At 48.9% G+C, this 121,896-nt stretch overlaps 2 protein-coding genes across 11 annotated transcripts; one reads left to right on the top strand and one right to left on the bottom strand.

Annotated features, from left to right (window-relative positions):
- Positions 1 to 10,332: 10,332 nt before the first annotated feature.
- SCTR (secretin receptor) lies at positions 10,333 to 76,284 on the top strand. 2 transcript variants are annotated; one of them, XM_057551324.1, is made up of 13 exons: positions 10,333 to 10,398; positions 22,742 to 22,847; positions 40,536 to 40,643; positions 44,937 to 45,040; positions 50,914 to 51,011; positions 52,234 to 52,366; positions 54,356 to 54,509; positions 62,286 to 62,346; positions 63,824 to 63,893; positions 67,167 to 67,258; positions 69,030 to 69,156; positions 74,647 to 74,688; positions 75,758 to 76,284. In XM_057551324.1, the coding sequence occupies exons 1-13, from the start codon at positions 10,348 to 10,350 to the stop codon at positions 75,902 to 75,904; spliced, it is 1,293 nt and encodes a 430-aa protein (XP_057407307.1). In that variant the 5' UTR covers positions 10,333 to 10,347; the 3' UTR covers positions 75,905 to 76,284. The 2 variants fall into 2 exon arrangements, with proteins under 2 accessions (XP_057407307.1, XP_057407306.1); XM_057551323.1 differs by lacking the exons at positions 10,333 to 10,398; positions 22,742 to 22,847 and having other exon boundaries at positions 40,545 to 40,643; positions 75,764 to 76,284.
- Positions 76,285 to 78,013: 1,729 nt separating this feature from the next.
- On the bottom strand, positions 78,014 to 83,475 carry TMEM37 (transmembrane protein 37). Of its 9 annotated transcripts, none has more exons than XM_057550701.1 (5): positions 83,353 to 83,429; positions 82,302 to 82,699; positions 81,411 to 81,628; positions 78,471 to 78,823; positions 78,014 to 78,389 (listed from the first exon to the last, which is right to left on the bottom strand). In XM_057550701.1, exons 3-5 carry the CDS (start codon positions 81,495 to 81,497, stop codon positions 78,233 to 78,235), a joined length of 597 nt encoding a protein of 198 aa, XP_057406684.1. In that variant the 5' UTR covers positions 81,498 to 81,628; positions 82,302 to 82,699; positions 83,353 to 83,429; the 3' UTR covers positions 78,014 to 78,232. The 9 variants fall into 9 exon arrangements, with proteins under 9 accessions (XP_057406684.1, XP_057406685.1, XP_057406678.1 ...); XM_057550702.1 differs by adding an exon at positions 80,875 to 80,974 and having other exon boundaries at positions 78,014 to 78,823; positions 81,439 to 81,628; XM_057550695.1 differs by having other exon boundaries at positions 78,014 to 78,823.
- Between the last annotated feature and the right edge of the window lie 38,421 nt (positions 83,476 to 121,896).

Raw genomic sequence — 121,896 nt, 5'->3', positions numbered from 1 at the left:
GTCTGTGCCTCTGTCCTATTGATAACTATTGTTGGGTCACCCATCATGGGCTTTGCATTAATTTTTGCTCCTACTTGCAAAGTATGAGGTCATTTGTTTTCTTACAGCCTCACTAACAGAATATATTACAAAACATTCATACTTTTGCCAATCTGATAGGTGAAAAATGGTATTTCAGTTTGGTTTGGTTTTGTATTTCTCTAATGATCAGTGAATGTGAGCATGTTTTCACATGTTTAGGAGACATTTGCGTTTCCTTTTCTGTAATCCATGTCCCTTACTCATTTTTCCGTTGGGTTCTTGATCTTTTTCTTGTTGACTTGTTGAAGCTCTTTATATATCAGGCAATTTGTCTTTCATTCCTTGATAAGTGTTGCAAAAATTTTTCCAGCACTTGTCATTTGACTTTGCTGTTAATGGTTTTTGCCTGGCAGAATTTTAAAAAAATTTTATGTTGTTTTCATCATGTATTGCTCCATAACAAATTACCCCAAAACTTAGTGACTTAAAACAACTACAGGGAATTCCATCATGGTCTAGTAGTTAAGACTCTGCACTTCCACTGCAGGGGGCATGGGTTCGATCCCTGGTCCAGGAATTAAGATCCTACATGACACGTGGTGTGGCCAATAAGTAAGTAAATAGTCAAAAAATATTTTTTAAAAAAAACTGCAAGCACTTACTATCTGTCACGATTTCTGTGGGACAGTTCAGACAGGGCACAGCAGAGATGGCTTGTTTCTGCTCCATAATGTCTGGGGCTTCAGCTGGAAGACCTGAAATCGGGGAGGTGAAGTTGTCGGAAGGCAGTTGACACTAAAGCTGCCAGCTACAAGCGTAAACCAGGATCTTGCCCAAAATACCAACAAGTGGCCTGGACTTCTTCACAACGTGGTTGCTGGGTTCACAGGGCAAGTATCCCAGGAGAGAGCCAGGTTTAAGCTGTATTTCCTTTTTAAAATTTTTTTAAATTGAAGTATAGTTAATTTGCAATGTGTTAGTTTCAAGTGTATAGCAAAGTAATTCGTATATATGTATATATCCTTTTTCAGATTCTTTTCCCTTATAGGTTATTTCAAGATATTGAGTAGAGTTCCCTGTGCTATATAGTAGGTCCTTGTTGGTTATCTATTTTATATAGAGTAGTGTGTATATGTTAATCCCAAACACTTAATTTATCTCCCAACCCCCCATTAGCTCCTTTGGTAACCATAATTTTGTTTTCTATGTCTGTGGGTCTATTTCTGTTTTGTAAATAAGTTCATTTGTATCATATTTTTAGATTCCACATATAAGTGAAATCATATGATATTTGTCTTTGTCTGACTTATGTCACTTAGTATGATCATATCTAGGTCCATCTGAGTTGCTGCAAATGGCATTATTTCATTCTTTTTTATGGCTGAGTAGTATTCCATTGTGTGTGTGTGTGTCTGTGTGTGTATCACATCTTTTTATTTTTTTTTAATTTTTAAAATTTATTTATTTATTTATTTTTGGCTGAGTTGGGTCTTTGTTGCTGAGTGCAGGCATTCTCTAGTTGCGGTGAGCGGGGGCTACTCTTCGTTGCGGTGTGCGGGCTTCTCATTGCGGTGGCTTCTCTTGTTGCAGAGCACGGGCTCTAGGCAAGCAGGCTTCAGTAGTTGTGGCACATGGGCTCAGTAGTTGTAGCGCACGGGCTTAGTTGCTCCACGGCATGTGGGATCTTCCCTGACCAGGGCTCAAACCCGTGTCCCCTGCATTAGCAGGCGGATTCTTAACCACTGTGCCACCAGGGAAGTCCCACCACATGCATCTTAATTAGTATCTCTAGATAATTTAATTGCACTGGATTATTTTCAACCTCATACAATGCTGAAAGATTGGTATTATTTTCCCTACTTTACAGATGAGGAAATCGAGGCTTAAAGGGCTGAAGTAACTTGCCCAGGGTCACAGTAATTGATGACGAAGTTAGGAACTGAATCCAAGTTTGTCTGCTGCCAACCTTCTTTTCTGTGTGCCAAGTCAAACCGCCTTAGTAGGCAGAAACGCAGTGAGCCTCCGGGAGGCCAGCGTGCACCTGACCTTCCTTTGCTCCGCCCAGTGAAGATAAGGCCTGGACAGCACTAGCAACACTGTCTTTCAGACGTGGTTTTATTTGCTCTCTTTTATCTGATCCGTTTTAATGCTAATATTTCATACAAATGTTTAAAAGGATGCTGACAAATGGAGGAGGGAAGTTAGAGAGGTCAAGTAAAAACTGCTTTCCTGAAAAAGCCAGTGCCCATGCCACAGTAACCAGTGAGCCCGAGCCCTAAAAGCTCACGCAAACGTCAGCGTGCACCTTTGCACTTCAGCACGGAATAGGAAAGCGTGCCGGCCCATCATTTACGGCTCATCTACAGTGCGTGAGCCTGAGTCCCAGAGGAGCCCACACGCAGGGCAGAACAGGCCTTTTTGCTTGGTTCATTGAGTAGCTGCAGGGGCAGAGCAAGTTCAGTGAGGTTTCACTGGTGCAGTCGCTCAGGGGGCTTAGAGCTGGACCCCCAGGCCAGCTCCTCACCCCCCCTCCCACCCCTCCCCCAGCACTCTCTTCGTCCCCCCGCCCCCAAACCAGCCCCTGCAGCTCAAGCATCACTGCCCTGGGAAGCTTCCATAGTGTATGCAGGGCTCTTTTTGTTACAAGTGACAGAAATGAATTCAAAAGTTAAAAAAATAAAAGTTTAAAAACTATCAGTCTGAGGGAACTCTCTTCAATGCCCTGTGATAATCCACAATGGAAAAGAATATGAAAAAGAATACATATGTATGTATAACTGATTCACTTTGCTGTACAGCAGAAATTAACACAACACTGTAAATCAACGATACTTCATTTAAAAATAAAATAAAGTAATAAAAATTATCTATCTATTTATCTACGTATCTATCTACCTACCTACCTATCTATCGAGGTGTCCGCCAGAGCTGCGTGCGGGTGCCAGAGGATGGCTTCTTTGTCCCTTGGGTCTCTCCATAACGTTGAAAGGCTGCCATCTTGCTACCAGCTTCTGCGTAATATGCCATCACGTAGGTTCTGTTGGTGCCACTCCTATTGGCCCTGCTTCAGCCGTGTGTCCATCGCTGAAGCAGTCACTGTGGTCAGTTGGTGGGGGCGACTCTCCTTGCCCAGGTCTGGGTCACATGCTTACGCCTGGGTTGCCGGTGGTGCAAGCCCCACCCAAGCCACGTGGTCTGCGAGTGGGGATGGCCAAGGGAGCTCCTTGTAGCAGAAGAAGAGGGAATGGCGGTTGGCCAGACACACCAACACACGCCTAGGAGGTTGAACCTTGTAAAATCATCACTATCCAAATGTAATTTATCTACAAAAATGATGAGTGACATGACAGCCTAATACATTAACCCTCAAGGCTTAGTCTGGTCCTTTAGTATGTATACGCTCCCATAGAATTTATCCCAGTTTATGATACCCACCATACATTCTGCAGTTGCTTACTTCAGCCAACCAATAGGTTTGTTAAATGTGTGGTTGTGCAAACTTCTGAAGTCTTGACCACCAGCCTCAGTCATCCTTCCCGGCCTCCTGGGAGGGGGGTGCAATCACAGCACCATGGGCTTCGTGCAGGCAATTTCCCCAGGCCTCTGTTGGTGTGGCACTGCACCTGGAACAGAGTAGCTGCTCAGTAAATAAGCACTGAGTGGATGTGCTTAGTTAAGTTCTCTAACAAGTGTTTATCGCTATTGACAACAGGCCAAAAAAAAAAATATATATATATATATATATAAATATATCTCCTAATTTCTTGTTGAAGTAGTTAAAAATAAATCTCCAGCCAACCACGTGACCCCTCTCCACAAAATGAAGAAAAGAATGAATCAGTTTTATTATTGAGTGACCATTAATAACCAGACTCTGATGCACATCACTGGCAATCCCATGGCAAAGACAAATAGAAATCTTACCCTTTTATAAAGCCAGACAGACACAATCCATAGCACACATGCTAATGGTCTTTACCAAAGGAAAAATAAAACTTCTCCTATCTTTTTGACAAGCAGGAAATTACCACTTGGAGCCAAGTGCTTGGGCTAAACTCCCACAGTTTTAGGAAGACAGGCACCATCCTCCTTGACATTCACATTGCAAAGAGATGGTTCCAAGACCTTCATGAAAGACATTCCTGGGTTGCAAAACTGGCAAGAGGCTATTGAGCTTTTATAAACATTTACATACATCTCGAAGAGACAAATGGGATTTATAAGTTTTCTAGAGGAAATGTTGAAAGAAAAGGGAGAGAAGAAAAGCTCTCTTTCCCTTTTGATGCCAGGGAAATGTTTATATTTCATTTTGGTAGGGGGTGGGGATTTGCATTGTAGGGGAGGAGAAATCTTATTCCCTCTCCCCTCCCAGGTTCAATGGCTGAAGCCTGTGAGAATCAATCTGATAAAAGACAGATTAACAAGAGAAAAAAACAGTTTTAATTACCCACTTATGCACGGACTTTCACAAGGAAACCAGAGTCCAGGAGGCAGCCAGATGATTGAGGTTTATTTATTATTTTTAAAAATATTTATTTATTTATTTGGCTGCGCCGGGTCTTAGTTGCGGCATGTGGGATCTAGTTCCTTGACCAGGGATCGAACTCGGGTCCCCTGCTTTGGGAGCGCGGAGTCTTCACCACTGGGCACCAGGGAAGTCCCCAGATGATTGAGGTTTATATACCGTCTTAGGCTAAACAAAGGAAAAGTGGTTTCGGTGCTTCTGGGTGGGGAGGTGAGCTAGGAAGGAGGGGTGGCTGGATGGTGAATGAGGTTTGTCTCGCTGTGCAGGTAAGACTCTCTCAGGTGATAAGACTCGTCTTCAGGAGTAGCTCTCTTCCTGTTAGAGACTTCTTATAAATGGAAATTTCCTTTACAAAAGGGCACCTTTGTACTTTACTTTTGGGCAGTTCTGGGGAGGTGAAGAGCGTTTCCTGTGTCTGCTGGTTCTCAATTCCCTTTAGCTCAAAAGAATCCTTATGCCAAAGTGACACATTTGGGGTGATGTTCTGGTGCCCTTCAGTATTTAGCCTTACATTCTGCCTTACAGGGGTGATAAGAATATCTGTATGAAACAGTTAGGGAACAAGTTACCCTGGAACCAAATACGGGATCTCCCATCCTCAGGGTAACTTTAAAAATTTTTTTTCATTGAAGTATAGTTGATTTACAATGTTGTGTTAGTTGCAGGTGTACAGCAAACTGATTCAGATATATAATATATAGATAGATAGATATTCTTTTTAGATTCTTTTCCATTAGAGGTTATTACAAAATATTGAGTATAGTTCCCATGCTATACAGTAGGTCCTTGTTGTTTATCTATTTTATATATAGTAGTTTGTATCTGCTAATCCCAAACTCCTAATTTATCCTTCCTCCACCCCCTTTCCCCTTTGGTAAACTTATGTTGTTTTCTATATCTGTAGGTCTGTTTCTATTTTGTAAATAAGTTCACTTGTATCATATTTTAGATTCCACATATAAATGATATCATACGGTATTTGTCTTTCTCTTTCTGACTTACTTCACTTAGTATGATAATGTCTAGGTCCATCCATGTTGCTGCAAATGGCATTATTTCATTCTTTTTTTATGGCTGAGTAGTATTCCATTGTTTATATATACCACATCTTCTTTATCCATTCCTCTGTCGATGGACATTTAGGTTGCTTCCATGTCTTGGCTGCTGTAAATAGTGCTGCTATGAACATTGGGGTGAATATATCTTTTCAAATTAGAGTTTCAGGGTAACTTTTAAGTTATTGTTGTGAGAACATGACTTCTAGGGTTTGAGGTGGTCATGACTTAGGTTTATATGCCCCACTCCACCTCTGCAGTGTAACCTGGAGAAAGGGATAGAACTGAAGACCTAGAAAATCATCAAAATCAAAGAGACGCCCCTCTCTGTCGCTCATAGGGGTTATAATGAATTTAGAGGGTGGACATACAGTTTCTTTCCACATTCCACCTAGCAGTACTTAGGGTCTCACGTGCCCCTCCAGGATCTGCCTACTCTCCCATCACGAGGCGGCATCTATCCTGCCTCGCGCTGAACCGGGGCGGCTTCTGTGATTGTCTAGACGACAGAAAGCAGCGGAAGCAGCATTGCATGACCTCCGCGGCTGCGTCATAAATGACGGTACACTGTCCACCTGCTCTTTCTTGGGACAAGCACCTTGGGGATCAAGAGCCACGATGTGAGAAGCCCAGGCAGGGGACTTCCCCGGTGGTCCAGTGGTTAGGACTCTGGGCTTCCAATGCAAGGGCCGCAGGATCGATCCTTTGTCGGGGAACTAAGATCCCACATGCCACACAGTGTGGTCAAAAATAAATAAATAAATAATAAATAAAAGATAAGTTAAAAAAAAAAAGAAGAAGCCCAGGCACCCTGAAGCTGCCTGACGCTGGGACCGTGTGGAGGGAGCACGCAGAGATCCACGCAGAGGTAGAGGGGGACACCGAGGAACCCCAGCCACTCCAGCCCCAGCCATCCAAGCAAGCATGTCTTACGGTGACTCTGACTGCGACCACGTGAGACACCCCGAACCAGAACTGCCTGCCGAGCCCAGTTAGTCCCCAGGACTTCGAAAGGGTAGTAAATCATTGCTCTGATTTTCCATCACTAGATTCAGGTGTAAGGGGTATAAGCGTGATGGAGACAACTCAGGGCTGGGAATCAAAAGACCAGCGTTTCAGTACAGACAGTCCTGTGTGATCTGGACCTCTGGCCCCATCCACTTTGGCTTCTTCATCTGTTAAATGGGTACAATGATATATCCAAGAGGGGTTATTCTCCTTTTGCCTCATCCCTACCTTCTCCACGCAGGAGGTTAAACTCTGTGGACGGTTTCTTCCCCCTCTGTCTGCCTTGTTTCTGGCTTTGGGTTCCAGCCGATGGAAGACATCGCCAGGAGTTTCCACGGGCAGAAGAGAGGTCAGGGTATTTATCCCAACCTGACCCCTTGCCAGGCCACAGTTGTGACAGGGGCTGCATTCCCAAGGGCAGCTCTTGCCAACTTCGGGGGACACTGCTTTCCCTCTTTGCTCCTTGTTAAAGGAAGATTATTCTGCCTCTTGTCAAAACAGTAAGGAAGCCTTTATTCAAGAGTGTTATAATAGCCAGGGACAGGGAAGCAACCTAAATGTCCATAGACAGAGGAATGGATAAAGAAGATGTGGTATATATACACAATGGCATATTACTCAGCCATAAAAAGGAATGAAATAATGCCATTTGCAGCAACATGGATGGACCTAGAGATTGTCATACTAAGTGAAGTTAAGTCCGACAGAGAAAGACAAATACCATACGATATTGCTTATATGTGGAATCTAAAAAAAGGGTACAAATGAACTTATTTGCAAAACGGAAGTAGAGTCACGGCTGTAGAAAACAAACATCCAGATTACCAGGGGATAAGGGGAGGGAGGGATATATTGGGAAGTTGGGATTGACTTATACACACTACTATATATAAAATAGATAACTAATAAGAACCTACTGTATAGCAAAAGGAACTCTACTCAATATTCTGTAATGACCTATATGGGTAACAAGTCTAAAAAAGAGTGGATATATGTATACGTATAACATTCACTTTGCTGTATGTACAGCAGAAACTAACACAACATTGTAAGTCAACTATACTCCAATAAAAATTAATTTAAAAAAAGACTGTTACAACAGAGGTATTGCAATAGGGTAGAGAGCTGGGGCTCAACTTCAAATACAACAGGAACAAATGGGGATTCGTAGCCAGGGAGCAGGGTGAGGGCGGCAGTGTATGGAAGACTACTAAGAGGAGACGTCAAGGCAGGGAGACTTCCTGCTAAACTGAGTGAACAGCCTTCTTGCTGAAGGCAGGGCAGGATGAGACATCAAAGGTGGGGGACGGGGAGCTTGACCAGACATCAAGCGGGGAGGATTCCCAGTAACCGACGGCCAGAGTCTTGTTGAGGCTGGGCGTGCACGCCAAAGACAGACGGGGCCAAGGTCAGAGCCTAGTCGAGAAGAGGCTCAGAGGAGCCCGACCACAGTGTGGTCAAGGAGAGAGTCTCTGTCGCCCGTCAGGCCCACTGCTGCTGACCCCTGGCACCTCACGTCCCCTCTTGGTTCCCTTGGTCCTGCCCACACCTCTGCACGGTGTCCTTTCATTAAACTCTTCAATGAAACCATGTGAGCCATGGGGTCTCCCTCTCCTGCAGCCCCTGATCGTTGGTCCTACCGACCCCCGGAGTTGTTTTGAGGATCAAATGAGAAGCTGCAGGCAAAAGAACTTTGGAAACCCTGAGGGTAAGGAAGTCATCTTCACGACTGAGAGAAATCCTAGCGCCCCGCGAAGGATGCAGGGCCGGGGCTTTGGGCTCAGTCCTGGGCTGTGTTACTGGGGCAAGTGTTTATCTTCCCCAAGCCTCCAGTTTCCATCCTATTCATCAAAGAAAGTGAATGCCTCTCATTGAGTCTTGGAGGACTGGCTACGGTAACACACCCCAAATTATTAAAAGACTCCCTAGCACATGGCGGGTATTAAATACGTGGTTAGTTCCCTACCTTCTCCCTTCCACTCCTATCCTGAAACTGTTTTCTCAGGCAGGTTTTACAAAGCCACTGACTGCATCCACGGCTTCCCACAGAGCATTTCAGATCTTTTTCTCAATACCCTGAGAGACAGAGCATCCTATTTAAGGAAGAATGGCTTGCCACAGGCCAGAAATTGATTGAATTGCCCAGAACAAATGTCCTTTTGCTTTTTCACTGGCGATCACGAGGTTCCGGTATAGAGCACAGACTGCATTTTGTATTGTTTCCTTTTTTTGTCTTTCCATCGAAAAAGCAATACGCACGGTGGTTACAGAAACTATTCAAGTAACACGAAAGTCCACACAGTAAGAATGGCGCGTCTTTGACTCACGCACTTTCTAATGCACGTTTATGACGTCAGGGTTTAGGGAAACCCAGATGATAACTTTTTTTCCAGCCTGAATCTTGAACCAGTTGAGAAATACGATTAAGACAGATGGGGCCCAATATCACTTTTATTAGTGATAACGTTGGTCTTGGAGAATATGGCTTATACTTGCAGGCAAGTGGGTTTGTCACTGATACTGGTGGAGAATGTGGCTTATCCTTGTGGGCTGGAATGAGATGAAAACCACCACCGGCCACTGACCACACTGGATCAAGGCAGTCAGAACCTTGACCTCCAATGACAGCCTGGCCCAGGGCAATCCAGTTATGGGCTCTCTGCTAGTGGGAGCGCTGTGCGTGCGCGTGCGTGTGCGCACGGGTGCAGAACCTCAGGCCAATCCTTATCCCAAATGCGTCAATCACGCAGAGCTCGCCTCACCTCCACGTGTTCGGGAGCGGGTGGGGGGAGGGGGGAATTCAATGAGCTGACGGACTTTAAGTGCCTGAGAGAAAGATCTAGATAGGAGAGACACGAGGAAAGGGAATGGGCACCAGGGCAGAAGAAGAAAAACTTGGGTCCACAAAAGCCATTTGAAGATGCCTTGTACCGAGAGGCTAAAAGCCAGCCTCCAGGACACCTGAGGCCTCAGACTCAGGATGAGCGGCTGCCGGACACACCTGCCTGATGCTGAATTAGCCTCCCGGGGACACCAGGAAGCACAAAGCCCCCAGCACAGCCCCAAACGCCTGGGTACACCGGATGGCCTTCCTCCGTCTCACCTGATCATCAAAGGCTTCTCAGTGTGATGGGTGTGCAACTTTCTGGAATGAGCGTGTGTAACTAATCAGAAAGAAAAATAAAGTGAAAATCGGAAATAGAGTAGCTGCCCCCCAGAATAGATGCCATAGCGATTTCCCAAGCGCCCGCTGTGTCACAGGGCACTCGCCCCACCTTCTTTCACCGGAAGGTAGGTGGGTTTTATTAGACGTATTGTTCCGGAGAACAGAGGCTCTAAAAGGCGGCGCACGCTGCGCGGCGGCGGCGGCGGGGCTGACCCGGGCTTTGGGGAGGGCCCTTTCCGCCCGTGGGGGTGTGGCGGCGGGGCAGGCCGAGCCCGTGGGAGCCGCTGCGGCCGCGCCCTCCTGCTGCCTCTTCCGCCGCCGACCTCCGCGCGGGCCCCCAGCCAGCCGCGGTGGGCGGAGGAGCGCACGCCGCGCCGCGTCCTTATCAACCGGCCGGGCGGCGTGGCTCGCGGCCACCTGGTCCGAGGAGGCGAAGTCCCGGGTGGGGCCATGACTCCCCGGGGCGCGGCGGCCGGCCAGGGTCCGAGAGGAGGCGGGGAGCGCTGAGCCCGGAACGGGCGGTGCGCGCGGGCCGGCGGCCGTCGGGGCGCCCAGGGAGCGCACGCGGCAGCATGCGCGCCCTCCTGCCGCCGCTGCTGCTGCTCGCCTGCGCCGCGCACGCCGTGAGTACGCGCGCCTCCGCGGGTCCCGCGCGGGGTGGGGGGATGGGGGCCCCCAGATCTTCCGCTGGGGAGTGGGAGCCCTTCCTCCGCATGCGTCCCCCACAGCTACGATCTCTCTCCGCTCCTCTCCGGAGGGCCCGCTCCTCCAAAACACCATCGGCGTGAGCGCGGGCGCAGGCAGCGCCGAGATAACCCCCTTGCCCTCCAGCCCACCCCTTCCTCCCGGCTGCGCCTCCGGGGCCCTCCTAGGCGGGGCTCTGGAGCCGCCCCTGGCCGTGCGTTTTGTGTGCCGGGCGCTTTGCCTGCGTTATTGCCGTGAAACCTCATCATCGCCTTTAGAGGTTGATGTTTTCACCCTCACTTTGCGGACAAGGAAAGCGAGACTTGGAAAGACCAAAAATCTTGCCCCGAGAAAAGACAACTGGAACCCAATCCGTCTGCTCCAAAGCCTTGACATTTGCACACACACCGGGCTGCGGATGGGAAGACCTCCGAAAGCTTTGGCCGCAGCCGCTGCTGGTTCCGTGATGGGACCGGGTCTGCAGCTCTTCCCCTCGCCTCTCCTGTGGGTTTGGCTCCCCAGTGTCTGTGTGTCTGGGGACTCCTGGGAGCAGCTGGTCTCCCCAAACCAGGCCCAGGGAGGAGCTGGCCGAGAAAAGAGAAGGCAGCAGAGTGGGTGGCGTGTTTTTCTTTCTTTCTCAGAAACTCCAGGGAATCCGGGCCTCTCCCTGCGGGATTTGTGAATGGGAGAGTGGCTGCACCCAGACTGGCTGGCTGGAAGCGAGGGCGGGGGGTTGGGAAGTGGGCGCACAGATTCCAGAACCACTCTTTCCCACCAGCCCTCCAAACTGGCCCCCGGGGCCTCTGTCGCAAGAAACTTCCCAGGGAAAGCACTTGGGAACCTAATTCTGAGTCTGCAGTCTCTGTCCTGGGCAAGTCCTTCCTGGCGTCCAGTGACCTCGCCTTCCTGTAGTCCTGTCCTGTTTGACTGCAAGAAAGACCTGCTTCCCGAGCTGACGGGAGCATTGGCACGCAGGAGGGGCGGCTCTGTGGCATCCAGGGTGGGCTTTGGGGCTTGTTCCCAGCTCGCTTGTAACTTGGAGCCTCTTGTCCTAGGGCTGGAGTTGGAAGGTGCTAGGGCAACAGCACCCGCTCGTTAGTCTAAGCTCCCACTTTGGGGAAACGCCACCTGAGACGGTGCGGACAGTTCGAAGCCCGGTGCAGCCTCCAGGTGTGTTGTTATTCGGTGCCCAGGGCTGGGAGGCAGCCGCTCCCTCTTGGTGATCCTCCCAGCCTCCTTTTTAAGTATCTGCAGTAACTCTGCGGTTATCAGAAGAAATCGACAGGTAGCTGGGCTTCAGGACTGAGGTTCAACCTACATTTTAATCTCAAGGGGACCCCGGTGTTATCTCAGGAATAAACAGAGGGGAAAAGAGAGCCTCCCCTTGGTTCAAGTCTTCTGTGTGCCTTGGAAGGATGCTTATTATGCCCTGGTCCAGTTACCTCCTTTTACAGGGGAGCAAACTGAGACCCCCAGAGAGCAGGGACCTGCTCCACATCAGCTGGTTTGTGGCAGCGCTGAGACTGGAGCCCAGAGCTCTGTCCGGGACGCCCCTTGTCTTCACGTGCATTTTCGTCCACTCCTGTACCGCTTTGTGTTCTTTGAGGTGGATTCCTGTGTGTAAGTCTTGGTTCTCTGGTGATTTTATGGGCTTATCCAGACCTGAGGTTCACACTTCTTGGCAGAGAACTCCTTCAACAAATAGGAGTGGAACTGACCTACCTCGGTTGGAGTATTTCCCAGCCTATGAAACCCTGCTTTTTTTTTCCTGTTTGTTTGAGGCGTCAGACATTCGATTTTGAAATTGAAGGGCATTCAAACAATTCTTTATTCATTTCGTGCTCCCTCTTGAGGGAAATCATAGGCATCTTTCTAACTGGGGGGAGGGGCAGTCACTAAGGCCAAATGCTTATTACTGTCCCCTCCCCCGCCTTTCCACACAGGGTGATGTCGGGAGGGTCCCTTGCCAGTGGACTAACAAGTGCTGATGGCTGATGGGGCAGGTTTCTGAGACCTGGGTAGGAAACCCTGGCCACAGCTCGCCTGTCCCCACCCGTGCCTCTCATGAGGACTTCTACCTGGAACACTATTGTCATTATTTACCAGCACATCTGTCCTCCCCAATATGTTCATTTCGAGCTTGAGCCTTGAGACTTAGTCTCGCTCATCCTGTGTCCCTAGAGCCTGTCCCAGCGTAAGGGGGAGTCAATGAGTGTGTGTGGGCTGAATGAATGCATGAGTGAGTGAATGAAATGATGGTGCTATCCATAGTGGCTGTCCTCAGCTGGGACAGTTTCATATAGCAACAGGTAGTGAAGCATGACATCTTGAAAGCAATCCTTGCTTACAAAACTGTACATAAATGTGTCAGGAAAGGAGGAGTCGTCACTCAGGGGAGGGCTTTTTAATCCAGGGCATCTGGCAAGCTGCCCATCCGAGAACCTGAGTTAAGGGGGGTGCAGGGCTGCTTTTTCCTTCAAGCAGGGTTTCTTAACTTTGACGTGGTAATTCTGGATATTAAACCTGGGCTTTTCACAAGGGGTGCTGGGAAGAGAGCTAGGCCCTCCCCTGGCACGGGAGGGAACGAGGGGGTGGAGACAGGGGGTGGGGCGGAGGCGGTGCTGTCTTGTGCCCTGTGCGCTGTCCAGCAGCGTCCCCGGACTCTAGCCACCAGAAGCCAGTACCACCTCTCCAAGTCGTTCCAACACAAAGTGTCTCCAGACACTGCCAAATATCCTCGGGGAGCAGGCAGGGCAAAACTGCCCTGGTTGAGAACCACTGTCTTAAATGTTATGTTTCAGGGGAAACGCGTGAACAGGATTCACAATCGGTGTCACTGGATGTTGGATTCAGGGTAGTGGGGTTGGTGACAGGGAATCTGAGCCGGAGGACAGAAGCAGGTGTACCCGATGGAGACCCATTTCCAGACAAGAAGACTTCTCCAGGGCATGGGTTCCTTGGGCTTCTCCACCCTCCCTTCCCACTCCCCCTCCCCACCTTCATTCCTTCTCAGTTGACGGCACAGAAACTCCAAGGATGGGGTCTGGCACACATGGTGGTCCCCACCCCTCTCTGGGCTGCATCTGGACCCAGAGGCTGACGAGCTCTGTGGCAGCTGGGTGAGCAGAGTTTTAGGAAGGCCTGCAAAGGTCACAGGAGGATCTGGCTACTGCAGCCTCTTAGAGGAAAGTCACTGGGAGTTTTGGACAATATTCTGAGAAGTATTTGTGGGTTTCTTTTTGAGTGTTTACTGTCCCTAAATTAACGTGACTGATGACGATGATGGTGAAGATGGTGAAGGCTTCCCTTACTGAGCACTTACTTCACACCAGGTACTCTGCTCAGTCCTTCCTGGCATTGTCTGATTTACTTCTCACACCAACAATCAGTATCCTCGCTGTGCACATGAAACAAAGGCTCAGAGAGAGGTGAAGCCATTGGTCAAGGTCACCCAGCTGGACACGGTGGCGTGAGGACCCAAACCCAGCTGTTCTTAGCCAGCATGTGCGTCTGCTCCCAAAGAGAGGCCGCTCTGGTTTCTGGTGCCCAAGGCGCTGTCGTGAAATTCTCCCCCAAACCGCAAAATGACACTAATTTCAGTTTAATCTAATCACTTCGTAAAACATAAACAAAATACTGGATTACACACAGCGTTTTATTGAGGGGGCCAGAGATGAGCTTGGGGTCACGAAGTCCAGCAGGAGGTGCGCTTCCCACACTGTTTAGGGGAGTCCTCTAGGCTTTGGCACCCCCTTTAGGAGATGCGATAGAGTTCCCCTCCCTCTGTCCCGTCCCCAGTATTCCCCGCATGCCAGGGATGGGCAGAGCTTTCTTCCTGGCACCCCTTGTTGAAAGTGCAGACTTAATAACCAGGATTGGAGCTCTGCCCACAGAGCGGCCCCTGCAGTGGCCCCTGGTTTGGTGCCTGCACCCCTGCCCTTAGCAAGCTGAGGTTTCTCACCACTGACCTTGGCTCGGGCTCTGGAACAACCTGCAGCCCAAGGCAAGCCCCACAACACTCAGATCCTATCTGCTTGCTTACATGACAAACAGAGGGCTGCCCAGCATTCGAGAGGACACGAGAAAACAGGGATCTCCTGGGACCCACCCAGTTTCAACAGGCCGTGTCTAACAGAGTCCAAGGGGCCTCTGGCGAAGGGACCTCCCCGGTGCATCATGTCCTGCCCGTCGTGCTGCCAGGATTCCTGAGTTTTCCAGACTTCTCCAGAATCCCTGCGTGCCCCGCATCAGTTCTCTTTACCTTGGCTCCCAGAGGCTCCCCCTGGTGTCTTCTCAGATTTCTGACCTCACCACCTCCTCTTTCATTTTCAGCAGACCGGGTCTATCTCCCATTTCCTGAGAGTCAGGGAAAGAACTTCCTCTGAGCAACATCTTGCACTCACAGATATGTCTGAATGGTACCCTCCTGTGCCCTTCCTCCTGCCCTTCCTTCACAAGGGCTGCCATAACAGAGCACCACAGACTGCGGGCCTTAAACAGTGGACGTTTATCTTCTCATAGTTCTGGAGGCTGGAAGTCCCAGATCTAGGGCCAGCATGGTCGTGTTCTGGGGAGCCCTCCCTCCCCAGACGGCTTGCAGACGACTGCCTTATCCTCACATGGCTTTTCCTCTGAGCGGGCACAGAGAGAGTGAGCCCTCTGGTGTCTCTTCTCATAAGGACACTAACCTATCAGATCTGGGCGCCACCCCCTTAGACCTCATTTGACCTTAATTACCTCCTTATGGGCCCGTCTCCAAACAGAGCCACACCCGGGGTTAGGGCACCAGTGTATTCGTTGGGGGACACAGATATCCTGTCCACAACACATCCAGGCGGAACAGAGGCTCTGCTCCGGCCCACGGCCATCCCTGCACCCGTGCTCCCACCCCCGCCCCCACCACGCTCAGTGACTTGTGTCTTGAGCCGACACAGAGGCAGCCCAGTTCTCACTGTCCTCCTCTTGACTGGCTTTTTCCATCAGCTGCTCAACCTTCCCAAGCCTGGTGGCACAGGGTCCTCCCCCTGCACTCTGGGCCTTCTGGCCACAGTTCCATCTCTGACTTATTACGCCCAGCGTCGTCTTAGAAGAAGCGTCCACGACCCCTGCCTCCACCTCCGCCCATTTCTCAGCCAGCCGCACCCTGGCTCCCACCCGCCACCCACGAGCTTCAGTCACCAGTGCCTGTGTTGCCACATTCATTAGACAGGGTGCGGTCTTTGGTCTACCCGAGAACCATGTGACTGATGAGAGGGGCTGGACGTTAACGAATGACGAGATCAAGGCAGCAGGCACACACCCAGACTGTCCTGGTCAAACTGGGCAGGACACCCATGGGACCCCAGCCTTTGGAAGCATTCCGTGCCAGGACACCCTGTCCCTTTCCCCGCCTTGGCTCCTACCTTTCGCTGTTCCCACCACGCCTCTCCAGAGGTTCCTCCTCTCGCATGGTCCCTCCAGTGGCTAGGCCCCTCCTCTCGCGTGGCTGGCCCCTCTCGCGTGGCTGGCTCCTCTCGCGTGGCTGGCTCCTCCTCGCGTGGCTGGCTCCTCTCGCGTGGCTAGCTCCTCTCGCGTGGCTGGTTCCTTCTCGCGTGGCTGGCTCCTCTCGCGCAAGGTCCCTCCTCTGGCGTGGTCCTTTCTTACGCTATTATTCCCAGCCTGTGCGGGTTGTTCCCCGAGGCTGTCTCTGGCCCTTGGTCTTCTGGGTCTGCTCCCTCTTACCGTGTGAGCTTCTTTGGCCGTCTTACCGCGTCACAAACCCAGTCTTGCTCAACCAAACTTCTCTCACCTCAGCTCCCAGGCCTACATCTTGTTTCCTTGTTTTCCCTGTTCTTGGAGCTGTCGAGGCACCCAGAGCAGACGCATCATGGAAGCCACGCCGGCCCTGCCCTCAGCCGGCCCTCAGGCCCCCGCCGGCTCTGTCACGTCCGTCCGCATCCTCTCCGCTCTGTGGGGATGACTTCTCGGGTGCAGCCGCCTCCCGGGGGCCCCTGCCGCTGCTGGTGGTCCATCGTGACCTGGCGGCTGCCTTCCCCTCGCGCTCCCGCCTCGGGCCACTCTGACTCCTTGGAGCCGGTGAGCTCCGGGAGCAGGACCCGCGTCCGTTCGCCTTTGATTGCGGTTCGTCCTGGGGACCCAGTAAGTGTTTGATGACGTTTTGTGCTTCGAACTGGTTGTAAGATCGAGTTCCCTCTTTTACTTTCTCATCCTATAAACTAGTATTTCTCTTGTTTCCCCCTTGAAGCTATTCCTTTCCGGTCTCAATGTTGGCAGGTGAGTAATTATATTGTAAAGTGTGATGAGCAAAGTGATGCGTTTCTTCACCTCCTTCAGAATTCAACAGGTTTTCATTGTATCTCCTCCCAGATATTACCTTTTCGGATTTAAGAGTCCAAAATAGCTCACAGAACCCTCTCCTGACATCTTTCCTCTCTTATGTTGGGGTCTGTCTTGTTATTTTCTCTCTCTGCAGGTTGGACTTTTCTATCCCCAAATTATTAATTAATTTGATAATTAAGTGAATAAGAGCTTTTTCACTCCTTCAGAGGTTCAAAAATTTACTTCTTCCGTGTGCTTTCTTAGGAAGTTACTAGAGAACATGCTTCTGTAAAACAAGGAAGAAGAGTAAAGAAAAAGGGAGTCCAGGAAATGGAACTCTGGCCGGGGGAGCGGGGAGAGGCCCCCAAAACCACAGGCCGGTGTTGGGAAGAGGAAGGAGGTCTGTGGGAGGGAGGGCTCGGGGGGGGGGGGAACGAATAGGACTGGTATTTTTTTAACATCTTTATTGAAGTATAATTGCATTACAATGGTGTGTTAGTTTCTGCTGTATAACAAAGTGAATCAGCTGTACATATACATATATCCCCATGTCTCCTCCCTCTTGTATCTCCCTCCCACCCTCCCGATCCCACCCCTCTAGGTGGTCACAAAGCACCGAGCTGATCTCCCTGTGCTATGAGGCTGCTTCCCACTAGCTATCTATTTCACATTTGGTAGTGTATATATGTCCATGCCACTCGCTCACTTTGTCACATCTTACCCTTCCCCCTCCCCGTGTCCTCAAGTCCATTCTCTACATCTGCGTCTTTATTCCTGTCCTGCCACTAGGTTCTTCATGACCTTTTTTTTTTTTTTAGATTCCGTATATATGTGTTAGCATACGATATTTGTTTTTCTCTTTCTGACTTCACTCTGTATGACAGACTCTGGGTCCATCCACCTCACTACAAATATCTCAATTTCGTTCCTTTTTATGGCTGAGTAATATTCCATTGTATATATGTGCTACATCTTCTTTATCCATTCATCTGTCGATGGACACTTAGGTTGCTTCCATGCCCTGGCTATTGTAAATAGAGCTGCAATGAACATTTTGGTACATGACTCTTTTTGAATTATGGTTTTCTCAGGGTATATGCCCAGTAGTGGGATTGCTGGGTCGTATGGCAGCTCTATTTTTAGTTTTTTAGGGAACCTCCATAGTGTTCTCCATAGTGGCTGTATCAGTTTACATTCGCACCAACAGTGCAGGAGGGTTCCCTTTTCTCCACACCCTCTCCAGCATTTATTGTTTGTAGATTTTTTGATGATGGCCATTCTGACTGGTGTGAGATGATACCTCATTGTAGTTGTGATTTGCATTTCTCTAATGATTAGTGATGTTGAGCATCCTTTCATGTGTTTGCTGGCAATCTGTATATCTTCTTTGGAGAAATGTCTGTTTAGGTCTTCTGCCCATTTTTGGATTGGGTTGTTTGTTTTTGTTTTGAAGAATTAGTTGAGAATGACTGGGGTTAGTTTATTTATTTATTTATTTATGGCTGTGTTGGGTCTTCGTTTCTGTGCGAGGGCTTTCTCCAGTTGTGGCGAGCGGGGGCCACTCTTCATCGCGGTGCGCAGGCCTCTCACTATCGCGGCCTCTCTTGTTGCGGAGCACAGGTTCCAGACGCGCAGGCTCAGTTGTTGTGGCTCACGGGCCCAGTTGCTCCACAGCATGTGGGATCTTCCCAGACCAGGGCTCGAACCCGTGTTCCCTGCATTGGCAGGCAGATTCTCAACCACTGCGCCACCAGGGAAGCCCCTGTTTTTTTGATATTGAGCTGCATGAGCTGCTTGTAAATTTTGGAGATTAATCCTTTGTCAGTTGCTTCATTTGCAAATATTTTCTCCCATTCTGAGGGTTGTCTTTTCGTCTTGTTTATGGTTTCCTTTGCTGTGCAAAAGCTTTTGAGTTTCATTAGGTCCCATTTGTTTATTTTTGTTTTTATTTCCATTTCTCTAGGAGTAGGTCAAAAAGGATCTTGCTGTGATTTATGTCATAGAGTGTTCTGCCTATGTTTTCCCCTGAGAGACAAACTTGATTTTTAAAAACTGTTTAAAGGGAACTTTACAGTACTAATAGCTCTTGTTTTGAGGAAAATGTTATATAAATTTTAGCAATACTTTCACCTTCACTTGTTTCTTCTTCTGTGAATTTTAAGTAAAATTATATTTAATACTTTTTTTTAAAGGGGGTGAACTATAGAGGATGGTTGTTTCTCTTCTTCATCTTTTTTGTCTTAAAAAATTTTTTTTGGCCCCCTGTATTGGCAGCGTGGAGTCTTAACCACTAGACCGCCAGGGAAGCCCCAGTTTATTCAATTTTAATGGAAGGATAAGGGTAAAAGAAATGTGGGATGATCCATTTTGTACCCACTAAGATGGATATTTTTAACACAGAATAACAAAGGTTGATGAGGACGTAGAGAAATTAGAACTCTATGCATTGATGGCGGGAAGGTAAAATGGGGCAGCTGCTGTGGAAAACAGTGTGGTGGTTTCTTAAAAAAGTAAACACAGAATTACCATATGATCCACACATTTTGCTTCTGGGTATGTACCCAGAAGAATCAAAGCAGGGACTCGAAAAGATATTTGTACACCTCTGTTCCTGGCTGCATTATTCACAGTAGCCAAGAGATGGAAACAACCCAGCGATGAATGGATGAACAAAGTGCGGCCTGTCCATACAATGGAATAGTAGTCATCCTTAAAAAGGAATGAAATTCTGATAGATGCTACAATGTGGACGTGAAATGAGCCAGACACAAAAGAGCAGATATCGCATGACTCCATTTATATGAAGTACCTAGAACAGACACATGCATAGAATCAGAAAGTAGAATAGAGGTTACCAGGGGCTGCAGGAAGGGTAACGGATAGTTACTGTTTAATTGGTACAGAGCTTCTGTTGGGCCAGTTGAAAAGTCCTGGAGATGGATAGGGGTGATCATTGTACAACTCTGTACACTAAACCACGGTTAAAATGGTAAATATTATGTATATTTTACTACAACTTAAGAAAAATGTAGAATGAAAAAGTTAAACTGTCTTCGGATGTTTATTTTTCCATAGTCCCAGGGAAAAACACAAAGGAAGTTAAGTTTTTCTTGGAGGGGTTCTCATTGTAGGTGTTCCCTCATTCCTCATCTTGTTCCATCGCTCTCAAGACCCTCTTTGCTTCAGCGCCCCTTTCTTCATTTCCGGCAATGCACATGGCCACCCACTTTCGGGAAACGTCACTCCTAGCCAGTCAGCTGTGCTGTGTAACAGCCACGAAAACTCAGTGGCACATAGCAATGCGTGTTTACTTCTTTCTTAGTGTTTGCAAGTGAGCTGGGGTTTGACTGGCCCGCTATGATGCTGATGTTGATCCAGTCAAGATGCAAAACAAGTCTGCAACCCTGAGGACCCTTCATGGTGCCCTGTTAGAGTCATACCTCCCTCCCTCCCACCCTCACCCTCCCTTCACTCCTGACAACCACTAATAGGGTCTCCATTTCTATAGATATAATTTTGCTGTTTCAAGAATGTTATATAAATGATGTGAAATCTAAAAAAAAATGATACAAATGAACGTATTTACAAAACAGACTCACAGACATAGAGTACAAACTTATGGTTACCAAAGGGGGAAGGGGGTGGAGGGATAAATTAAGTGTTTGGGATTAACATATACACACTTCTCTATATAAAATAGATAACCAACAAGGACCTACTGTACAGCACAGGGAACTCTACTCAGTACTCTCTAATAACCTGTATGGGGAAAGAATATGAAAAAGAATGGATGCACGTATAACTGAATCACTTTCCTCTACACCTGAAACAAACACAAAGGTTGTAAATCAACTATACCCCAATATAAAATAATTAAATTTTAAAAAGAATGTTATATAAATGGAATCATACAGTATGTAACCGTTTGGGATTGGCTTTTTTCATTCAGCATATTTCTCTGGATATTCATTTAAGTTGGTCCATGTATTACTACTTTGTTCCTTTTAATTGCTGAGTAGAATTTCAGAGTATGGAGGTACCATAGTTTGTTTAACCATTTACCCATTGAAAGGCATCTAGACTGTTATAGTTTTGGGCTCTTAGGAATAAAGCTGCTACAAATAGTAGTGTACAGGTTTTTTTGTGAATATAAGTTTTCACTTCTCCAGGGTAAATGCCCAAGAGTGCAATGGCTGGTCATATGATAGTTGCATGTTTAGCTTTTCTTAAGACACTGTCAACCTGTTTTCCAGAGTGGTTGCCTCATTTTACAGTGCCACCAGCAATGTGTCCGTGACCTAGTTTCACCACAACCTTGCTAGCATTGTCGTCATTTTTTATGTTAGATATTCTGATAAGCATGTAGTGATACCCCATTATGATTTCAATTTGCATTTACCTAATAGCTAATAATGTTGAACATCTTTTCATGTGCTTATTTGCCATCTGTGTGTCTTTTCTGAAATGTCTTTTCATGCATTTTGCCTATGTTCTAAATAGATTTTTTTTTTTTTTGACCGTGTTGGGTCTTCGTTGCTGCGTGCGGACTTTCTCTAGTTGTGGCGAGCAGGGGCTACTCTTCTTTACGGTGCGTGGGTTTCTCATTGTGGTGGCTTCTCTTGTTGTGGAGCACAGGCTCTAGGTGTGCGGGCTTCAGTAGCTGCAGCACACGGGCTCAGTAGTTGTGGCTCACAGGCTCCAGAGCACAGGCTCAGTAGTTGCAGCTTGTGGGCTCTAGGGCACACAGGCTTCAGTAGTTGTGGTGCATGGGCTTAGTTGCTCCACAGTATGTGGGATCTTCCTGGACCAGGGATCGAACCTGCTTCCCCTGCACTGGCAGGCAGATTCTTAACCACTGCGCCACCAGGGAAGTCCCTAAATAGATTTTTTAATTTGTTTACTATTGAGTTTTGAATGTTCTCTGTCTGTTCTAGATATTAGTTCTAATTTGCAGATTGCAAATATCGTCTCCTCATCTGTAGCTTGCCTTTTCATCCTCTTAACATGGTTTTTCTTGGAGCAAAAGTTTTAAATTTTAGTGAAGTCCGATTTATCAGTTTTTCTTTTTATGGATCGTGCTTTTGGTATCAAGTATAAGAAATCTTTGCCTGGCCCTACATCTTGAAGAATTTCTATGTTTTTTCTAAAAGTTTTAGTTTAATGTTTTGCGCTCAAGTCCATGATCATTTTGAGGTAATTTGTGTACAAGGTATGAGTCTTAGTTCAAGGTTCATTTTGTTATCTGTAGCTGTCCAGTCGCTTTAACACCGTTGCCTATTCTTCTACTAATACCATGCTGTTTTGATTACTGTAGCTATACAGCGAGTCTTTAAACTAGCTGAACTGATTCCTCCCACTTATTTTTTTTAAATTAATATAATTTATTTTGTTGAGAGGATTTATTTAGGTTTACAGAAAAATTCTGCAGAAAGTACAAAGAATGACCATATACCCCCTCAACCCTTCCTCTCCAGTGTCTCCTATTACTAATGTCTTGCATAAAAGTGGTGCATTTGTTACAATTGTTGAGCTAATACTGATACATTAACCAAAGTCTCTAGTTTACATTGCTTTTTTTACAGGTCTTTTTTATTGAAGTATAGTTGCTGTACGATACTGTATAGGCTATAGGTGTACAATTAGGGATTCACAATTTTTAAAGGTTATGCTCCATTTATAGTTATTGTAAAATATGGGCTCTGTACCCCGTGTTGTACAACGTATCCTTGTAGCTTATTTTATACCTAGCAGTTTGTACCTCTTACTGCCCTGCCCCTAGCTTGCCCCCCTTCCCTCTCCCTGCTGGTAACCACTAGTTTGTTGTCTGTATCTGTGAGCATGCTCTTTTTTTGTTATATTCACTGGTTTGTCTTCCTCGTTTTGAGTCTCCATTGTCTGGCCCTGCCCTGCGTACTAGACTCAGCTTCATGGCAGTGACGAGCATTCTTGGCTTTGGGCTTGCAGGTGGGAGCCCTCCCTCGGCTGTGCGCTGTGCTGCAGGTGCTGCGGGAAGAGCGGGACCAGTGTCTGCAGGGACTCGCCGAGGAGAGGGCCAGGCACCCGGCCCCAGGTACGTGCACACCTGGGCCCACTCTGGGATGTGCGTTGCGTCCAGGTCCACTGGGTTGGGGGCAGGTAGGGGCTGGAGCAGCTGCGTCCTTTCAGAGAGTAAGCTGAGGGGAAGGGCCTGGAGTGACCCTGGTGGCCAGTCTATACACACCCAGAGAAACCACGCCTCTCTTTGGTTCTCTGAGTTTGTGGTTACAGCCAGGGTTGTTGAACCATTAGCTTCTGCATGATGACTTCACCAAGGTAAGCGTTTGGTGAGAGTTACTTATCAAGGCGGTGTACTTCTCACCCATTCTTTCACCTCTACTGCTAGTTTGATGGGAGAGGCAGCGTGGGGTCTGGAAAACTTGGAGTCCATTGCTGGCTGACCCTCACTGGCTGTGTGAACACAGACAAATTATTTAACCTTCTGAGTCTCGCTTTACTGATCTATAAAACGCAGGTGATAAAGTCTACATCAGAATTATAAAGTCTACATCAGAATTATAAAGATATATGAGATATATCTATTATAATGTATAATGTAATTCTACATCAGAATTATAAAGATATATGAGATATATCTATTATAATGTATAATGTAATTCTACATCAGAATTATAAAGGTATATGAGATATATGAGATAAAGTATGTTAATACAGGTGTTTCTTAAATAGTATTAAATATTTGTTATTATTAGTCAGGACTGTAAATATTGTTAATTTGATATTTACATGTTAACTTTACTTCTATTCCCTTCCTTCACTTATCTGCTTTGCCTGCACTCATCTAAGGGCAGGGAGGGATGTAGCGTTAAGAGAAGAACCCTTTACAGACAGTCAGACAAAGACTTGTACAGGCAAGGTCTGAGCAGCACGGGTTACAGTAGCCAACAGGTGGAAACAACCCAAGTGTCTGTCAGCTGACGAATGGGTAAAGAAGATGTGATCTGTACGTACGACAGAACAGCATTCAGTCTTAAAAAGGAATGAAGTACTGATACATACTACCACGTGGATAAATTTTAAAAAACGTGAAGTGAAAGAAGTCTGTTGTAAGAGGCCATGTGTTATATGATTCTACTTGTATGAGATGTCCAGATTAGACAAATTCATAGAGACAGAAGTTAGATTCGTGGTTGTCAGGGGCTCAGGGGACAGGGCTGGGGAGTAACTGTGTAGGAACTGCCTTTTGGTGGTGGTGAAATGTCTACAACTGGATAGAGGTGCCGGTCACACAACACTGTGAATGTACTAAATGCCACTGATTGTACACTTTAAAATGGCTAATGGTTAATTTTATGTGATGTGAATTTCTTTTTAATAGACTTTATTTTTTAGAGCAGTTCCCTGCAGAGTGGAGCGGAAAGTCCAGAGCGTTCCCACATACTCTCTGCTACTCCCTCCCACCCAAACACAGAGCCTCCCTCACCGTTAGCATCCTGCACCAGGTGCTACCTTTGTTACAGCTGATGAACCTACACACCATCGTCACCCAGAGTCCACAGTTTACATTAGGGGTCACCCTTAGTGTTCCTATTCGGTGGGCTTTGAAAAATGTATGACTGCACGTATCCACGATTATACCACCATACAGACTAGTCTCTCTGGCCTGAGAGCCCTCTGTGCTCCACCGATGCAGCCCTCTCTCTCCTCTAACCCCTGGCAACCACTGATCCTTTTACTCTCGCCATAGTTTTGCCTTTTCCAGAAAGTCATATAGTTGGAATCATGCAGTGTGTAATCTTTTCAGGTTGGTTTCTTTCACTTGGTAATATACATTTAAGGTTTTTCTCATGTCTTTTCATGGCTTGGTAGCTCATTTCTTCTTTGAGCTGAAGAATATTCCACCGTCTGGCTGGGCCACAGTTTATCCATTCTCCTACTGAAAGACATCTTGGTTGCTTCCAGGTTTTGGCGATTCTAAATCAAGTTGTTCTGTGCAGACATAAGTTTTCAATTCATTTGGATAAATACCAAAGAGAATGGTTGCTAGATCGTATGGTGAGAGCATGTTCAGTTTTGTAAGAAGCTGCCAAACTGTCTTCCAAGTGGCTGCACCATTTTAATTTCCCACCAGCAGTGAATGAGGGTTCCTGTAGCTCCACATCCTTGACAACATTTGATGTTGTCAGTGTTTTGCTTTGTTTTTTTAATTGTAGTAAAATACACGTAACATAAATTTCACTGTCTTAACCGTTTTTATTTCTTTTTCTTCCAGTTTTATTGAGATATAGTTGACATACAGCAGTGTATAAGTTTAAGGTGCACAGCATAATGATTTGACTTACATACATCATGAAGTGACTGTCACAAGAAGTTTAGTGAACACCATCATCTCTTATAGATGCAGAGTTAAAGAAATAGAAAAAAATGGTGTGACGAGAACTCTTGAGATTGCTCTCTTAACAACTTTCACATATAACACACAGCAGTGGTAACTGTATTTATCAAGCTGCACATCACATCCCTAGTTCTTTTTTTTTTTTTTTTTTTTTTTTAATTTTATAGCTACTTTATTTATTTATTTATTTATTTATTTTTGGCTGTGTTGGGTCCTCGGTTCGTGCGAGGGCCTTCTCCAGTTGCGGCAAGCGGGGGCCACTCTTCATCGCGGTGTGGGGACCGCTGTTCATCGCGGTGCGCGGGCCTTTCACCATTGCGGCCCCTCCCGTTGCGGGGCACAGGCTCCAGACGCGCAGGCTCAGCAGTTGTGGCTCACGGGCCCAGCCGCTCCGTGGCATGTGGGATCTTCCCAGACCAGGGCCCGAACCCGTGTCCCCTGCATTAGCAGGCAGACTCTCAACCACTGCGCCACCAGGGAAGCCCCCCTAGTTCTTATTTATCTTATAACTGGGAGTTTGTACCTTTTGACTACCTTCCTGCAATTCCCCCCAGCCCAGCCTCTGGTACCCACAAATCTGATCTCTTTGTCTATGAATTTGTTTGTTCGTTTTCGAAGTGTAATGGACCTACAACGCTATGTTAGTTTCTGATACAGAACATAGTAATTTAATATTTCTATACATTTCAAAATGATCACCAAGACAAGTCTAGTTATGATGTGTCACCGTACAAAGATATTACGTAGTTATTAACTGTGTTCCCCACTCTGTACATTTCATACCGGTGACTCATTTATTTTGCAGCTGGAACTTTGTATCTCTTAATATCCCTCACCTATTTCTTTCCTCCCCCACCCTGCCTCCCTCTGGCAACCACCTGTTTGTTCTCTGTAACGTGTTTCTTTTTAGTTATGTTTGTTCATTTGTTTTATAGATTCCACATCTATAAAATCATAGAAATCATAGTGAAATCGTATAGTATTTGTCTTTGTCTGACTTATTTCACTTATCATAATACCCTCTAGGTCCATGCATATTGTCACAACTGGCAAGGTTTCATTCTTTTTTATGACTGAGTAGTATTCAGTTGTGTATATATGTACCACATCTTCTTTATCTGTTCATTCATCTGTTGATGGGCACTTGGGTTGCTTCTGTATCTTGACTATTGTAAATAATGCAATGAACATAGGGGTGCATGTATCTTTTCTAATTAGTGTTTTTGTTTTCTTTGGATAAATAGCCAGGAGTGGAATTGTTGGATCATATGGTAGTTCTATTTTTTAAGTTTTTGAGGACTTTCCATAGTTTCTCCCCAGTGGCTGAAGCAATTTATATTCCCACCAACAGTGCACGAGGGTTCCCTTTTCTCCACACCCTCGTCAACACTTGTTATTTCTTGTCTTTTTGATAATAGTCATTCTGACAGGTGTGAGGTGATATCTTGTGGTGGTTTTGATTTGTGCTTCCCTGATGATCAGTGATGTAGAGCATCTTTTCATGTGCCTGTTGGCCATCTGTATGTCTTCTTTGAAGAAATGTAGTTTAAAAAAACATGTAAATTTCATCAACTTAACCATTTCTCAGTGTACAGTACAGTTATGTTAAGTTCACATTGCTGTGCACCCAATCTCCAAAACCTTTTATCTTGCAAAACTGGAGCTCTATACCCATTAAACAACAACTCTTTTCCTCTCTTCCATTATCCCCTGGGAACCATCATTCTACTTTCTGTTTCTATGGATTGAATGGTTCTAGGTACCACAAATAAATGGAATCATACAGTATTTGTCTTTTTGTGATTGGCTTATGGTATCTCATTGAGGTTTTGATCTGCATTTACATGATGATTAGTGATGTTGAGCATATTTTCCTGTGTTTCTTGGCCATTTGTATGTCTTCTTTAAAGAAACGTCCTTTCAAGTCCTTTGACCATTTTTAAATAGGGTTGTTTGGTTTTTTGTTATTGAGTTGTAGTTCTTTATATATTCTGGATATTAACCCTTTATCAGATATATGATTTGCAAATAATTTCTGTCGTTCTCTAGGTTGCCTTTTCATTCTGTTGATTGTGTCCTTTGATGTACAAGTTTTTAAGTTTGATGTATAACCTAATATATCTAATTTTACTTTTGTTGTCAGTTCTTTTGGTGTCATATCCAAGAAAGCATTGCCAAATCCAATCTCATGAAACTTCCTCTAAGAATTTTATAGTTTTAGCTCTTACATTTAGGTCCTTGGTCCATTTTTGCGTTAATTCTTATGTGTGGTATAAGGTAAAGGTCCATCTTCATTCTTTTGCACATGGACATTCAGTTTTCCCAGCACCGTTTGTTGAAAGACTGTCCTTTTCCCATTGAATGGTCTTGGCACCTTGGTAGAAAATCACTTGACCATGTATGTGAAAGTTTATTTGGGGGCTCTCTTTCCTATTCCATTGGTCTATATGTCTGTCTTTATGCCAGTACCACACTGTTTTGAGTACTGTAGCTTTCAAATGGGTTTTGAAATCAGGAAGTATGAGATCTCCAAATTTGTTGTTTTTCAAGATGTTTTTAACTATTCCCAGGTCCTTTGAGATTCCATTAAGAATTTTAGGATGAATTTTTCTATTTCTGAAAATAATATTAATTAAATAAATATTAAATAAAGTATTTCTGTCATTGGAATTATTAATTTTTTTTGGCTGTGCCGTGCATCTTGCGGGATCTCAGTTCCCTGACCAGGGATTGAACCTAGGCCATGGCAGTGAAAGCCCGTAATCCTAACCACTAGGCCACCAGGGAACTCCCTGTCATTGGGATTTTGATACAGATTGCATTGAATCTGTAGATCACTTTGGGTACTATTGACATCTTAAAAATATTAAGTCATCCAAGCCATGAATACAGGATGTCTTTCCATTTATTTGTGTCTTTAATTTCTTTCAGCAGTGTTTGGTAGTTTTCAGTGTGCACGTCTTTCACCTTGTTAGTTAGGTTTATTCATAAGTATTTTATTCTTTTTAATGCTATTGTGAATGGATTTGTTTCATAATTTCCTTTGTAGGTTGTTCCTCACTAGTGTATAGGAATGCAACTAATTTTTGTGTGTTGATTTTATATCTACCCTGTCACTTTGGTGAGCCCATTTGAGGCAACATTAGGGTTTTCTACATATAAGATCACATCGTTTGCAAACAGAGATAATTTTACTTCTTTCCTCCAATTTGGACACCTTTTATTTATTTTTCTTGCCTACTTGCTATACGCTAGGGCTTCCAGTACTATGCTGAATACAAGTGGCAAAAGTGGGTGTCCTTGTCTTGTTCCTGATCTTATAGAAAAAGCTTTCAGGCTTCATCATTGAGTATGATGTTCACTGTGGCCTTTATATATATGGCCTTTATTATATTGAGATAGTTTCCTTTTATTTCTCGTTTAAGTATTTTCTATCATGAAAGGGTGTTGAATCTTGTCAAATACTTTTTCTGCATCAGCTGAGATGATCCTGTGGTTTTTGTTCTTCATTTTGTTAATGTGGTGTATCACATTGAGCAATTTTCACATTTCGAACGATCCCTGCATCGCAGCAATAGATCCCACTTGGTCATAGTGTATAATTCTTTTAATGTGCTGTTCAATTCAATGTGCTAGTATTTTGTTGAGAATTTTTACATCAATGTTCATCAGGGATATTGCTCTGTAGTTTTCTTTTCTTGTAGAGTCTTTGTGTGGCTTTGGTATCAGGGTAATGCTGGCCTCATAGAATGATTTTGCAAGTGTTTCCTCCTTTACAGTTTTTTGGAAGCCTTTGAGGAGGCTTAGTGTTCATTCCTCTTTAAATGTTTGGTAGACTCTATCAGTGAGGCCATCTGGGCTTTTGTTGTTGGGAGATTTTTTATGACAGATTCCATCTCCCGACTAGTTAGAGGTCTGCTCCGAGTTTTTACTTGCTCACGCTTCCGTCTTGGTAGGTCGTGTGTTTCTGGGAATTGATCCTTTTCATCTAGGTTATCCGGCTTGTTGGTGTACAGACCAGAGAGATCCTTTTGCAGTACTCTTATCTCCAAGTCATGGCCTTTGTTCTTGAAATCCTTGGGCTGTTGGTCGTCCACTTTCTCGTGCCCCATGCCCAGGCCGGTGACTGCTTCCCAGCCCCCCTCCCACCGTGCTCAACCCTCCCAGGAACCTGGCCGCCACCCAAACCGCTGCTCCCGCTGTGCCGCTGTCCTCTCAGCTGTGTCCGCCAGACCCTCCGCTCCCCTCCCTTCCTGTCGCGCTTCTCGCTCCCTGAAGACAACGGTCTGCCCTCTGGTGGCGATGGCAGCGGCGTGTGTGTGGCTGCAAGGGGGAGGCAGCCCCATCTCTGTATTTTCCAAAAGAAAGAGAGAGGAAGAGGGGTGCAGGGGAGGAGAGGGGGAAGGGGGAGCCCAGGCTTTTAAATTAGGCTGTGTGATCTTGAACAAGTCCTAATGTCTCTGGGCCTCAGTTTTGACATCTATTTTATGGGGTTGGTGTGAAATTGAAAGCATTCATTCAAAAAATAGTTAGCACTTCTTGTTGTGAGGTGAGAATGGTGAGGAAGGAGGAGCTTGGACTCCTCTCTTATGGCTTGGGAATGTGTTTTTGCACATGTGGCAGAGACTTGATAAGCGAGCGTCATCAAATAGGGGTTGGTTTCTTAGACATCACAAAAGCTGCAGAGCTGGCGCAGAGTTCCCAGGCGCCCTCAGAATCCGGATTCCTCCTGTCTTTCTGCTCAATGTGTGGCGTTCGCCTCCTGGTCGTAAGGTGGCTGCAGCACCTCCAGGGAGGAGGGGGGAGTATTCTGGGGGAAAAGAGATGAAGGTCGTGAGTTCAGTTCTAGACACACGGAGTGGAGGCTTCAGAGGAGGGCCGGGCTGGGGAACGCTTCTGTTTGGCTGGCAACTGAGGCTGAGGTTGCAGGAGGAGAGGGTGAGGGAAGGGGAGGAGGAGAGGGCCCAGGAGCGGCCTCGGACCCCCGAGGGGGCTCCGAGCCTGACCTGGGGGCCCGTCACCCTGTGGCTGCCGACCTCACACTGCAGTTCCTGGGAGGCTGCGGATGTGCCCAGGTTGACCGACCTGGAGCAGGTGTAGCCATCTTCTGTCCGTCAGGAGCAGCCAGGGGCAGGAGGAAGGAGGTGCCGCGGGCGGCGGAGGCCCAGCAGTGTGGGCGCTGCGATGGGCTTCAGTCGAGTCACCCGTCCCCTGCCTGAGGGACGGGGCAGGGTGACAACTGCCTTCCGTAGCCTGAGCCTCTCCCTCCCCTCTGCTGGCTGCAGCAGGTGCTTCGGGGGAGCCGGACAGTAGGCTCGCGGCTCACGGGGCCACCACTGAGCCACAGCCTCCTGACTTCCTGGGCCCTCCTGCCACCCCAGAAGCTACAGCTGTCTGCATGTCCCCAAGGTGAATGCCAACAATTCCCGTGACAGGGCGTGGGACTTGCATTCAGGCCTGAGGGATAAAGCCTAGAATGGCAAGCCACTGGGAGAGATGATGGTGAACTTTAGTTCACACTGAGAGGTTACAGACGGTTATTTTAAAAATGAGCATCTGAAGTGTTTAAATGTCCTGTTGCTCCCCAGTGGCTCCAGGATGAGGTTCAGCTCCTCACTCCCTTGTCCACGCATCCATCCCAAACATTTCCACTTGGCTTAACCAGATCGCTTACAACTTCCTGACTGTGTCCGCTTCTCTCATGCCTCTGGGCCTTTGCACATGCTGATCCCGCGGCTTCAGCACCATTCCCTCTTTCCCACTCTGCCAACCACTCTCCTTTTCAGACTCCTCCAGGAACGATTTCTCCCCGTGCAGCTGGCCACCCGGACTTCTGCAGGACCCTCTGTTTCTCTCCCTCCTGGCACCTCTGCACTGCATCGTAGGGTTGTGTTTCCTGGACTGGGAGGGACTGTGTCACTCTCCTCTTCTTCCCCAGCTCGGGGCACAGGGCCTGCAAGACCTAGTAGTTGGTGTGTGTTTGTTGATGACTTACTGGGTGAATGAGTGAGTGCAGACGTTTGACTGAGAGCAGGAGGAGAGGAGATTTGAAGGAGAGAGAGGGAGGTGAAGCAGAGCCTTTGCGGCGGAGGACGTGGACGCCCCCGGCCTGCCCAGCTCGTCACAGACCAGCCGGGGTGAGCAGTGTAGCCACGTCACCCATGGGGAGTGCTCCCCAGAGCCTGACCTGGGGGCCCGTCACCCTGTGGCTGCCGACCTCACACTGCAGTTCCTGGGAGGCTGCGGATGTGCCCAGGTTGACCGACCTGGAGCAGGTCTAGCCATCTTCTGTCCCCAGGGGCTCCCATGTGGTCCTACTTGTGCACCCAGGGCTGAGAAGGCGCAGTGGGACTCCTGCTGGGTTCTGCCGTGAGCTCCCGGGGGAGACCTCGCTCTCCTCGTGTGCGATGGGGCTGTGCGGCACACGCCGTAATTGCAACTGTGTCTGGCCGGGCCGCGCAGGTGGGTGAACGGGGGCCAGGCCGGCCCCGTCCCAGCACAAAGGCTCAGGCCGCGTGGATCTGTTTTGCATTTTGGCCTTCTGCAATTTTCATTTAGGAAAAGGGGTCTGTTGTTTTGAAAACCTGGTTTAAAAGCCCCTGAGCCAGGGCTTCCCTGGTGGCGCAGTGGTTGAGAATCTGCCTGCCAATAATGCAGGGGACACGGGTTCGAGCCCTGGTCTGGGAGGATCCCACGTGCCGCGGAGCGACTGGGCCCGTGAGCCACAATTACTGAGCCTGCGCGTCTGGAGCCTGTGCCCCGCAACGGGAGGGGCCGCGATAGTGAAAGGCCCGCGCACCGCGATGAAGAGCGGTCCCCGCACCGCGATGAAGAGTGGCCCCCACTTGCCACAACTAGAGAAAGCCCTAGCACAGAAACGAAGACCCAACATAGCAATCAATCAATCAATCAATCAATAAAAAAAAAAAAAAAAAAAAAAAAAAAAAAAAAAAAAAGCCCCTGAGCCAGAAGACTTCTGAGTCTTCTGAAGTCTTCTGAGGACCCGGACTCCTGGGAAAATCTTCAGGCCTGTTCTGCTGACAGGTTGAGAAAGCTGAGCCAGAAGACCCATCGTGGAGCTTAGAACCGACGTGGTGGCCGCGGGGGGAGATTCCCTCAAAGAATGAAAACAGGAGAAACAGCAAAGGCGTAGAGCCCTCGGTCAGGCTCCGCCCCGCGGATGCCCATCAGGACCAGGTTGCGGGGGCGGGCCGGGGCTGGGGCCGCCTGGGGGGGTCCGGCCCCGGGACCTCCTCTCAGGGGCACGACTCCTGCAGTCCTGGGCGCCAGGGCCCACGGGCCCTCCGTCCCCAGCAAGGCTCTGTCTGGCGCCTGAGGCGGGGAGGGGCCGGCGGACGCTCTGGGGGGGGTGTAGGTTAATGGTTAAGCTGCCCGGCCTTCCCTGCGGAGGAGGTTAATGTCTGAGCGCCGGAAGAGCCCCAGGAGACGCCGCTCACCGAGCTGGCGCCAAGCCCGGCGCACTCACCACGCATAAGAAAGCACCTCTTCAGCTGTTCACTCACCACGCATAAGAAAGCACCTCTTCAGCTGTTCCGCGTTAGGTGGCCACGGCCTTCGGAACGTTCTGTGGGAACATTTCAGGGTCGCCCTAATAGCTGCGTGGCGTGCTCTACCCGGCTATTTATTGCTCTGTTTTCAGAAGCTGATACCCCCCTCAGAGCTGGCTGGGTGAAGGGCTTTGCCTCTCCCTAAGGGAGAATGTTCCCGAGAGACAGTGCAGTGGCAGGAAAGATGTGGGCTTAGCAGTTTGGACAGACCTGGGCAGGTGTGCTGCTCTGTCACTTAGAGCCGTGTGGCCTTGGGCAAGACCCCGATCCTCTCTGGACCTTTGTGTCCTCGCCTTCAAAATGGGGACACAGCATCCCCTTTTCCTCTTGTCTCTGCCAGCTGGTTGCCCACTCCCAAAGAACATGGGCTGGCTTCCAGCGGGTGGCGGGGGGCAGTGCTTTTTTAGTGAGGTGAAATTCACAATATCAACCATCCTAAAGCAAACAACTCAGTGGCGTTTGGTGCATTCACAGTGCAACCGCCACCACCTCTACGTAGCTCCAAAGCATTCTCATCGCCCCAAAATAAAATCTGTACCCGTTGAGTAGTCACTCCTCATCCTGCCCGCCCCCCCCCCGCCCCTGGCGACCATGCACCCACTCCCTGTCTCTGCTTTCGCTGACTCTGGACATGTCACAACGAATGGGGCCACGGTCCGCGACCTTTGTGTCACCTCCTTCCACTAATGCTTCCAAGGCTCATCCACGTGGTGGCACTGCTACCAGTGTGTCTTACGTACTGGCTTTTAATGCAGTTTCTCTAACAAACATTCCAGTCCTTTTCTGGCTTCTCCTGGCAGCCAGGCAACCTGGGACCTCCCTCCCCTGCGCAGAGCCTAGCTCTCTTCACCCTTTCCTTGGCACTGCTGATCTGGGCTCGTTTTTCAGAAACAAGTAACTTATGTTCATGTAGCATTTTCGACATATTTTTTCAGTTCTTAAAACAATCTGTGCAGTAAGTACCATTGTCATCCCCACTTCACAAATGAGGAAATTGAGGCTCTTAGAGGCACAGGATCACCCAGAGCTGAAACAGGACTCTCAGCCCATATCTTTTGACTGCAAATCCTGAGGATTGTCTATTTTACAATCCAGACTGAGCTGTGAGGGACTGATATTCTCACCCTCCCAAGAAAAGATTGGCATTTGAAACAAAAAAAAAAAAAAAGAGGAAGAGAGAGACTGTTGATACCAATTAATGTCTATTTAGTGTGAGAGGCGGCGTGAAAGGCAGCGTTTCAGCCAGGGAGGACTAGGAGGGCTCTTTGGGCCGGGTGCAGTTTGTACAGTCGGGGGAGGGGAGGCTCAGCGTCCGGTGCTCAGAAGCCACCTTGAGCGAGACTCCCGGAGGGAGAAGAGCCAGCCTGCCCCAGGGAAGCGGCGCTCAGCCTCACATTCACAGGGTCCTTCGTCTCGTCCCAGGCAGCCTCCTAATTGCATGACCCTCTCTGCTTGAATACTCTAGGGGGTGGGCACCCCACTACTCCCCAGGATAGTTCTGTGGAACGGTTTGTGCTTCTTGGTTTAAAGAGGAACGCCCCCAGACTCGTTGCTGTCCCTCCTGTGCCACCCTGGGCCTTCAGTTCCTCTAACCCACGCTGACCACCTCTGTGTGTGGTCCAGCCATCACAAGCAGGGCAACGCCTAAATACCGTAAATACTGCAAAGCCAAGGAGACCGCCCCAGGTTGCCCCTGGGGGTGGGCTCAGAAGGCAGAGGGGGCATGATGCAGCCAGGAAACAGGCTGTCGGTCCTGCCCATCTGGACGTGTTCCCGTAGCCGTTTCTCCTCTGGGCTTTCCTGCCATCTGGGGCGAGTGGGCAGCAGGGCACTCATGCCTCTTTCTGGAACCTTCTGTGTTCCTGCTCATCACGTCACCCCTTGTCTCCCTAGTCTGGGGGAAGTCTTGCTCTTTTTCTGTTTTCTCCCAAGTGTTTTGATTACACCAGAATTCCTCTTTATCCCCCTGCCCCAGGGACCTTTGGAAGCCCAAGTCAGGGAGATCGTAAGTTTTCCTGCCCTCCTCGGAGACTGTGAACTAGTAATCTGAGGAGGAAGGACGGAAAAAAGGAAAAAAATAACCAGGAGGAAAAAAAGATCCACTGCAAACACAAATCATTAATTCCCACCAAAATCCTGGGGGACGTTACTATGCCCATTTTATAGATGAGGAAAGTGAGGCTCGTAGAGGTAAGTGGCGTGTCCAAAGCTCAGTCCGTCTCCACCACACTTCACTTCACCGAGGATGCCATGCTGTGCCGTGGGCGCCAGGCAGGCACCCCCCTGGCCCCTCCAGATGACGTCTGTGGTCCCGTGGTGTCTCGTCTTGTTTCCCTCCTTGAACCTGCACACCCTTCCATCCCTTCCCCTCCAGCCAGGCAGTCAGTGTCAGCAGGTGACTTCAGAGATGTTGGAGGGTTGGGGGGATGCCTTGGGGCCTGCTTGCCCTGCAGCAGCCAGTTTACGTTCATTCCAGCCCTGCCCTCCCAGAGGCGCTGAGCCCTCGCTAGTGGCTCTGTTTACAAAGCTCCCTATCCTTTACCTCATGGGTTCCCCTCAACCCTGGCTCAGGCACTGAGCTTTGCTGCTCTGGGTCTAAAACTCCCAGCCCCCACAGTGACCCGAGTTCTGTGCTTCGTCCCTTCCGAGCCAGAGCCCCAGGGGAGGCCAGACCAGGACGCCCCCCTCCCTTTCCTGCTCCACTTGTGCAGCCTTCCCCGCGCTCAGAGCAGGAGCCTGTGGGGAGTGGGGTCTGAGGCCCTCGACTCACACCCTGGAGCAGCAGAAAAGGGGTCCCTGCAAGCAGCCAGGGGGCCGCACAGACCCCCTGCTCCCCCGGCCGTAGTCCCTCCAGCCCGCTTGCACCATGTACCTTGTGTACTGTGGTTTCCTTAATATTTTTTCCTTTAAATCAATTGGCTGACTTTTTTTCAGCACACTGTACGTTAGCTCTTAGGCTTATTCATCATACCTGACTGCAGCTCTGGAATCTTCGACCAACCTCTCCGCCTTTCCCTGCAACCCCAGCCCCTGGTAACCACCATTCTATTCTCTGCTTCTGTGAGTTTGACTTTTTTGGATTCCACTTACCAGGGAGATGATAACAGTATTTGTGTTTCTGTGTCTGGCTTACTTCACTGAGCATAACGTCCTCTAAGTTCGTCCGTGTTGTCACACATGGCAGGATTTCCTTTTTTTTGTTTGTTTTTGGCTGTGCGGCGTGGCACGCAGGATCTTAGTTCCCTGACCAGGGATCGAACCTATGCCCCCTGCAGTGCAGAGTCCTAGCCACTGGGCCGCCAGGGAATCCCAGTAGGCTGAATAATATTTCGCTGAATAAGATTTCACTGTACTTTTCCTTACCCATTCACCCTTTGATGGACACTTAGGCTGTCTCCATACTTTGGCTGTGGCAGATAACGCTGCAGTGCGTGTGGGGTGCAGATCGCTCCTGAGATAGTGACTTCATTTCCTTTGGGTGTGTGTCCAGGGCTGGGATTGCTGGGTCATATGGCGGCTCTAGTTTCATTTTTTGAGGAAGCTCCATGCCGTTTTCCACAGTGGCTGCGCCAACTTACATTCCCACCAACAGTGCGTGAGGGTTCCCTATTTTTTCAACTGACTTTTTTTTTTAACTTAGCCTCATCCTAAACAGTAGTAACCCTCAAAGTCACAGCTGTGATGTGCTTCTTCTGTAACCTTTTAATGCGTATTAAGTTCTCTTTTTAAAAATGTACAGCTGTTACAATTAAAAGTGTCCCACCATGTACCAGCCTCAGGGGCACACTGCCACCATGTGCTCCTCACACGCTGGCCCCCTGGGTCTGTGCCCAGACGGCGAGGCCAGGGCTGGGAGAGTGGCCACGGCACAGGGCTCGGGACGTGAGAGAGGCCGTGTGGGGTCAGCATCCAGGCCTCCTACCGCCAGTGGTCAGCCCGGCGGTGGGATCTCAGCTCTGCCAGTCCTGCTGTCACCCTGCATGCCACTTCGCCTCTTGGGGCCTGGGTTCCTCGTCTCTGCCGTGGGACAGCAACCCTGCTCGACCCCCGCGGCGCACGGCGCCTGCTGTGTGTCCAGCACAGGGCTGGACGGCCCCTTCCCAGCCTCTTCTCCCTACTTGGCCGATAGGAAGGGCATGGGTGTGAACCAGCTGTAGGGGGGCCCTGCTTCCCTCCCAGCCCCCCCAGCCGCTCCCGCCCGGCCTTCTGCCAGCACAGGCCAGTGTCCCTGTGGGCCCGGCCTGACATGCCCCAGCTCAGGAAGCCCGCCAGACACCCTGGCCCCCTTCCCATCTGCCTGGCCAGCCGGACACGGGTCGTCCGGCCTCGTGGACTGGGGCCATGGGCCAGTGCCCTGGCTGACCTGGCCAGCCTCAGCCCTGAAGCCACTTGTCCCAGAGTGAGGGAAGAGGCTCCCGTGTGTTTCCGCAGTGGGGAGATGCCCCGCCTGCTCCCAGGAGGTGTGCCTGAGCCGGTGGGGCCTCTTCAGAAGCAACGAGGCTGTGGGGTCCCCTCACCCTCCAGCCTCCAGGTGCGGGAGAACTCAGAGTAGAGGCAAACCGTGCTCGTCTGCGCAGGGCCCTCAGGACCGTGCCGCTGTCCCAAGGGCGTCCGTGGGCCTGGTGAGCCACGTCCGTGGTGGGAATCTGGAGGACCGGCGCCCAGAAGTGGCAGAACCCTGCCTGGGTGCCCAGGGGAGTTTCAGGAAGAGAGACGGTCCAGCCCGCCCTCGTTCAGGGCGCACTGTGAGAGCTGGGGTGAAGCTTCGGGAATATCCAAGGGGGTCTCAAGCCCCACGTTGCTCGAAGGATGCAGACACCTGGCCCTTGGACACCTGGATGCCTTCACTGTCCTTGTGGGAGCCCCATCCAGGCCCCGCCCTGTGTGCCCGTGGCGGCTCTCCTCCATCGCCCTCCCCTCCCCGTGCCCGGGGCCACAGCCTCCCTGTCCCTCCCCTTCCCGGGGCTCTCCACCTCCAGAGCCCCCCAGACACGCTCCTCCAGGAAGCTGGGGCGGATGCCCTGGAGACAGGCAGGTGGGCGGAGCCTCCCGGCCCCTCCATTCCTGGCTGTGTGACTCCAGGAACCTGCCTCTCCCTGCTCTGCTGCTTCGTTTGTAAACCGAGGACAGAGCCGGGCGCCCGGCAGCACTGCTGTGCATTCAGTGAAGCACGGAGTGACTCCTGCTGGGACCAAGGCAGAGCTGGTGGCAGAGAACCTGAAGGCCAGGACCTTAGCGCGGGGTTCAGAAGTCAAGTGGGCGTCACGGCGAAAGCCCATTTACAAGGGATGGGCGATGGGGAAGGGAAGGGGCCGGAGGCTGGGGCGTTCATCCGTTCCTTAGACGCTTGTGGGCGCCTGTGCCTTGCCCAGCCCTTGCGGGCACAGGCGTCCGGCAGTCAGGAATCAGACAGGTTCCCGCTCTCCCGACTGTCTGCCCGGGGTGGGGGGAGCCGTCTGCGCCCGGGCACCAGGAGGAGCTGTCCCCCCGCTGTGACCTCCCTGGCCTCTCACCGCCATCTTGGATGTGCTCCTGGGAGCCCAGGGCTGGTCTGAGCCCGGAAGCAGGGCCTTCGCTGTGGGGAGGTGCAGTGCGAAGATTCTCAAAGCAGAGCCTAATGACACATACAGCAGCGCCTGTAGGGAGGTCTTCACATGCGGATTCCTGGGGCTCAGGATGATTGAATTAGAACCTCCCAGGTGATTCTGATGTCCACTGCAGGATCAGAGCCCCTGAAGTGGGACAGGTCACCAGGGGACTTTACATGGCGTGGACGAGGGTGTCGAGGAGGATATTGATGCTTTGAACCTGGTTGTTACCCATGCCTGGAAAGACTCCTGCGCTTCACAAAAGCTGGGCATCAGCCATCTGGGAACCCAAGGGCCCCTTCAAACCACGCGCATCTGCCAGTCCCTGGAGCTGAAAACTGCCCAGCAGTTCAGAGGACCCAGCCTGGCCTGCCCTCCCCCTGCCAGGATGAGACCAGAAAGGGCTTGGGGAGGACGGCAGGAGGGAGCTGTAATTCCCCTGCACCCACTGAGGGCCGGGCTTTCCGTGTGAGGTTGATCTCCTCCTTCCCCGGACAACCTCAGGAGGAAGGCATCTGTTTCCCCCGAAAGAGCTGAGGAACCGGGCTCGGGCAGCGAGTGTGTGGTGAGGCAGATTGGAGCCCAGGTCTGTGGGCCTCAAGGGTCTGGGTTCTCTCTGAAGGTTGGGGCTCCGGGTTAGTGTGGTCTGCTCTGTGTTCCCCAAACCAGATGTGGGGTGACTGCTGACCTCATGGGTGTCAGTCACCTCGGCTCAATTTCCGGTCTGCTCCAGACCTCCCTGGGTGATGCCCTCCCAGGTGGCATGGGCCCCCAGAAGCCTGTCACAGGAGCAATTTCCCTGGTCTTTCTTCCCCCGGGATCAACTTTGGGAGAATAGGTGGGTGGTTATGTTAAATGATCATTTTTAACAGAGTATAATCATAACTCACGGACAAATACAAAATGAATACCTGCCAAACATTGTACCTAAGTAATGAGAGAACCAGTAAGATATTACCACTGGTTCACAGGAGAACTCAAAGTACTGTACGTATAAGGCAGAATGGTAAAATGAATTTACAAATAGATGCAAAACTGGCTGAAAACAATTATGTATAAATTGTAGATAACTGATAGTCATGCAAATGCAAAGGAGGAGATAGAAATGTGGATTCAAATGCCTTTGGACAGGACATCAGTTGTCTACAATTTATAGAGTTGCAAAATAGCTCAAAGACGTAAAAGGCCAGAGATCCACAGAATCAGCTAACCCAGAAGGCTGTGATTAGACAACGCCTAGTTTTGCTTTGAAGACACCTGATAATCTTTTCATTTCCAAGCCTTTCAGTTACCAGAAGTGGGCCACAGATCTGGCTCTGAGCTTCCTAGCAACCAAACAAAGCAAAAAGGAAACAGGCTCAAATTCAGTGTTTATAAGGACAGATGTATACTAGTTGTTCACCGTAAGTTCAGCTTCGCGTTGCCTTGAGACCATGTTCTCCTTTGGAGGTGGGGGGGTAGGGGGCCTCATCAAGGGAACCCAGTGAGGTGAAAGCAGCATCCTCAATGACGTTCCTACCACAAATGCAGTGCTGCTTCCATAGCCAAGGCAGCGGTTCTCAAAGTGTGGTCCCAGACCAGTAACACCAGCCTCCCCTGGGAACTTGTTAAAAATGCAAATTCTCAGGCTCCACGGAGACTTTGGGGGTGGGGTCCCAGCCATCTGTGTTTTAACAAGCACTCTGGATAATTCTGATACAAGCTGAAGTCTGAGAGTCATGGGACGAAGTTCTCAGCCCTGCCGTCACGGTAGAATGACCCAGAAAGCTTTAACACCGCATCATGCCTGAGCGCCACGCAGGACCGATGAAATCAGGGTCCCTGGAGGTAGGGCCCGGTTAGGTATGTTTTTAAAGCTCCCTGGTGGTTGTACTGTGCAGCCAGGAGGCAGGCTCACTGCCATGGAGTCAGCGGGTGCGAGCAGAGGCCAGGAGATGCCCCATCTTCTGCTCTGGAGGAGCCCAGCCCTGCCCTTGCGAGGCTTCTGTGAGACAGCGTGTCCCTGTGTGTCTTCAGCACCGAGCCCTCACCGTGTAGATGCCGAGGCCACCGCCCCAAAGGTGACAGGGCCCATTAGACGCCGTGGTTCCTGGTCACGGGAGTGCACCTGGGGGGACACCGAGGCGCGGGTGCCGGTGCTGGTGCCACGGTGCTGGGGAGGCCCTGCGTCCACGCCGCGACCCGCCTGACGCCGCTTCTCTCCTCGGCAGGCTGCCAGGGGCTGTGGGACAACACGAGCTGCTGGCCCTCCTCTGCGCCGGGACAGACGGTGGAAGTGGCCTGCCCGCGGTTCCTCTGGATGCTCGTGGGCAGAAACGGTAACCGCCCAGCCCAGGGGCCCAGCTGGGAGGCTGTGGGGCGGCCCCCGGGGTGGGCCTGGGCCTGGAGGCGTTGGCCGAGGAGACTTCTCTGGCGACAAGGAGTGAGTGGAAGGGTGGGGGTGTCCTCGTTGGGGATTGGAAGCCTTGACTGGGGAGGTGCGGTGTGGCCTCAGTTGTCAGGGCGCCAAGCAAGGGGGCTGGGGGCCGCAGACTGGGGAAGTGGTGAAGGAGGCCAGGCTTGCTTCTCTCTGCCCAGTGCCCTCATCAAGGGGCTCCCCTCCTCCCTTCCACGTTTCTGCCCCCTTAGCGCCCGGGGCCCTTGCTCCAGCCCTCGTGGCTGGGTCACACCGGGCCCAGGCTGGCCTTCCAGGACACTTACTTCCGCTGTGCCCTCTCGGCCAGGCCCTGCTGGTGAACTCTGCCCTCCCTGGAAGCTTCTGGCAAAGCTGCAGTTTATACGGGTTCCCTTCATTTCAGGCAAGGAAGTGAGGAGGTCGTCTCAGACAGGGGACACGCAGGGACTAACGCTGGCTAAAGCCCTGTCACGTGCCAGGCATCTTTAGAGATGTGAGCTCGCTCAGTCATCACAAAACCCCTGCAAACCACAGACCTTTTCCCTGCGCTTGACCCAGTTACGGAGTAAAAAGTAACAGCGTCTACGAGGGGTTTAGCCGTTGCCCTCAGGTTCACAGCTGGGAGGTGGGGAGGCGGGGACTGCAGTTTCCCCTCTCTGCCACACGGTGTCGCTGTGGGGCTGCAGGACCCGCCACCTGCCCGTCGGCACGGAGGCGCTGCCCCTTGGGTGCGATGCCCGGCGTCCGGGGCTGGTTGGGGGACGGGGCTGAGGGTGGGTGGATCATCTCAGCCTGGGTCCCACTGTGCTCATACCCAGCAGCAGGTCCAGGGCATCGGCCAGCCCAGGAGCGTAGGTCGGGACAGTCCAGCCTCAGGTACCGAGAACCATCCTCCCACCACCCCTTCCCTCCCCTGGAGCCATCTCGGGTCCGGGGTCTGGAGGAAGGCTTCTCGGTGGTGTCCCGAGGGTTCCAGGGCTCCCCAGACAGGGCAAGGACGGAGCACCCAGTGAGGACAAGCTGGTGCTCCAGACCCTTCCTTTTGAAAGAAGAAAGAAACAGAATAGATTAATTCTTTCTCAGGGCACCCGCTGCATGGGCCCAGACGGAATGAGTGTCTGTGTGATTGGGGAAACTGCAGCCTGGATTCTGCCTCCAGATATTTGTCTGTCTGTGCCAGGGCCTAGAATGTTCCATCTAGGATGCAGTCCTTTGATGCTTGAAAGGGCACTGGTGTTCCAGAGTTTCTTATTAAAAAGCACACTTCCCGAGTGGGGTCAGGCCCTGGCTTTTTTTCCCTTCTGTCTTGGTGGGGATGGGAGCCTTATAGCAGCGGAGATTCCTAACCTGACTAGGGTCCTGGGGGTTTTTGAGAATCAGATAAAAGCTTTGGCCTGGCTCTTCCCCAGACTGCACACACGTGTGAACAGAAATGCTGACTGTAGTTTCAGGGGCCCTTGAGGTGTTCACTGACCTGAACTTGGGGCAGAATCCCTTACCTGTTAGGCATTAAACCCAGGGGAAGTGGGTGGGAGGAAGGGGCTCCAGAGGGAGCAGTTGTCTCCTCTGCAGTTGTACTAAGAGCCCTGTCAGCAGAGGGCACTGCCTTGTTTACTGCTCTGGGCACCTGGCCTGGCTCACACGCAGCATCATCTTGGGAACCCTGTGGGGTCTGTGAAGAGAGGCCCCCAGACAGGCAGCCCAGCCTCCAGGGACACGCTGTCCGATAACCGCTCGTGGATTCCAGGCGGGGTGTGGGCTTTTAATTCAGCCTTCTCATCCAGCCAGTGTGCCTTTGACCACCACTCTCCCCTCTCTGACAGCCGCGCTTGCCTGATTCAATGACGGAAACCCTCCGCCCGTCCCCTAAACCCCCAGACTCCAAGCCGCACCGTCCTGGCCCACTTCAGAGCGGCCCAAAGCAGGCGGGAAGCAGCCCCGCGGCTCCCGCCTGCCTGGCACCAGCCCGAGTGGCGTGCGTGTGCCGTCGCCTTTCCTGCCGCGTCCTGCAGCGCGGGCGATCACGCCCACTCGGCACGGGGCGGCGATGCGCCTAAGGGTACGCAGCGACAAGGAGCCAGCGCTGGGTTTCGAACTCGGATCTGGCTGGTTCCGCACCAGCGCTCCCGGTGCCACGGGCCATCCTAGACCTGGCACGCCTGGAGCCCAAAGGCCTCGGTCTCCTGCTAGAGCTGCCCCTGGGACCTCAGGGAGAGGGCCAGGCAGGAGGGCCGTGCAGTGATGGCCCACGTCCTGGCTGCGCACTGTTGCCCAGTCCTGGGCCTTGGTTTTCTCGTCTGTGAGATAGGTCAGCAGCACCTCCCTCAGTGGGGCGCTGTGACGATGAGATCAGAATCCGTACGTGAGCCTAGTGGCTGGTCCTAGAAACGCCCGCCGTATTTCTCCAGCTCAGTGGAACCCTGAGAGCCAGTGGCCCAGACCCTGGGGCCTGTCAGAGAGGAACACACCAGGCCCAGCTGCGGTGGCTGGGGGCCCTGGACAGGATACTGGTTAGAGCGAAAGGGGCAGCAGGGCTCCTGTGTACAGGGTCAGCTCCCTGCACCCCCGCAGCCTCCACAGCAGCCAGACCCGGGGACCGGAACTCGGCCCTCCTCGGCAGCCCGGAGAGGAGGATGCAGCTGGGCCGGCCGGTGCAAGCAGGGCAGCTCCCCCAGCTTCCCCAGACTTCCTTCTTGGCTGGCAGCTCCTCTACCCCAGTCTTCGGGCTCCTGTTCTAGGAGCTCCTCGTGGGCGGGCTCTTCCCTCTCCTCTTGTAGAAATGCGTGGAGCAGGCTTTTCATCCCCCCCCCCACCCCCATCTGCTTTTCTAGCCAGCCAGCCAGCCTGCCTGCAAATGTTTGATGAGCAAGCGCTCTGCGCGGGCCCTGGGGAGCCTTCGGGAACTGTCGTCTGCCAGGGGGGCAGGGGGGCCGTTGTCACCTCCGTGTGGGGTGCAGGCTGCAGCCGTGTGCTGGAGGGGTGGGGTGGTGAGCCCCGGGACAGGGAGGGAGGGCTGCGGCTACCTTGTGATTTGTAACGCGGAGAAACGCAGAGGTGTGGCCTGGCGTCGTGGTTACAGGGCTAATCATTCCCTCCTCAGGGGTGGCTGCCTGGAGGGCTGGCTCTGCTGGTCTGCAGATGCTGGCGAGCAGGGTGCGAAGTTGGATGTAGAATAGAACCTCTTAGGGCAGCAGTAGGACCCGGAGCCTGAGGAGGGTTCACTGTGGGCGGGGCTGGGTCCTCACCAGCCAGGCAGATTCTCTGGGGGACCCACCCATTAGATGGCTGCAGGGCCTGGGAGCAGGAAGCCCAGGAGTAAGAAAGGGCATTAGAGCAAAGCCTGCGGCTAAGAGTATAGGCCTGAGCCCCGGGGTCCAAATCCCAGGTCCCCCATTTACTGTGGTGTGACCTTGAGCAAGTTATTTAACCATGGTGTGCCTCAGTTTCCCCAGCTGTAAAATGGGTGTAGTATTTACATGTTACAGTACATTTTACTGTAAAAGTAACAGTGCTGGCCTCCTAGTCTTGTTAGGATTAAGTGAGTTAATACCCATCACACGCTTAGAACAGTGCCCAGCACGAAGCAGTGACCGTGTAGCACGTAGCAGTGACCGTGTATTGTTACACTAGAGCATGAAATTTTATAACTGAGTAAATACACAGCCGTTAGTGTGAGATCAACATTGTTTGATTCAAGGTGTGTAACCTGCTCTTCTTAAGCACTGCATCCAGCCTCTCTCCTCATAGGAGACACTGCAGTGCCTCCCAGCTTGAAGGTTCTCCGGGGGCACCCAGGGAATCGAGTAGTGACGCTGGAAGTTCTGCTGGACCTGGGCCTGGGGCATGTGTCAGTCGTCTCCCTCACTGTGGAGCTCGGTGCCTGGCACAGTGGGCGTGGGGCGGGGGCCAGAGGGGTATCGGGGCAGGGCCGGCCAGCTTTGCAGGTCGACGTATCCGGGAGCCGAGGGTCTGTCCCACGCTCGCGCATCCGCTCTAGGCCATCTACCTGCGCACCTTTCCCACTACTTTTCCTGACTGACTCTTACTAAGGTTTCCAGGGCCAGCTGGGCCAATTGCAGCTGCCTGTGTGGTTCAGAGAAAGGGACAGGGTGACGGAAGGAAGCTCCAGCTGCCCCTGAGACGCGGCGAGGGCCCCTGGAGAGCCGGCCTTGGGTCCGGTCCCCACTGCTCACCGCAGGCTGCTTGGCCCCCACAGGTTCCATATTTCGGAACTGCACGCAGGGCGGCTGGTCAGAGACCTTCCCCAGGCCCGACCTGGCCTGTGGGGTCCACGTGAACGACTCCTCCAACGAGAAGAGGGTAAGCCTGCCAACACCTCCCTGCGGGGCAGAGGTGGCTGGGGGAGGAGAGAGTGAGGCTGGCTCAGGGCGAGGTTGGGGACCCCGGGCTGCCCCTCTCAGCCCCACACCCTCCTCGCTCCCCTGGGCTGGATGGGCCCGCTTCCCCTCCCTGGTCCACCAGCCCAGAGGTGGTGGTGCTGAGGAGCAGAGACTGGGGCTAAATGCTTGGGGTCCGGTGGTGAGTCTGAACCTGCCTGTGACCTTGCGGGTTGGGCAGGATGTAACTTCTCTGTGCCTCAGTTTCTTCATCAGGGAAATGGGGTTAGTAATAGCCCTGACCTCACAGGCTCGTGAAGCTGTGGAAGTGCAGGCAAGGGTGCCTGGCCGCAGCGCCTGCTCACAAATGTCCCTTCTCAGAGGAGCCTCGGGCTCCAGAGGCAGGAGAGCCCGGCGGTGGGCAGGCCTGGTTTGAGACAGGACGCTGGTGCGGTGGGCTCCCTGAAGGGGCCGTCTGGTTCAGAGCCCTTCCCGAAGGAGATGGAGTGGGGCCTGACGTGGAGGATGGAGTTTCTTCTCTCCCAGGTCTTATCATCCAGTTAGGGAAGACACATGAGGTCTTCAGATCCGATGGGAGTAATTTAATAAGGATACCTGTGGTCTTGGAGGGCCAGTGGATGGGCTCTGATCTCTGTAGATTACCATTTCTGTCACTGGCCTATATGAAGACAGGAGGCTTACGTGTATCACGTTTGTAAAGTCCATAAGGTTAAGAGGGATCATTTGTATAGTGGGTGGCGGGACGGAGGTTCGAAAGTGACAGAAATTTCCAACTGGCTTCGTAAGCTAACGTGGCTCACGTAGCTGGGGATGCGGAGAACGGGCCTCAGGACCCTTTCGTGAGCAGTACCCCAAAGCCACCCAGGACCAGCTTCTTTCTGTCTCTCCTCCTGCTAGCCTGGTGGGTTATCCCAAGGCTGGCTCGCTTCCTGTTGTCAGGTGACTGCCATTGGTGACTGTAGCGCAGACTCCCCAGGCCTGCCTGTCCAGCAGGAGGGGCAGCCTTACTTTTCTTGCTAACAGCAAAAAAGTTTCTTACGCAAGCCGCCAGCAAGCCTGTCCTCACGTCTCACTGGCCCAACGTGACTTGAGCCTGTCCACCTCCAGACCATCCCTGGCAGAGGGTTGGGACACGTGCTTGGCTTGGACCAGCAGTTCTCAAACTTTCTGGCCTCGGGATCCTTTTACACCCTTGGGAGTTACTGAGGGCCCTAAAGAGCTTTTGGTTTTGTGAGTTATGTCTGTGAAAACCACATATAAGGACTGTTGGCTTAGACTAACCAGCTGGGCAAGCACGGAGCCCAGGGCCTTAACCGCGTTATTCACGGCCGGGTTGGAACTGTACAATGCCAGAGGAAGGAGCAGAGATTTAACAAAGATAAATGCGGGCTTCCCTGGTGGCGCAGTGGTTAAGAATCCACCTGCCAATGCAGGGGACACGGGTTCGAGCCCTGCTCTGGGAGGATCCCACATGCCGCGGAGCAGCGAAGCCCTTCGCCACAACTACTGAGCCTGCGCTCTAGAGGCCGCGAGCCACAACTACTGAGCCCTCGTGCCACAACTACTGAAGCCCGTGCACCTAGAGCCCGTGCTCCGCAACAAGAGAAGCCACCGCAGTGAGAAGCCCACGCACCGCAACCAAGAGTAGCCCCCGCTCACCACAACCAGAGAAAACCAGCGTGCAGCAACAAAGACCCAACACGGCCAAAAATAAATTAATTAAATAAATTAAAACAAAGATAAATGCAAAGTTCTGGACTTAACTCAGAAAATCAGTTGTCTAAAATAGTAAAAAGAAGACCTACCGTGGCTTCAGCTCACATAAAAAAATGAAATCGAATCCCTAAGACTGGTGGAAGGGTTTCCAGACCATGAGATTCACTGTGATTCACGGGTCCTTAAATACCAGTCCACAGACAAGCGCAGACTTTGTCTTTTCTTTTTAATTTTTATTTTATTTTTGGCTGTGTTGGGTCTTTGTTGCTGCACGTGGGCTTTCTCTAGTTGCAGCGAGCGGGGGCTACTCTTCATTGCAGTGAGTGGTCTTCTCATTGCGGTGGCTTCTCTTGTAGCAGAGCACGGGCCCTAGGCGCTCTGGCTTCAGTAGTTGTGGCACGCGGGCTCAGTAGTTGTGGCTCGCAGGCTCTAGAACGCAGGCTCAGTAGTTGTGGTGCACGGGCTTAGCTGCTCCACGGCATGTGGGATCTTCCCGGACCAGGGCTCGAACCCATGTCCCCTGCATTGGCAGGCGGGTTCTTAACCACTGCGCCACCAGGGAAATCCAAGGCTTGTGGGATCTTAGATCCCTGACCAGGGATTGAACCCAGGCCCTTGGCAGTGAAAGCGTGGAGTCCTAACCACTGGACTGCCAGGGAATTCCCACAAACTTTTTCTTTTATTCTGAGAATTAAATCATCCTTTCTTAGTGTTGAAATGTCTTTTTCTCTTTTAATCAAATGATGGTGAAAGTATGTATTTGTTGGTTGTCTTTTTGCAACTTCCTGACTTGGCCCACACCAATTGCCAACAGTGGACAGATTAGCAGAAAGACCAGGCAAAGCTGCCACTTGGGTAAAAAAAATGGAGTTTGCTTACCGAGAGCAGAGGTTAGCAAACTAGGGCCCTTGGGCCAAATCCAGCCCACCATTTGCTTTTGCAAGTAAAGATTTATTGACACAGAGCCACACCCATTTGCACTGTAAGGGCAGAGTTGAATAGTTGCAAAAGAGACCGAATAGTACCCAAAGCCTAAAATGTTTCCTGTCTGTCCCTTTATGGAAAACGTCTGCTGTCTCCTGATGCAGAGGATAGAGGAGGAGGGGGCCCAGTCGAGACACACAGCAGAGAGATGGGCAGCTTGATCCAGGACAGGCAGCAGCCCTCTGGGGGGCAGGGGGTGCACAGCTGCAGAGGTTGAGGCCTGGGGCAGAGGTCACATCTGGCTTCCTGGGAACAGGGCTCTTTTGGGGTCAGATCTTACAGACAAAGGCGAGCTGGCCAGGGCGTCCTGAGGGTGACCCGGCAGACAATAACCCAGCCACAGGACAGCACGGGATGCTCAGTCCGGACCCTGCACGCTTGTCACCCCATGCCTCCTCACGCTGCCACAGGCTACCCGATGTGCTCCTGACCCGGGGCTGCAGACCCAGGCGTCCCCGGGGTGAGGCCGACGCCCTCAGCTGTGGGACACGTCCCTCACGTGACGAGATCCTAGGCTGACACGTTGCTCCTCCGGCCTTTTGACGTTTCACTGCTCTTTGGCGTCCCCAAGCCTAGGAACCATTCACCAATGCAACCTCTGCCGCTCTGGCTCCCCGCTCGTTGCCGAGAGGCGGCTTCCGGCTTCCGGGGTCGCAGTCGCCTCAGTGCCGAAGCGCAGGGTCACATGGCGGCCGGCCGTCAAAGGTTCCCTCTGCTGCCAGGAAACTCGGTCCGTCTGAGTCCAGTGGGCTTTGTGGTTACTCCCCTACCCCTGGGGCTCGCAGTGAGGTCTCAGGCGTTTAGTACTCGGCTTCCCTAAGCTTGTCTGTTTCCTGTAGGGTGCAGTGTAGCCAGTTCAGATGACAGTCACCTTCCCCCCGAGGTGCTCCACTCTACTAATGCTCCTCTTAAAGTAACATACCCAGACCTGGACCAAACACTCCAGACGTTCCAGCGTGGCCTGCTGCACAGCACTGCATTAATGTAACTGAGAAGAGACCTGATTGTCCTGGCAGCTACCCCATACCCATACCTCACACCGGCACTGTCAGACTGCTGCCTCAGACTGAACGGTGGTTGGGGGGGTAGAGGGTGGAGATGGGGAAGAATCAACATGTGCTGCGTGTCTTCCAAGTGCCAGGCATTGTCTAGGTACTCTACCTGATACCCTATTTGTTCTTCCAAAAAGCCTGCACGGTAGATATTATCCCCATGTTGTAGATGAGGAATCTGAGGCTCAGAGAAGTTAAGTAATTTGCCCAGGGTCACACAGCTGGTGAGTAGTAGCAGTCCTGGGTTGGGAACCCTTGTCTCTTGGCTCTGAAGCCTGTGCATGTTCTCTCTGCATACACTTCTTTAATGCCATGGAGCTTGGGCCACTCAAACCTCAAGGTCATTTTCATATGAACAGCTGTCAGGTTTCCCCAGTAGTATTCTTGTGCCTGTGGTTCTTTGTTTTTTATTACCCTTTTCTTCTGGTTATAAGATAGTACTTACCCACTGAAGAAAAATGAAAAGTACAGAAAAAAATACAAATGAAAATAACGACTCTATCCACAAGTTTATACTCCAAAGTTAACCACTAATAATGTCTAACACACCTCCTTACAGTCTTGTTTCTGTGTGTGTATGAGATTGAACCACATGAGATGGCCAATATGCGGTCTTTTTCGATGTACAGAAAAGGGCAGTTTCATACAATTCAACTTAACACTTTTTTTACATAAAGCAGAAATCACACTGTACGTGTAAAATTTGTATTCTGCCTTTTCAGTTAACATTACATTATGTCCTGACATCTTTTAAAACTCTTGGTAAGCACCATTTTTTAATGCAGTCTAACCTTTGGATTTAAAAGAATTTAGTTAACTATTCTTCTGTTGTTGGACATTTGTGTGTTTTTCATCAAAAATGGTTCTTTGATGAACATCTTTATATATAAATATGCTTTTATATTTCTGATAATTCTCAGAATTAATTCCCAGAGGTAGAGGGGCGGTCAGAAGGAATGCATGTTTCAGAGGTTCTTGATACATGCTACTTTCCAGAGAGACTGAACCAATTTTCACTCCTACTATACCCTCACCTACATAGAATATTAGTACTTTTAAATATTTGTTAATTTGGTTGGTAAAAAAAAAATGGTATGGCATTATTGCTTTACTTTTTATTTCCTTGATTCTTTTTAAGACTGTTGTACAATTTGTTTTTTTTTTTGAACCTTAAAAATACAGGTCTTCACATTTATTTCTATATGTCACATTATTCCATTCCATTGAGATCTTCTTGAATCAAAGATGAGCCAATAGTGTGACCTGGCTGCTGAACAAGTAAATGACTGCTCGGCTGCATTAATAAGGTGCAGTGTATAGATCAGGGGAAGTGATGGTCCCACTCTGTTTCTTCCTGGTCAGAGAATGCATCTGGAGCTTTTCAGCTCTCTGGTTCTGGGTGTCTTGTTTAAGAAGGACATTCACAAACTGGAGCATATTAGTTGAGAAACATGGTGAAGGGTTATGGAAAGAGATTAAAGACACAGGGAATATTTAATGCCCAGACGATAAGTGGGGGGCAGATGGGCAGAAGAATTGTATTCAGAAAGGACAGGCCTCTCTGTAGAATCTTTGTCACTCTTCTATAAGTCTAAAGCTATTCTACAGTGAAAATTTTATTTTTAAAATAATAGTGGGCTCTAGGTGCAAGACAAATTCAATTTATTTTCAGTGACTCCAGAAGAAGAAAAGGGACCAATAGGTACAATTTAAAGGTAATAGATTTTAGATTCACTTGAGAAAAAATTATCTAATACTTTGCACTGTTGTATACCCAGTGACTTCTTCAAAAAGCAGTGAGCTCCTCATCCCTGGAGGTATTCAAGCAAAGGCTTGAATTCAGGGTGATGGTCAGGGGCCCTGTGTATGGGATAGAAGTTTGAACTGGTATCAGATGATCCCCAAGGTCTTTTCCCAAGCCAAAATGTCATGAGTCTATGAATGTGTGTCCTTGGGGTGTGAACAGGATAGCGGTCAGAGTTGAAGGGGTTTCGGCAGCCTGGAGCAGGTACACTCTGTGGCAGAAAAGGGCAGGTGCTGCCAGGTGGGCGGGCGGGGCTGACGCAGTCCTCTCTCTCTGCAGTACGAGTACCTCCTGAAGCTGAAGGTCATGTACACCGTGGGCTACAGCTCCTCCCTGGTGATGCTGCTGGTTGCCCTCAGCGTCCTCTGTGCCTTTCGGTAAGAGCCCGCTGCCAGCTCTCCGTCCTCCCAGCCTTCCCCGGCACAGACTTCGGGTCTCTTTTAATTGCTCTGACCAGAGAGAGGAAGGTCTGGGTGGGCCACTTTGTCCCCTGTTGATCTAAAGCTTACCTGTGGCAAAACTTTGAAGTTTCTGTGACCTCGTTCATTCCTTTATTCATTTGACATTTACTGAACATCACTAGAACTTACTGCACCAGTTGCTTTACATGTATCATTTCTAATTTTCACGCAATGCTGTGAGATAGGTATCATCCCCATTTTACAGGTATATTAGCCAGACTCTTGGTTGCAAGAAACAGAAATCCACCTTAAAACACCTTAAGAAAAACAAAGGTGACCTGATGCACATACTGACAAGTTCAGGGGCATCTGGCTTTAGGTGTGCCTGGATCTAGGTGCTTAAAGGTATCAGCAGAACTGGGTCTGTCTCCTGCCATTTCTTCACCTTGCATTGGCCTCAGGCAGGCTTTACGCGGGGCTGGCACAGACAACCACCAGCAGCTGCAGACGTACATTCTACCAGCTCAGCGACACCAGGGCCAAGAGACCCCCTTCTCCGTTAGTTGCAATGAAAGTCCTGGGGGAATTCTCATTGGCTGGCTTGGGTCACATGCCCATCCCTGAGCCAATCACTGCAGCCAGGTATGGAGCTCTGATTGGTCAGGTCTGTCATGCGGGTAGAGGTAGCATATTCCCCAACCAGAGCTGGGATGCACTCCCCATAAGAAAGCCTGGTTCCTGAAGCGAAAGGAGGGGAGCAGTTAACAGACTTCTGTCCCTACAGCAAGGGGGAAACCTAGGCTTTGGTGGTGAAGGGCTTGCTCTAGGTCGAGTAGCTGAAAAGTGGCAGAGCCCGGGTCTGATTTCTCCCCACAGCCTGTGTTCTTTCTGTGCCACTTGCCCCCTTCCCCACCCCCTTCTGACAATTCTGGGAGCTGGAGGTGGTGGTCGGGGCAGAATAGGATCTCGCCCTTATAACCCCAGCTTTTTTTTTTTTTTTTTTAATTGCAGCACGAGACAGAGTAGGCTGGGCACCTGGGGGCCTGGGTTCATTCAGGTTCTGCAAACAGGGAGATTTAGAGAGTTGTCACGTCCAGGGCCTGGGTTTCCGTGGTGCGTGGGGTGGGGGGAGGGTGGGCGGCTGAGCCCTGGGCCCCTCCGGCTCTGACCCCTCCGGCCCTGCACCCTCTCCCTCCAGGAAGCTCCACTGCACCCGCAACTACATCCACATGCATCTCTTTGTGTCCTTCATCCTGCGTGCCCTGTCCAACTTCATCAAGGATGCCGTGCTCTTCTCCGACGACGACGTCGCCCATTGCGATGCCCACAGGGTAACACGCCTGCGTGGCCCACAGTGTGGCCAGGCCTGCCTGCTCCCCTGCTGCCACCGCAGTCCCTGCTGAGGCTGCACTTAATGCCTAGAGTAAAGGGGCCAGCGCTGGGGAGGTTCAGGGAGTCTCATGTCCCCACATGCACAGTCTGGGACCCATATGAAAGCAGTTTGTCGAGAAGCCCATGGGGCTGCTGTTCAACTCCCAGTGTCCCGGAGTGGATTAGCCATTCTGGGAATTAGACGCATAGCAATCCCCTCCTTTCCCTGCTCCTGCCAAGTCCCAAATGTAGACAGATGGTTAAAGCTAGAGGGTTGGGGTTGTAGAAAGAAAAAGGTGAGCATATGCTTGTGTGTCTGCACACCCAGAAGTGCAGTAGAACAATCGTTTTGTTAAATCTAACAACCCTCGTCCTCCTTCTGAAAGCTCAGATGAGTCTTCGTTCATTGCAGCATCACTGTGTACCAGTTGAGGATCCCTTTCACTGTACGTAGCAGAAAACTGTACGTCAGTGCCTTAAACAAGTGGGGGTTGTCCCCACAGAAGCGGTCCACAGACGGGTGACCCAGAGGTGGCTCAGTGGCTCCACGCCGTGACGGACACGGTCCTTTTCCCCTTCTGCTCCGCCATTCCTGATCCCACGCTTTACACTGCATGTTAGCAACGTGGCTGCTGCAACCTCAGGCCTCACCCCATGTTCCAGGCAAAAAGCAGGAAAGTCAAGGTTAAACTTTTTTTCTCTTTGGGAGGCTTTGCCTCTTCCCAAGACTATGTCCACGTCTCACGGGCTAGAACTGTGTCATGTGACAACATCTAATTGCAAAGGAAGCTGGGAGATTGAGTATTTTACTATCATAGTCTCCACAGCAGAAGCCAGCAAGGGAGAAGGGGATTGGAAATCGAGATTGGTTTAGTCAGCCTGCCCGCCACTTCCCACCACTCACATCTGTAATTGCTCACAGATCTGTCAGGTTTGCCTTGCTTATAGTTTTCCGTGTGCGTGTGTGTATGTGTGTGTTTTCTGACTCAAGACTGAGAGGTCCCTCAAGCAGGGCCCCTGTGTCTCAGGGAGATTTCCTGGGAGTCAGAAGACAGATTCAGGCCCCACCCCATCACTGACCAGTGGAGAAGTCCAGCAGTGCCCAGCAGGGAACCTTTCCAGGGTCTACTAACCCGCAGACTAACGAGCCAGCCACAGGCCATGCCTGGAGTCGGAGTGTCTGGGAGGCCACAGGCGGCCCTGGGCGCTCCCCCCCCCCCCCCCGTGGACATGGACGTGACCTGCGCTCTGGGCAGCAGCCCTCGGGCCATCCCAGGAGCTGTCCTCTCCTCAGGGAACAGCGCGGTGAAAGGAGAGGAGGCCCTCACGGTGCGGGAATGGGAGCCGTGCTGGCGTAGAAGCCTCGGCCCGACAATCCCACAGGCGTAGCTTCCAGGGATCCCGGCGAGGCACAGGCCTGCCACAAGAGTCACAGCATCAGGCAGGGCCAGCCCTGGCACCCCCCTGGGGGGCCTGCAGTCCAGACGCAGTGCACCAGGCAGGGTCGTGTACTCTCATCAGTGTTGGCTTGTCCCTTCTTCATCTATTTCCAGGAAAACTAAACCTGGAAAGGATTTTATTAACCTTTTGCTCAGAAATCCCTTTCCCTCTCTAGGCCTCAGTTTCCTTATCTGAAAAATGCCCTCATTTGCTACTGGGAATTGGGCGATGTCTGACCGTTTGACACTTGGCAGCCGGTTCCAGAATTTGAATGCCGTTCCTGCTGCTGCAACAGCCCTTTGGCCATCTTGACCAAGCCTGCTGGCCTGTGGATTTCCACTCTAGAGAACTCTATGAGCCTGGTCTTCTCATAGCGGAAGGCCAGAGGGGATGGCCGTGAGCCCCAGAGGCTCGCTCCTTGGCCTGGCTGCTGACCCCTACCGCACCCCACCTCTCCCGGAGGGAAGCCCAGGGTCTCCAGCCTGGGACTCAGCTGCCTCTCCTTGCAGGTGGGCTGTAAGCTGGTCATGGTCTTCTTCCAGTACTGCATCATGGCCAACTACTCCTGGCTGCTGGTGGAAGGCCTCTACCTTCACACACTCCTCGTCATCTCCTTCTTCTCAGAAAGGAAATGGCTCCAGGGATTTATTGCCCTCGGATGGGGTATGTTTCTCCAGGGGTACGGTGGCTGCATGCTATGTGGGAACGGGCACTGAGGCAGAAGGAGAAGGGTGTGGGTTCCAGTATCAGCTCTATACTTAGTTAAGTTCGTGAACTTGTGTGATCTTAGACAAGTTGCTTGATGGTTAACTCTCTGGCCTCAGTTTGTCTGTCACATGGGAAAAAACAGCTAAAACCTAGCCCCAATTTCTGGCATCCAAAGCCTTTTACAGTTTGATACCCCCAACACTGTTGCCTCGTCTTCCCCAGACGTCGCATCCATACGTCCTCATTCCTGCTTCCTTTTGTATCAGTTAGGGTGCTTTTGACTGTAGGTATCAGAAAACCTGCCTTCGATAGGCTTTACACATCAAAGGAATTAATTGGTTCGTATAACTGACGAGTCCAGGGATTATCAGCTTCAGGTGAGGCTGAAGCCAGCAGCTCAGCGTTTCTTTTTGTTTTTCTGCTTTGCCGCCTGTAACGTCAGTGTTATCATTAGGTGCTCCCAGTGTAACTGCCAGCAGCTCTGGGCTTCTTCCTGGCTTCACTGTTAAATCTGATGAAAGAGAGAGGCCGTGTCCAAGCACTCCCAGCAAATACTCTGAGATTCACTCTGATTGGACCAGCTGAAGTGTTATACACATCCTTGAACCAATCACAGGGGCCTGAGAGAATGGAATACACTGATTGGCTTAAGCTATTCAAACCACATAGCTTCCCAAAGGAAATTCAGGATTCAGTTTCCAGGAAGGAGGGGAAATGGTAGTAAGGCAGCTAACTGCAGGCCCCACTGCTTCTCTTCCCCCTTTCCTTTCTGGTCCATGAAGATGATAATAATTCTGATTTCTTGAGCACCTACCGTATGCCAGGCTTTGAGCTCAACACTTTGCATGCATTATTTAATCATCACAACAACCTCCAGAGGCCTCTTAGAGGAACCTTGGCTCAGAGACATGACATAACATGCTCAGCTCACACTGTAGACAAGGGTAGAACCAGAATTCAAACCAAGGCCTGTCTATTTGCAAAGCCCTTTAACTCTTATTCTGCCATAAACAAACATCCATCTATCCATCCTTCCATCCATCCGTCCATCCCTCCGTCAGTCCATCCACCTATCCATCCCTCCATCCATCCCTCTATCCATCCATCCATCCATCCATCCCTCCATCAATCCATCCACCTATCCATCCCACCACCCCTCCATCCATCCCTCCATCCATCCCTCTATCCCTTCCTGCTTCCCTCCCTCCCTCCATCCATCAATTGTTCATTTGATAAACATATGTAAGTTACCCACTGGGTTCTAGACAGAGTCAGGTTTCTGTGAGTGACTCACAGGCTTACAGGGGTAGTCATGTGTAGTAGCCATTAGCTTCATTTACTTTCCTCTTGGTGCCTTTAATTAAGAAGTGCTCCTGCCAGGAATGCCCTCCACTGTCTTTTCTGCTTGTCTAAATCCTTATGTGCAAGGGCTCTGTCTCCTCATCAGACCATCAGGGAAGTTGCCTGAACCAGCGGAGTTCACTGAGCCCTCCTGCTTCTGAACTCTGGCAGCCTGATTAGCACATGACCCTCAGTCAGCAGGAGATGTGGGGCTCTGCAGATCTGGATTTCCACATAGGCCAGTAGTTCCAGGGAGCCTGGGACAAGGGGCTTGCCTTATGCTGCTGACTCTGCCCCAGATGCCCCCACTGTCTAGCCAACTCACTGGGCCTTGACTCCCAGATCTGCCAGGATTTCCCTGTATGAACATGGACAGTTTTGTCATCTATAATGTCAGGATCATAATTTGCTGAACTTTCTTTGAGCACTTCTTTGTGCTCAGAAGGGCTTACGGAGATTACAAAAGCAAAAACAAAAATGGTTCCATCGCTCCAGGGGTTTGTAGTCTAGCAAGGAGACAAAAGTGCATTGTGATAATATCTCCATCACGGGTTTTTAGGAGGTTTAAATGAGATAATGAGAGCCTTCTTTTCTTACTCAAATATATTTTTTTAATATTTGTTTATTTAGCTGGCTGCACTGGGTCTTAGTTGCGGCACACAGGATCTTTAGTTGCAGCAAGTGGGATCTTTTAGTTGCAGCATGTGGGATTTAGTTCCCTGACCAGGGATGGAACCCGGGCCCCCTGCATTGGGAGTGCAGAGCCTTAGCCACTGGGCTACCAGGGAAGTCCCTCTTCCTCAAATATTTATTGAGCATCTACTATATGCCAGGCCCTGGGGATAGAGCAGCACATTAAACAGCAGGGGTTCCTTCTCTCTGTGCCTCTCTGCCTGCACAACCCCCAGGGGACATGAAGGGACTCAGGAAGGTCTAAAGCTGTCTGCGAGAGGCTCTTGTCTTGCAAAAGCAGCGGCCCCTGCCTCAGTTTGTACTCACCCCCCTCCCCAGAGATAGCTTGCTGGAATGAGTATGTGGCCACCATAAAATTTGCAAAAAAAAAAAATTTTTTTTTAAAGTAGGAAAAGAAATTACCGTAGTCCCATCTGTTGAACATTTTCTGGGGTTTCCTTCCAGACTTCTTTTATACTCCCAGTTTTTCCCACATGGTTGCAGTCGTCCTGTATGTAGAATTTTGGATCTTGCCTCTTTCCATGAACACAGAAGCATGCTCTGTATTCTCTCAAATCTTCAGTAAACATTTTTAACCACTGTGTGGATGTATGTAACCAAATACCTATTTTTTGGATGTTTAGGTTGTTTCTCATTTTTCACTGTGATAAATAACACAGTGAGGAATACTTCTGTGGGCAAAGCTTATTCCATGTGTAATAGAGAATCCTGGAATTGGGACCCCTGAGTCAGAAGGCACAAGCTTTTGAAGTTTTTATTGCTTATCCAAAGCTTTTACTTTTTCAAGGTGGCTGGGGTGTCAGTCTGTGCCCAGGAAAGGTGGTACCTCTGGCTTTTATAGGAGCTGCGTCAAACTCCCATTCACTGAGGGATCTCAGACTGGTGGTGCTCCAGCTGGAGCTGCGTTGGAACCACGCAGAGGGCATGTCAACCTGGTTGCCTGGGCCCCGCCCCACAGCCTCGGTCCAGTGGGCCAGCGGTGGAGCCTGAGACTCTGCATTTCTAACCAGGTCCCAGGTGATGCCGATACTGCTGTTGCAGGGACCACAGTGAGAACCACGACTTAAGCCATTATCCGCTTTTCAAACTTTTCCACCGACTCACTGTTAAAGATGTAAGACAAATACTCATAAACAGGTGGCCCTCAGAATCCATGTTTGCCCAAAGTACCCGCAGTTGAGGCAGAGAATTTTTTTTTATCAAAGCCATACGTGTACTTGGTTTAAAGAATTAAATAGAACTACAAGTCTAAAATGAAAAAACAAACAAAAGCAAGCAGCTCCTGAAGAGGCTCCCACTTCTGCCACCAGATGTAACACCCTCCAGCTCTTTAGCTGCTCCCCTTGATATCTGCTCTCATGTTTCTAAACAGTATTCTACTGTGTCTTGATTTGTCCATCTGAGGCACTGTTTTTTTTTTACTGTCTATTCACATCCTTGGCCCGCTTTTTAAAAAATATTTATTTGTTTATTTGGCTGCATCATGTCTTAGTTGTGGCACGCAGGATCTTCGCTGCAGCATGCGGAATCTTTTTGTTGCGGCGTGCGGGCTCTAGAGCGCACAGGCTTAGTTGTCCCTCCGCATGTGGGATCTTAGTTCCCAGACTAAGGGGACTTCCCGCGTCCCCTGCGTTGGAAGGTGGATTCTTAACCACTGTACCGCCAGGGAAGTCCTGAGGCGTTATTTGTTGACTCCTTGTGATTAAAGGGAAGGGTATAAAATTTTTCATCTGCCACCTCCATCCTCCCGTTAGAGTCTTTCACAGTTTGGGGCTAAATCACAATATTCAATGTATATATCATCATGTCTATGTAGATATTGTTTACTACCGAGCCAACTGGTGTACATTGATTTTACTTCCAGTATTTAAGTTTTTATATTTTATGGAGTCATTTTTTAATTTAATTTTTATTTTATTTTGGAGTATAGTTGATTTACAATGTTATGTTAGTTTCAGGTGTACAGCAGAGTGGATCAGTTATACATATATCCACTCTTTTTCAGATTCTTTTCCCATATAGGTTATTACATAATATTGAGTAGAGTTCCCTGTGCTATACAGTAGGTCCTTTTTGGTTATCTATTTTATATATAGTATTGTGTGTGTGTTAATCCCAAACTTATGGAGTCATTTTTTATTGACTCATTTTGTGTTGCTGTCATTAATTCTCCCAAATTCTCAACAGAACTGGAAAACCCTCCAGTGCTGGTTCCCCATCATCAAATGCAACAACGTGAAGTCTATTAGTTCCTATTTGTTTGGTTTATTCCTGCTGTATTAGTGTCCTAGGGATGCTGTAACAAGTTGCCACTTGTCTTAAAACAACAGAAATTTATTGTCTCCCAGTTCTGGAGGCCAGAAGTTCAAAGTCTGGTCTTGGCAGGGCTGATTCCTTCTGAGGGCTCTGAGGGACAATATGCTGTATGCCTCTCCCCTTGTTTCTGGTGGTTGGTGGCAGTCTTTGGCCTTCTTTGCCTTGTAGGAGCCTCACTCCAATTTCTTCCTCCATCTTTACATGGTCTTATTCCCTCTATGTCTTCTCTCTGTGTGTGTATCTCACGGCCTTCTTAAAACGATGCCAGTTATATTGGATTAAGGTCCTTATAAGTATGACTTCATCTTAACTAATAACACCTGCAAAAACCCTATTTCCAGAAAAGGTCACATCCTAAGGTTCTAGGGATATGAACCTTTGGGGGGGGTGCTGTTTAACGTGATACACCCACCCATGTTCTTTCTAGAAGAGCCTTCTGCCCTCCTGCTCTATTTGGGCTGGTCATTCTCTAGACTTGCTCAGCTCCCTTAACCTTCAGGCTGAGATTTCCTTTGTTTTCCTCCACGAATCCTATTCCTTGACTTCTTGTCTGCCTCTCTTTGGTTTACTGTCCAGTCGTGTTGGAGCACATCCTCCAGTGTCTGTCTTAACAAAGAGTGCATGGAAGCTACATTTTTTTTTTTTGGCTGTGTTGGGTCTTCGTTGCTGCACGTGGGCTTTTCTCTAGTTGCAGTGAGCGGGGGCTACTCTTCGTTGTGGTGCGCGGGCTTCTCATTTGTGGTGGCTTCTCTTGTTGCGGAGCACAGGCTCTAGGCTTGCGGGCTTCAGTAGTTGTGGCGCATGGGCTCAGTAGTTGTGGCGCACGGGCTTAGTTGCTCCGCGGCATGTGGGATCTTCCCAGACCAGGGCTCGAACCCATGTCTCCTGCATCGGCAGGCAGATTCTCAACCACTGCACCACCAGGGACGTCTGGAAGCTACATTTTTTTGCATTGCATATCTAAGCATATCTTTGTTCAACTTTCATGCCCTATTTGTAGTTTTGCTGGGCATAGAAATTAGGTTGACAGTTATTTTTCCCCAGAATTTTGAAGGCCTTCTGTTTTGGCATCTGGTGTTATGCGACATGCCATGTCATTCTGTTTCCTGAGCCTTTTTACTCACCTCTGTATAAGCTGTAGAATCTGTAGAATCTTCTCTCTGTCTCCTGTGTTTTGAAATATCATAGGGATTGCCCGCATGCAAGTCTGTTTTCATCCTTTTGCTGGTATGTGGTGGTCCTTTCATCTGGAAACTCGCATCCGTCATCTCTTGGACAGTGTTCTTACACGGCCCCTTTGATCACTTCCCTCCCTCTGGTTTTTAACCCTCTCTTTCTGAGACTTGTAATCAGTTGGTGCACCCCCTGGAACTGGCTTCTAATTTTCTCGTCTCTTTCCTCTTACTTCTCATTCCACGCTTTGCGCTCTGCTTTCTGGGCAGTTCCCGGTCTTTATCTTCCATCCCATCTATGGAATTTTAAAACTCTTGATCGTCATATTTTGAATGTCCAAGCCCTCTTCCTTATTCTCTGAATGCTCCCTCTTTTCGGCATCCTGTTTGTGTCTTGGAGAAGTAACCGTCCCTCTAATCTCGCTGATGATATTCCTTGGAATTGTTTTGCTCAGGTTCCTCGCACAGCCTGTATGGTCTGTTTCCTCTGAGTTCCTTTTCTCTGGTTGTTTTGGTCCTTGTCTTTTATGTAATCAGCTTTCCTCAGATGTTGATGACCTTGACTATTCATATTTAAGAGTGAGTCACTTCGGTGTTGACTGAAGGCCCTCTGTGTGGGTGTGGAGGGGAGTGGGGGGACATGTCTCTCAAGGGAGACGGGGCTGGAAGTGGCCGCTGTGTTCGTGGGTCCTCAGCATCGGTACTAGAGGCCCTTTGTCTGGGGCTGTTTGGTTCCTCCAGGGAAGAATCCTGTCATCTCCTGCCTGGGGTGGGGTTTGGAGGGCTCGAGCAAGGGTGCAATCCCGGCTGCTAGAAGTCTGAGAACTGAGCAGCCTGGGGGTGGGCTCTTACCAGTCAGCGGATGACAGGCATGCCCATTAAAAATAGAATCTGAGCTGTATTTTATATAACTTAAAATTTTCTAGTAGCCACAGTAAACACAGTAAAAAGAAACTAATTAGTTTCATTAATTAGTAAAATTAATTTCAGTAGTATATTTTGTTTAACCCACATTTCGATGTATAATTTTAAAAATCATTAATAACACATTTTACAGTCTTTTACTCTTGCACATCTTCCAAGTCTGCTCTCTTGCACTTGCAGCACGGCTCATCTGAGAGCAGCCACGTATCAAGGGCTCAGTGGCCACACGTGGCAGCACAGGTGTAGACCATCTCTTGGTCCCCGTGCCCAGCTGAGCACCCCTCCCACCCTCTGCTGGGCCAGAGCCCCATTCCCCCTGGCTCTGTTTCTCCAGAGAGTGCCCTTCTGTCGGGGATGAGCTCTTTGGCTGTAGGAGGCTGGTGCTGGTCACCTGGGGTGGTTCCGTGCTTCCTGTCTTCCAGCCCCACCCTCTCTCCTGCCTGCTGGCGTCCCGGGTGCCCTCACCACCGGGCCCGGGCGCCTTCCCAGCAGCAGCCCCCATGCCGCGCTGTGTTTCAGCTTCGTCTGCTCTGGGACATCAGTTACTGCTCCTCTGCCAGCTCCCAGGTTCCTAAGTGTGCTGACATCTCTCGTGCACTGTACCCTCCTTGCCCATTCTTTGTGCTTATGGGCTTGTAGCTTTTTTATTTCTTTACTCTCATGTTGGGGGGGTTTCAGTGAGAAACAGAGATAAATGTATAAGTTCAGTTTGTCATGTTCAGCCAGAAGTCAGGAAGTGTTCTTGTATTTTATCTTTAAATTTCCTGTGTACTTACAATTCTCTAGTCCAAAATGTATTTTTGTTTACATAACATTGATAGCTTACATTACCAGTTGAATGGCCAAGCTTTTTACAAACCAATATTCAAATAAAACTAAATGTTCTCCTGTGGCCTTGCATCCCCCCGAAATATCCCAGTTTGAGAAAAGGGCTCCACCAGTGGCCTGCACAAGCTCCATGGGCCTGCCCAGGGGCCCTGGTCCCCTCCCTTCTCCCCCGCAGAGGTCCTCTGGAATCTGGCCCAAGCTCCCAGGAGCCCCCTGCCCCCCCCAGTGGCCTTCAGGATCTGTCTGATCCTGCCTCCGTTCCCAGGGATTCCTTGGCACCCTTGAAGCGGGAGGCTGCAGATTTACACAGGATGGCAAGGGGGTTTCCATGGCAACCAGACCTTGGCACCTGCTTGCTCCCTGGCCTGGAATCACTGATTGTCCTGTCTCTCATAAGGGTGCTGAAAATTGAGTCCTCTCCTTTCTGCCCCCCCCCCCCTTTATTTTTAACCCTCAGGTTCCCCAGCCATTTTTGTTGCTTTGTGGGCTGTCACCAGACACTTTCTGGAAGATGTCGGGTAAGCTGGTGGACGGAGGGAGGTAACGAGGGTATATTTTATCTTGTCCAGCGCTTCCAGCAGGATGGCTCCTTCTTTGGAGCTGTTACCTAGGAGAGGCCTGTGTCTCAGGCCTGGGCCACAGGCGAGCTCTCTGCGGCGCAGGCTGCCGAATGCCCAGCCCTCCTGGGGTTGGCCAGCCCAGCCGCTCTGTGGTTGGGTCAGGTGCCCGACGAGAGCTGTGAAACACTGGCAGCTGCTCTAAGGGCCAGCCCAGCTCTTCCTCTCCTGGCAGCTCCCTCCTCCGACACGAGTGTGTGAGTCCCGCAGGCCCAGGAGAGCAGGAGAGCAGCCTTATAGCCCTGACGGGCACCAAGAGCTCTAGTCTCGTTCTCCAAAGACTTGGGCTCAGGGACAGGGTAAGCCCGGGGGTTCCTGGGAGCGGGCTCGTGGAAGGAAAGCATGGAAGACGCCCGAGAGGAGGTGCGGCAGCCGGGCCGAGGGGGAGGGAGGCCGTGTGTCATCAGTGTAATGACACAGCCAGGCCGGAGAGTGGACGAGGGCAGACGAGGCATGCATGCGTCTTGCAGTCCAATTCAGTCCAAAATAATCCTTCTTTTTTTTTAAACATTTTTTTATCTCTTTAATGTTGTATCTATTTTATTATTTATTTTTGGCTGCGTTGGGTCTTCGTTGCTGCGTGCAGGCTTTCTCTAGTTGCGGTGAGCACGGGCTACTCTTCGTTGCGGTGCGTGGGCTTCTCATTGCGGTGGCTTCTCTTGTTGCAGAGCACGGGCTCTAGGCTCGCAGGCTCAGTAGTTGTGGCTCGTGGGCTCTAGAGCGCAGGCTCAGTAGTTGTGGTGCACGGGCTTCATTGCTCCACGGCATGTGGGGTCTTCCTGGACCAGGGCTCGAACCCGTGTCCCCTGCATTGGCAGGCGGATTCTTAACCATTGTGCCACCAGGGAAGCCCCCCAAATAATCCTTTTGATTGGATAAATTCCCTTAAAAAAAAGTCTGGATTTTCAGCTTCTTTAGAACAAATGGAAAGTTCTGTCAACATTTCCTATGTGCCCTCGTGGCAAAAATGAGCTGGACAGAGTTGTGGCCGCCTTAGACCAAGCACAGGCTCTCCAGTTGCCAAGTGCCCCTGTGCCTGGTGTCCCCGGGGCCGAGGTCACACGTCAGTCACCTGGACACTTCACTCCCTGAGGTCAGCTGCCCGGCCACCATGCTCCCCGATGCATCTGACAGCGTGCTGGCTTTGGGGCCCAGAATCTTCCATCTCAGGTCCCCACGCTTCTGCTCCCAGATGCTCCCTTGGCCCCGGCAGTGCTCCTGGGCCGCAGAGGATGGTCAGTTCTCAGGGTGCTGAGCACACAGCCTCCGGGGTCAGGACCACAGTGTGGGTCCTTCCCGCAAAGGGGACGTCAGAGAACTAGTCTCTTCTGGTCAGCCAGCTCCCCACTCCTTGTGATGCCTGGCTCTCCCTGCCTAGGTGCTGGGACATCAATGCCAACGCGTCCATCTGGTGGGTCATTCGAGGGCCTGTGATCGTCTCCGTCCTGGTAAGTGGCCGTCCCCCTGAGCTGGGCTCCAGCGGGAGAGACCAAAACAGGACCGGCTTGCAGGGCAGAGGGCCAGGGCAAGGCCAGCATTGCTGCCTCTGGGTGTGCGGAGGGATAAACCAGACCTTCCGGGGGCTGGGCAGTGGCAGGAGGGTCTGGGAGCTCCGCCCCTAGAGACCGGTGGATGGGAGGGCAGTGAGGCAGGTGGCGAGAGCTTGCCTTCGCCTGGTCCACGGTGGCAGCTGCGGTGTGGCGAGCAGAGCTCCTTCCCCGATCTGGCTCAGGCTGGCCTGAGATTCCCCCTCCCCTGGTGCAGAGCACTGGCGCTTGATCGTTTTCTCGGTGTTCTCTGGTTAAAGTGGGCAGGCTCGCTGAGCTGGGATCACAGGAGGGGGGTTGCACCTGGGGAAAGCCAAGTGCCAGACTGGCCTTGGGCCCCTGTGGTGCTGTGACGGGGACAGGCCCGGAGGGGTGGCCCCAGCGGAGAGACTCAGGAGGGACTCGTGGACAGGGGAGCTCAGGGGTCTCGACCCTGGCTGGACTCTCAACCTGGGAGCTTTCTAAAAACAGTGATAGCAGAGGTGCAGGGTCTCCTTGTCCTGGGGAGGGGCCTGGGGGCTCGTCTTGGTTTTAAGTTCCCAGGTGATTGTGCTCTGCAATCCAGAGGCCCTTAGCTGAGCCTGTGGGCCTGGATAAGAAAAAGACACGTGGGGCGGGGGGCACACTGGGGCAGCCCCTCTCCGGAAGTAATGTGCACAGGCTCAGAGGAGCGCCAAGGCTGCAGAGCCAGGTGACAGGGCGTGCCCCTCCTGGGCTCACAGGAGGGCAGCACAGGGCAGCAGCCCCCTCCTCTGCTGATGGCTGAAGGGCTCGCCTCCCGGGGCCATCCGTGACCACCACCTTTCTCTTTTCAAAAATAACAGAATTTTATTTGATGCTGCCTACCATCTCGACTTGCAGTAGGAGAGCTGGAAATTGTGGCGAAATCCGAGTGGCAGCCGCGTTAGGCCACTGAGTAGCTCAGGAGAGCACAGCGACTTCCTATTTCGGCTTCTCTTAGCAGGTGCGAGGGCCGTTCATTAATCCGGAACCACTCAGGGAAGGGCTGTCTGACACGGTGGTAATGCAGGCTGTACTGCTAGCGCAGGGAGTGTCTGGTACTTTAAACAAGGCTTTACTTTTGCTCCCCTAAGACACTGCTACCCAAAGTCATTTGATGGTAACAAATAATTTGATTATCATTTTTACTTGCTAACCTTAGCATAGTGTTTTATAATCTGACTAAATTGAAGCTTAAGGGATAATGAAAGATACTAAGCTTTCATTTCCTACTACAGTCAATACGCTGAAAACAGTATAATGAAATCTGCTATTATTTACCAAAAGTTGTTTTTTGTCAGCTTGTCACATTTAGATAATGTCAGAACCTTTTTTATTAGGTTGATAATGTGGTGGAAAAATATTGACTCTATCACTAACTATGTTTTAATAAGAATGTACTTGTTTTTCTGAAAAATCAAAATATATTGTCATTTCTAAAATAATAATAATGGAATTCATGTAAAAAATTGGAAAATACAAAATGTATTTTTAAAAAGGGAATAAAATCACCCATATTTTTAGTGCCTAGATGCACATTGTGATCATGTGCTTTTCCTTCCTATTTTTTTCTTTGAGCACATGTACTTTTTCAAAAATGCTTAATATAGTTTTGTGTCCTAGTTTGTTTTTTTCACTTAGCAATAGATGTCATCTTTCCCACGTCACTTGAAATTATTTGACCAGCTGATGTGCTGCTGCTGCATAACACCGAGCCAGTTTCCCTGCTGTAATTGTGGGGCTTGGACAGCCCAGCCCGCGAGAGCCCCAGGGCCCAGGCTGCTTTCACTAGACTGTAGTCTCTCTAGTGACTGACGGATGTTGGGTGGGCACTACTGATGCAAAGTTTCTCCCTACCAGCCTGTCACGGGGCCTAGAATTCCACTATTTAAGACTCATCCTTGGGATAGTTAAGATTTTCCCTCTTGCTTTCAAGTTCTCCCTATTAAATTAAATACAATTCAAAGGCAAAAAATGAAATAAGATAAAAGAGCCTTTGTTAGTTTACACCACGCCCGGCTTAGAGCAAGATGCACAAACAGCGAGCTGAGAAGTGTCCTGAAGCAGGGGCGCTGGGCTGGGGTCCCAGACAGGCCGCTAATCCTGTGTCTTCTGGCCAGCGTCCCCAGGCCCCAGGCTACTTGTCTGAACAATGAGGGGGCCCAGCCAGTCAGCTCCACTGATCCTGCTTCTGCAAAATGATCTAGAGCTGGTGGGGGAGGGGAAGAGAGGGGCCGACGCACGGGCAGCTTCATAGTGTTGCTGGCACTGGGCACTGGAGTTGGGGAAGGGGACACCGAAAGAAATAGACTGCGTTCCTGTCCTTTAGAAAGTGAGGATTGAACTGGTGATCAGCGGACGCACACACATGCTTGCGTTTGGCCCCTTTCAAGTATTTCAAGTGCTCTTACGAGTAGCGTCATCCCTAACTACAGTGAATCAGGAAAAGGAGGTACAAGAAGGCTTCCTGGAGCTGGCGATTGACCTGCAGAGATTCTGTAAGTCTCCGAAGCAGTGGTTCTCAAAGTGTGGTCCCCAAACCAGCAGCTTCACCTGGGAGCTTGTTAAAAATGTAAATCTTGGGAATTCCCTGGCGGTCCAGTGGTTAGGACTCCGTGCTTTCACTGCTGAGGGCTTGGTTGCGGAACTAAGATCCTGCAAGCCATGTGGTGTGGCCAAAAAAAAAAAAGCAAATCTAATTTGCATTTACTAAACCATAACCTTGGGGGTGGAGCCCAGCAATCTGCACCTTAAACTTTGAGAACCTCTGCTATAAAGCCTTTGCTACTCAAAGCGTAGTCCAAGGACCCGCTTTGGCATTCATTCCCTGGAGCTTGCTAGAAATGCAGAATCTCAGGCCCACTCCAGGTCTGCCTCTTAACAAGATTCCAACGCATTCCATGTGTGAGTAATCCATGCTGCAGCTGAGCAGACCTCAGAGCTCCTGAATCCCAGGGGCGGGGGGGCGGTGCTGTGGCAGCCGTCCCTGCCCAGACGGTGTGTTTCAGCAGCACACTGCCCAGCCCCCGGAAGGTCTGGGGGTGGCGGAGGGAGTGGCGAGCTGAGCTGTCCTGGTGTGGCCTGCAGCGCCTTCCCTGCCCGGGGGCCAGGGCCGGGGGGTCGTGCTGGGAGCGCAGATCACCCTTAGCCCCACCTCTGCCTTGTGTTTTACAGATTAATTTCATCCTTTTTATAAACATCCTAAGGATCCTGATGAGGAAACTTAGAACTCAAGAAACAAGAGGAAGTGAAGGGAACCACTATACGTAAGTGGAGGGCCAAGCCCTAGGCACGCTCGCTCAGTCAGTCAGCAGGCATTTCCTGGGCACCTATCGTGTACCCAGCTGGTGCTGGGCACTGTTGGAGGTGGAGGAAAAGGAAAAGCCGGGGCCTGGGGGTTTACAGTGGACCAGGGGAAGGGAGAGTGGGTCCATGTGACCCTGAGACCCAGCCCTGGGGGTGGGGAGAAGAGAAATCTAAGCAGGGTCCCTGGAGGCAGAGATCTTGCCCTTGGGACAAGGCTAGGGAGTCAGAGAGTGGGCTTCGAGGACCTAAATTCAAATCTTTACAGGGACAGTGGCCCTCCTTGTCTGTGGGTTTTGCATCTGAGGATTCAGCCAACCTTGGATTGCAGATTGAAAATATTTGGGAAAAAAAATTCCCAATCAAAACATTTTCATTGTATGAGGTATTATACGTAATCTAAAGATGATTTAAATATGTGGGGAAATGTGCGTAGGTTATATGCAAATACTACCCCATTTTATATAAACGCCTTGAGCATCCAAGGATTTTGGTGTCTGCGGAGGGTCTGGAACCAATCCCCGTGGATGCCGAGGGTCGACTGTATTTTCCAGCTTTCACTAGACCTTAGCTTTCACCAGACCTTAGCTTTCACCAGATTTTCAAGATAATGTGATCCAAAAATACTTTAAAACCTTTAAGATGTTCAAGAAAGATGCTGTGTTAGTCTGCACAGCCTGCCACAATAAGATACCACAGATTGGCTGGCTTAAATAAGAGAAGTTTATTTACTCACAGTTCTGGAGGCTGGAAGTCCAAGATCAAGGTGTTGGCAGGTTTGGTTTCTCCTGAGGTCTGTCTCCTTGGCTTGTAAACGGCCGCCTTCTCACTGGGTCCTCACGTGGCCTTTCTCTGTGCACCTGCATCCCTGGTGTCTCTTCTTACAAGGACACCAGTTGGTTGGACTACGGTCCCACCCTGATGGTCTCATTTAAACTGGTCCCTGTCTGCAAGTACAGTCACATTCTGAGGTACTGGGGCTTAGTTAGACCTTCAACTTAAAATTCTGGGGGAACACAGTTCAGCCCATGACAAATGTTGAAGACAAATCAGTGTCCAACAGAGGCTTTCTCTGTCATGATCTGAGTTTTGAGAATCTGGCAGAGGCCTGGATTACTGGGTGACAGATTCCCCAGGATGTCACTAGAGTAGTGGCTCCAAAGTAGGGGGCAGCTGGGGATCCAGGACAGAGTTGCCAGATAAAATACAGGATGCCCAGTTTAATTTGAATTTTGGATAAACAACAAATAGTTTTTTAGTACTTACACCAAAAAAAACACTATCCATTGTTTATCTGAAATTCAAATTGAACTGGGTATCCTGTATTTTTGTTTGCTAAATTTGGCCACCCTAACCTGGGAAGAAAACAAAAGAGCTTCTCCTTACAGATATTTATTATCAAACAAATGAGAATGCTGGTTTTGCTAATAATACATAAGACACAGCGTGATAGTAGTACATGCAGATACGTTATAAATCAATAAAGTTATTCATGTGGGTATGGGTTCAAAGCGTTTTACTGATAGGGCGCATGAACAGAAATTTGGGGACTGGCCGTGGACTGATAAGTATTGAATCCGGGTGACGGGTGCGTGGGAGCTGGAGATTTTCCGAAACGGAAGTAAAAACAAACAAGCGGCGGGGACACTGCTGCAAAGCCTCCTGCAGTCAGGCGAGATGGGGGTGCCCCTGGGTGTGGAGGGGCCTGAGACCGCAGCGCCTCTGTGTCCTCAGGCGCCTGGCCAAGTCCACCCTCCTGCTGGTCCCCCTCTTCGGAGTCCACTACATAGTCTTTGCCTTCTCCCCGGAGGATGCCATGGAGATGCAGCTGTTCTTTGAATTGGCCCTTGGCTCCTTCCAGGTAAGCTCCAGGGGCTGTGGCTTCACGGTGGGAAGAAGTGTTCTCTCTCTCCTGAGAGAAAAGTGGAGAGGCCAAAAGCCAGGTCTTCCCGGAGGCAGAGGGATGCCTCATTTGGCAGAGACCCACGAGACGCAGGGGCAGGACCTCACCGTGCTGCGTGACCCTCAGTGGGACCCAAGCTCCCCACCAGTCACGCGGGGGTGGGAGATGCAAGTAAGGAGAGAGAGACTGACTCCAGGGAAGACGAAGGGAACGTAGCCCAGCACACACGATCGCACAAGTCTCGGTAATTAGAGTCAAAATAATGTAAGCACCGAGGGCTCGGGCTCAGCCATCAAGGAGTAGGACAGGAAGATGAGTGTAGTGGGGGAGTGGGCGGGGGGTGGAAGGCTGTGCGAAAGAAGGATAGCCTCCTCTCCACACTGGGAAGTCCATAAAAAGCGCCCCAAGCTGAAAAATTCAGAAGTAGCAACATCCGCATTATAACTCAGAATCAGTCAAGAGAGTTCCAAGTCGCTGCCTCTGAGAACAGGAAATGGGGCAGGGGTGTCAGCAGCTTACTGTTTTTTCGTTTCTTTTTTTTGTGACAAGAGACATTTGACTCTTTGAAACCAATTACATACACAATTTACTAAAAATAAAAGCCAACTTTAAAAAAAGAAAACAAAGGGGGTGGGGGAGAAACCACCTACCTTCTAATTCAACAAGATGTTGCGAAGTTAAAAAATATAGTAAACCTGTTTGGACAGAAGGGGCTTTTAACATGAATCCCAAACTTCACAGTGTTATTTGTTTATTTACTCATAACTCTCTCCTTCCAAAAATAATATGATGTAGCTTTCAGGGAAAACATACAAAGGACAAAAAATAAGTAGATGAGGGATCAGTGAATAAAGAAAATAAAGCCAAAACTGAGTTCATACACAGAAATAAATTTGATCAAGTTTTCTGAAGGTGGGAGAGGTGTGTCATAAATTTGGTTTGGAGCTTCCCAGTAGCCAAAGCAAAGACAGAAACACACTCTTTCAAGATTTAGATGAAAGCAGGCTAGTCCCTAGGGAACGGCCTGAGAGAACTTTCTCCCAGTGGGTTTTCCGGAAGAAGCCAGCCTGTCTTCAACAACACTGACCATCCCACAGTCTTCCTCACCTGGGCAGGCCTCGGCCTTGGGGCGGGGCTCAACGCCGCCCTCATTCCTGGAGTTCTGTTCAGGACAGGTGTGCCCAGGGTGGTCCTCCTGTCACAGCTCACTTCCAGGGAGGACGCATCACTGGGAACACATTCCTGAGTGGGGTCTGGCCGTAACCCACGCCTTCAGACCCCCACCCCAGGGCTGTCCCCTTTGCTCCCTCTGAGCCCCTTCTCTGCCCAGAGACCCCGGCCAGCACCCCAGACCCGCAGAGCACCTAGTCTCTTGTGTAATCCGTGATCTTTTGCTCTGGGCCAGGAAGCTTCCACATAACGTGCGGGAGGCTGGGCTCACCGTGGCCCGTTTAGCAGGTGGGGGGTCCAGGTCCAGACGGGTGGAAGGTCATGACCTGGCCAACAGAAGTGGGTAGTGACCCCGCTGAGGACCTGGAGACCCAGGTGTCATCCTGCGTGGGTGGGGACTTCCTGTCTCTGGAGCTGGGCTTGCGGCTGGGGCTGCAGACTGCTCCTGAAGGCCGTTCGGCTCCCCTCGGGAAGTGCTTGTTAGGAGGAAACCAAAAGCACTTGCCTAAATGTTCCCATTGAAATGTTTACAGAGAAAAAGGATCTTTAAGACTTTTTTTAAAAAAAGAACCACTGTTCAAATACAAACATAGATGTCATTTTATTATATATTATACATTTATACTGTATGCATATTTTTTAAATTTTGTATTATGGAAAAATTTTTCCATAATACAAAAGTGAAGTGGACGATATAACGAACCTCCGTGTGGCCCTTACCCTTTCGTGGCCTGTCCTGTTTCACCTCTGCCGTCACCCACATCATTTTAAGCAACCCCAAGCCATCGTTGTATTTCAAACGTAAATATTTTAGCATGTATTTCTAAAAGACGAGAGCTTAAAGAACACACACAGAACCATAATGCTATGATCACTGTCATATATTTCTAAAAATGAAAGTTTATTAGCTCCTCCTAATTGTAGAAATACTTGCTTATTGAGGAAAATTTGGAAAATAAGGAAAAGTTAAAAGAAAAAGGAAAATCCATCGATAATCTCATAACCCGATATAATGACCTCTGTTAAAATGTCAGTGTGTTTACTTCTGTCTCTTTTCTATCCAAGAAGACACGCACACATACACAAAATTGAGATCAGGACGTGTGGCTTTTATATCCTCCTTGTTCTGTTTAATTCTTTATCATTCCATAATGAACGTTTCTCCAGGTCATTAAAATTCTTCAAAGACTGCATATTCTTTTTTTTTTTAATTTTTATTTATTTTTGGCTGTGTTGGGTCTTCGTTGCTGCACGCGGGCTTTCTCTAGTTGCGGTGAGCGGGGGCTACTCTTCGTTGTGGTGCGCGGGCTTATGGCTGTGGCTTCTCTTGTTGCGGAGCACGGGCTTTAGGCGTGCAGGCTTCCGTAGTTGTGGCTCGCGGGCTCAGTAGTTGTGGCGCACGGGCTTAGTTGCTCCACGGCATGTGGGATCTTCGCGGACCAGGGCTCGAACCCGTGCCCCCTGAATTGGCAGGCCAATTCTCAACTACTGCGCCACCAGGGAGGTCCAAGACTGCATATTCTTAATGACTGTATACAAACCGTGGAATTTCTGAAGCTTGCTGGCTGAGGCAGGCCGCCCTCTGCGTACCTGGGGCACGTCTAACCGGCCCTCACCCGGGGCTACCCCCACCTCAACAGTGAGACTGTGTCTCCGGACCTTTGAGGCTGCGGCAGCCCTGGTCCAGTGAGGTGGCAGCAGCCTGACCACCAGCTCCTGGCCTGCCGACCCGGGACTCAGTCCCTCACCTGTGAAGCGGGGGTCCTCCCCACCCACCTCCTAGGGCTCTGCAAGGATTGAATGAAGCACCTGGAACCCAGAAGCCCAATATTACACAGGCTAAGCTGCGCCCCAAACCCAGCTCTCGTTTATTTCAAAGCCCGACTTTCACACCCTCTGACAGCGGCTCCTAATCAATGGTGCCCCTTCGAACCATCTTTCAGAGCTGCTGATGGTCTCACCCCAGACATTCGGAGTTGGGGCACAGATTGCACCCTGGGCCAGAGCTCCCAGGTGATTCTTTTTTTTTTTTTTTTTTTTTTTTAATGAGGATCTTGAATCAGATGCGTATGTTTGATTGATTGATTGATTGATTGACTTTGGCTGTGTTGGGTCTTCGTTTCTGTGCGAGGGCTTTCTCCAGTTGTGGCAAGCGGGGGCCACTCTTCATCGCGATGCGCGGGCCTCTCACCGTCGCGGCCTCTCTCGTTGCGGAGCACAGGCTCCAGACGCGCAGGCTCAGCAGTTGTGGCTCACGGGCCCAGCCGCTCTGCGGCATGTGGGATCTTCCCAGGCCAGGGCTCGAACCCGTGTCCCCTGCATTAGCAGGCAGATTCTCAACCACTGCGCCACCAGGGAAGCCCCCCCAGGTGATTCTTATGTGTGGCAAAACTTGAAAACTGCTGCCTTGAGTCCGTGTTCCTGCCCCACCCCCCTGGTCCCCGTTCCCTGTGGCATCAACCACACCTGAGACTCTTAGAGCAGATCCTTCTAGTTTGTAACTCTTGTTAAAACGCCAGGACTGGGCTTCCCTGGTGGCGCAGTGGTTCTGAATCCGCCTGCCAATGCAGGAGACACGGGTTTGAGCGCTGGTCTGGGAAGATCCCACATGCCGCGGAGCAACTAAGCCCGTGCGCCACAACTACTGAGCCCGAGTGCCACAACTACTGAAGCCCGTGTGCCTAGAGCCCGTGCTCCGCAACAAGAGAAGCGACAGCAATGAGAAGCCCGCGCACTGCAACGATGAGTAGCCCCCGCTCGCCACAACTAGAGAAAAGCCCGCGCGCAGCAACGAAGACCCAATGCAGCCAAAAATAAAAAAAAACTAAAATTAAAAAACAAAACAAGGGCTTCCCTGGTGGCGCAGTGGTTGAGAATCTGCCTGCCAATGCAGGGGACACGGGTTCGAGCCCTGGTCTGGGAAGATCCCACATGCCGCGGAGCAACTAGGCCCGTGAGCCACAATTACTGAGCCTGTGCGTCTGGAGCCTGTGCTCCGCAACAAGAGAGGCCGCGACAGGGAGAGGCCCGCGCACCGCGATGAAGAGTGGCCCCCGCTTGCCGCAACTGGAGAAAGCCCTCGCACAGAAACGAAGACCCAACACAGCCATAAATAAATAAATAAATAATTAATTAATTAAAAAAAAAAAAAAAAAAAAAAAAAAAAAGAATTAGTTCTTATTTTAAAAAAAAAAAAAAAAAAAAAAAACAAAACAAAACAAAAAAACACCAGGACTCCTGAGCAGTCGTGTGGATGAAGCCCACCATAAACAGGCAGGTTCACCCCTCTTTGGGGTCCTGTCCATGTCATAAGCAGCCAGGGGCAGGCCTGGCTGGCACTGGGGGGAGGGGCTGGGCCACCCGAGGTCAGGGCTGTGGCACCCGGGCCTCTGTGGGAAGCCTGAGGGCAGGGGCTTGTTAGGAAGGACAGGCCGGCCCTCGGAGGGCCCTGAGGTGAGCAGGGCATCCCCACTGCGAGACCCTGCTCGTAGCTCACGGTTCCACGCAGGCCTCTTCAGCTCAGGTCCCGCATCTCCGCCCGCAGCCCCGCCTGGCAGGCTCCACGCCAGGACTCCGGGGGTACCGCTGGGAAGAGAGGAGCTCCGGATGCTAGCGGGGGGAGGGCCCTGATAGGCACAGACCCCCACCGTCCCAGGGAACCTAAAGCATACGTAGCCCTGAGGCCTCTGACCTGGACGTGAGGGGGGCTCACGCCCCACTGTTGGCTGGCCGGTACCTGCCTGCGACCTGCACGCCAGCTGTTCTGACCACACGGCCACACATTTGTCTTTCAACGTGAGTAGCTGGCCCTGTTTAAACCTCTCCAGATTTCCAGGTCATCTTGCAGATGAGCCCACCCAGGCCCAGGGGCTCCCATGGGCTGCCCCACCCGCTCAGCTCCGGGCCGGATGGGCATGGCTCAGGTGCCGTTGTTGCTGCTTCTCCCAGGTGGCCCGCCTCGCTAATTCCGGTGACCTGCCTGGTCCCTGTGGCCTCCACTTAACGTAACTGGCACGGCCCTGGTGCAGGGCCCCTCCCTGGACACGGGGGAGGTCCTTGCCCCCAAGCGTGTCAGTCTGTGTGGGTGATGCCAGCACAGCTGGGGCACTGAGGGCCGGAAGAGGAAGCCTCCGCTTCCCCTGGAGGGGGAGAGGCGCGGGGAGGCTCTGGAACAGCTGTGGGGAGCAGTGAGCTGGGGCTGGTGAGGAAAGGGCCCCAGGCGGGTAGGAGGCTGGGTGCTGGGCCCGCACTCATCCCGTTGCCCGGCTTCTTCCGCAGGGCCTGGTGGTGGCCGTTCTCTACTGCTTCCTCAATGGGGAGGTGAGTGTCCTGGGCTGCCGGGGTGCAGGGGAGCTCCCTCACAGCCGTACCTGGAAGGGGTGGTGGGGAGTGGGGTGTGGCGTTGGTGGGGGAGGCCGGGCCCTCCTGGCTTGGGTCTGTCTTCCAGGAGTCTGGGCTCACCTCATGGGAGCCCCAGGATCACCTGCAGGCCTTGTTAAAACAACCGCTGGGTCCTGCCCTGTTTCTAAACCAGCAAAAATAGGTCCCGTCAGTCTGGGCTGGAGGCTGAGAATGTCTTAACTAGCACCCCAGGTGATTCTTATCCTTGGGCAAGTTCAGGAAATGGAGGAAAGTGCAGGCACCCCAGCCCTAACCGCGGCTGCTGACTGCTTGCTTGATGGGTGATGTCGGTCACGGCCCTGCTCTGGGCCTCAGGCCTCTCATCTGTAAAACGAGTGACTCAGGTGAAACGTTTGCTGCTCCGTCCTCTGAGACCTCCAGAGAGTGTGACTCCTGGCAGGGCGGGGGGCTGCACCCCTAGCTGGAGGTCTCTGCCCTTGCCCAGAGCACCGTCGGGACGTGAGGTTCCTGGCACAGAGGCCGTGCAGTTGACATTAGTTGGATACGGTGTTGCACACAAGTAAAGCCTTCCCGTGACTGTTGATCATCTGGTTTGCCCCACTTGAATGGGAGTAGCCTCTGATGTTTTCCAAAAATCAAGCATCAAGTCTGGCCTCAAAGGCTTTGCTGCTACAGCTGGGGATTGTGAAGGAAATTCCCAAAGAGCAGCCCTTTGGCCCCCAGATAAGTTCCGAGCTTGGGTGGCTTCATGGGGATGTGTCCAGTTGCCCCAGGTGACCAATCTGGAGACTGTGGAACAACCCCCTTCTTCGGGACAGGTGTGCGGAGATTGCAGGTGAAAGGACCCAAGGGAAAGGGGGCCCTCAATACCTACTGGACGTCGAGATGGTAAATCTGAGCGGCCTGCAGGAGGGGAAGGCATGCCCCCTGGGCAGAAGTGGCAGAGCCCGACCGAGGCCCCAGGGGAGCAGGACCCTGGGCCAGGGTCATCCTTTCCTCCCGGCTGACGGCTGGTCTCTGGGGGCAGGTGCAGCTGGAGGTTCAGAAGAAGTGGCGGCAGTGGCACCTGCGTGAGTTCCCACTGCACCCGGTGGCCCTCGGCTCCTTCAGCAGCGGCACCAAGGCCAGCCCCTCGGAGCAGAGCCGGGGTACCTGCAGGACCAGTGTCATCTGAGGCTGGAGCAGGGCCACCCAGACAGGCCAAGACAGGTCCTGAGGGCTGACTGCTGCCCATCTTCCTGCCAGATGCTGTGTGCTCGCTCCTGTGACTATAACACCCCTCCTCCGGGCCTCGGGGCGGGGGCGTGGTGGTAATTCCTCAGAACCGAAGGGACCTGGGGCAGGAAGAGGGCCTGGGATTTGGGTCTGTTGAGTTTTCTGGGAAGACTTCAGGGGTCCCAGGAGGGGGCAGGGGAATAAACGGTAGCTGGGATGAGACTTGGTATTTGTCAGTCCTCTTGCCCGGGAGCCACAGGTGAAGGATGCCGCCCCCACCACTTCCTGGAGGATGGGGCTGCCCGGGTCCCCCTGCTCCAGTTTTCAGGGACAAGCTTAGCGGAGATTGAGGCCCTCGGCCCTAGGTGGACCCTCCCCACCCCTCACCGCAACTCACCCACCCAGTCGCTCTTCCCCCAGAGCCTTCTGACAGCCAAGTCACAGGGAGCCCAGGAGAGCCCCGGCCCTTTCAGTCGCCCCAGCGTGGGATGAGGCACCCGTTCTTCCTGCTTTCGGCTAAGCTATCTGCAGTACAGCAGGAAATGGGGCAGAGTCCCACTGACAGAAGAGAAACTGGTTCACCAAGGTCCTGTGACTTGACCAAGACACTCAGCAGGGAAGTGGCAGCTCGGTCCAGGGCTTCTGGTTTCAAATCCCCAGCCTCCAAGGCTGTCTGTCTCCCCTGCTCCTGGGCAAGGGCGGACAGGGGCTTGTCTCCCCGCCCCACTGGGGATTTTAAGTCTCCCCCTGTACTCTGAATCTCAGTTCCCTCAATTATTAGCACTCCTTCCCTGCCAGCCATGTGAGGGTTAAAGGACTACGTATTTGAACCCTTTTACAAAACGAAGCCTGCGTGCTCAGGGGAGAGCATTCTTGACAGAAGCAGAGGTGACCCTCCCCGCGGCTAGAGAAGAGGGCATCTTGCTGGTAGGTGGGCCCAGCTCTAGTCCTGGCTTTGGGTGACCCTGGACAAGTGGCCCTGGCCCACAACTTCTGCATCTCACCCCTGCAGACAGGGTCACCCCCTTTGCATCTTATAGTCTGCTACTGGGGTGAGAAGGCCAGACACCCATTTTCCAGGGCTTTCTCCAGGGACCTTCATGGACTCTGTACACCTTGGAATCAAAAAGTTAAAAAAAAAAAAGTAAAATCACAGGAGAGTTAGAGGCACCCAGTCCAGCCCAGAAAGAGGACCTGGCAGGGCAGAGACCAAAACCCCATGCAATCAGTGGCAGCCAGAATGAACCAGGAAAGGCCTGAATTCATCAGGTGGGGGAGGGGCATGGGGCTAGTGTAGAATGAAATGGGCTGAGGGCCACAAACCCACCTACTGGGCAGAAAAGGGACTGGACAGGGGCCAATTTGATGCACAGAAATGTAAAGTGGCCAACAAGGGTGGAAATCTCCACTGGTTCCTGGTCCCCTCCACCTGCAGGCCTCTGCATCCAGGGTGGTTGTTAATCATTACCTGAGGTTGGGCCAGTCCCCAGTACCCCCTGGAGTCCAGCAGCTCCAGATATGTGCTCTTTGAAGTGTGTTCTAGGATAAAAATGGTACCCTGAGGCTGTCTGGCCCTTGCCAAAGATGGATGCACACGCTTACCTCAGAGAGGACAGTATTAGAAGCCAGGCGGGCCCTCCTGGAAGGGCCTCAGGCGGGATTCACAGGGAGAGTCCCGAGGCACAGCCAGCTGCTGGAAGCTGGGGTTATCCAGGGATTACGGGGTACCCCCGACAAAGGGCAGGGCTCAAATAAAGTCGAACGGTTTGAAAAGCTTCTACACCCCAGCAGCCCTGAACGCTGCCTCCCTGACATGACCAAAGCTAAAGCAGGGAATTTGCACAAGGCCCTTTGAGCTGGTGAAGAAGGTTCTAGGCACTGACTGGACACCCTTCGCTGACGAATGATTCACTCTTAGCAACGCAGGAGGCCCCAGGGACCCTACAGCCCATATCCCGGCAGAGTCAGTAAAACAGGTGTGAAATGTACTTGGCTGTGCAGCCAGCCTGAGCACCAGTTCCCTGAGCTGCTTCCACGTCTATTCCCATCCCAGGAAGGACTCAAGAAAAGGTTTTAAAATATGTTTCTTCTTGTAAAATCAACATCCTAATAACGTGGCTAAGCTGGTGCAGCTGCTGGCTTGGAGGCACCCACCCGGCCTCTGGGCTGCAAAGGCCACTGGCCCGACCACCCCAAGGCCAAGAGGCGGCAGTTTGAATGTCCCATGTTGGAGAAGTCCCATCGTGACCCCACTTGCTGGTAGAACTCAGTGTCCTCGCAGGGGGGCCTAAAATTCTGCAGGCAGGCCCCAGGGGTGCGTGACGCTGTCAGTACGGCTGATGCTGTTGACGTGGAGGCCGCTGACGGCGCTCAGGAAGAAGAGGAAGGAGGCCGTGAACTCGCTCCAGAACGTCCGCGTGAGGCCCATGAGCGTGACCTGGTTCCTGAGGAGGGTCAGGAAGCTCAGGAGGCCCCCGAAGGAGAGGATGAACGCGAGGAGGAAGAGGGCGGAGCCCACAGCCCACCTGTGCCACGAGCGGGGGTCCTCGGACACCTGGGACACCATGAGGAGCTCCAGGCCAAAGATGGCGACCACCACGGCCAAGGTGGCCACGCTGCGGGCCACAGCCATGCCCGAGGCTAGCCCGGGCACATGGGCCTGCCTCAGGTCTCGGAGGCAGTGCAGCTCAGCCTGGTTGGAGGTGGTGCAGAAGTGCCACAGCCCGAAGAGGCGGTCGTCGGCCAGGAGCCAGTGGCCATCGCAGATGGAGAGGGAGGAGAGGACCACTGCCAGGGAGGCGCACAAGATAATGAGCGCCCGGATGGAGGGGTCAGAGAAGGACCGGCGGGGCCTCCTTTGGGCCAGCAACTTCTGGGCCTGGAAGACAGCACGGGGCAGCATGAGGGAGGGCCCCCGCCACAGCTCACCAGCCTCCTCAGGGAAGACCCAGAACACACCTTGTAGCTTCCGACAGCCACAGTCTCCCAGGATGCCCGGGAAGCCCACCTTAGTCACAGCACAGACCCACCTCCTGGTGGGGCGGGGGGGGGGGGACCCTCCTCCCATCCTACCTGTTTCCCGTCCGTCCTCCATTCGAGACCTATAAGCATTGCCTGTGGATCCAGTTATTAATCAGGCAAAGAGTTTCCTGACCTTTCTTTAATGATCTTTATAATGAGTAAGAAACCCAAATTGTATTGACAGGCAAATCTTAGTCCATTCTGAAGTCAGCAAACCTGTCTGGCTTGGCTGATGTGACCTTGAGCTAGCAGCCAGCCTTGGCTTCTTTGTATGCAAAACAAGAATACTGCACTAGACTTTATTAGCACATCAGTGAAGGTTACATAGCTCCCTCTTCTGGCCCCTGGTCTTCCCCAGTTTCCTTCTAATCTGCACCCAGCTTTTTCAGCACTTTTCTTCAGGGCGCAGTGATATTTGCACTTTGCCCTTCAGTCTGGCTCAGCCTGTACTCCGCCCAGGACGGGGCACCACTGTCTGTTCTAGAAGTTTCTGGGTGGGGGAGTCCCTGAGGCTCCCCTTCGAAGCCTATGGTCTCGGCCCTGCAAAAGTACACCCTGTCCTCTCTCCTGGCAAGCCGGGCCACGCGTCCAGTGAGGTGTCCCTTCCCACAGCCCCGGGACACCCCCACGCCCCGTCCCCAACCCCCAACCCGGAAGCAAAAGGAATGCTTCAAAGGGTAAAACTCCTTAGACGGCCCACAAGCCCTCCCAGGGCATCCTCCTGGCCATGCCTAGGACAAGCCTAGAACTTTCCTCCTCACACCTACTGGTCCCTCCACCTGAAAGGCTCTTCTCCCGGCTGCCCCCCCCTTCTCCATTCTTCATGTCTCAGCTGAAACATCGCCTCCTGGGAGGGGTCTGTCCTGCCCACCCAACCCAGAACGGACCCCTCCGGTCACTCTCCGTCAGGAACCGTTCTGACAAGTTTTCCATTCCTGTCTGATTCGTAGTGGGAGGGCAGGACCGTGTCCCCAGCACTCGGCGCCGTGCTCAAGAGCCACGAGGTCGAGTTTGCAGCCGCTGTCACTTCCATCTGAAGCTCCCTTTAAACCATCTCCTGCCCAGTCATAAATTACGCCCTTTAGAGTGTGTGTGGAAGCAGCCCAGGTCACGCCCCAGTTTGGGAGGTAAGCAAAGCACACAGCTCATGCGTGACGATCACTGCTAGAAAGCAAACCGAAAGGGGACTCTGGGGGTGAGCCCTATGCCACGTGCAAGTGGAGGCTTCCAGAGGCGGTCTGGGCCGCCCCTCTCGGTGAGGGGCAGACAGCAGAGCCACGCTCCCGGGAGGCCCCAGGATCCTTATGGATCCGGCTTGCTTTCAGCACTTCTGCCTAGTTAGGGTCCTGTCTCACTCTTAAACCTGAGTCTGGTGGAGATGCTCCATGGGGGGGGGGGCAGGGTATGTAAAAAGGGAAACTCACACAGAGGTCAGGGGACCAGCCCAAGAGCATTCACCGAGATCACAGTAAAGCCTGGCACAGCTGCCCGACAGCTGTATCATGTGTAGTGGGGGGGATGCACGCAACCGATGAATACCCACTGGGGCCTTCGTGTGAGGGGCTCAGTATGTGGTGAGGAGAAGGACTGGAGCGGCCAGAGGGACGCCCAAGGGCTCAGGACCCGACGCAGACCAGAGACAAAGGCAGCCTGGGGCGCTGTAGAGAGCACTCGGTTGGGGAGTCTGGGCTCTGGTTCTCAAACCGCATCCCCTCGTCTCCTGGAGGCCTCCAGGTGCTAAAGCAGGGGGCAGGGGGTCAGCTCCCGGCCCCTCACTTAACCCACAGCAGGTCCCTCTTACCTGCTGGAGCCGCTGGGAATCTAAGAGTCCGTACTGGATTTCAGGAGGAAAAAACGGCTCTACTGAGAAACAAACCAAGGGACTTGGAAACCTCTGGGACTACAAACCATAAAGGTGTTTGTCTTTGCGCGGTTTCTTAACCTCCTTGGCCCTTATTTTCTCATCTATGGTTCCGCAGTTGCATTTTGTAGCAGGAGTTAGTGATCCCTGCAGGAAAGAGTAGCCATGAAGGCACCCGGAGGTTATGTAACTCCCTGCAGGTTGATAAGTTTCTAGGATGGGAAAACCCCAGACGCAGGCAACAAGTCACAAGAACGCAGCACCCAGAGGCCTTTTGACTTCAGACATCACGCTGTCTGGAGAAAAAGCACATGCCATCCTACCCTCAGCCCCACCTGTCCTGCACACAGAGTGGACTTTAATCTCCAGGCCCTCAGACATCACACTGGGATCAGAAAAAGACAGCTGACATCAGGTCGTTTTCCCCCTCCCACCCCAAAGGAGGGCATCATTCAAACCCTGACACCAGTAAAACTCCCAAGGATTAAGTGAGATCATGTATATAAAGGTGCCCAGCACAGAAGCAGTTCCTGATTAATATTAGTAACAATAATAAGGTATCTTGGGAGTCCTTATTCCTCACCACTGCCCCACACCCCGGCTGCCAGCACCTCTGTGAACTTGCAGTGATCCAGGGCCTGAAATCCTCTTCCGGAGGGCAGCTGGGCATCAGCGTGGTCAGTGGAAGGTCCGTGGACCAGAGGGTATGAGGGCAGTCTAGCCCTGCCCCTGACCCACCAGCCTCCAGCTCTGTGACCTTGGGCAAATCACTTTAATCTCTTAGGGCCTGGACTGTCTCTACTGAAAAAAAAAAGAAAAATGGAAGCATTTCCCTTTTTCATCCAGAGCCCCGAATGATTAAGTAGTGACCTGTAGAACAGTGTCACGTGGCACTCCTGGGCCACTGAGTCCAGTGCCAAGGTCTTGTCCTCCTCTGTAACCCAGGACCCCATCTGATCCCGTAAACCCCTAAGTAGTGGACACTCTGGGCTGCTCACTACGCTTTCTCCAAATCAACCCCCCGCCCCGCGCCCCTGCGCTTCCCTCCCCCCCACCCCGCCACCCCTTCCCACTGCCCGCTCAGCCCAGGCCCAGGTCAGGCCCTCCTCCTCCTCAGCTGGAAATCTCTTCGACAGCCTCCTGCAGAGTAAGCTCTGCCTGCGTGACCGCAGGGCACCGGTCAGGGAGGCGCCGGAGCCGGCCTGCTTGCCTTTTAGCGCTTTGACCTCCGGCGAGCTACTCACCCCCTGAAGATAACAGTACCTGCCTCCTGGCCCCCGGGTGGAGCCGAAACGAGACCTAAGCACCCCCACTGCTTACAACAGTCCCAGGCCGGCGGTTACGTGCTCCTGGCATCAGCGGCGATTTTCAAGCCAGCACAGCGCCCCGCCCCGCGCCGCCGGCAGTAGCGCCCCAGGGTTTTACCTCATCTTCCCCGCCCCCCTTCTTTCACTAAAAGGTCAAGTCTGTTTACCTGGCTACTCTCCTGCCCCTCCCCGCCCCCGTTAATCCTGCCGCAGTTTCTTCGCCTCTTAGTCTAGCACTCGCTTCCCCCAAACCGCTCCGAAATCCCGGTGTGCACGTCTCTCCCACGCAGGGCCGTCGGCTCCCGAAGGCGGGACTGCACCCGCTCCCACCCTCCTCACTGCCGGTCCCGGAGGCGGCCCGGCCGGGACCCCAGATTATGCCCAGCACGAGAGGAACTCGCTGCATCCGGCTCTAGGGTTGCGGTGTCCCGGCCACAAGGGGCTGGGGGCGCGGCCTGTGGGTGGAGTCTCTCCTGTTCGGGCCCAGAAGTCTGGTTCGACTCGATTCTGTCGCTGAGCTGGCCGCCACGGGCGGGTTACTTCACCTGAGCCTCGGTCACCGCATCTACAAAGTGGGCGCATTGGGATCAGCCGGAGTCTGCGCTGCGGGGCGCCGAGCACTTGCGGGCAGAGTCTGCGGGCCGCTCTGACCGTCCGGACCGTCCAGTCGGGAGGTGAGGAGGCGGGACGCGTCCGCTAGGGAAGCTCGACGCAGGGCAGCGGAGAGCCGCACGCCCGGGGGGTAGGCGTGGGGATGGACCCCTGGCATCCTTCTAAGGAGAAACCCCATCTCTGCGAGGCGGGCCCCTCCCCTCTCTACAGCCTGTCCTGAGGTTTCCGCGTGCCCCAGCGAGTCCACCCCCTTGCCCGCCCCCCAAAATCAGTTTTGGGAGGGGAGATGGTCTTGCTGCCCCCGCCCAGGAAAGTCCTGGCTTCCCCAGAGATGCTTCTTCGTGTGACAAGGCGAGCCTCATTTTCGAGTGGATTCCGTCCATCCTCCGCCCCAGACGCGCCCCCTTTTAACAGGAGGGACCCCTCTGGTGCACCTAACGGATGGACACTGCGGACCCCAAAGAGAAGCACAACACTCCTCCCCAGCCGTTTGGGAGCCTCGGTGCCCGCAGGACCTCGAGGGGCCCGCGCCCTGGGCGGCTTCCCGCCCCCCCCAGACCCCGGCCGGGCCCCTCCCCGCCCCCCCCCCCCAGGGCTCTCGCCCACCTGCACGCCGAGGGCTGTCATCCCGCGCCGGGCCTCGGCTGCGCGCTCCCGCCTGGTTCCCTCGGGGCTCCCGAGCGCCGCTCTGCCGGGGCCGCGGCTCCCGACTCTGGACCTCTTCCCGGGGGCGGGGCGGGGCGGGGCGGGCCGGGGGAGGGGCGGGCGGAACTGCTGCCCCCGGGAGGCTGGTCGGGCCGGGCCCCTCCCCGCGCGCCGCGGCTCGCTTTGTGCTGAGTCAGCGGGGCCGCCGGAGGAGCCCCCGGGGAGGGGGGGGGGCCAGGACCCGGCCCGAAGGGGAGGCTCGGGGCCTGGGGGAGGGCTGACTCGGCCGACTTGCAGGCCCGGAGTCGCTCCCCGGTCTCAGGGCACGGCTGTGCCCGCGGCGCCGATTCCTCGAGGGCCCGGGGCCGAGGAGCCGGGTCAGCCCGAGCGTCCGGGGGAGGCGGCGGCGTCTAGGCGGCAGGCGCGCGCCCGGGCTCTGCAGCTCCACCACCTTGGGCCGTTGTGATCCTGGGCTCTTGTTTCCGTCTCTGAGCCACGGGCGGTAAATGAGATGATACCTGTGAAAGGGCGGGGTCTTGCGAGGCCTCGGTAAGTGTGAACGGAGTGTCTCCCCCGGGCAGTCTTTCCTGCGTCCCTTTCCTCTCCCCCAAAGGGGGCCGTACAGCCCTGCTCGCCTCCTCGCCTCCCCAGGGACCATCCAGAAGGCAAATAGGACCAAACAAAAGTCATTGTTCTTCCTGGACTTTTGATGGGGCTTGAGTTCTCAAGGGGGCAGCGCACAACGTCCCCACCCCAAGAAGGGTAAATCCCAGCTGAGACCCTGCCAGCCCTTCTCAGCTGTTGATAAACAGGGAGGGGGTTGCCGCTTAGGTGAAGCAAGGTCCCCTTTCTCCGTCGCGAAGCAGGGTGAGGGAAGTTACTTGGCCCCTTCAGGCAGGCAGCTCCCCGGTGACTTTGCCCGGGGACGTTCTCAGCTGGCACCTAACGCTCCTGCCCCCCCCACCCCCCGCCCCATCCCAGGCATCTCCCTGTCAGAGGTTCATCTGATTCTGTCGCTGCCGCAGAAACCGTGTCAGGTCCGTTAACCTAGCGCCCACCTTGTTCCGTGTGTGGTCAGGCCTGTTTGGGGGTCTGCTGCCTGTTACGCTTTCTTGGTAAGAATAGAAAGTCTTGAATCGGTGGAATTTAGAGCGACATGTCAGCAAGATTGCTGGAGAAGCAGAAATGACTTAGGAATGATAATGAGGAAGTGATAGTCCGCTTCCAGTTATTTTATGAGCTTCAGAAAGCCGAGGGACTTCCCTTGGCGGTCCAGTGGTTAAGACTCCGCCCTTGCACTGCAGGCGGCGCGGTTAGGGTTCACCTGGGCCGGCCCTTCATTTGCACCGTAGGTTCCCGGGCTCCCCTAGGTCCCTCCGTGGTGCGGGGGCTGAGCAGAGCGGGTGTGGCAGAGTGAGAGACAGACGCTCCACTCAGCAGGAGTGACTGTTGTGAGGGGCAGGGGGTTCCCAGTGCCAGGGGGACTCTGGCAGGGGCAGAGGTGGGGGGAGGGGAATGCCAGGGTGGGACCTTCAGGGGCTAAAACCAGGAACAGCCTGGGGGTGAGTGGTGGGACAGCACAGAACCCACCCTCTTGCTTGACTGTCTCTGCCTTTTCTCCTCCACCTGTCCTGCTTCTAGGCCTGGCCAGTGTTGGGGAAAGAGGAATTGCGTAAAGAAAGGGAGGACGTGGCCCCCACTCAGCCCTCTGACCACTGCTGTCTGATGAGAAAGACCCAGGCACTGATCTTAGAAAGTTCCAAGGCAAGGGCACAGGTACCTATGAATGAATCAACAAACTCAGTGAGTACCCTCCCACCTCCGCGCCTTTGTACTTGCCGCTTCCTCTGCCTGAGGTGCACTTCTTCAAGATATTCACGGCCAAGACTCACCGCCTCTCTCCCCCAAGGAGGTGGGAGAGAAGCCTGCAGTGACCACCGCACCTGAAACAAAGGTCCTCCGTTCTCTTCTCCCTCCCTCCATCACCACACGCGCGCCCCCTCTCTCTCCACAGTGTGAAATCCAAGAGGCCAGGGACTTTGCCAGGCACGATAGTAGGTGCTCAATAAATATTCATTGAATATATGAATGAGTTAATTGTACACCTACTGTGTACCCGCTGTCCTGGCTAATGAGGGACGACAAAGGAGAAAAAGACAAAGTCCCCGTCAGGGGTAAGATGCTTGGGTTTTAGGGTCAAAATCTGCCTCCCCTTCATTTCTGCTTCCTCCCCAGCCTCCCCAGTTCAGGCCCACATCCTCCTTCTCTCTATTCCCTTGCACCCCTGGTCCGCACCATCCTCTCCCCAGTTCTAGGCCCCGTCACCTCTGACGTGGAGGCCTGCGTAAGAGCCTCCTGCTGGGCCTCCCTGCCTCCACTCTCAGCCTCTGTCCTGCAGTTTCCCATCCCCTCTCTCTGCAGGCCCACCCCTCTGCCCTCAGCTCCAGCTGCACGTGCCCGCTTGTGCCCTGGGCGGGAAGCTCTGTCCAGTCTCAGGGCTGCTGTGTTCACGGTTCCCTCTGTGTGACAGGCCTTCCTTGGGGGTCTGCTGGGCAGGCTGTCACCTCTTCAAGGGCCTCCCTTGAGTTTGCCAGCCAGAGTAGCACCCCACACACGCTTGACCCTGTTACCTTCGTGTTTTCTTTCTTTCTTTTTTTTTTTTTTGTATATATTGTCTCATTCATTCTTTTTTTCTTTTTCTTTTTTAAATTTATTGAAATGTAGTTGATTTACAATGTTGTGGGCCTTCGTATTTTCTTGATCATTAGCTGAACTTCTCTATTTGTCCGTTTCCCTCTCTAAAGTACAGTACACAATTGAGTGCTAGGCCTGTCTCTCACCCCCACATGCCCAGTTCTAAGAGCAGGGGCTGGTCCATACGGCTTGCTGATTGATGGAGCAGCCTCAGATGCATTCTGGGCGAATCACTTCCCCTCCGTGAGCCTTGGTTTTCTGTCAGAAGGGGAAACGCATTCTTTGGGTGTTGCGAGGGTCACGGGGGCAGTGAGTGTGTCAACTGCTTGGTGCAGGGTGGGCACTGACCCCTGACCCCAGAGAAGCTTAGCTGAGGCAGGCTCCACTCTACCATTAGGGAGACCCCTGCCCCGGGTTTTTCTCCTTTGAGCCGTTGGGGTGTGGGGTCTCTGAGGTGAGCTGGGGCAGACACATGGGGAGACCCAGAGGCAATAACGGGGAGTCTGCTAGGAGCTGCCGAGTTCACTGGGCAGTTTCAAAGCTGATGACTAACTCTACCTGCCCGAAGCCTGGACTTCTGGTCCCTCCGTGTTGTGGACCAGCCCACTTGCCTCTCCCTGTCCCCTTCCCGTCCCCTCCCCACCTTCTCCCCACCGCCCTGCCTTCACCCACTGGGTCTTTCTCTTCTCCCAGCCCCCTCCTCAAGGTTTCCTGATTCCAGGCCGGTTCCATCCCCTCCACGCCAGACCTCCCCCTGCCCTTTGCCTCCTCTGCCTCAAGCTCTAGCCCTGCATTCCAACCTCCTGTTTAGGCATCATAGTGGCCCAGGGGCTTCCCCGCCTGCCCTGGGGCTTGGCTTTACAGCGCTTCCCTCTGGGCCAGGCGGGTAGCAGGTGTCATGTTTATGCTGCCGGTGAGGGTGTCAGCCTCTGAGGGCCCCAGGGCACCAGTTCCCCACGGGGGCAAGGGCGGTGGGGAAGGGGACTGACCGGCTGAAGGGAGGAACGAGTGCAGCAGGATGCAGGCATCTTTCCTGAACGCCCCCACATATCAGAACTTCCCCCCACGTTGTCTGAAGAGGATGGGGAGGGATGTAGGTGGGCTCAGAGGGTGGCCTTTCTGTAGGGTCTCCCTTTCTACAGGCCAGTCCGTCCTTGAGATGGGGGCCCCTCCAGGGCGCCAGGACCTGCAGATTTCCAGGCAGAGTTGGGGAGACTTCTAGCACCTTCTTTGCAGGCGTGGACCCTGGACTTGTCAGCGCACTCTGAGACACCGCGTCTCTAGGGGATGGTCCCCCTAACCAGGCACACCCAGGGCAGTTGTATAGAGCAGACTGCCAGCCCGTCCCTTCCCAAAATGGGCCGGTGCTCTTCCCTGATCAGGGCACCCCACCTGCCGGATCAAAGGGTCCAGGAAGCAAAATTAGACACCAGGAATTGGTGGTGAGCACGGAATGATGGCAAGAGAAGTTAAAAACTTTAGGCAGGGCTTTGCCTAGGCTCTGGGGAAGCCCAGGAAATACCCCACCACCCCGTGTATTAGCTTTGACGTTTACAAGGAAGACATGCTGTCACAGGGTCCAGAGGAGTGATAAGGGAGGGAAGGATGGTCCCCCACGGGGAGTGGAGGGGTGGGCTGTGGGGAGCCTCCGGGCCTTGAACCAGCAGGGTCTGGGAGTCTGGCCACTTAACCACCTCAGTCTGTAGACATGTTAAAAGCAAAAAAGTGTCGTCAATTCAAAAACTGGGAGGTTTGGAACTTCCCTGGCAGTCCAGTGGTTAAGACTCTGCGCTTCCACTGCAGGGGCCACAGGTTCAATCCGTGGTTGGGGAGTTAAGATCCCGCATGCCTCACGGGGCGGCCAAAAAATTAAAATAAAATAAATTGGGAGGTTTTACACTAAATTCTGGATTTATTGGCTTCTCTTGAAAATGAGACAGTTTGGACCCCGAGGGTCCCTTTTCTGCATGGGAGCAGTGGCCACTTTGGGTGACTGCCCTTTGCATGGGCTGTGCTCTGGGGGGCCCCCAGTCTTACCGCCCCCCCCCGTTCTGTTCACTCTTCTGTGTTGCCTGCCTGGCCCTCGTAGGATTTCCCTTTATAAGCCCAGCTCTGTGTTGTGCTGGTAAATAACCCAGCCATGCTTTCAGGGTCTGTTTCCACGCTACCACCACCGCCTTCCTGGCTGGCCCCAGTTTTTGTTCCCTGTAACTCTGCCCCCCCCCCACCCCGCTCCTCAGACCAGTCTCTCCTGCCCAGATTCCAGACCCTCCTGCTGCAGCCCTCACCCCGATGGCAATGGTCTCCCCCTTCTGGGTTCAGGTTCCCGAAGGAGAATCTCCTTAGTCCAGGAAAACGAGGCTGCTGGGTGTAAAGGCAAGCAGACGGTCTGAGCACTGGTGACTCTGGGGCTAGGGGTCCATCCTGGTCCAGAAAAGCTGTAACCAAGGGCTGGGGGCAGGCAGCCTCCTGGGCGGCAGGGGCTCTGGGCAAGAGAGCAATGAGGCAGGGGCCGTACATTCGACAGAGAGCCCCTCCCTGGAGTCATTGTGGCCCCCGCCATGAGCCCCCGCCCCTGGAGTGCGCCGGGGGTGCACTGACCAGCCAGGCCTCTCGGACCCTGCTCCTTGCCAGCCTCCAAGCCGACCACCTCCTTTTCATCTGGTATCACCTTGTCGATGGTGAGGGGACCCTTCCTCCTCTCTTCCAACTTTGCCCTGGATGATATTTTGTCTCTGACCTTATGAATTGATTTTTAAAATACATTTCAAGAATTCTAAATGCGACATTCTCCAGCTCCTATGTATTTTCTGGATATTTATGTGATTCTCAAACTTTTCCAGTAAATGACCCCCCCGTCTTTTGTTTTGTTGGACCCCAGTTCCGAGCCTAGCCAACCATTCTCAGATCACAGCACGCGGGCATCCTTGCATCCAGATCCTCCTGGAGTTTATTTTCCGTTTTTCATTCCCCCAATGGTACCACCTCTAATGTGTTTGATGTATATCCTTAACCATTGTGTATCCTTGTATGTGTGTGTGTGTGTGTGTGTGTGTGTGTGTGTGATTTTTGCTTTCCTAAGTGGCATTATGCTATAAATCTTGTTCTGTTTCCTACTATTCTCACCCAACAGCATGATTTGAGGCCACCCCTGTTGGTGTATGTGTAAATCTAATTCAGTGTTTTACACATGGTAAGTTGGGTCCCAGTAGCGGCTGGTGAGATCAATTTGGCGGGGGCATAATCACCATTTATAATAAACAAATACAATGTAATAGGCAATATCAGAGTGCCTCAAACATAATTAGGGTAAATGTTGTTTCATGAATTTTTTTTCAAAAAGAGATAGATACAGGTTGCAAAGTGAAAAGTATTTCTTAGGTGGGTCCCAGTAAGGAAAGTTTGAATGGTCTGGTTCATTGCTTCTTATTGCTTTATTTTTTTTTTAATTAAAAAAATTTACTTATTTTTAACTTTTGGCTGCGTTGGGTCTTCCTTGCTGCACGCAGACTTTCTCTTAGTTGTGGCGAGCGGGGGTTACTCTTCGTTGTGGTGCACAGGCTTCTCATTGCGGTGGCTTCTCTTGTTGTGGAGCACGGGTTCTAGGTGCTTGGGCTTCAGTTGCTGTGGCTTGCGGGCTCAGTAGTTGTGGCTCGCAGGCTCTAGAGCGCAGGCTCAGTAGTTGTGGTGTGCTGGCTCTAGAGCGCAGGCTCAGTAGTTGTGGTGCGCTGGCTTAGTTGCAGCTGAGGTTGAAAACCTCTATCCTAAAGGCTTTCTGCTTTCCTTAGTTCCTCACCCTACCCTCTTCTCTTCTGGGTTCACAGAAGATATTTTGACCTTGGAGGTTGGTTGGCTTGTGACTGCTCATAGAGCAGTGCAGGTTCCGAAGTGGAGGGTGAGGGCGGCTCCTTGTATAGGTAACTGTTGTGAGTCAAAGACATCTCTGCGTGTGTGTACGTGTGGACCTGCACAGCCGCAGCTGCTCACACACGCGTCCCAGAGGCAGACGCTGTCCTTGCTTGTCCAAAGGGCATTTACTTGACAGTTTCTCATCTCAAACACAAGTGAGAACCAAGAAATAAGCCCTCAGTAGACCTGAAGCTAAACATAATATTGTCAATCAATTTCAGGTAAAAAAAGGATGAAGCCCTCCAAAACTCCTCAACAGCCAAACAGAGTCAAGTCATTATTTACTTTTTTTTTTTTTTTTGGCTGCACCACGCGGCTTGTGAGATCTTATTTCCCAGATCAGGGATGAAACCCAGGCCCTTAGCAGTGAAAGCACGGAGTCCTAACCACTGGACCGTCAGGGCATTCCCAAATTAAGCCATTATTGAATTAACTAATTACACTGATTGATGTTCTCCTGACCTCAGGTCAATAGGAAAAGTTTGCTCACTCTTGCTTAAGAAGATGGGGAGCCCACAAAGCACTGAATTCTACCCGTTACTGATGGAGTGTCTGTGCCTCAAGGGGCAGCTGCAAGTGTCTGGAAGACTGATTTATGTGCAGTCAGATGATTTAATGTATGGGTTTGTGTTGGGGGCATAATAATATAATACTATTTGTCAAGTGCTTGTTATGTACTAGATCACGTGCCGAGTATGCTAGAACGTACTATTTCATTTATTCCTCACATCAATCTTTTTTTTTTTTTTCTCACATCAGTCTTTTGAGGCAGGTACTATCACGATCTTTGGTTTCAAGGGAGAAAGGGAAGCACAGAGAAGTCAAGCAATTGGCCCAGGCACACACACAGTAATGGTAGGTTGGGGTTTAAATCCAGTCCTCTCTGCAGGGTCAGCCCTGAACCTTGGCAGGACACCCACAACCTTGACTCACTGCTCGTATCCTGGGCACTTTGTAAAGGCGTTTTAAAGAGTTTCACAAGGGACTTCCCTAGCAGTCCAGTGGTTAAGACTCCGTGCTTCCACTGCAGGGGACGTGGGTTCGATCCCTGGTCAGGGAACTAAGATCCCACATGCTGAGTGGTGCGGCCAAAAAAAAAAAAAAAAAAAAAAAGTCTCACAAATCTACTGCGGGTATTTTCTAGAGACTTTGCAGAATGCCCAGCTGCTGAGACGGTGAGCAGGGAACCAGGAAATGCCTCTCTCTGGGGAAAATGTAAGCGGGGACTGGACCGGGCAGGAGAATGGCGAATCTGGGGCTCTCAGCCTGCCCGCCGCATTGCCCGGGGCAAGCTGGCCGGGCTGGGCGGTGCTGCAGACAAGGGAGCCCACCTTCTGTCACTCTTCCCTTCCTGGCCACTCACCCCAGGTTGCCACCAACAGGACTGTCCCAAACGGGATACATGTGGCTTCCCAAGTCGTGTCTATGGGCAGGACCCCACAAGATCCCAGCAAATCACTACGCCTCCCTCTGCTGGCCTCTGCTTGGCATTGCAGTCAAAGAACCCACGTTTAAGTCCTGCACCAAAGCCTGGCACCCCGCTGCCTCTCCTCAACTCTGCCCAGTTCTCCGGGGTCGGGGAGACTGACCCTCGCCCGCCGTCCCTGCCACTCCATCCCACTGGAGCCACGATTTCAGAATCCCACGCCCTGGCCATGGCAACAGGCGCGTGGCCCAGGGCAGCAACAGCGATGGGCCCCAGGGGTGGGAACACAACCCAGACAGGGCAGTCCCGGGCTTCATATGTGTACACCGCGCATGTCCCCTTCCTCTGGGTTCCCCGAGGCGGGGCTGTCAGCCTGGGCTGTGCGTGGCCTCAGCCCTCCTCCTGGCGTAAGGCCGCCCAACCAGGGCAGGGGGCGACCAGGCCGATGCCCAGAGAACCCCGAGCGAGAGAACCAGAGCATCACAGCGCCTGGACCCAGTCTCAGAGGGCCGCCCACCGCTGTGGCACGCGGGCTCAGCAGTTGTGGGATCTTCCCGGACCAGGGCTCGAACCCATGTGCCCTGCATTGGCAGGCGGATTCTTAACCACTGTGCTACCAGAGGAGCCCCCAATTCAGAATTTTCTATAATTTTACTTCCCTGGCTTTAAAGGAACACAAATTATCTAAAATATATTTAAAATATACTTCTTAACTTACCTTGTTTCCAGATTAAGATATTGCCATGCTTGACGGTTTCTCTTAACACAGTGACCATCTTAGATATTCGTAAATATTAGGTCATTGAAACGACTTTGGCAGATTTCCAATGTGACTAGAAGTGTTAAATAATAATAGCCAGCCCACTACCAAATTTTTTATAAAGATATAATGAAAATATTGTGACTCACTTTTAGAAGATCCACATACAGCTGTGATTTTTAAAATACTAGCCATTGCATACTACTTAAGACAATTTAAGACGAAATATATTAAAACTTGAAACTTTAGCATATTTAAGAGCCAAGACAATGGGTGCTTTTTGTAGATACTTTCATTGCAAATAAACTTTCTCCTAGTAAATTCAAAATCTCAAGGCTTTAGAATAATTTTGTATATTTCAATGGTAAATTAGGATATCTATAATCTTATTTTTTATCATAAGCTCCTTTCCCATAAGAATTGATATTTTTGGGACTTCCCTGGCGGTCCAGTGGTTAAGACTCTGTGCTGCCACTTCTCGGGGTGCAGGTTCCATCCCTGGTCAGGGAACTAGGATCCCACATGCTGTGTAGCGTGGCCAAAAGATTAAAAAAAAAAAAAAAAGAATCGATATTTTTATTTGTAGATTCTTCATTCCCCATTTCTTTACTTTTCCTTTTTGTTTAATTTTTATGTCAGAAAGTGTATGCCTATCTCTTGTTAAAGCTTTTCATTTTTCTAACATATTTCAAAGGTGTTTTCTCTCATTGTAAACAAGGGGAAAGGCCTTCTAACAAGCATGCATTTTATATAGAGTCAGGATTTTTCCATGGAGAGCTCTCTTATCAATTTCCACTTGGTTCACAGTATCATCCCATCATGAATCCTGCATAAATATTTGTAATATATTTATACCAAGATGCTTCTGATTTCACCACGTTGCATTTCCTAATAGGATTTTATTTTAAATATTAATATAATCATATAGTATTTGACTTTGTTTTGTATCATACACTAATATATGCTTTAAATAAGTGGACACATATATTAACATTTGCTCAATGTCATTAATTTGCCTGGGATGGTAGCTGATTGCATTTGATCTTGATGCCCGTTGGGCATTCTTATCAGTGTTTTAAGTGCTTTTTAGAACAGATGTGAAAATATCTAATGTACTCACTGAATTTGCAAAACATGTTTGTAAATTGTACAATATTTTGGGAGTTCCCTGGCAATCCAGTGGTTAGGACTCCACGCTTTCACTGCTGTGGCCCGGATTCAGTCCATGGTTGGGGAACTAGGATTCCACAAGCTGCGGGGGCTTCCAAAAAAAAAAGAAATTGTACGATATTTTAAAGGTTATCATGATTTAATTTATAGGAGCAGAAATTTTGTCTCTTAAGATTATGAGCTGAACACATTTGCCATAATCATATACAGTTGAGGAATAATGACTTCTACCACTTTGTACAACTGCCAGAGTCACTCATGTAAAATATTTGTGACGATGAGCATTTCTAAGCCCACATTATCTTTTTCCAATTTACTAATAATTTCCTAAGTTACAGCATATCAGTTTTTTCTTTTATTTCAATACAATCAATACATCTTTCTTCTGTGGTGATGGAAGTGTTCTTTTTTTTTTAAATTGAAGTATAGTTGATTTACAATGTTGTGTTAGTTTCTGCTGTACAGCAAAGTGACTCAGTTATACATATATAGACGTTCTTTTTATATTCTTTTCCATGATGGTTTATTACAGGATATTGAATATAGTTCCCTGTGCTCTGCAGTAGGACCTTGTTGTTTATCCATTCTCTATAGAATAGTTTGCATCTGCTAACCCCAAACTCCCAGTCCATCCCTCCTCCACCCTCCTCTCCCTTTGGCAACCACAAGTCTGTTCTCTATGTCTGTGAGTCTGTTTCTGTGTCGTAAATAAATTCATTTGTGTTGTATTTTAGATTCCACATATAAGTGATATTGTATTTGTTTTTCTGTTTCTGACTTACTTCACTTAGTATGATAATCTCTAGATCCATCCATGTTGCTACAAATTGCATTCTTTCATTCTTTTTAATGGCTGAGTAATATTCCATTGTATATATGTACCACATCTTCTTTATCCATTCATCTGTCAATGGACACTTAGGTGGTTTCCACATGTTGGCTATTGTGAATAGTGCTGCTGTGAATAGGGGTACATATATCTTTTTGAATTATAGTTTTGTCTGGATTTATGCTCAGAAGTGGGATTGCAGGATCATATGGCAACTCTATTTTCAGTTTTTTGAGAAAGATGGAAGTGTTCTTAAGATGAACATACCTTATCAGGTGACGTGTTTGTTTAACATGGGCCACTTCTTTTTTTAAAAAATTAATTATTTATTTATTTTTGGCTGTGTTGGGTCTTCGTTTCTGTGTGAGGGCTTTTCTTTCTAGTTGCAGCAAGCGGGGGCCACTCTTCATCACGGTGCATGGGCCTCTCACTATCACGGCCTCTCTTGTTGCGGAGCACAGGCTCCAGACGCGCAGGCTCAGTAGTTGTGGCTCACGGGCCTAGTTGCTCCGCGGCATGTGGGATCTTCCCAGACCAGGGCTCGAACCCGTGTGCCCTGCATTGGCAGGCAGAGTCTCAACCACTGCGCCACCAAGGAAGCCCGGGCCACTTCTTTTGTACAATCAAAGCAAGGAAAAGTATTTGCTTTTTATATTTTCAACTCTATTTAATATCTAACCTGATTTCTTAGAAGCATTATGTGTTTCTTTTGAATTGTGGTGCACATATAGGAACAGATCACTCTTTATCTTGACTTACATTGCTAACTATATGGATGGACATTGTAATAACATGTAATTCTTTTTTTTAAATAAATTTATTTGTTTACTTAGTTTTGGCTGCGTTGGGTCTTCATTGCTGCGCGCGGGCTTTCTCTAGTTGAGGCGAGCAGGGGCTACTCTTTGTTGTGGTGCATGGGCTTCTCATTGCGGTGGCTTCTCTTGTTGCAGAGTGCGGGCTGTAGGTGCGCAGGCTTCAGTAGTTGTGGCACGCGGACCCAGAAGTTGTGGCACATGGGCTTAGCTGTTCCGCGTCGTGTGGGATCTTCCCTGACCAGGGCTCGAACCCGTGTCCCCTGCATTGGCAGGCAGATTCTTAACCACTGTGCCATCAGGGAAGTCCAACATGTAATTCTTTACCACTGGACCATGGTGGTCCAGTGGTAAAGAATCTGCCTTACAATGCAGGGGACACAGGTTCGAGCCCTGGTCAGGGAGCTAAGATCCCACGTGCGGCGGGGCAACTAAGCCCTTGTGCCACAGCTACTGAGCTCGCGCCCCTCAACTAGAGAGCCTGCGTGCCGCAAACTACAGAGTCCATGCGCCCTGGAGACTGCATGCCACAAGTAGAGAGAGAAAACCCCCACACCACAACTAGAGAGAAGCCCGTGTACTGCAACGAAGAGCCCGCGTGCATCAGCGAAGATCCCGTGTGCTGCAACTGAGACCCAACGCAGCCAAAAAATAAATAAATAATAAAATAAGTCTTAAAAAAAAAGAAAAGGAAATATTGCAGGGTTTGAGCTTCCAGTAATTCCATCTGATCTTTTAAGAGTCAGCTTATTTCTGGCACAAAATGTAGCAGCATCTGAAATCACTTGCAAGATAATTTGCCATTGTTGGTCCTCTGATATTGTCACTTTCTCCTGTCACCTAGGAACTGATGAGTTTGAATATTTTTTAAACACTTTGGATTAGAAAAAATCATGATGATAAATTGAATCTTTGTGGTCACTACTTTTCTCATTATTCTAAACTGGTATTTGAGTTGACAAATAGTTGATTTTGTGCTATTAGTCCTGAAATGTAAACATGGAACAAAATTAAAACCAGCCAGTCACAATGAATCATTAATCATTTTATTTTTATTTTATAAACTGACCTGTTGAATATGTTCAGCCATGAAGTGAAATAGACTCACGTCAGTCTGAATCCTGACCGACATCTATGGTGACAGGCTTTTTAGAGAGTGAACCCAGGACACAGCTGCTCCAGTAAAACAACAACAACCGAGAATACTTCTAAATAACATAGTGTATAATAAATTATTATCCACATGTGCATTAATACTTTAATATAAAATGTACCATATGGTGCTATAGGAAATTATGTGTTATCCTGGGTTATTTACTTTACTGTGTCATGAATCCAATTAAAAAAATAAAACTAGGGCTTCCCTGGTGACACAGTGGTTGAGAATCTGCCTGCCAATGCAGGGGACATGGGTTCGAGCCCTGGTCTGGGAGGATCCCACATGCCGTGGAGCAACTGGGCCCGTGAGCCACAACTACTGATCCTGCGCGTCTGGAGCCTGTGCTCCGCAACAAGAGAGGCCGCGATAGTGACAGGCCCGCGCACCGCGATGTAGAGTGGCCCCCGCTTGCCGCAACTGGAGAAAGCCCTCGTACAGAAACGAAGGCCCAACACAGCCCCAAAAAAAATAAAATAAAATAAAATAAATAGATAAATAAATAAATAAAACTATAAAACTAGGTGACAGTGGAAAATTATAGTAATTACTAGTAGGACAATAGATAAAGTGTTAGAAAAATGTAAAAATTTGATGTATTGATTAATATATTTTAATTTAAAATACTTTCAGATTTATAAAAATTTTGTGGGATGTCCCTGGTGGTCCAGTAGGTAAGACTTTGTGCTCCCAGTGCAGGGGGCACAAGTTCAATCTCTGGTCAGGGAACTAGATCCACATGCTGCAACTAAGAAGCCCAAATGCCACAACTAAGAAGTTTGCATGCCACAACTAAAAAAAGATCCTGAGTGCTGCAATGAAGATTCTGCGTGCTGTAAATAAGACCCTGTGCAGTCAAAAAAAGAAAGAAAGAATGAAAATTTTTTCAAAGAGAGTGCAGGATTCCACAAGTAGCCCTGCCCAAGTTTCCTATTTTAATACCGTCTCCAATAATTAGGGTACATGGTCATAATTAATGAACCAATGTTGATATGCGACTATTAACTACAGTCCACTCTTTTTTCAAAGTTCTTAGTTTTACCTTCTTCTTCTCTAGGATCTCATCTAGGATAGCTCACTGTGTTTAGTGGTCATGTCTCCATTGTTAGAGTTTCTGAGACATCCCTTGTTTTTTGATGACATAGACCATTTTCAAGGGTGCTTGCCAGGAATTTTGTAGCATGAATTTTACCTGGTGTCTCCCTCGTGATTAGCCTGGGGCTTTGTGTTTTTGGAGGGGAAAACCACAGAGGGTAAAAGTAGTTCACAACAGTCCATATACAGGGCAAAAGCTCTGAGGGTGGCTTACTCCTTTCTTTAAAAAATTTTTAAATTTTTATTTATTTTTTGGCTGTGTTGGGTCTTCGTTGCTGTGCGTGGGCTTTCTCTAGTTGTGGCGAGAGGGGGCTTCTCTTCGTTGCGGTGCGCGGGCTTCTTATTATGGTGGCTTCTCGTTGCAGAGCACAGGCTCTAGGCGCACGGGCTTCAGTAGTTGTGGCATGCGGGCTCAGTAGTTGTGGCTCACAGGCTCAGTAGTTGTGGCTCGTGGGCTCTAGAGCGCAGACTCGGTAGTTGTGGTGCATGGGCTCAGTTGCTCCGTGGCATGTGGGATCTTCCCGGACCAGGGCTTGAACCCATGTCCCCTGCATTGGCAGGCGAATTCTTAACCACTGCACCACCAGGGAAGTCCCTGTGGCTTTTTACTGTTGATGTGACCCTGGTCCCCTGGCTGAAGGAGGGCTTGTCAGGTTCCTGCACTATAACGTTCCTCTTTCCCCCAGTCCATTCTGTCTGTACCGTTTGGAAGGATGTCACTACGCACAGCCCATGTTTAAGGAGTGGGAAGCTGAGCTCCACATCCCTGACAGTTATAACATTTATATTAAGTTCTGGGGTTTATGCCTGAAAGATTCCCATGCTCCCATATTATCTATTTATTTTTTCCAGGAAAATAGCTGTAAAATTGACTGCGAGTTTATGAAACGATGCTCCGCCTTAGTAATGATCAGAGGGACGCTGGATGCAGCCGTCTGTGCCTTGAATAGTGTCTGGCACGTAGTCTGTGCTCCATAGATATTTGTCAATGAGTAAGACTCAAAAGCTGTGAGGGAGGACATGCAGAGTGCCACCGGTGGCAAAGAGATTGCAAGCAGAGTGAAGAGCAAGGGGACATGCCACAAGGAAGGGACGTGCCTGGCTTTTTTGAGGACCGTCAGGAATGCTGTGTGTTTGAAGTTAAGTGAGCGAGGGAGAGAGTCCTGGGGGTTGTGAACAGGCTTGTCAGCCGTTGAAAGGACTTTGGCTTCTACTCTGGGTGAAATGCCAGGGAAGGGTTTTAAGCAGAAGAAGGACATCATCTGACTTACTCTGGCTGCTGTCCCACAAATGGTCTGAAGGGGCAAAAGGAGAATCAGGGGGCCGATTAGGAGATTGCCATAGTGACCCAGGTGGGAGTTCAGGCAGGTTGTTAGCCGTGGAGATGGGGACAAGGGGGCAGGTTTTAGGTGTGTCTTAGCAGGTTCAATAAGGGCCAGCCCCACAGGTGTGACACTTTTGCTGTCACACTGGGTCCTTTGCTCAGAAAAGCCTGTGCTTGTTTTCATGCTCTGCTGTCACCATCTTGAAATATTTTTTCCGGCTTTATTGAGATACAATTGACATAACACTTTGTCAGCTTAAAGTGTGCAATGTAGTTATTTGATAAACCTGTATATTGTGAAACAATGACCATAGGTTATTTAACTATTTATTTTTTGTGTGATGAGAACATTTGAGATCTACGTTCTTAGCACCTTTCAAGAATATAATAGTTTTGTTAACTATAGTCACCATGATGTACGTTGGATTTCCCAAAACTTATTCATCTTATAACTGGAAGTTTATATTCTCTGACCACCGTCTCATCATTTTCCCCACTTCCCAGGCCCTGGCAACAACCGTTCTATTCTCTGTTTCTCTGAGTTTGGCTCTTTTAGAATACACATACATAAAAGGTTATACAGTTCTAGTTTTAATTTATTTATTTATTTATTTATTTATTTATTTATTTATGGCTGCGTTGGGTCTTCGTTGCTGCACGCAGGCTTTCTCTGGTTGCGGCGAGCGGGGGCTGCTCTTCGTTGCGGTGCGTAGGCTTCTCATTGCGGTGGCTTCTCTTGTTGCAGAGCACAGGCTCTAGGCACGCGGGCTTCAGTAGTTGTGGCATGCGGGCTTCAGTAGTTGTGGCACGTGGGCTCAGTAGTTGTGGCTCACGGGCTCTAGAGCGCAGGCTCAGTAGTTGTGGCGCATGGGCTTAGCTGCTCTGTGGCATGTGGGATCTTCCCAGACGAGGACTGGAACCCGTGTCCACTGCATTGGCGGGCGGATTCTTAACCACTGCACCACAGGGAAGCCCTACTTTTAATTTTTTTAAAGTTTGCAGTGTGATCTGAACCATTTATATGCTGCAATCTGATTACCACCATAGCTTTACTTAACATCTATATCACATCCCATAATTATACTTTATTTTTGGTGAGAACATTTATGATCCAGTGTCTTAGCAATTTTGAGATACATAAAACAGTATTGTCGTCTGTGATCACTGTGCTGTGTGTTAGGTCTATGTAACTTATTCATCTTCTGGTATCAAGTTTGTGCCTTTTAACAACATCTCCCCAATTTCTCCCCTTCCTCACCCCCTGGTAACCACCATTCTACTCTCTGTTGCTAAGGGTTTGGTTTTAGAGTCCATATATAGGTAACATACAATATTTGTCTTTGGCTGGCTTATCTCACTAAGCATAATGCCCTCAAGGCTCATCCATGATGTCTCAAATGGCAGGGTTTTCTTCTTTCTTTCTTTTTTTTTCCTTCTTTCTTAAGGCTGAATAATATCCCATTGTATGTAAACACCACATCTTCTTTATTGATTCCTCTGTTGTGAATAATGATGCAATAAACATGCGAGTGCAGATATATTTTTGATACCTTGCTTTTATTTCCTTTTGCTATATACCAGGATGTGGTATTGCTGCAGCATATGGTCCTATATTTAATTTTTTGAGCAACCTCTACAGTTTTTCCATGGTGACTAAACTATTTATATCCCCACCAACAGTGCACAAGGGTTCCCTTTTTTCCATACTCTCACCAATGCTTATCTCTTGTCTTCTTGATAATAGCAATTCTAAAGCTGTGAGATGATACCTCATTGTGGTTTTGATTTGTATTTCCTTACTTTTTAGGGATGTTGAGCATCTTTTCATGTACTTGTTGACCGTTTAGAAGTCTTCTTTGGAAAAGTATGTATTCAATTCTACTGCCCATTTTTAAATTGGATTTTGTTTCCTGTTTTTGCTTGTTTGTTTTTGCTATTGAGTTGTATGAGTTCAGTATAAACAGATTTTGGATACTAACCTTTTATCCAATATAAGCTTTGAGAACATATTCTCCTTTTTCTGTATTCTCCCTTAACATTTTGTTGATTGTTTCTTTTGCGGTACAAAAGCTTTTTAGGTAGATGTAGATCCACTTACTGATTTTTTACCTTTGTTGCTTATGCTTTTAGGGTCATATCCAAAACAATCATTGCCGAGACCAATGTTAAGGCACTTCTTCTCTATGTTTCCTTCTAGGAGTTTTAGGGTATCAGTCCTTATGTTTGTCTCTAATCCATTTTGATTAATATTTGTGAGTGCTATAAGATAAGGGTCTAATTTCATTTTTCTGCATGTGGTTTTCCAATTTTCCCAACAGCATTTGTTGAAGACATTATTCTTTCTCCATTCACAATAGCATCAAAACCAATAAAATAGTTGGAATAAATTTAACCAAGGAAGGGAAATAATTGTACAATAAACACTTGAAGATTTTGATGAAAGACACTGAAGAAGAAAAAATAAAATAGAAAGATATACTGTGCCCATGGAGCAGAAGAATTAATATCGTTCAAATGTCCATACTACACATCTATAGATTCAATTAAATCTCTATCAAAATTCTAATGACCCTTTTCACAGATATAGAAAAAAAAAACCTTAAACTTTGTCAAACGAAAGACCCCAAATAGCCAAAGCAATCCTGAGAAAGGACAAGTTGGGAGGCATCAAACCTCCTGATTTAAAACTATATTACAGAGATATAGTAATTAAGACAGTATGGTACTGGCAAGAAAATAGTCACATAATCAGTGGAACAGAATAGAGAGCCTAGAAATAAACCCCTGCATATAAAGTCAACTAATATTTGAGAAGGGAGTCACACATACTCAATGGGCAAATGATAGTCTCTTCAACAAATGGTACTGGGACAACAAAATGACTACTTTTAATTTTTTGAGGAACCTCCATACTGTTTTTCATAGTGGCTGTAGTAGTTTACATTTTCACCAAAAAGGATTTCCTTCTGTTCACATCCTTGCAAACAATTGTAATCTCTTGTCTCTTTGACTGTACCCATTGTAACAGGTGTGAGGTGGTATCTCATTACGGTTTTGATTTGCATTTCTGTGATGTTGAATGATGCTGAACATCTTTTCATGTACCTGTTGGACATTTGTATTTTTTTTTTTTTGGAAAAGTGTCTAATCAGATCTTTTAACCATTTTTAATCAGATTATTTGTTTTTGTTTGTTTGCTGTTGTGTGATTTCTCTATATACTTCGGTAATTACCATTTATGATAAGACAGTTTGTTAATTTCTCCCATTCCATATGTTGCCTTTTCATTCTTTGGATTATTTCTTTTACTGTGCAGAAGGTTTTTGGGTTGACATAGTCCCACTTGTTTATTTCTCCTTTTCTTGCCTGTTATTTTGGGGTCATATGCAAAAAATAATTATTGCCAAGACCAATGTCAAGGAGCTTTTCTCCTTTATTTTCTTTTAGGATTTTTATTGTTTCAAGTCCTGCATTTAAATCTTTAATCCATTTTGAGTTAAATTGTGTGAGTGATGTAAGATAAGGCTCCAATTCCATTCTTTTTGATTCCTACGATTGTACCAGTTTACACTTCCACCAAAAGTACATAAGAGTTGCCCTTTTTTTTTCTTCACATAACCATTCTAGCAGGTATGAAGTGATATCTCATTGTGGTTTTGATTTGCATTTCCCTGATATTTAGATGAGCATCTTTTCATGTACCTGTTTGTTGTTTGGATGTCTTCTTTGGAGAAATGTCTATTCAAGTCTTTATCCCAGTTTTTTATTTTTTATTTTTTTAGCCATCGAGCTTTATAGATTCTTTATATATTTTGGATAAAGCCCTTATCAGAAAGATGGTTTCCACATATGTTCTCCCATTCTGTAGGTTTCCTTTGTATTTGCTGATTGTTTATTTTGCTATGTAGAAGTGTTGTTTTTTAGTTTAGTGTTTTTTGCTTGTTTGTTATTTTAGTTTTTATTTCATTTGAAACAAGTTCCACTTGTTTATTTTGGCTTTTGTCACTTGCACCCTTGGTACAAATATCCAAAAAGTCTTTGTCAAAACCAGTATCAAAGACGCAAGAGGGAGGAGATATGGGGATATATGTGTACGTATAGCTGATTCACTTTGTTATAAAGCAGAAACTAACACACCATTGTAAAGCAACTATACTCCAATAAAGACGTTAATAAAAAAAAAAACCAAAACAAGGAGTTTATTCCTTAGGTTTTCTTCAAGTAACAGAAGAAGTAATAGTTTGGGGGTCTTACATTTAAGCCTTTAGTCCATTTTGGGTTAATTTTTGTGAGTGGTAGAAGAAAGTGGTTTATTTCATTCTTCTGCTTGTAGTTACCCAGTTTTTCCAGCACAATTTATTGAAGAAACTATTCTTTTACCATTGCATCTCTTGGCTCCCTTGTCAAATCTTTGTTGACCATGTATGAGCTGGTTTATTTCTGGGCTCTTGATTCTGTTCCATTTGTCTATGTCTCTATTTTTTGGCAGTATCATACTGTTTTGATTACTATAGCTTTATAATAAAGTTTGAAATCAGGAATTGTGATGCCTATAGATTTGTTCTTTTTTCTCCGGATTGATTTGGCTATTAGGGGTGTTTTGTGGTTTCATACAGCTTTTTGGGTGGTTTTCTTCATTTCTGTGCAAAAGTCATTGGAATTTTGATAGGAATTGCATTGAATCTATAGATGGCTTTGTATAGTATGGACATTTTAACAATATTAATTCTTCCAATCCACGATCACAAGAACTCTTTCCATTTATTTGTATCTTCTTAAGTTTCTTTCATCAAGGTCTTGTAGTTTTACATATCTTTCACCTACTTGGTTTAATTTATTCCTAAGTGTTTTATTTATTTTTGAGGCCATTGTAAATATGATTGTTTTCCTTACTTCTTTTTTCAAATTGTTTGTGGTTAGTATATTAAAACACAGCTGTTCGTACTTCCCTGGTGGCACAGTGGTTAAGAATCCGCCTGCCAATGCAGGGGACATGGGTTTAATCCCTGGTCTGGGAAGATCCCACATGCCACAGAGCAACTAACCCCATACACCACAACTACTGAGCCTGCACTCTAGAGCCCATGAGCCACAACTACTGAGCCCATGCACCACAACTACTGAAGCCCACACATTCTAGGGCCCATGTGCCACAACTTCTGAGCCTGCATGCTGCAACTACTGAACCCCACACGCCTAGAGCCTGTGCTCCACAGCAAGAGAAAACACTGCAATGAGAAGCCTGTGCATCGCAATGAAGAGTAGCCCTGCTCGCAGCAACTAGAGAAAGCCTGTACACATCAATGAAGACCCAACTCAGCCAAAAATAAATAAGTAAATAAAATAAAACACAGCTGTTTTTTGTACGTTGATTTTGTATCCTGCAACTTGACTAAATTTGTTTATTAGATATAATGGTATTTTGGTGGAATCTTTAGGATTTTTCATATATAAGATGATATTAAATGCAAACAGAGACAGTTTTACTTCATCCTTTCCAATTTGGATTTCTTTTATTTCCTTTTCTTGTCTAATTGACATGGCTAGGACTTCCAGCACCGTATTGAAAAGTAGTGATGAGAGTTGACATGCTTGGTTTTTTTTCCTATTTTTAGCAGAAAATTTTTCAGAATTTCACCATTGAGAATAATGTTTGCTGTGAATTTGTTCTTTATGACCTTTATTATGTTGAGGTACATTTTTCTAAACCAATTTTGGAAGGATGTTCAATTTTGTCAAGTGCCTTTTCTGCGTCTATTGAGATTACCATATGATTTATATGTTTTATTCTATTAATGTGGTGCATCACATATTTTAATTTACATATTTTATTTAGTTTACATTGAACCATCGTTGCACCCCAGGGATAAATCCCACTTGGTCATGGTGTGTGATCCTTTTTGTATACCATTGAATTTAGTTTGCTAGTATTTTGTTGAGAATTTTTGCATTTATATTCATCAGGGATACTTCCCAGTTTTTTTTTTTTTCTGATAGTGTTCTTATGTAGGTTTGGTATCAAAGTTACGTTGGACCCATAAAATGAGTTTGGGAATGTTCCTCCTCTTCATTTGTTTGGAAGAGTTTATGATAGATTTGTATTAATTCTTATTTAAGTGTTTGGTAGAATTTCCCAGTGAAGCCATCTCATCTTTACTTTTTTCTGTTGGTAGGTTTTTGATTAATGATACAAGCTCTTCACTCATCACTGATCTGTTTAGATTTTCTATTTTGTTTTGATTCAGTCTTGGTAGTTTTCTAGGAATTTGTTTATTTCTTCTAGTTTATCCAATTTGTTGGAGTATACTTATTCATATGTGTCACTTATGATGTTGTATTTCTGTTGTATCAGTTGCAGTTTCTCTTCATTCATTTCTGATTTTGTGTATTTGAGTATTCTCTTTTATTCTTAGTATAGATAAAAGTTTGTCAATTTTGCTTATCTTTTTAAAAAAGCACACTTTGCATGGATGTTTTCTATTGTTTTCATGGTCTCCATTAATATCTGCTCTGATATTTCATTCCTTTTGCTACTTATGTGCTTAGTTTTTTGCTTTTTTTTCTAGTTCCTTTAAGGGTAAAGTTAGATTGTTTATTTCTGATCTTTTTTTCTTATTGTAGTTGTTTATAATGATAAACTTCTTAATTACAGCTGTTTTTGTTGCATCCTGTAAGTTTTGCTAAGTTGTATTTCCATTTTATTTTGGTCCTATATATATATATATATATATATATATATATATATATATATATATATATATATACATATATAGATAGATCTATATCTATCTATCTATATGTATATTTCAGACATTATTGTAAAGCTGATGTAACTTTTTCCAGTTTTACTGAGATATAATTGACCTATGATTTGACATACATATATTGTGAAATGATTACCACAATACAATTAGTTAACATACATCATCTCATCTAAAAAGATTCTTTTTTAATAGTACATATATGTTGTATTCAGAATTCAGGGCAATAAATTTTCTCTTATTTTTCTTTAGAAATTCTACAAACAATATGCTTCCTTTTATAAGGTGTGTTTTCCCAAATTAGTTAATCTCATTTTGTTTTTAACTTATATTTCATGTCTGTAAAAGACAATTTTCAACTCAGTACACTTAAGACAATGTGGTGTTGAATTCAAATTTGAATCTCCCATATGTTGCCAATAATATATGTGATTATTTGTTTAATTATACCCCTACTGTGCTTATGACTTATCAACTTTATTTGTCTTCTTGGTTATTGATCATTGTTTGCTTTATTCTGACTTGGCGAGTAGTTTTGGAAATAGTCTTAATTTCTCATCTACTTTTTAAATGAATTTATTACCTTGTGAAAGAAAATTTTGAATGAAAAGTAATTTTTGAAAAGTTTTACACTTCTATTTTTGGTATTATTTAGTTAAAAATAATTTTTTTTTAATTTAAATTTTATTTTTATTTTTGGCTGTGTTGGGTCTTCATTGCTGTGTGCAGGCTTTCTCTGGTTGCGGTGAGCGGGGGCTACTCTTCATTGCGGTGCACGGGCTTCTCATTGCGGTGGCTTCTCTTGTTGCGGAGCACGGGCTCTAGGCGCACAGGCTTCAGTAGTTGTGGCACGCGGGTTCAGTAGTTGTGGCTCACGGGCTCTAGAGCGCAGGCTCAGTAGTTGTGGCGTGTGGGCTTAGTTGCTCTGCGGCATGTGGGATCTTCCTGGACCAGAGCTCGAATCCTTGTCCCCTGCATTAACAGGCAGATTCTTAACCACTGCGCCACCAGGGAAGCCCGGTATTATTTAATTTTTAACTGTGGGAAAAACATATAGTATTTATCATCTTAACCATTTTATTTATTTATTTATTTATTTATGGCTGTGTTGGGTCTTCATTTCTGTGTGAGGGCTTTCTCTAGTTGTGGCAAGCGGGGCCACTCTTCATCGTGGTGTGCGGGCCTCTCACTATTGCGGCCTCTCTTGTTGCAGAGCACAAGCTCCAGACACGCAGGCTCAGTAGTTGTGGCTCACGGGCCTAGTTGCTCCACGGCATGTGGGATCTTCCCAGACCAGGGCTCGAACCCGTGTCCCCTGCATTAGCAGGCAGATTCTCAACCACTGAGCCACCAGGGAAGCCCCCAACAAACGCTTCTTCATTTCCCTCTGCTCCAAGCCTCTGTCAACTAACATTCCACTTTTTCTTTATCAGAGTTCTCACCTAAAGAAAGTCCGTTCCTTTGTGACTATTGTATATCACAAAATAATACTGTCTTCTAGATTTATTCACTTTGCATCATGTGACAAGATCCGTTACTTTTTCAAAGCTGAATAATAATCCATTGTATGTATATGCTACATTTTAAAATATATTCATGAATATTGGGCTGTTTCATCTATTACTGATTTTTGTGAGTAATGCTACAAAGTAACTGAGTGTGAAAATATCTCTAACAGATGCTCCTTTGAAGTCCTTTATATACATACCCAGATGTGGGAGGGCTGGATCATATCATAATTCTATCTTTAATTTTTTGAGAAAATTCCATATTATTTTTTTGCTGGTTATATTCTTTTATATTTCCTTGAACAATGTATAAGGATTTCAATTTCTCCATATCATTGTCAACATTTTCTATATACTATATGTACGTATATATATATATGTAGTGGTCTTCCTAATCAGTATGAGGTGATACCTCATTGTGGTCTCATTTATTTCCCTAATAATTACTTATTTTGAGCATCTTTCACATTTCTGTTGTTTATTTGTATATTTTATTTGAATTAATGTCTATTAAATCCTCAGCCCATACATTGTGTTACTTGTTTTTTGATGTTGTTGTGTTCTAGGTGTTATTTATATAATCTGGATCTTACCTCCTTATTAGATATATGATTTGCAGAATTTTCTCTCTTTCTGCAGGTTGCCTTTCCACCCCATTGATTGTTTCCTCTAATGTGTGCAAGTTTTTACATGTGATGGAATCCCATTCAACTGTATTGCTTTTCTTGCCTGAGTTTTCAGTTTCATATCCAAAAAATCATTGCCAAATCCAATGTCATAAAAAATATCCCCTATGTTTTCTCCTAGGAGATTTATAGTTATAGTTTTGTATTTAAATCATCAATCCTTTTTATTTTTTTAAAAATTATTTATTTATTTACTTTGGCTGTACTGGGTCTTATGCAGCATGTGGGATCTTTTAGTTGTGGTATGCAGACTTCTTGGTTGCAGCATGCAGGCCTCTTAGTCGAGGCATGTGGGCTTCTTAGTTGAGGCATGAATGTGGGATCTAGTTCCCTGACTAGGGATCGAACCCAGTCCCCTGCATTGCGAGCACGGAGTCTTACCCACTGGCCCACCAGGGAAGTCCCAGTTCAATCCTTTCAGAGTTAACATTTATATGTGGCATTAGGTAAGAGTCCAACATAATTCTTTCACATGTAAACATCCATTTTTTCCAGCGCCATTTGTTTAAGAGACTACCCATTTCCAATTGTGTGCTCTAGGCACCCTAGTTGAAGATTATTTGACATAAATATGGAACCTTCTATCTGTGCTCTCTCTGCTGATCGATTATTCTTTTTCTGCCTGTATGTTTGCACTATTCTCTTTTGATAACTATAGCTTTGTAGTATATTTAAAATCTGGAAGTGTAATGCTTCCAACTTTTCACTTTCTTTATCAAGTTATTTTTGATATTCAATGTTTTGTAATATTCCACATACATTTTAGAAGGAACTTTTCTATTTTTGTCAAAATTGTCATTGGGATTTTGAAAGCGACTGTTCTGAATCTATAGATCACCTTGGGTAGTATTGACAATTAATATAAGTATTCCCATCTGGAAATATGGAATGTGTGTTTGTTTATTTATATCTTCTCAAGTTACTTCCAGCAGTTTTTACAATCTTTATCATGCAAGCTTTTCACTTCCTTCATTAACTCCTAATATATTATTCTGTTTGAACCTAGTGTAAATGAAAATATACTCTTAATGTCTTTTTTGGATTATTTTCTGTTAGTGTATAGAAACTCAACTAATTTTTGTTTAATTTTGTATTTTGAAGTTTGCTAAATTTGTTTATGATTTCTGTACTTATTTGCTTTTTAATGTGGATGCTTTAGGTTTTTCTACATAAGATTTTGTCATCTGTAATCAGAGATACTTTACTCCTTCCTTTCTGGTTTGGATGCCTTTTTTTCCTTGCGTGATCATTTTGACTAGGAAATTGAATCCAAGTGGTGAGAATGTGCATTCTTATATTTTTCTGGAATATAGAGGAAAAGCTTTCAGTCTTCCACTATTGAATATACTGATAATTGTGGTCTTTTCATGTATAATCTTCATTATATTCCGGTTGTTTGCTTTAATTTATATTGGGTAACCCTGGTCTCATAGAAGGTGTCCTGATAATTTATCTCCTCTTCACACTTTGGAAATATTTGTTGAGAATTTGTGTTAAATTTTCTTGAAATGTCGTTGAAATTATCTAGTTAATTCATCTGGTTCATAGATTTTTTTTTTGTTGGGAATTCTTTAAAATTAGTATTTTTGTCTAATTGTAAGTTTATTGTGATTTTAAAAAATTCTTTTATGCTAAATTCTAAGTAGGCTGTATCTTTCTAGAAATTCATGTAATTTTTTTAAGTGTCAAATTTGTTGTTGTATAATTGTTCATAGTAGCCTCCTATAATTACTTTTATTTCTATAGTACCATTTATTATATCTCTTCTTTCACTTCTGATTTTACTTGGGTCATTTCTGTTTTACTTAATTTAGGTAACTATTTGTCAAGTATACATAAAATGTAGAGTATTTTCACTGAGATTATTAAGTGGGATAATTTATTTGGTATCTTTCAGCTATATCTTTTCATGACATCCTGGGTTTGATGCCAAAAAAAGCCAGGTATGGAAGATTTATTCTGAAAAGTGCTGTTCAGGAAATAAGAAAGCTGTCGCCTTAAAAATTTAAACTTAATGAAAGACTGGGAATGTAAGCAGGCATGTGAAGGACTAAAAGGATGTTATTATGGATATAATCATATTAGGACAACTTCCCATAGGAAAAACATTACTGCCAAAATAAATCAAGGATATAAATCAAATTGGGAAAAACTCCAATTTAAGTCAGTAACTTTGGCAGAAAAATATGTTTTTGTACATAAAGATGTATACCTTTTTTTATTATTTATTTATTTTTAAAATTTTTATTTATTTTTCGGCTGTGTTGGGTCTTTATTGCTGCACGCGGGCTTTCTCTAGTTGTGGGGAGCGGGGGCTACTCTTCATTGCGCTGTGCAGGCTTCTCACTGCAGTGGCTTATCTTGTTGCAGAGCATGGGTTCTAGGCGCACAGGTTTCAGTAGTTGCAGCATGCAGGCTCAGTAGTTGTGGTGCGCCAGCCCTAGAGCGTGTGGGCTTCAGTAGTGGTGGCGCGTGGGCTTAGGTGCTCTGCAGCATGTGGGATCTTCCCAGACCAGGGCTTGAACCCATGTCCCCTGCATTGGCAGGTGGATTCTTAACCACTGCACCACCAGGGAAGTACCTATAATTTTTTAAATTATGCACAATCTCTGAATGAAAATTTGGAAAACTTGGAAAGTCATCTAGTCTATACTGCAAATACTCATGTCTGAAAACAATAGATTTAAGAATGAAGAAAAAAAATCCCCAGTATCAATTTGGGAGATCCATTAGCAAGTGTTCTTTATACCTTAACCAACAAATAGTTTCTCCCTATTCTAAAACCTGTAATGTTGATAATAATGGGAGGGTCTTTATCCAGCCAACGTTGTTCTATAGGTATCATAGTATAGGTAATACGAAACAACTTTTCATGTGTAATAAAATGAGTAAGGCCTTAAGCAAGAGCTCTATCTTCAACAATCACAGGAGTATTTATAATGGAGCAAGAAGTTATCCATTCATTGGAATGGGGAATCACTTTGACCAAGACTCAAATCTTATGAAACATCGGGGAATTCAATTTTCAGAGAACCATTCTAAAAGTAACAGTGTAGAAATGTTTTTCATCAAAGTTCTAATCTTACTGTGTATTAAGCGTGTTCGTATTGGAGAGAAGACTTCCAAACGCAGTGAGTGCGTTAACGTTCTTCACCAGTCTTCAAGTCTTACTCAGCATCAGAGAATTCATACTAGGGAGGAACGTTAACAAGTGTAATAAACGTGGGAAGGGCGTTCATCAATCATTAAATCTAAGAAGACATAGGGAAATCCATACTGAAGGGAAATCTTACAAATGTAAAGAATGTGGCAAAGCCTTTAATCAGCGTTCATATCTTAGTCAGCGTTAGAGATCTCGTGCTGGAGAGAAACCTCGCAAATGCAGGGAATCTGCCAAAGCCTTTAACTCGCTCTCAAAACTTTCTAGACATTTTCCTACTAGGGAAAACTGTGCAAATGTAGAGAATATGACAAAGCTTTTAACCACAATTGTCAACTTGCTTGACATTGGAGGGTCCACCGTGGAGAGAAACCCTACAAATGTAGTAAGTGATTAAAGTATGTTAGCCCTGGGCTTCCCTGGTGGCGCAGTGGTTGAGAATCTGCCTGCCAATGCAGGGGACATGGGTTCGAGCCCTGGTCTGGGAAGATCCCACATGCCACGGAGCAACTAGGCCCGTAAGCCACAACTACTGAGCCTGCGCGTCTGGAGCCTGTGCTCCGCAACAAGAGAGGCCGCGACAGTGAGAGGCCCGCGCACCGCGATGAAGAGTGGCCCCCACTTGCCGCAACTGGAGAAAGCCCTGGCACAGAAACGAAGACCCAACACAGCCAAAAATAAATAATAAATAAATAATAAATAATTTTTTAAAAAAACTGATGAAAATTAAAAAAAAAAGATGTTAGTCCTAAATATATACTTTAGAAAACACGTGAGAGTTCATAATGGAAAGAAACTTGAATGATGAAAAAATGTAAGCAGTTAATCAAAAATAAAATCTAATTAAATACCAGAATACATAGTAGAAAGCATTCAGTCAATAACCCTTTTTTGGCATTACTTTAAATCAGAATATTGTAGAAAATAATCTAAAGACAAACACTTATAAAATTTATTTGTTGGGGCTTCCCTGGTGGCGCAGTGGTTGAGAATCTGCCTGCCAATGCAGAGGACACGTGTTCGAGCCCTGGTCCGGGAAGATCCCACATGCCACAGAGCAACCAAACCTGCGCGGCACAGCTACTGAAGCCTGCGCGCCTAGAGCCCCTGCTCCGCAACCTGAGAAGCCACGGCAATGAGGAGCCCGTGCACCACAACGAAGAGTAGCCCCGCTCGACGCAACTAGAGAAAGCCCATATGCAGCAACGAAGACCCAACGCAGCCAAAAATGAATTAGAAACTAAAATAAAATTTGCCTCTGAATAACTTTGAGTGAATTTGGTATAAGTTGTAAAGTTTGCATCTACATTCACTTCATTCCAAATGGTTTCCAATTACTTGTTCCTTAACTACTTTTAGAAAACTTTTGGGATAGAGACTGCATTTTAGTTTGAATTTCCAGTTTCATGGATTCAGCAGTCCTGTCAGTAGGGCTCGCTGCCTCCAGGGACCTGTGAGGGAGGCGCGGCCTGCACTTCCTGCACTGACCACAGGGTGGCGCCGAGTTCGCCTCTCTGCCCCACAGCGCATGCTCGTTCCCTGCGAACTGGATTGTGAGGGCAGCTGAGAGGAGTTGAGCCTCGTCAGGCGCGGGGGCGGGGGCCTTCGGGTAGGACGCCCGGCTCAGCGTCTCTGCTGAGAGGAGCTCGGTCTCCCGTCTCCTTAGGACTCGCTGGGGTTTCGGCTTCAGGACAAAGTGGGGCTGCGTCCACGCTGACTAGGGAACTAGGTTTCCTGAGGACCCAGGTGATGCCTGAGGAAAAGGTGAAGAGACGGTGAGGAAAAGTGGGGAGAAGCTTCCTGTGGGCGACTGACCGTTGAGGGGGTCCGTCTTCGTGTGAGCGAGGGAGGGCTTGGCGTGGGAAGCTGGGTGTTTGGTCAGGTTTGTGTGCAGGGTAGCCAGCGTGAGTTATGGGGCGTCCGGTTTTCCCAGCACCATTTATCGTGGGGAGTGTCGTGCTCCTTGGTGTGTCCTTGGTCCCTGTGTCCTAAATTCACCGAGCCCGTCCGTGTGGGTTGAATTCTGGTCTCTCTGTCCTGTTCCTCTGGTCCCTGTGCCCGTTTTGAGCCAGTTCCACACTGTTTTGGTGACTGTAGCTTCTCAGCAGAGTGTGACGTCAGGGAGGGAGTTGCCTCCAGCCCGTTCTCTTTTTTCAGGGTTTCTTTGGCTATTTGGGGTCCTTTGTGGTTCCCCACAGATATTAGGAGGATTTGCTCTGTTTTGGGGGAAAATACCATGGAATTTTGGGAAGGATTGCATTCACTGTGTCCACTGCTTTGGGTAGCATGGATGTTTTAACACTATTAATTGTTCCATTCCGTGAGAACAGGATATCTTTCCATTTATTGGTGTGTTTTTCAGTGTCTTCATCAATGTCTTCAAGTTTTCAGTGTGCAGGTCTTTCACCTCCTTGGTTGACTTTATTCCCAGGTATTTTGTTCTTTTTGATGCAGTTGTAAATAGGGTTGCTTTCTTTCTCTTTCTGATGGTTCATTATTAGTGCTGAGAAATGCAACTGATTTCTGTGTATTGATTTTGCAACTTTACTGAATTTATTTATTAGGTCTAATAGTTTTTTTGTGGAATGAAGTGGAAAATTGGAATTCAAAAATCCCACTGTTTCTACCATATCCAGGTCGTCCACAACACGGAGGACAGCGGCTCCTAATATAACCTTCCCACAGTGCCTCTAAATGACATGTGGACTTTGGGTGAACTGGATCTGGGTAAGGCTTGGCTTCTATACGGAAGTTTGATGTTTTCTCTGCTTTTCTGGCATGCTGTTGACATACATGATGTTTTGAAAAGGAATTGACTCTCCAGTAATTTCAAACATATAACTTTACATACATAAAAACAAGTCTTGTACCTTGATTAAATATACTCCTAAAAATTGATGTTGACATTATTAAAAATGGAACTGTTCTCATAAATTCTTTTTCAGATTATTTTTTGCCAGCGTATGCATATAAGGTAGATTTTCATGAATTGAGATTTTGTTCTGTAACTTTGCTTCATTAGTTGATTAGCTCAAATAATTTCTTTGCTGATTATAGGTAGTTTTATATATAAGATGATGTGACCTATGTTCTGTGAAGAGACAGGGTTTTAATTTTTCCATTCACCCATGGATGCCTTTTCTTTCTTTCCTCAAGATTCTGGGTAGAACTTCCAGTACACTATTGAGTAACGGTGATGAAGGCCAGCTTCCTGGCCTTGTTCCTGATTTCAGGAGTAAATCTTTCAGTCTTTAACATTGAGCATGATGTTTGCTGTGGCTTTTGGTACTACTCTTTTCCATAGTGAACAAATTTCCTTTTATTCCTGCTTTCTTGAGTGTTTTTCATGAAATAACACTGGATTTTCATTGTAGATGTTTTGCGTTCATTGATATGATTATGTGTTTTTACTTCACACCATTATTGTGGTTGAATACATTGCTTACTTTTGACATGTTGAGCAACCTGAAATTTCTGGTGTAGAGATACTTGCTTATGGCATTATCCATTTAAAGTTCTGTTGGTTGCATGTTGCTATTATTTTGTGATAGATTTTTACATTCATATTTATAAGTTATACTGGGGTAGTTTTCTCGGTTTTTTTCCTTTATTTTTAAAATCTTTTTTAAAATAGTGGTTTTATTTCATTTTAATTATTTATTTATTTTGGCCCCATCCCGTGGCTTGTGGGATCTTAGTTCCCCAGTCAGGGATCGAACCCGAGCCCTTGGCAGTGAAAGCACAGAGTCCTAACCACTGGGCCACCAGAGAATTCCCCAGTTTTCTTTTCCAAGATGTATTTGTATAATCTGACTAGACTTGGCTTGGTGTAAGTGGTTTGGAGGGTTAGCATTAGGGCTGGGGCTGGTGTGAGGGTTGGGGCTGTGGATGGTTTATGGTTGCTGTTATGGTTTAAGTTTTCTGGTTAATGAGTTATTTATGGGTATGGTTAATGAATCTATTTTATGGTTTGGTTATGGTTATGGTTTTGCTTATTGGTTAAGGTTTATGGTTTTGGTCTCAGGGTGTTAGGGTTCTGTGTTAGAGTGGGTGTTAGGGTTCTGTGTTAGAGTGGGTGTTAGGGTATGGGTTAGAATTGGGGTACAGGTAGGATACGGGTAGAGCATGGGTTAGGGTAAGGTACAGGTTTAGGGTACGGGTTAGGCTAAGGTTAGGTCAGGGCTTAGGGTCAGGATCAGAGTTTAGGGTTAGGGTCCATGTCAGGATTAGCGTCAAGGTTGAGCGAGGCCATTGTTTTCTGCTCCTCCAGTGCTGGATTCTCATTGATAGAGGAATGAAATGTCTGCTCTGGTCACCCAGTGTTTCAAATTGAGCTCAGCCTTAGTCAAGGGTTCTTAGGGCCTCAGAGGTCATGCAGGGTTTCCCTCCACCCTCCCTCCTGGGAAGGGTGATGCAGGCCCCACTCTGTCTGGGCAGCCCCAGGTCCAGCATGGCCCTGACATGCAGGATACTAAGTAGACGTGATGTAAGACTTGGTGCATCAGTCTGCCAGCCCCCAGGTGCTGCCTTTTTTTTTTTCCTTAATTAATTAATTAATTAATTAATTTCTGGCTGTGTTGGGTCTGCATTGCTGCACGGAGGCTTTCTCTAGTTGCGGCGAGTGGGGGCTTCTCATTGCGGTGGCTTCTCTTGTTGCAGAGTACAGGCTCTAAGCGCGTGGGCTTCAGCAGTTGTGGCTCGCGGGTTCTAGAGCGCAGGCTCAGTAGTTGTGGTGCACGGGCTTAGTTGCTCCACAGCATGTGGGATCTTCCCGGACCAGGGCTCGAACCCGTGTCCCCTGCATTAGCAGGCAGATTCTCAACCACTGCGCCACCAGGGAAGCCCCTTGAATAGTTTTGTATTTAAAATTTGTCTGTGGGGACAATGCAGGGGACCCGGGCTCGAGCCCTGGTCCGGGAAGATCCCACATGCCGCAGAGCAACCAAACCTGCGCGGCACAGCTACTGAAGCCTGCGCGCCTAGAGCCCGTGCTCCGCAACATGAGAAGCCACGGCAATGAGGAGCCTGTGCACCACAACGAAGAGTAGCCCCGCTCGACGCAACTAGAGAAAGCCCATATGCAGCAACGAAGACCCAACGCAGCCAAAAATGAATTAGAAACTAAAATAAAATTTGCCTCTGAATAACTTTGAGTGAATTTGGTATAAGTTGTAAAGTTTGCATCTACATTCACTTCATTCCAAATGGTTTCCAATTACTTGTTCCTTAACTACTTTTAGAAAACTTTTGGGATAGAGACTGCATTTTAGTTTGAATTTCCAGTTTCCTGGATTCAGCAGTCCTGTCAGTAGGGCACGCTGCCTCCAGGGACCTGTGAGGGAGGCGCGGCCTGCACTTCCTGCACTGACCACAGGGTGGCGCCGAGTTCGCCTCTCTGCCCCACAGCGCATGCTCGTTCCCTGCGAACTGGATTGTGAGGGCAGCTGAGAGGAGTTGAGCCTCGTCAGGCGCGGGGGCGGGGGCCTTCGGGTAGGACGCCCGGCTCAGCGTCTCTGCTGAGAGGAGCTCGGTCTCCCGTCTCCTCAGGACTCGCTGGGGTTTCGGCTTCAGGACAAAGTGGGGCTGCGTCCACGCTGACTGGGGAACTAGGTTTCCTGAGGACCCAGGTGGTGCCTGAGGAAAAGGTGAAGAGACGGTGAGGAAAAGTGGGGAGAAGCTTCCTGGGGGCGGCTGACCGTTGAGGGGGTCCGTCTTCGTGTGAGCGAGGGAGGGCTTGGCGTGGAAAGCTGGGTGTTTGGTCAGGTTTGTGTGCAGGGTAGCCAGCGTGAGTTATGGGGCGTCCAGTTTTCCCAGCACCATTTATCGTGGGGAGTGTCGTGCTCCTTGGTGTGTCCTTGGTCCCTGTGTCCTAAATTCACCGAGCCCGTCCGTGTGGGTTGAATTCTGGTCTCTCTGTCCTGTTCCTCTGGTCCCTGTGCCCGTTTTGAGCCAGTTCCACACTGTTTTGGTGACTGTAGCTTCTCAGCAGAGTGTGACGTCAGGGAGGGAGTTGCCTCCAGCCCGTTCTCTTTTTTCAGGGTTTCTTTGGCTATTTGGGGTCCTTTGTGGTTCCCCACAGATATTAGGAGGATTTGCTCTGTTTTGGGGGAAAATACCATGGAATTTTGGGAGGGATTGCATTCACTGTGTCCACTGCTTTGGGTAGCATGGATGTTTTAACAATATTAATTGTTCCATTCCATGAGAACAGGATATCTTTCCATTTATTGGTGTGTTTTTCAATGTCTTCATCAATGTCTTCAAGTTTTCAGTGTGCAGGTCTTTCACCTCCTTGGTTGACTTTATTCCCAGGTATTTTGTTCTTTTTGATGCAGTTGTAAATAGGGTTGCTTTCTTTCTCTTTCTGATGGTTCATTATTAGTGTTGAGAAATGCAACTGATTTCTGTGTATTGATTTTGCAACTTTACTGAATTTATTTATTAGGTCTAATAGTTTTTTTGTGGAATGAAGTGGAAAATTGGAATTCAAAAATCCCACTGTTTCTACCATATCCAGGTCGTCCACAACACGGAGGACAGCGGCTCCTAATATAACCTTCCCACAGTGCCTCTAAATGACATGTGGACTTTGGGTGAACTGGATCTGGGTAAGGCTTGGCTTCTATACGGAAGTTTGATGTTTTCTCTGCTTTTCTGGCATGCTGTTGACATACATGATGTTTTGAAAAGGAATTGACTCTCCAGTAATTTCAAACATATAACTTTACATACATAAAAACAAGTCTTGTACCTTGATTAAATATACTCCTAAAAATTGATGTTGACATTATTAAAAATGGAATTGTTCTCATAAATTCTTTTTCAGATTATTTTTTGCCAGCGTATGCATATAAGGTAGATTTTCATGAATTGAGATTTTGTTCTGTAACTTTGCTTCATTAGTTGATTAGCTCAAATAATTTCTTTGCTGATTATAGGTAGTTTTATATATAAGATGATGTGACCTATGTTCTGTGAAGAGACAGGGTTTTAATTTTTCCATTCACCCATGGATGCCTTTTCTTTCTTTCCTCAAGATTCTGGGTAGAACTTCCAGTACACTATTGAGTAACGGTGATGAAGGCCAGCTTCCTGGCCTTGTTCCTGATTTCAGGAGTAAATCTTTCAGTCTTTAACATTGAGCATGATGTTTGCTGTGGCTTTTGGTACTACTCTTTTCCATAGTGAACAAATTTCCTTTTATTCCTGCTTTCTTGAGTGTTTTTCATGAAATAACACTGGATTTTCATTGTAGATGTTTTGCGTTCATTGATATGATTATGTGTTTTTACTTCACACCATTATTGTGGTTGAATACATTGCTTACTTTTGACATGTTGAGCAACCTGAAATTTCTGGTGTAGAGATACTTGCTTATGGCATTATCCATTTAAAGTTCTGTTGGTTGCATGTTGCTATTATTTTGTGATAGATTTTTACATTCATATTTATAAGTTATACTGGGGTAGTTTTCTCGGTTTTTTTCCTTTCTTTTTAAAATCTTTTTTAAAATAGTGGTTTTATTTCATTTTAATTATTTATTTATTTTGGCCCCATCCCGTGGCTTGTGGGATCTTAGTTCCCCAGTCAGGGATCGAACCCGAGCCCTTGGCAGTGAAAGCACAGAGTCCTAACCACTGGGCCACCAGAGAATTCCCCAGTTTTCTTTTCCAAGATGTATTTGTATAATCTGACTAGACTTGGCTTGGTGTAAGTGGTTTGGAGGGTTAGCATTAGGGCTGGGGCTGGTGTGAGGGTTGGGGCTGTGGATGGTTTATGGTTGCTGTTATGGTTTAAGTTTTCTGGTTAATGAGTTATTTATGGGTATGGTTAATGAATCTATTTTATGGTTTGGTTATGGTTATGGTTTTGCTTATTGGTTAAGGTTTATGGTTTTGGTCTCAGGGTGTTAGGGTTCTGTGTTAGAGTGGGTGTTAGGGTTCTGTGTTAGAGTGGGTGTTAGGGTATGGGTTAGAATTGGGGTACAGGTAGGATACGGGTAGAGCATGGGTTAGGGTAAGGTACAGGTTTAGGGTACGGGTTAGGCTAAGGTTAGGTCAGGGCTTAGGGTCAGGATCAGAGTTTAGGGTTAGGGTCCATGTCAGGATTAGCGTCAAGGTTGAGCGAGGCCATTGTTTTCTGCTCCTCCAGTGCTGGATTCTCATTGATAGAGGAATGAAATGTCTGCTCTGGTCACCCAGTGTTTCAAATTGAGCTCAGCCTTAGTCAAGGGTTCTTAGGGCCTCAGAGGTCATGCAGGGTTTCCCTCCACCCTCCCTCCTGGGAAGGGTGATGCAGGCCCCACTCTGTCTGGGCAGCCCCAGGTCCAGCATGGCCCTGACATGCAGGATACTAAGTAGACGTGATGTAAGACTTGGTGCATCAGTCTGCCAGCCCCCAGGTGCTGCCTTTTTTTTTTCCTTAATTAATTAATTAATTAATTAATTTCTGGCTGTGTTGGGTCTGCATTGCTGCACGGAGGCTTTCTCTAGTTGCGGCGAGTGGGGGCTTCTCATTGCGGTGGCTTCTCTTGTTGCAGAGTACAGGCTCTAAGCGCGTGGGCTTCAGCAGTTGTGGCTCGCGGGTTCTAGAGCGCAGGCTCAGTAGTTGTGGTGCACGGGCTTAGTTGCTCCACAGCATGTGGGATCTTCCCGGACCAGGGCTCGAACCCGTGTCCCCTGCATTAGCAGGCAGATTCTCAACCACTGCGCCACCAGGGAAGCCCCTTGAATAGTTTTGTATTTAAAATTTGTCTGTGGGGACAATGCAGGGGACCCGGGCTCGAGCCCTGGTCCGGGAAGATCCCACATGCCGCAGAGCAACCAAACCTGCGCGGCACAGCTACTGAAGCCTGCGCGCCTAGAGCCCGTGCTCCGCAACATGAGAAGCCACGGCAATGAGGAGCCTGTGCACCACAATGAAGAGTAGCCCCGCTCGACGCAACTAGAGAAAGCCCATATGCAGCAACGAAGACCCAACGCAGCCAAAAATGAATTAGAAACTAAAATAAAATTTGCCTCTGAATAACTTTGAGTGAATTTGGTATAAGTTGTAAAGTTTGCATCTACATTCACTTCATTCCAAATGGTTTCCAATTACTTGTTCCTTAACTACTTTTAGAAAACTTTTGGGATAGAGACTGCATTTTAGTTTGAATTTCCAGTTTCCTGGATTCAGCAGTCCTGTCAGTAGGGCACGCTGCCTCCAGGGACCTGTGAGGGAGGCGCGGCCTGCACTTCCTGCACTGACCACAGGGTGGCGCCGAGTTCGCCTCTCTGCCCCACAGCGCATGCTCGTTCCCTGCGAACTGGATTGTGAGGGCAGCTGAGAGGAGTTGAGCCTCGTCAGGCGCGGGGGCGGGGGCCTTCGGGTAGGACGCCCGGCTCAGCGTCTCTGCTGAGAGGAGCTCGGTCTCCCGTCTCCTCAGGACTCGCTGGGGTTTCGGCTTCAGGACAAAGTGGGGCTGCGTCCACGCTGACTGGGGAACTAGGTTTCCTGAGGACCCAGGTGGTGCCTGAGGAAAAGGTGAAGAGACGGTGAGGAAAAGTGGGGAGAAGCTTCCTGGGGGCGGCTGACCGTTGAGGGGGTCCGTCTTCGTGTGAGCGAGGGAGGGCTTGGCGTGGAAAGCTGGGTGTTTGGTCAGGTTTGTGTGCAGGGTAGCCAGCGTGAGTTATGGGGCGTCCAGTTTTCCCAGCACCATTTATCGTGGGGAGTGTCGTGCTCCTTGGTGTGTCCTTGGTCCCTGTGTCCTAAATTCACCGAGCCCGTCCGTGTGGGTTGAATTCTGGTCTCTCTGTCCTGTTCCTCTGGTCCCTGTGCCCGTTTTGAGCCAGTTCCACACTGTTTTGGTGACTGTAGCTTCTCAGCAGAGTGTGACGTCAGGGAGGGAGTTGCCTCCAGCCCGTTCTCTTTTTTCAGGGTTTCTTTGGCTATTTGGGGTCCTTTGTGGTTCCCCACAGATATTAGGAGGATTTGCTCTGTTTTGGGGGAAAATACCATGGAATTTTGGGAGGGATTGCATTCACTGTGTCCACTGCTTTGGGTAGCATGGATGTTTTAACAATATTAATTGTTCCATTCCATGAGAACAGGATATCTTTCCATTTATTGGTGTGTTTTTCAATGTCTTCATCAATGTCTTCAAGTTTTCAGTGTGCAGGTCTTTCACCTCCTTGGTTGACTTTATTCCCAGGTATTTTGTTCTTTTTGATGCAGTTGTAAATAGGGTTGCTTTCTTTCTCTTTCTGATGGTTCATTATTAGTGTTGAGAAATGCAACTGATTTCTGTGTATTGATTTTGCAACTTTACTGAATTTATTTATTAGGTCTAATAGTTTTTTTGTGGAATGAAGTGGAAAATTGGAATTCAAAAATCCCACTGTTTCTACCATATCCAGGTCGTCCACAACACGGAGGACAGCGGCTCCTAATATAACCTTCCCACAGTGCCTCTAAATGACATGTGGACTTTGGGTGAACTGGATCTGGGTAAGGCTTGGCTTCTATACGGAAGTTTGATGTTTTCTCTGCTTTTCTGGCATGCTGTTGACATACATGATGTTTTGAAAAGTAATTGACTCTCCAGTAATTTCAAACATATAACTTTACATACATAAAAACAAGTCTTGTACCTTGATTAAATATACTCCTAAAAATTGATGTTGACATTATTAAAAATGGAATTGTTCTCATAAATTCTTTTTCAGATTATTTTTTGCCAGCGTATGCATATAAGGTAGATTTTCATGAATTGAGATTTTGTTCTGTAACTTTGCTTCATTAGTTGATTAGCTCAAATAATTTCTTTGCTGATTATAGGTAGTTTTATATATAAGATGATGTGACCTATGTTCTGTGAAGAGACAGGGTTTTAATTTTTCCATTCACCCATGGATGCCTTTTCTTTCTTTCCTCAAGATTCTGGGTAGAACTTCCAGTACACTATTGAGTAACGGTGATGAAGGCCAGCTTCCTGGCCTTGTTCCTGATTTCAGGAGTAAATCTTTCAGTCTTTAACATTGAGCATGATGTTTGCTGTGGCTTTTGGTACTACTCTTTTCCATAGTGAACAAATTTCCTTTTATTCCTGCTTTCTTGAGTGTTTTTCATGAAATAACACTGGATTTTCATTGTAGATGTTTTGCGTTCATTGATATGATTATGTGTTTTTACTTCACACCATTATTGTGGTTGAATACATTGCTTACTTTTGACA

Source organism: Balaenoptera acutorostrata, chromosome 8, assembly GCF_949987535.1.
Source record: "Balaenoptera acutorostrata chromosome 8, mBalAcu1.1, whole genome shotgun sequence".
In the NCBI taxonomy this organism is placed as follows: Eukaryota; Metazoa; Chordata; class Mammalia; order Artiodactyla; family Balaenopteridae; genus Balaenoptera; species Balaenoptera acutorostrata.
The sequence above is the reverse complement of the archived record's forward strand: the minus strand, read 5'-3'. Positions and strand labels throughout refer to the sequence as shown.

What these genes read in the sequence shown, in the direction of transcription:
- TMEM37 (XM_057550695.1), bottom strand. Translation starts at nt 81,497, where the DNA reads ATGCCCAGCTGCCCTCCGGAAGAGGATTTCAGGCCCTGGATCACTGCA. An exon ending in AGCCGGGGTGTGGGGCAGTG is followed by an intron (nt 78,824 to 81,410) that starts GTGAGGAATAAG and finishes GCTGTCTTCCAG; the next exon opens with GCCCAGAAGTTGCTGGCCCA.
- SCTR (XM_057551324.1), top strand. Translation starts at nt 10,348, where the DNA reads ATGCGCGCCCTCCTGCCGCCGCTGCTGCTGCTCGCCTGCGCCGCGCAC. An exon ending in CCCATTGCGATGCCCACAGG is followed by an intron (nt 52,367 to 54,355) that starts GTAACACGCCTG and finishes CTCTCCTTGCAG; the next exon opens with GTGGGCTGTAAGCTGGTCAT. An exon ending in CACTTTCTGGAAGATGTCGG is followed by an intron (nt 62,347 to 63,823) that starts GTAAGCTGGTGG and finishes CTCCCTGCCTAG; the next exon opens with GTGCTGGGACATCAATGCCA.